We start from the raw sequence: 140,597 nt of genomic DNA on the forward strand, positions 1-140,597 counted from the left end.
GGAGATAAGATCACGGATCGGACCATCGTTGAGAAGGTCTCGAATTTGACCCCAAAAAGTTTGATCATGTTGTAGGCCCAATTGAAAAAAAGGGCCCCATCGGTTTTTTCATTTGAAGAACGAGGGATCTCTTCAAGCTCATGGTCGGATTCCGTCTTTTGAAAAGTCGATGAAAAGCTTTTCAAGTAAAAGGAATTCCCCAATCGGAAGGAGTTCTCGGGAGGCCCGGGGGAGGAGGTTTATGGGGACGTAAAAAATCAAATGTGGCGCGATCGATGCAAAAGCAATATTTTGGTGGAGGGGGGCGAGCCAAATTCATTCAAAATTTTGGAAAATATGGGCCTGAAAGCGATTGTTGGTAAGGGAAAAAACAAGAAAATTTCGCCCAAGAAAGGCGAATGATAACAAGTTATTCATGGCGGTTGCGAGCCGTGGATGTGCCGAATGATGTGGTTCGTGGATAGTGGTTGCTGAATCACATGTGTTAACAAGGAGATGTTAAAAGAGCTCGATGAATCTCGCAAGATTAAGTCGGAGTGTGACAAATCTATTCAAGTTGGGGGGAAAATCAATTTAAATGATGGCCATGGTAACCCAAACTCATTTATGATGTCATTTTATTCCACCTTGGCCATTTTATTGAGTGTTGGGCAATTATATCTGGATATATGGTGGTGTTTGATGATCGTTTATGTGTCATCAAAAAAAAAAATGGCAAATCATTGCAAATTTTTGCATGATGGGAATAAATGTTTCCCGCGAATATCAAATGTGGAGAAATACGCTCTTGTTTACACCAAGAGGCGGGGTTGGCTTTTCATATGGGCATCTAACACCAATGGATTAAAGCTTCTTGGAAAAAGGTATGGTTCATGGGCTCCCTAAAATTGATGATTTTGTTTTTTTATGTGAAGGATGTATCTGGGGGAAACGGAGGAAACCCTTTTCCCTAGTGGTGTATCGTGGAATTTAATTGTCTTGAGCCATTCATGCGTTTGTGGGGCCAAAAATAAGTCGGGGGAAGTCGGTTTTTCTTTCTAATTACCGATGATTATATCGCATGATTTGGGTTTATTTTATAAAAAATAAATCAAACCTTTTGAGAATTTAAAAATTTAAAGGCATGATGGAGAAACAAAGTGAGAAGAGCATCAAGGTTCTTGTAGGATAGGGGTGGTATTTTTGCTCTTGAATTTAATCATTTTTGGAGACTAATGGAATCCCAAAAAGTTGAAAACACCATATCGCCGGGAGAATGGTGTGGCAGGGGAAAAAAATGGCCGTTGTAGAGTAGAAGCTGTTGAAGGGCGGCTTCCCCCCAATCCTTGTGGGGAAGGCTTTTCGCCGTATTCTTCTGAATTTATCTCCACAAAAGTGTTCAAAACCCACCCATATGAAGTTTGGGGAGGTACGAAGCCGCGGTGAGCAATCAAAGGTTTTTTTGGATGCGTAGCTTATGCTTTGGTGAGCTCTCAACATCGTAAAAGCCAATCGAAAAGTGTATCTTCATTGGGTACTCTTCTCAATCAAAAGCATACAATATATAAACCTCCTAGTGGAAAAGTTATTATCGGGAACGTTTTTTTTCATGAAGATTTTTGGGGGTTTGGGGAAAGGCAAAAAGATAATCTCTTTTCCCCGGGGACACAGTACAGTTCTGGTGTAAATTCGCCACGCGCCCTCCAAATTCCCACAAAAAAACCCCATAAACCAAAAACCCCTCCTAAAAACCCCTTTCATACCCCAAAATCCCCCAAAACTTAAATACACCCCCTTCATTAAGAGTTGTTCATCTCTAAACCCCCCCGGTATGGGTTTCTCCAACTTTATAAAAGATGTATTTTTGCTCTTAGGGGCGGATCCAAATGGTTCCCATGCCCGGGAGAAGAAGGGGAGTAATGAATGGGGAGTTTCCCAATTTGAAAAGAATGGAACTGGATCGGAAGACTTGGGAAAATAAAGGAATTGGCAATGGGTGTTAAAGGGCAAAGTAAAACGTGGGAGTGTCGAAACAAAAGGCTCTTTTGGGTTTCAATATCCGAAGGGGCATCGACTAGGGGAAAACGTTCTCCCCGGGTTCTCGTTTGAAACCGTGAGAATGTTCTTGGCTTTGGCGACACTTAAGTGGCCTATCTATAAACTTGATGTCAAGTCCGCTTTCGAACGGAGATTTGGGAGGGGGGAAGTCTATGTCGTGGGCCCAAGGATTGTTGTTGAAGGCATGGAGGATAAGGTCTCAGGTTGAAGAAAGCTTTATATGGCTTGAAGCGGGGTCTTAGGGGAGGCAAAGGCGGTTGTTTTCAAGAGATGGATTTGACAAGTGCAAAGGCCTAATTGTATGCAAAAAAGGGGAAGTAATGGTAGCTTTCCTTTTTTTATATGTTGATGATATAATATTTTGGGATCTTCCTTCGTTTGAGTTAAAAGGGGTATGATGAGAGCTATGATCTAATCAAAGAAAAAGGATATAAATATTTGAAAGGTGATTATTTAAAAAAAAAGATACATATGCATATTGATAAATCACCTCCTTCAATCCAAATATCAAATTTCTCGTCTCTAAGTCGTGCATATCTTCCATAGCAATGCCGAGAGTGCTGAGAATTTCAACGATGGAGACATCCACAATAGGAAACATAGAGAGATCATCGGTGATTATGAAAGAAGATACACCACCAGTGTAAGATCTCCAAGAGCTGTTGGAACTTGTTGTATGAGTGCCGCAATTAAGCCTCAAACGAGACAAATCATTATCAAAACCAGTTAAATTGATCAGTGATTTTCTACTATACTCTTCACAGAAATAGTCGATGTGAAGATTTGCTGCACCTTTATAGAGAGTGTTCAAGCTTCCAATAACAGGTGCCTCGTCTCCATAGTGCTTCTCAAGGACTTCAATTATCTTTGAGAACGGCATAGCTAGGAAGGTTAACAACACTTCCGTAAAATGACCACTGGCTTCTGCAAATAGTACCTTCGTCTTCTCTTTATTTATTACGACTTTGATATGGAACTTCAGTTCCTCAGGAAGCTTAGACATTCTGTTTCTGTAACAGTTGAGACAATTTCATTAGCCAAATAATCTTTCAAGTGACAACATAATTTCTGTAGTCTGTCTTATTCCAGAAACAAAATAAATGAGTTCACAAATTTGGTATTTGAAATCATACATACTCAACTTCATATTTCCCAATTATTCAATTAAGTAAAAAGCAAGAAACTATCTAAATGAATGAACAAGATATGAATTAGCCGAGAATTACCTTATCTCCAATATATCTTGTAATAGAAAAATAGGAACTTGCTGAGTGGTTTTGATGCAGATAGTCTCTAATTATAAGGGCATGAAAATTCAGCCAAGAGTCTCTTGTCCCATCAAATTCCACTCCATTTTCAATTACTTTTAAAATCAATTACTAGATTCGACATTCCATAGTAAATGCTTAATTACCATGACTAGAGAAGGTGGCATTAAAAGGGTGGGAATTGCAAGCATGCAATTGATTTAATCTCCATTTACTTGTGACTGATAAAATATTAACATTCACTGTTTGCATTAATCACTATTAGCGTTACTAATTAACAAAATTTAAAGAATGATAGTATTGAAAACCAAAAAGTGCATTAGACCTGAATTTGAAATTTCTAAGTTTAGTTTTTCTTTTGTTTTTCTTTTTTTTTTTTATCGACGAATCTCTCATTTATTCGACATGCTATTCAAATGCCGAAGATTATTCAAAATAGCTGGTAAATTGAAAGCTTATATAAGATGCACTTTATCATAAGTTTGTTTTTCAGTTTATTTGAAATATATTTTGAAATTTTGTAACTCGGCTTTCTCATAAAATTGCTTAACAATTACAAAAGGATGCTACATAATTTAACGATGTTGCACACATGAGATCAGTGGCAAGAATCCGATATTTGAGGTCCAAATTATTGTTAACAATTATGGTATATTTTTAGTGTCAACAACCCAAATTGAATTGCTACATTCCATAATGTTAGCAAAAAATGGGTTATTATATATAGCATTAATTGATATATTGTGCACCACATTTCATCTTATTTGCAGTTTTAAAAATGAATAATTAGGATTCGGACTATTGTTAGACTTTGACATATATGTATTGCAAAATTGGATATCTAAATTTATTATTTGCATGTCTCCAATCCTATCTCTTTCAGAGCGAATCAAGCAATATAAAACAAATCTATATATACTAGACTACTAGTACTTTTAACCATGTACACATAAATGAGCTCTAAATCGTTCCTTACCACATCGAATTCCTGACAGAGATCCACATCAAAATAATTTTTTTTGTGCAACAAAATAATTTGTATTGAGCAAGATTCACCCAAGTTGCATCAAAATCCCCATTAGAAGTTAGAACTGCTGCTCCATTCCTCCGATTCTGATTCCGATTCCATCTGCTCCTCCGATTCTGATTTGGACTGCTGCTTCAGTTCTTGTTTCCCCAAAAAGGGCTTGATGAGGCCATCTGTCAAAGCAGTGGTTGATGTAAGAGCTTCCTTTAGTATGCGCAAAGCCTGCAACAACGCGAATGTATATTGGAAACCATGAAGGAAATTATACAAGATGTCTATTTGTCAAGTACAACATGAAAAGTAAGTAGTAGAATTTTATCAAAGACTGCAATATCCAAACATGATCATACCTCGTCCAACCCAACCTTCATCTCGACTTCTTGTATATCAGACAACGAGATCTTCAGCTCATTGATAACAGAAAGACCCACCGTTACACCCAACGGTGCAACAGTCAAGTCATCGCTTACCATAAACATTCTCGCTCCATTAACATACGATTGACATCCAATCTGGCCAATGTTTAGTAAACAGTTCTCATTTTCATTACATGAATAGCAAGTAGGCTTGGGCTTGATTACCATGTCTTTGGTATATGACCATTTCAGAAGCCTGTCATCAGAAGTACAAGCTACAAAGCTATGCAAATTCTCTATAGCATTGAGACCATAATTACTGCCTAGACACCACTCAACTCTTCCTAAAGAAATAGTGAGCATTGACAAAAGAAAATTAACAAAAACACCATCTGCTTGAGCAAACAAAAACTTATTCGTCGATTTTTGAAGTATGACTTTCAAGATCATATTCTTTGGATACTTAATAGTGGCCCTTTTTTCAATCTCGCGTAACAAAAGACGACTATCTATTCGTGCGATCTTCCGTCTCCAAGAGAAAATTAGGGCAGTGAGTGGATTCAAGGAAACCAATGACTCCTTCAGTAGAGATATAATCTAATTGAAACAAAAATGAAGTAGTACTGTATCAGTATATATTTGAAAGATGGTTATAGCAAAGATAGATCAAATATATGATGATGAGTCACCTCATTCAAACCAAATGTCACATTTCTTGTCTCTGCGCCGTCCATATCTTCCACAGCAATGCCAATCTTTCTGAGAGTTTGAATGATGGAGCATTCCACAATAGGAAACACACGGAGATCATCGGAGATTATGAAAGTAGCTTCACTTTTGGGGTGAGTAGAGACTCTCAATCTAGACAATTGTCTATCAAAATGTGTTGAATTGATCATTCCATCCTCTTCTTGGAAATGGATGATATCTAGATTTCTTGCAGATTTGTAGAGTGTGTTCAAGCAACCAACAGCAGGGGCCTCGTCTCCGTAGTGATTCTCGAGGACTTCCACAATCGTTCGCAATGGCATAGCTAGGAAGCTTAGCAACACGTCTGCGAAATCGCTACCAGCTTCTGCGAATAGTACCTTCGTCTTCGACTTATTTATCACAAACTTGACATGGAACTGAACTTCCTCAGCCTCAAACATTCTGTTTGTTGTAAAAGTGAAGAAATTCAGATTCGTTACAGCAGTTCAAAACGCTAAAATTGCAAGAGAAGCAATGCCTAATTGTTGAATTTCTAAAAACTATTAGTTAAAAACCCTAAATTAAACAGGATGAACAAAAGATGAATAGGTTAAAAATTACCTTGCGTCCAATATGTGTAGAGAATCTTGTAAAAATCGTGTGAGGCAGATATTCCGGACTTATAACTGTATAATTGATAGGGTCCTCAAACTAGCAAATCTTGCCAAATATATCTACAATATTTTAGCTTATCTTTGATTTTAGTTAGTTATTTTTATTTATTCTCTATATCTTTTTGTAATCTTTTATTTTAATTACGTTTTTTGATTAGCAAGACATATGTTAGGGTTTAGAATTCTATATAATAAAATTCTATCGTATTTTTATTCATTGAGAAATAGTAATAAACAAATTATTCTCATTCCCGGTTTCGACGGAAATCGCCCCTAGCACCTCAACTAGGGTTTATCTTATTCTCTATTTGTCCGTTTAAATCGTGGTGCTCAGGCTCGATTGGTCGAGGACCTATCAATAACCAAGATTTTCGTGTCCCGCCAAATTCCACTCCCTCTTTCTACTTTTATTAGAATTAATAAAATTCCGGACCTCATATTTCCTAAACGCATTTCATAATTATTATAATGGATTAATATAATGGATTTATATTTCCCTCATTCATTTCACTCATATTTTATTATAAAATCTATATTAAACTTATAATTATTAGGTCATCAATTGCTAACTAATTAACAATCCAAAATTGAGACCAATTTTTAACCATTAGATTAGAAGATCTTGTGGTTGATATAATGCCAAGTGTAATACGGAGTATATTTTAAATTTAAATAATTATTAATTAAATTAAAAGGGTATTAATGTCAAATCATATATGTAGTAATTATAACTAACTATTTTCTCTCTCCTCAAAATCATCTCAAATCTTTAAATTTACGTAACTCTCTCAATTTAAATTATTTTTTCGCAAAAAATATATCAAATTAAAGATAATTTAATAAGGATTCCAACGAGATCTCAATTGCATATGTTTCGACGATGTTCGGGTGATGAAATTTGATAAATTATATTTCAATTTTTGTACATGTTGATAAGCAGCTTTTATCAACAAATGCAACAAAAAATCTCAATATATTGTAGGCAAAATCTCAATATTATGCATGTCCAATCTCAATAAAAATGTGTTGATATTTTCTTGTCCTTGTATTGATATTCTAATGTCATATTATTGATATTTTTAATACAAAATGTTGATATAAAATAACACCCACGAAAATTATCATATGATAATATAATGACGATATTACCATTTTGTTGATATTTTGTCTACTATTTATTAAGATTTGTGAGCTTTAATCTCATCCACTCATTTTAAAATCCAAGGGTGGAGATTTAGTCTTGATTTTAGATTAGGGTGCTATAAGCATTAGAATAGGACCATATTAGGTCAAATAGTGTTTGCAATGAATACATGCATAGGTTTTTCAAGTTTTATTCTAGAGACAAAGCAATTGAAATCACAAACTTACTTAACTTTCTATTTTCCAATTATTCAATGAAAAGGCAATTAAATATATCTTCCATTTAATATTATTTTGAAAAAACCACAAAACCTAACTGTTTAATTTGGGGAACAACATACAAAAATAAAACATAATGACATGAAATGAATAGTGTTGGAATAAAAATAATTAAACTATTATGAAGAATTATCTAGACATTTGTAGGTATTAAAATATCTAGATATTTTAGGAGAATTCTCTAGAATTAGTATGTATTAAAATATTTAGATATTTTAGTAGAATTCTTTAGAATGTTAGGAAAAATATCTAGATTTTTCTTATAAAATATTATAGATTCTAGTAGAGAATTCTATAATATGAAGTGAATCCCTGTAAATAGGGGAGAGTTGTAACATTTTTGCACAGGTTGTGAAGTTGAGAAGTTTGAGAAATTGAGTGTTCCTTTCTTCCCCGCATCAAAACATCTCCTAAAACCATTTCTACATATTCCACCCATTCTCCTCTCAAATATTTCCTCCAAACTAAATTACTCCTCCAACATATCCTATATATTTCCAACAACTAGTTCAAGAGTTAACTGATTTTCAATATGAAAAAATAGGAACTTTCAGTAAAATAGTGATTTTCAAGTCTACCAAGATTGTCCACATTTGTAATTAGTCAAGAGTCTCTTTGTCTCAACAAGTTAACCTTTTTGAAAATTGATTTAAAAAAACCGGATGAAAATAATTACAATAGAAAATTTCCAACCAAGCAACAAAAAACATAACAATAATATCCCAAAATTAAGGAAACTCAACATTCTGTCTTTGGCTCTTTCTTAGGCTCTTTCACAACTGGTTTGATGAGGCCATCAGCTGAAGTTGTTTTGGGTTTGATGAGGCATCAGTTAAAGTTGTTTTTGATGTGAGAGATGCTTTAAATCGTCGCTAACAAAACACATCGTTTGTTTCTTGCAAAACTCAATTTTGCTCGATAATAAACTATCGTAAAATTGAAATGAGATATTTAACGGAAATTAGACTTACCTCATCAATGCCTAGTTTCAAAGTCATCATCTCAGCACCTTGAGTGTCTGTAATCCCAAAATCGGTAAGAATATAAAAATCTCTGGTGACAATAGGCGCAACCCTAAGATCATCGGTGATGATGAAAACCAAGGACTTTCTACAAAAGCTCCACCTTTGTAGTTCCAACATACTCCGACGCGTGTTTCTCTGTTCAACCAGTTCCTACACTCACACTTAGCTATATTGGAATACATGCTGATATTAACAAAAGCTTTATAAGTGCAATTTTCGTATCGACAAAGGAAGCATGGCAGGGTCCCGGTGCCTGCAACATCAACCGCTAGAAAACGGCATATTTCATATAAATAACTCCGTGGATTCAGCAGCATTTCCTTAGCGCCTCGTGTAGAGAAGTGGGCGGTGTCGAGTTCGGACAAGCCTTTGTAGAGAGTGCTTAAGCTCCCGATGGCGGCTGCCTCTTCTGATCCGGTGTGTTTTGGAGAACTGTGACGAGTTTTCCTAATGGGAGGGTGAGGAAGCTTAGCAGTACGTTGACGAAATCGCTGTTGGCTTCTGCGAATACTACTTTTGTTTTCTCTTAGTTGATCATAACTTTCAGAGACAAAGACATTTGGGTTTATGTATAATAATTTGTCAATTTTGATGAAACATTGAAAATAGTTTGGATTTATAAGGGCATGGAAATTAACCAAGAGTCTCTTGTCCCACCAAATTCCACCCCCTCTTGCAATTATACAATTTTACAATTTTATCTGCTTAATTAGCACAACTTTCACAGAGGTGGCAATGGGAATCGCAAGCAATGCAATTGCTTTAATTTCCATTTACTCGCGACTTATCTATACATATATAAAAAGCGAGTTTTGCCCTTAATTGCAAATATTTATAAGTTTTAGATTGTTTACTAAAATTTAGATATTTTGGTTGACCAATAAAAAATTAATTCAATTTATAAATATGGCTGTTACAAATTTAATCAACAATTATAAAAACTATTTGAATTAAAATTCATCTATTTAAATGTTGGCCGTTATAAATTTTTGGCTTGGAAGTGTTCTTAATAAAGTTTTATAAATTTTTGGCCGTTATAAATTTTTAATAATTGTAATTTAATCTTAATATTTCAATAATAAGCACTACATATTGATTAGCTATGGAATTGGGGTTACACAGATTAGAAGATTTGTAACTTTGTAACCGCCACGTTATTACACATTATTAGGAATTGTATTAATAATAATTCAATGTAAATTTTTAACACAGTATAACTTCTCTATATATTTTGTGTATATATATGTATCATTCACTAGCTTATTACTCACTTTCTCATTACCTTCACCTATAATCTATTACATTACTGAGTTTCCTACGAAACGAATTTGTTTTCAATATGATTCTTGCTTTTTATTATTAGTATCTTTTTATATTTCTCCATTTTACACATTCTTTAAGTGTAGTTATTATGTTACTGATATTGGTTGTTATGTTCTTACCAGAGAGGATAGTTGAAACCAAGGAAATGGAATTTCTCTATTAGCAATTTACCATAACTTTATCAATCAAAGGTTGATATCATGGACGCATTCATCTTGCCAAATTTGGTTTTGGTTTTGAAATTGGTAAGTATTTTAGGAAATTTTATAATGAAAATGATAAGTTGTGTTCGCATTATTCACGAATGAAAATATTTTTCGAACTTGCAATATGGGGGGTCTATAGTTGACTATGTTTGAAGTTTTTATCTACATATGGGAGTAAACTGGCCAGACTGAGAAGATGGTGTTGACGCAGATGAAAGTGTTGGAAACGATAAGCGGCAAAGATGAAAGCTATTGGAGATAGATGAGTGCCCATGGGCGATGTGGCATAGCGGCATGAGCATAAATGATTTTGGATTCTATTTTTTATTGAAATTTTCATTTCTTGGTTGCATTTTGATCTATTATTTTTTATTAATCGATTTTCTATTAGTGAAATTATTGAATGTTATATGATGAGTAATTAAATGGATTGATGAACACTGTAATTAATTCCAACATAAGTATTAAACTAAAATTTCAACATTATTAAAAAAATCCACAAGACAATACGGAAAGTTATTTTGATTTTTCAACATTGCCAAAAATTATTAATAACATAATCAAAATTGTTTCTTAATTAAATATCATTGGTTTATATTGTTAGTGATTAAACACTCTATATAATATTATTTTTTTTATCATAATTTATTTAATTTATACTTTCAATTTTATATGAGAAAATTCAATAGGCCGTGCAATGCACGAGGTTGATACTAGTGAATATTAAACCGCCGGTATTTGTACTTTGCATTAATCACCATTGCCGTTGCTAATTAACAAAATTTAGTGAATAATATGAAAATTCTTGATTTAAATATTTAATAAATGTTTTAATTTATGTGCAAACTTTTTCCATAGCTTATTTGTAGGATAGGATTCACTAGGTACGTAGTGGTAGATATTCAAATAACATGAGTGTGTTAATTTTTACATAAATATCTAAATTCTTGCAAAATGTCTATAGTGATTTAGAATCCGAACATAATTCAAGTTGATGGTTCACATAGATTTAATTTTCACTATCAAGTATAATCGGCAATTCGCAACATCAACACGAACTTTTGATTTTTTGCATTCACAATTATCACTGTCATGCAAGAACGACGTATCGACAAATTCTCAAAGAAACCCTTCGAATACGTAGTTTATAATTGAAACAAAAATTAGTGTCTTTAATTACATTAAAAATTGTCCTTAAAGGTTATTTTCGTGATTATATAATTGAAATAAACAAAAAAACTACATAATGTTAGTATAAATTAAATTAGAAAATATGTACATATATTAAACTGAACAGAATTTTTTTTGCATGGTTTCATAATCATGATCAGGTTACATTAAAAATCCATCAAAATCAAATGTTTTGAACAAGATTTATAAAATAAAGCATAAACAAGTTCTGCTAAAAACCCAACACCAAAAATCACATTAAGACAAGATGATCTAAAGCTTTAATCAATTATGTCTTCAACTCCAACTGCTACTCCATTTCTTGTTTCAAGAAGGGTTTGATGTCCATTTCTTGTTTGCTCAAGAAGGGCTTGATGAGGCCATATGTCAAAGCAGTGGTTGATGTAAGAGCCGCTTTCAGTATGCTTAAACACTGCGCCAACGAGAACGTGTATTGGATACTATATTCATGAAAGTAAAATACTAGTACAAGATGTATATTTGCAGCTTACCTCTTCCACCCCAATTTGCAGCTTTACTTCTTTTACATCAGACAAAGAGATCTTCAACTCTTTGATAAGAGAAACACCTGATGTTACCTCCAACGGTGAAACAGTCAAGTCATCACGTACCATATACATTCTATATCCCTTGACAGAACTTAACGCAGTATGATTGTACCTTAGTAGCAAGTCTCGGTATTGTTTCGAAAGCATCTTCTTAAAATTACTAGCTTTACTCCTATGCAAACTAGCTATATTCTTGAGACCAGTGTTACTGCCCATACACAAGTCAAATCTTTCTAAAGACATTCCCATTATTGAAAAAAGAAAATCCACAAAACAAGAATTTGCCTGAGCAAACAACAGCTTGTTTGTAGACTTTTGAAGGAGGACTTTCAAGATATTATTCTCTGGGATCACAAGATAGGGGCTCTTCTCGACGTCAATCTGATGTGACAAAACATGCACATCTGTTGCTAAAACCATCTGTCTACCCGGAAAAATGAGGGCAGTGAGTGGATTCGAGCAAATCAATGATTCCTTCAATAAACCTATTATCTGACCAAAACAATAAAAAGATAATATTATCAATACTTGAAAGGTGGTTATTTCAAAGAAATATCAAATGTATAATGAATCACCTCATTCAATCCAAACCACACATCTCTAGTCTCCATGTAATCCATATCTTCCATAGCAATTCCAAGAGTGCAAAGAGTTTCAACGATGGAGCGTTCCTCAATAGGCAACACGCAAAGATCATCGGTGATTATGAAAGAAGATACACCATCACTGAAAACCCCATTATATGGCTGAGTACCATAATTAAGTCTCAGACTCTGCAATTCTTTTTCACAACGTGTTGAAGAATTGATCAGTTTTTTCTTAGCATAATCTCCATGGAAATGGTCGATATGAAGATATGCTGCAGTTGAATAGAGAGTGGTCAAGCTTCCAATAACAGGCACCTCGTATCCATAGTGCTTCTCAAGGACTTCCATAATCGTTGACAATGGCAAAAGTAGCAAGCTTAACAACACATCTACAAAATGACCACCGGCTTCTGCAAATAGTACCTTTGTCTTCTCTTTATTTATCACAACGTTGATACAGAAATTGAGTTCAGACATCCTGTTTCTGCAACAGTGAGATCTTTTTATTAGGCCAAATAATCTTTGAAGGGACTGCATATATTTAGTTTTCAAAGTCTAACAAAACAAATTAGTAACAATTGTGGCATTTGAAATCATAGATTATCAACTTCTCATTATCCAATTAATCAAATTAAAAAGCAAGAAAAGAGAAAAAGGAAAGGAAGATGGAATAATAAAAACTAAAAAGAATAAACAAGAGATGAGTTGGTCGAGAATTACCTTATTTCTCAATATGTATATATATCTTGTAAGAGAAAAAAAGAAACTTGATGAGTAGTTTTGATGCAGTCATGCAGGTAGTCTGTATTTATAAGGGCATGGAAATTAGCCAACAGTCTCTTGTCCCACCAAATTCCACTCCATTTTTAAATTCTTTCAAAATCAATTACTACTAAATTTGACTCTTGACAATGAAGGTTACCCTTTCAGCATTCCAAAGTTAATGCTTAATTGCCATAACTTTCATAGAGAAGAGGAAAGGTTGGGAAGCACAAACATGCAACTGATTTTAACTTCCATTTACTCGAGAGGGATGAAATTTTAACATTCAATGTTTGCATTAAGAACTTTCACATTGATATATGAATATTATTTTCCCATATTGAAATTTCACAAGGAACAAGAAATTTCATTGGAAAATGAAACTAGAACTTGTTAATATGTCCATTGTAATCAGAGACAGCTGCATATTAGTACAATTTTTTTCTTAAAAATATTACTCGTAAGAATTTTTATGTCATTGGAGCCAATGTGGAATTCAGTTTCTTTGAGATCTGATAGAAGATTTCCAGCATCATTTAGAATCGAAATTTTTGAAGCCAAACTAGGACTCATGGTTGAATCATCAGTCCCGCCTCTTTAGAGAGAAAGAAATTTTCTTGTATAGAAACTTTCTACTTTTATAGGGCGGACCAAAAAGTAAAAAGTTTCTATTTTTAAAGGACAGACGGAGTATTTTTTTTAAAGTGAGACATAACTAAAAAATTACAATTTCCATTAATATCCCTGATCAACATTATTTACACACCTAGTTGACATCAGTACACTCTGATATTGTTACAACTAGTTGAAATGGCATGAAAAGTGATTTTGGCCATTTATTTTCAGATTGGATTGACTAGGTCATGCATCGGCGTCGTTGAGAGATGTATCTTGATCCATCTCTATCTTCTTCCACTTTGTAAACTTGGACAGCAGAATAAGGCCAATTGTTTGGGAACTCACACCACATATCAACCCAATCCATAATCCCTGTGCCAAACAAAACAGATTTTACTTTCAATTTGTAGTAATGACAAAAACTCATGTACCTACCTTGGCATGGAGTGTAGTCTTGAATGCAAGCAAAGCAGCAACAAGCATTCCAATGCAGTAGAATCCTCCCAAGTTGATATACACAACAAAATGCTGCCAACCACATCCCCTTGCTACCCCTGCACTCGAAAACCAACCGTGTTTCAATCTAATTGGATTCCTCAACATCACTACATTAGCTGTGAATCACAACACACAACCTGATAATGCTCCCTGCACAAAATCACACAATATGGACACGACGAGGAAGGGCGTCATTGAGGCAAACGCATCGATTATCACCGGGCTGCTTGTGAAGGCGCTGGCCCAGAGGTTATGGCCCAGAGACAGCGCCAAAACTACAGCTAGCGCAGGGATAGCGGCGAGCTTAAGTGTGACGTGCATGGCTTGCCTGGCTCGATCAGGCCGTCCAGCACCCAACTCGTTAGACACCCTCGTGCTGCAAAAGCAGACCAACCGAGTTCAGCAATCGCGTGCGTATCCAATAAGCAATCGTGCACGCAATTGTTTATTCTCACCTAACCGCTGCACTCATGCCATAAGCAATCATGTACGCAATTGATTCCGTGTTCACACTGATGAATACATAGTCATAAGTATCGACCTTGAAATTACGACATAAAACCAAGTGGACGCATAGTATCATTATCATACTACTTACCACATCGCTATGAGGGAAGTAGAGACCTCCGAGTTTGGCATCAATCCAGCCAATAAAACGAGAATCTCGAAAGCCCAATATTCCAGACTGATTTCAAGAGCATGATAGTATCATCAAACATTATGACAAATAAGCAATCTAAGCTACAAAATCACTACAATGAAATCACTCACCACACCATTCCTGCAGAAGGCACAGCAAGCTTCAAGGTTGGCCATATATGCCTTAAAGACTCCCAAGTAAATCCATTCCATGTGTTTTTGAATTTCTTCGCCCTAACCACGTACGAGGCTAGCATCAAGGCCGAGACCCACAAAGATATGGAAGCTGCCACGGGGGCTCCACTGTATCCGAGGCTGGACCAATTAACCAAGGCATAGGCAACACCGATGTGGAGGGCAAGAGGGACTAACGAGCATACAACGAGTGGCATAACAACTGACTGTGACTGAAGAAACCTAAGCATATTTTGCAATAATCCGTAAGCAAACAGCCCCGGTACCAAATACTTGAGATACACACCGGCTGAGTTTGCTATATGAGGCTTCTGATGTAATGAAATGAGGATAGTGTCGGAATAGAACCACAGACCCGACACAAGGAGACTGCATATAATAGATATAATGCAAGAAGTCTGTAGATACACTCCCATTATCCTGTGCTTTTTTGCTCCAAATGCTTGGCCACATAATGTTTCAAGGGCACCACTCAATCCAACCTACACCAATTCTTAAGAAATTAACAATTTAAAAAATTTCACACTTATGAGCAAATCATTTAAATTTTGACATAGTTTTGAACAAATTGAGTTGATTAGATTGAGATAAAGTCGTATATATAAGATGACAAAACAAATATGTAAGTATAGGAAAAAGTAATGTTGTGACAGAATAAAACAATTGTGTAATCGAGATAAACATAAACGTAAAAAACAGACTATATTCAGATTGTTTTCAAATTAAAGAGCTTTGTACCCTACTCCTATATAAATAGGCACACAGGCAACTGGCTAGACCCAATATAACAATTAAGGCCTAAAACAAAAACATATCATAGTAAAAAGTCTAAGAAAAGAACACAACACATAGAGAGTGAGAGTGATGGGATATAACCATGAGAGACAAACCGGTGACGGCAGCCCAGGAATTGCCGAGATTGGCGGCAGTGAGTTCGTGTTCACCGAGGTGGCCAGCGAACATGACGGAGACGAGAGGGATGAAGTAATAGGCGGCGTTGGTGAGAACCAAGGGCAGCGAGAACAGCACCTGCTTCTTGGCCTCCGCCAAATCGATCATCCTCCCTAGAAGTTCCATTCCTCGTTCCATCATTCCTCTTTTTCCACTACTAGCTAAAGCTCCATTAGCCCTGCTACCACTTTGCCCACTGCTCTCAACATGATCATGATCATCTGGGCTGTTGTTATGAACTGTATCCCTAGCAGCGAAATCGACCAGATTAATCGACTGGGAAGCAACATCAGCCGGTTCATTAACAGCTTCTTGGTTGTACACGTTGTTGTTCATCTCCGGCAGGTGTTTAGACACGGTTCCACTTGCCCGATTTTTCGGAAAATTACTTGCTAGTGCTCCTAGAACTGCCAGCTCTTAGTCCTTGGGATCACACTATGAATGAATCAAAGATTGAGTATCAAACCATGACTATAACTTCACAATTTTGATTTTTGCTGAACATACAATCGGAAAATTATAATTTTGATTTTGAAGAAATACATATGATTTTGATTTTTGCTGAACATACAATCGGAAAATTATAATTTTGATTTTTGCAGACTGATACTAAAAACATAAACATAAATAAATCTGATCAAGCAATCAAAAACATACAATCTGAACCCTAATACATAAAAATAAATACCGTAAAGGTGGAGCTGAGTGCTGACGGCATGGAGGGGCGACCGGCGACGGCGTGGATGGAGGTGGAGGCGTGGAGAGAAACGAGTGATTTAGGGTTAAGAGTGGTGGAACTGGAGGATGAATTCTGATACTAGTCTTTTAGGTTTTATATTTTAGTGTTATCAAATTAATACTACTATATACTATTAAAATATAATTCGTATTTTTTTTCTTTGAACCAAAAATTTTATATTTTAAAATTGAATGAAGAAAAGTCGAATTTTAAAATTTTAATTTGGTTCATTTCGGTATACATTTTCGGATTTTCCAGCATCATTGAGGATCAAAATTCTTTAAACTACTGGGACTAATGGTTAAATCATTGCGGATGAATCACATAACCATCGCTAAAGAATATTTTGCTCTCTGTAAGTTAGAAATTGGTTTTTGGAAAGATAACCATGATCTAGCTTTGGATTAATATATAATCAGCCTATTTTTATATTGCCATTTGATACGCTTCTGTAAACTAGAAATTGTTGGTTGATATATGCAAGAAATCTCTCAAAATTTGCTCATTTTTGTATATTGCAAAAGAATGCTGCATAATTTGAAAATGTTGCTGTTAAGGATCCGCTCCTTAAAAGGATCGGCGATGACCTTCGTCGATCAAGGTTTTCCCCGGCGTCCAATCGTAGGATCGGCGGAGGCAAGATTGGGTTGTGCGCGGAAGTCTTTTCCGTCGGGCAACTCAGAATCTAGGATTTTGTGAGATATCAAACGAGTAGTTGGGCAAAATATTATTTCATTCATAATAAAGTTTATGAACATCCTATTTATAAACTAAGGACCCTATGGTTGATTCGACCTAATCCTATTCATCTCGGGAAAGAATCAACAAAGAAAACCCGAAACGGAGCTTATAATTACGCTCGACACTTATCCAAATAAAATAATAAAAACTAATACTCAAAAAGGAAATAAAGACAAAACAAAACGTAAATTGTAACTACCTCTAATCCTACTTGGCAACGAAGTCGCCGAGCCTCTCCGGCGGTCGGACGTTCCTCTTAGGCTTTGAAGCTGCTATCGATGCTTGCTGGGGTAACTCTACGCGCGACGTCACCGGCGGATCTGGTACCGTATCAGTTGCACAAATGAGTTACATAGTAGATTACTAAATTGTTATATTTATAGTTATGCTTCTGTTTGCAATTCACTTTTCTCCTCGCTAACTTAAGGATTTCAGGGTGATGATGTGTAATTTTTACAATGAAGTGCAACTTAATGGAGAATTGTTTCTCCTCAAATGGAGAAAACACTAATGTAACATAAATAACATTTATAAACATCAAGTTCAAGCACAGGAAAAAAATAACTGGAAATATGATAAGTGAAATAGCAACAGTTCAAAGGGAGTCGAAGCCGGAGAACAAAAGAGATCGAAACTCAACAAAGCACATTCTTCATCTGGTGAAATGTCAAGGGTTCTATAAGGACATCAGTTAAAGCTTGTTTTGATGTAAGAGATGCCCTTAATATATTTAATGCCTGCAATAAAAAAACAAAGAAACCTAATATCACACATTTTAAAGGATTATGAAATATATTGGAAAAGAAAATTATTGATATCCAAATATAATAAGCTAGCCCATGTGCATTTTGATATTCAATTAATCCTAAAGAATTAATTAGAGACTAAATAAGAATATATCAAAAATTATCTAAAAACATTTATGGAAACAAGAATAATTGGAATATTACCTCTTTGGGTCCAATGTGGAACTCAGTTTCTTCAACATCTGATAGAGGAATTCCAGCACCATTGAGAATCAAAATTCTTGAAACCAAACTAGGACTAATGGTTAAATCATCCTTTACAAAACACATAGTCGTCTGTTTCTTGCCAAATGAAATTTTGTTTGATTTGAATGAAGCCTCTGCACCTTCTCTTTTCTCATTAAAAGAATACTTGTACCTCTCAGCGAAATCATCGAAATCATCAGCCAAATGAATCCTTTTTTCTCTATAATACAACTTTGGGGGGCCTTCTTCACTAAGAGGTAGAAACTGGTTTTCGGAAAGATAACCATGAGCTAGTTAGGATTAATCAGCCTATTTTTAACATTTGAAGTTGCAAAATACTTATCAACGATGCCATTTGACACGCTTTGGTATAAATTGCCGATACTTCTGAAACCAATGCTGCCTCTAAAGAGGAATTCAACTCCACCTAATGGAACAGTTAGAAAGCTGAAAAGTAGCTCTACAAACTCGTTGGTAGCTTCTGCAAACAAGAATTTATTGGTTGATTTATGCAAGAAAGCTCTCAAAACAATTTTTCTTGACTTTGAAGCAGCTTTGTCTTGAAGCTTAGGAGCGAAATAATATCGAGCTAGTGGGTGAACCACATTAGTCTTCATTACCATGTGCGTCAATGGGGTTGTCGAAGTTAATGACAGTTTGAGCAGCTCACAGATCTTATTAAAACAGTTGGTTAATAAAAATGGTGATATATAGATACATAACTTTGATGACATAGTTGTTTAGGGTTTAGGGTTTAAGAAAGCAAAAATAGTTAAACATAATTATTTACCAAAAAATATAAAGAACAGTTAAATCATGACTTACCTCATGATGACCTAGATTCAAAGTCATTATCCCAGCTCTTTGAGTGTCTGTGTCTGCAATCCCAAAATCAGTAAGAGCTTGAAAATTTCCAGCCACAAGCGGCGCAACCCTCAGATTATCAGTGATGATGAAAACCAAGGGACTTATTACGAAAGCTCCAGCTTCATCTTGACATTCTTCAACTCGAAGTTCTCTGTTCAACGATCTCCCACAATCACACTTAGCTATATCAGGATAAATGCTGATATTACAAGATTGCCTTTTAAAGCATTTTACGTCTTCACAAATAAAGTATTGCAGTGGTGCGGTGCTGGAAACATCAAGCGCTAGTTTACGGCATTCTGCTTCAAAAGAACTATGTGGATTCAGCAGCATTTCCTTAGCACCTCGCGTAGAGAAATGGGCGGTGTTGAGTTCAGACAAGCCTTTGTAGAGAGTGGTTAAGCTTCCGATGGCGGCTGCCTCTCCTGATTCGTTGTGGTTTTGGAGAATTGATATGATTTTTCCTAGTGGAATCGCGAGGAAGCTTAGCAGAACGTTGACGAAATCACTGTTGGCTTCTGCAAATAGGACCTTTTTGTTTTCTTTGTTGATCATAACTTTCAGAGACAAAGACATTGTGATGAGAGAGAGAAGATGAAATGTGTGTAGTGATTGGTGATTATTGATGTAGAGATTTGTTGAAGATTATAAGGGTGAAAGTGAAAGTTAATCAAGAGATCTTGTCCCATCGAATTCCACAAATTAAAAGGTTGGGAATGGGAAGCATGCAATGGCTTTAATTTCTGAAAATTAAACAGTCAGTATTACTACTAATTAACAAAATTTATTGACTGATATTGAAAAATAAAATAAATTCTTTCACCCTAATAAAAAAACCAACAATCAACTTCACCAAATCTAGACATCAATCGCCACATGCATTTTCATCCCATCCCTTTGTGCTTAATGTTGGTTAAGATACTAAGGGGTGTTTGACTAAGCTTATTCATAGGAGTTAAGATATTGAAGCTTGCAAATGTAATTTTTTTAAGAGATAAGTCATTAATAGGGTTAGATATTTTAGCTTATAAGATGCAATATGTTGGTGTATTTCTATTGTTGTTTTACGGTCTGTAATTCAGTTTCTTGAAATTTTATTTCAAATTTTGTTAATCAACATTAATTCCAAAAGTATGCTATATAACTTGACAATGTTGCACATATGAGATGCTAGTATAAGTACTATAGTAATTTCTAGCTTATAGTTTTGTTTTTCAGTTTGTAATTCACACTTCGCCTTCGCCAACTTAACGATACCAAAATGGTGATGCACAATTTTTACGATGAAACACAACATTATGGATGGTACATACTCAAACAAATGAGGTTAAGAAAAGTTCAAATTAGGGTTTTTGATCGGCACGGAGTTGGTGAAACTAAAACGCAACCAAATATGAATGGAACAATAGTAAAGACGAGATTCTTGGTTTCACTGTTGGAACTAATCCGAAAAGGAATAGACTCAGCCATCTATTCGATTAGTTTTTTCGAAAACCAGATGGAAATAACTAGAAATATGATACTTGCAATAGCAAATGGTCATAAAGAGACAACCAACAAGAACAAAACAATTCTATCCCCACAATGAAACTCTACGTTCTGTCTTTGGCTCTTTCTTAAGTTCTTTCAGAATTGGTTTGATGAGGCCATCAGCTAAAGCTGTTTTGGGTTTGATTAGACCATCAGTTAAAGCTGTTTTTGATGTGAGAGATGCCTTCAATATACCTAATGCCTGCACTTACAAACAACCAACATCAATGCAACAAGTAAAATTATACTCACTCATTTAAAATTTTGAAGGTATGGAGTAAGAAATTTTACCTCATTGGGTCCAATGTGGAACACAGCTTCTTTGACATCTGATAGAGGAATTCCAGCATCATTGAGAATGGAAATTCTTGATGCCAAACTAGGACTAATGGTTAAATCATCGCTTACAAAACACATTGTTTTTTTCATGCGAAATTCAATTTTGTTCGATTTCTCATTAAAAGAATGCGAGTACCTCCTATTGCCAGGAGGAACATACGGATTCCATCTTTGTTTGGAATACAGTTTTGGAGGGCCTTCTTCACTGAGAGGTAGAAGCTGCTGATTTTTGAAAAGATAACCATGTGGTAGCTTCGGATTTGTTAGCCTAATTTTAGTGTCTGAAGTTGTAGACCTTCTTTTGAGCTTCCTCACTCTTCGTTTAGGTGGAGTTGAGTTCCTCTTCGACAGCAACACTCCCTTCAAAAACATCGACAATTTGTACAGAAGCGTATCAAATAGCATCAACGATAAGTATTTCACGACAATGTGCACTAAAAATACGCTGCTAGAGATGGCTCATTGTTATCTTTCCAAAAATCAGTTTCTACCTGTCAGGGATGAATATGTCAAGAAGCAAACTATGTGTTTTGTTAGTGATGATTTAACCATGAGTCCCAGTTTGACTTTGATTCTGAATGATGTTGGAATTCCCCTAACAGACATGAAAGAAACTGAGCTCCACATTGGAATCAATGAGGTAAAAATCCTTACTCCCTTCCTCCCAATTAAACTTGTTTTATGTATTTAACTATCAAAATAAACATCTTTTGTTTGCTTGTGCAGGCATTAGGTATATTGAAGGCATCTCTCACATCAAAGACAGCTTTAACTGATGGCCTCATCAAACCCTTGTTAAAGCGCCTGCCTAAGAAAGAACGTTGCTGAATTTCTTTCAATTTGTTGTCTGGTGACATTGTTTTGTTTTGTTGGTTGACTCATTATGAGCTTTTGCTATTGTATCTTTGGTTGCATTTCCAGAGAAATCAAAAACCCTTGATGAAATTGCTGTTGGCTTCTGCGAATACTACTTTTGTTTTCTCTTCGTTGATCTTAACTTTCAAAGAAGATGAAAGTATGACTATGACTATATGCTTGTGGTGATGATCTGTTCAATTACTATGAGTCTCACCAAATTCCTCTCCCTCTTTCATCAGTCACAAACAAGGCTACCTTTTGGCATTCCAAACTTAATTGCTTTAATTTCCATTTACTCGTGACTGATAAAATAAAAAAAAATCGATGTGTGCATTAATAACCGTTAGGGCATTCACAGTGGTCCGCCCTATAATTCTGTTCTATCCCCGTTTCTCCTCTGCCATGTCACCGTTTTATCTTCTAGCTCATACACTTGCAATAGCGTGCCCTATAAATCCGAACGTCGTGTCATTTGTCACAAGATATCTTTCTCATTTAAAGTCAAGGATTTTGTGTATCAGTAAGGATTAGACTTCCTTATCTTGTACTCCCTCCGCCTCACTCAAGATGATCCATTTTCCTTTTTAATTTTAACAACCAAAATGACTCATTTTTAAAAATGGAAACTTTACTATATAGAGATGGCTCAGGATACATCTCTTAACACACAATAAAAACACATAAAATCTTGTACTGCCCAAGGAAAGAGTGTAGTATGTTTTACTACTAGTTATTAAGCCATTTAGATTTCTATAAATAAGTAGTGAGAAATGGTATCACCTCTTTATACGAGAAATTTTCTTGTATAGAAACTTCCTATTTTTAGGAGACAGACCAAAAAAAAAGTTTCTATTTCTAGAGGACAGGGGAAGTATTTTTTTAAAAAGTGAGATATATTAAAAAAAAAAAATCCATTAATATCTCTGAATACACACCTAGTTTACATCAGTACATTCGGATTGACATTGTTACAACAATGATTTGAAATGACATGAAAAGTGATTTGGCCAATTATTTTCAGATCGGATTGACTAGATCATACATTGGGGCTGAGAGATGTATCTTGATCCATCTCTATCTTCTTCCACTTTGTAAACTTGGACAGCAGAATAAGGCCAATTGTTTGGGCACTCACACCACATATCAACCCAATCCACAATCCCTGTGCCAAACAAAACAGATTTCATGCATCTTACTTCAACTAAAAATTTGTACTCACTCCGTTCCATAGTAATTGAAGCGTTTCTTTTCGGCACAGAAATTAAGGAAAATTGTGTTGACTTTTACTAAAAGGGGAAATGACTCTATTATTATGGAACATACCAAAATGGCAAAATGACTCTATTATTATGGAACGGAGGGAGTAGTAAAGACAAAAACTCTTGTACCTACCTTGGCATGGAGTGTAGTCTTGAATGCAAGCAAAGCAGCAACAAGCATTCCAATGCAGTAGAATCCTCCCAAGTTGATATACACAACAAAATGCTGCCAACCACATCCCCTTGCTACCCCTGCACTCGAAAACCAACCATGTTTCAATCTAATTGGATTCCTCAACACAGCTACATTAACTAGTGGTGAATCACAACACACAACCTGATAATATTCCCTGAACAAAATCACACAATATGGACACGACGAGGAAGGGCGTCATGGAGGCGAATGCATCGATGATCACGGGGCTGCTGCTGAAGGCGCTGGCCCAGAGATTATGACCCACAGACAGCGCCAGAACTACAGCCAGTGCAAGGACAGCGGTGAGCTTAAGAGTGACGTGCATGGCTTGCCTGGCTCGATCAGGCCGTCCAGCACCCAACTCGTTAGACACCCTCGTGCTGCAACCAAATTCAGCAATTATGTATGTATCCAATAAGCAATCGTGTACGCAATTGTTTATTCTTACCTAGCCGCTGCACTCAGGCCATAAGCAATCATGTACGCAATTGATTCCGTGTTCACACTGATGAATATATAGCCATGAGTATCGACCTTGAAATTACACAAATAAACCAAGTAGATGCATCATACCATACTACTTACCACATCGCTATGAGGGAAGTCGACACCTCCGAGTTTGGCATCAATCCAGCCAACAAAACAAGAATCTCAAAAGCCCAATATTCAAGACTGATTTCAAGAGTATGACAGTATCATCAATCATTAGTACAACAAAGCAATATCTAAGCTAGAAATTCATTACAATGGAATCACAATCACTCACCACACCATTCCTGCAGAAGGCAAGGCAAGCTTCAAGGTTGGCCATATATGACTTAAAGACTCCCAAGTAAATCCATCCCACGTCTTTTTGAATCTTTTTGCACTAAGCAAGTACGAGGCCAGCATCAAGACTGAGATCCACAAAGATATCGAAGTTGCCAACGGAGCTCCCTTGTATCCGAGGGGAGACCAGTTAACCAAGGCATAGGCAATACCGATGTGGAGGACGAGAGGGACTAACGAGCACACAACGAGTGGCATAACAACTGACTGTGTCTGAAGAAACCTAAGGATATTATGCAAGAATCCAGAAGCAAATACCCCCGGTATCAAATGCTTGAGATACACACCGGCTGAGTTTGCTATATGAGGCTTTTGATGTAGTAAAATGAGGAGAGTGTCGGAATAGCACCACACAACAGACACAAGGAGACTGCATATAAAAGATATAATGCAAGAAGTCTGAAGATACACTCCCATCATCCTGTACATTTTCGCTCCAAATCCTTGACCACATAAGGTTTCAAGGGCACCACTCAACCCAACCTACACCAATTTTTTTAGGACATCATGATTAAGCAGATCAGTTGTAAGCAAATCATTTAAATTTGACATAGTTGAACAAATTAAGTGAAGCCAAATTCGAGCCTTAAGTATTGAAAAAGGAAAAAGTCTAAGAGATGGAGTAATAATATAAGAAAAGGAACACAACACATTCACATTGAGAGGGAGAGGGAGAGGAGGATGGGATATAACCATGAGAGACAAACCGGTGACGCTAGCCCAGGAATTGGCGAGATTGGCGGCAGTGAGTTCATGTTCACCAATGTGGCCAGTGAACATGACGGAGACGAGAGGGATGAAGTAAAGGGCCGCGTTGGTGATAATCAAGGGCAGCGAGAACAGCACCTGCTTCTTGGCCTCCGCCAAATCGATCATCCTCCTTATAAGTTCGACTCCTCGTTCCATCTCTCCCTTTTTTCCACTACTAGCTGAAACTCCATTAGCCCTGCTGCCACTGCTCTCAACATGATCACGAACCGTATCCCTAGCAGCGAAATCGACCAAATTAATCGACTGGGAAGCAACATCAGCAGGTTCAATAACAGCTTCTTGGTTGTACAAGTTGTTGTCCATCTCTAGCAGGTCTTTAGACACTACAAATGAAACAAAGACTTGAGTATCAAAACATGATTACTTCCCTCCCAATAGATTTATCAATATTAAACCTTCACAATTTGAACATACATTTAATTTTGATTTTTGCTGAACATATAATCAAAGAATTGTAATTTTGATTTTTGCACACTGACACTAAAAAACATAATAAATTACTAAATCTAATCAATCAATCTAAAACATATAAACATAATTAAATACCGAAAAACTGGAGCTGACTGCTGACGGCATGGAGGGGCGACCGGCGACGGCGTGGAGAGAAAGGAGGCGGAAGTCTGATACTAGTCTTTTAGGTTTTATATTTAAGTGTTATCAAATTAATAATATAGTATTAAAATATAATTATCTTTGAACTTAAAATTTTATACTCTATTTAAAATTGAATGAAATAGTAGTTGAAAAATCGAACTGAATTTTAAAATTTCATTTTGATTACCCGCATTGAAATCATCGAAATCATTGGTCATAAAGAATCTTTTGCTCTCTGTAAGGATTTCAGGGTGATGATGTGTAATTTTTACAATGAAATGGAGAATTAAAACACTAATGTAACATTTATAAATATCAAGTTCAAACATACAAAAAATAACTGGAAATATGATAAGTGAAATAGCACAATTCATAAGGAGTCGAAGCCGGAGAAGAGATCGAAACTCAACAACGCTCATTCTTCATCTGGTGAATTGTCAAGGGTTTTATAAGGACATCAGTAAAAGCTGTTTTTGATGTAAGAGATGCCCTTAATATATTTAATGCCTGCAATAAAAAAAAACAAAGAAATCTAATAGAAAATATTCTAAATTTTAAAGGATGATGAAATATCAATGGAAAAGGAATTTATTGATATCCTAATCTAATAAGCTAACCCATGTTCATTTTGATATTCAATTAATCCTAAAGAATTAATAAGAGTATATTGAAAATTATCTAAAAACATTTATGGAAACAAGAATAGGAATGTGATCAAATGCAAACTCTAAATATTGTATAAACTCCAAACTATGATATGGGCCGTTAGAATATATCAACAGATAACAAAATGGTAGCAACAGAAAATGTCAACACAGTGTCAACGGTTGATGCTGTGTTGACATTTTATGTTGCTATTATTTTGTCATCTGTTGATATTTTTTAACGGTCCAGATCATAGTTTGAAGATTGTACAATATATGAGTTTGTATTTTATCGCTACCAACAAGTATAATTGGAATTTTTATCAAAATTCTTGAAACCAAACTAGGACTAATGGCTAAATCATCCTTTACAACACAGTCTGTTTCTTTCCAAATGCAATTTTGTTCGATTTGAATGAAGACTTTTGTGTTTTCTTTGTTGATCATAAGTTTCAGAGACAAAGACATTGTGATGAGCGATAGAAGATGAAATGTGTGTGGTGATTGATGATTATTGATGTAGAGCTTTATTGAATACTCTCTCCGTCCCAGATTAAGAGTCACACTTTGAACGAGCACGAGTTTTAAGAAATGTAAAGAAAAGTTGGTTGAAAAAGTTTAGTGAAACGTGTGACCCATTTTTTTATATTGGTTTTATAATAAAATATGAGTGAATTGAGTTAGTGGAATGAGACCTACTTACTATTTATGCTAAAAATGAAGTGTTACTTTTAATCCGGGATGAACTGAAATGGAAAAATGTGACTCTAATCGGGGACGGAGGGAGTATATATTATCGTCGATCGGTTTATATGAAGGAAGTTAATCAAGACATCATGTCCCACCGAATTCCACTCCCTCTTTTTAAATCACTTTATCACAATCAGTCCTTAATTTCCATTAATCATGTTAACTTTTTGAGTTATCCTATTTCTTCCCGGATTGTAAAATGAGAGTCAAATTATAAGTATATGTCAAACTTATATAATGAATGAAAGAATAAGCAAAACCCTAATCCTACTTATCTCTTCCCTTTCTCAATCTGCATCCTTTTTTCATTCTACATCCTTATACAACATCTCATTTCATTCTTGGGAGTAAAAAGACACCTAAAATTATATTGAGATTAGTACATATAAAGGAGATGTTATAACATAAAATACCAACAACATCATATGGCTTAGATCAAATGATTTAATTAATCAATTGTTCTTGTTTCTTCAAGAAGGGCTTGATAAGGCCATCTGTCAAAGCAGTGGTCGACGTGAGAGCAGCTTGCAAAAGGCTTAAACCCTGCACCAACAAGAAAATAGAAGATGTTTGTACACATGATGTATATTTGTCATGAAAGGTAACAAACACACCATGACCAATCTTACCTCTTCCAACCCAATTTGCAGCTCTACTTCTTTTGTATCAGACAAAGAGATCTTCAACTCATTGATAACAGAAAGACCAGATGTCAAACCCAACGGTGAAACAGTCAAGTCATCACTTACCATGTACATGTTCGCTCCCTTGACATAATATCTGCAGCACATCAGAAGATGGTACCCAGTTTTGTTGCAATACTCACATTCAATAGGCCGGGGCTTCATTAGCAATTCTTTCGTGTAAAAAATTTGCTGAGGCACATTGTAAAAATTATATGCTACACTCATATACAAATTATCCATATTCTGGAGACCAGTGTTACCGCGAAGAAACCACTCAACTGGTCCTAGAGAAGTGCAGAGCATACACAGAAGAAAATCTACAAAATCAGCATCTGCCTGAGCAAACAGTAACTTGTTTGTAGATTTTTGAAGCATGACTTTCAAAATCATTTTATCTAGCTCCGAAACAGAGCCCCTCGGCTTAATATGAGGTAACATAACATGCCCCTCTGTCGCTACAGGCATCCGTCTGCTAGGGAAAATGAAGGAAGTGAGTGGATTCGAGGAAATCAACGATTCCCTTAGTAGACCTATCATCTAATCAAAACAAACAAATATCAATATTTGAAGGTGTTCATAAAATAAGATCAAATGTATGAGGAGTGAGTACTCACCTCATTCCTTCCAAACATCACATTTCTTGTCTCCATTCCATCCATATCTTCCACAGCAATGCCGAGAGAGGTGAGAGTTTCAGTGATCGGACAGGGCCCATTAGGAAAGACGTAGAGATCATCACTGATTATGAAAGAAGCAGCACCATCAGTGAAAACTCCATCATAAGATTTCCCAGAGGTGGAACTTGTGGGCTGAGTGCCGCGGATGTTGAGCCTCAGTTTACGCAATTCAGTCTCAAAAAGTGTTGAATTGATCAGCTCTTCTTTCCTATCCTCTTGACGGAAATGGATGACATCAAGATTTGATGCACCTTTGTAGAGAGTGGTCAAGCTCCCAATAACAGGCGCCTTGTCTCCGTAGTGCTCCTCAAGGACTTGGACAATCGTTCCCAATGGTAGAAGTAGGAAGCTTAACAACATGTCTGTGAAATCGCTTCCGGCTTCTGCAAATAGTACATTCGTCTTCTTCTTATTAACATTAAGCTTGATATGCAACTTCACCTCCACAGCTTCAGACATTCTGTTTTTGTACAGTATAGAAAATTCAAATTTGTTGAATCAATCAACCATGTTTTTATAAGTTTTTGAAGTCTTATTCCAGAAACAAAACAATTGAAATCACAAATATGGTATATTAAAGATCAGCATATAAAAATGAACAGAATATAAATGAGATGAATAGTTCAAGAATTACCTGTTTTCAAAGATATGTATATGTTGAAAATTATAAGAAATCTTGATGAATGGTTTTTGTGCATATATATAGAACGGATTTATAAAGACATCAAAATCTCGTCCATCCAAATTCCACTCATCTTTTATTAATTTTTTCAGAATCAATTAATACTATTGAGTGTATATTTCATCACTTTTACAAGAACAAAAACATTGAAACCAGCCACCCCAAATTTGAATTTTCTGGACCCTAAAAAGTTCTCTGAAACCCTATTGGACTTAAAAATAAAATAAAAATTTAAAAATACTTCCTCCGTCCACGAAAATTTGTCCCAGTTTTCCATTTCTGTCCGTCCCCCAAAATTTGTCCCATTTCACTTTTACCATTTTTGGTAGTGGACCTCATATTCCACTAACTCATTCCTACTCACATTTTATTATAAAACTAATACTTTAAAAGTAGGACCCGCAATCACTAACTTTTTCAACTGACTTTCCATTACATTTCTTAAAACCCGTGTCCGGTCAAACCGAGACGAATTTTCGTGGACGGAAGGAGTAGTAAATTAGTGTTTTCGCCCCTAAAAATGACCTATGATGAGTTCTCGACTGTCGCAAGTCGTGTGCCAACAATCATTCAATAGGGTTCATATCAAAAGCCAGCCATTTACTCGAGAATGATAAAAATTGAAAAGTCTATGTTACCGTTGCTAATTAATTAGTCCCACATTGAATACAAAAAAAGTACTATATAAAAGATCATCGGAATTCGGTGGGACAACTTGTGACTCTTGATTAACCATCACCTTCATAAAAACCAACGATAATCTTCACCAAATCTTCTCTCTGCACAAAATGTCTCTGTCTCTCAAAGTCATGCTCAACAAAGAGAAAACAAAAGTACTATTTGCAGAAACCAGTAGTGATTTCATCAACGTTTTGCTAAGCTTCCTCACCCTTCCGTTGGGAAAAATCGTCACAATTCTTCAAAAACACAAAGGATCAGAAGAGGCAGCCGCCATCGGAAGCTTAACCACTCTCTACAAAGCCTTGTCCGAACTCGACACCGCCCATTTCTCCGTCCCAGGCGCTAAGGAAATGCTGCTCAATCCAGCGAGTTCGTTTCGAGCTGAATGCCGTAAACTAGCTCTTGATGTTACCGACAACGCGCCACTGCAATACTTCCTTTGTGAAAATGGATATTGCTCACAACCTCCTTATACTAATATCAGCATGTACCCCAATATAGCTACGTGTGCTTGTGGGAGATCTTTGAACAGAGGAATAAACTTTCCACAGTCTCGATTCAACGAATCTGGAGCATTCATAATCAGTCCCTTGCTTTTCATCATCACCGATGATCTGAGGGTTGCGCCTATTGTCGCTGGAATTGTTCAAACTCTTTCCGATTTTGGGATTACAGACACTCGAGGGACTGAGATGAAGCGTTTGAGTCTTGGTCCTTATGAGGTAAGTCATGAGGTAACATTCTTTATGTGACATCAATTTGTTTAGCCCAAAATAACCTAAATTTAGTGATCCAAGGAGAGTTCCTTCCTACTTTTCAATTTGCGTGATTGCGTGCAACTTTTTGTCATCGCATCTATGTATCAAGCGTTATTCAATTCGACTGGGCAACTTTGATTTTTCACATGAACATGAATATTTTTTTTCTTTATATTCATCCATTATTAACGAACTGTTTTTTTATTAGATCCGTGAGTTGCTCAACCTGTCGTTAACTTCTGCAACCCCATTAACGGATATGGTAATGAAGAACAATAAAAAATACCCACAATCTGAGGCTTGGTTGGATCATATTCATCAACATGATGCTGCTACAGAATCCAAAAAAATAGTTGTACGAGCGTTCTTGCATAAATCAACGAACAAATTCTTGTTTGCAGAAGCTAGTGATGAGTTTGTAGAGCTTCTTTGGAGCTTCCTCACTATTCCTTTAGGTGGAGTTGAGTTCCTCTTCGACAGCAACACTCCCTTCAAAAATATTGACAATCTGTACAGAAGCATGTCAAATAGCATCGATGATAAGCATTTCACAACATCAGACATTAAAAATAGGCTGGTAAATCCGAAGCTGGCTCATGGTTATCTTTCCAAAAATCAGTTTCTACCTCTTAGTGAAGAAGGCCCCCCAAAACTGTATTACCAAGTGACAGAGAAGGGGCTGTGGTGTGATTATTCTTTTCATGAGGAAGAAGGAACCATGGTTTCTTCATTCGAATCTAGCAAGGAAGTATATATCAAGAAACAAACGATGTGTTTTGTTAGTGACGATTTAACCATGAGTCCTAGTTTGACTTCAAGAATTTTGGTTCTGAATGATGTTGGAATTCCCCTAACAGACATGAAAGAAACTGAATTCCACATTGGACTCAATGAGGTAAAAGTCCTTATCAAATATACTTGTTTTTCAATTTTTTGGATATCCAAAGTATATAGGTTTGTTGTTCTTATTCTATAATGTTTCAATAACTCATTTACTCTTGTGTTACTTTTTAGAATTAATTAATCATCAAAATAAATATCTTTTGTTTGCTTGTGCAGGCATTAGGTATATTGAAGGCATCTCTCACATCAAAAACAGCTTTTACTGATGGCCTCATCAAGCCCTTGTTAAAGCGCCAGTCTAAGAAAGAACGTTGCTGAATTTCTTTAAATTTGGGGACATTGTTTCGTTTTGTTGGTTGACTCATTGTGAGCTTTTGCTATTGTAGGTTGCATTTCTAGAGAAATCAAAAACCCTAATTTTAAATTTTTGGAAACTCATTTTTTCATTGCATCATCTTATAAATGCATGAGTTTTTTTCTTATGGAGGGGAAGTATGTATCAACAAAGTCGTTTCATCGTTAAATTTTGTAACATTCTATTGGAATTGTAGAGTTGGTGATTCTTTAGATATTTGGTATATCTTGTGAGGCAATTAATTGCATAGGGTTAATGCTTATAAATAGGAATTGTGTTTAGACTTTGATATTCATTGAGAAATAAAGTATAAACTTATTCTCATTCCGGTTCTGGCGGAAATCGCCCCCTAGCACCTCAACTAGGGTTTATCTTTTCCTTTATCTCGTTCTTCAAACGTTCGTGCTCTAATTCGATAGAACAAGGTTCTATCAGTTTATAAATGATGTTACTAAGGGTGGAGCCTGGAATTAATCTCAAGAGAGGCAAAAATATATATAGAGAATTAAAATTTTGAAGAATTTGAGAATGGGCTCTGTGAATAAATAGTGTAAATAATCTCAAAAAGGTGAAAAAGTGTACATTGACTACCAACTTTACATGTTGCATCGATATAGGGCTTGTTTGTTTGTTAAGGGTTAGTTTTTGTTGTTAAGTGCAGGCATAGGTATATTGAAGGCATCCCTCGCATCAAAAACAGCTTTAACCGATGACCTCATCAAATCCATGCCAATGCGCCAGCCTAAGAGCGAACCTTGAGTTTCATTCAGTTTGGGAATTATTTGTTTTTTCAAATGAGGTCATGTAATGAATTTTCAGTGTTGAGCAGTTCCTGAAAATTTGTAAACCTTATGAATTTAGTATTGCTTCTTATAACTCAATTATTTTGAAACTTTCCAAAATAGAGAAATAATTCAATTAGAGCCTCCGCAATGCTGTGGATGTCCCATTGGACTTCCCATCGGACTTCCCAAAAACACCTCCTACCACATCATAAGGACTTCCCACTGCACTGCCACGTTATAAGAACTACCCACTGCACAATGGCTGACATCCCTAAGGACTTCCCGCGCGGACTTTTCCCAATAAAAAAAATTCACAAATTCACAAATATTCAATTTACGTTACAGAATTAAATTTTCGACACGAATACGGACGGAGAAATGCAACAACTTCATTAAAAAAAACAAAAAAAAAATTACATAGTCATAAAACAAAAAAAATACAACCCCAAGCTTCAACAAATGCGACCCCCGGCTCACTCCTCGTCCTCCGCGTCGCCCCGTCGCCAGTGTCGCTGCCGTCATCCCCGCCGCCAGTCCCAACGCCACTATCGGGCAAGGGTGTCATCCCCAAATCGCACCTCAATGTGTCGATGACATCCTTCAACATCATTTTGTATAACGGATCAGTCGCGTTATGCCACCTTTCCATGGTCTGAACCAGGCTATGCATTTGCTGCGCGTGGGCGAGATTGTTGATCTCGGGAGTGGCCTCCGATTGGACCTCGACGGACCCGCTGGCGCTTCCCCTTGCCATCCGCTGCGCAGTCTTTTGCCCAACCGGGCGACGACGGCGGCGGGAAGACGCTTGAGGGGTCGGGATCTCTGCCTCGGCTTCGGGGAGCTCGTGCGAACCGACATTGCTGTTGTACTAGTCGGAAACGCTGATCTTCGTCCGCTTCGGCCAGCCAGCTTCAACACCCGCACAAAACTTGCCGGAATTCTTCACCACGAGATAAACCTCCCATTGCTCGAATTCACGGAATTTCAACGCCCTGTCGGGGTACTGCTGCATGGAAAGGTTCTTCACATCCTCCTCGGACATGCCGCTGGTTGCTTGGCGGAGGTTGTTTTAGTAGATGCCGGGAAATCGACTAAGCTTAGGCCTCAACCGCTCCCACTGTTTCCCGCATTGCTCGGGACCGTGAGGCTTCCCACCATCTGGTTTGAATCGGAGGTAGCCTTGACTAATGCACACCCACATTCTGTCGATATGCTGGTTAGCCCCGATGTAGGGATCCTCGACTACAACGATCCAGGCCTTTGCCAGCGCGACGTTTTCCGCCACGCTCCAGACGGTCCTATTTCCAGTCTCCTCCACATCCTCCTCCTCCGGCCCCCGCACGCGAGGACGAGGTAGGGCCCTTGCCCTTGTCCTTGCCCCTCCCTGCGTCCTTCTTCTTCAACCTCCATCCCGTCGGTACCTCAGTGGGAGTCTCCCTGATCGGAGTAGCCCCAACTCCTCCAAAGAGAAAGTATCATTCTCGGTGAACTGAGTTCCCAGAGGAGTACTCTGGATGGAATCACTAGACAATAATTCCATGTAGGGGTAATAGGCATTGTCCCCAGGTGATTGGGGGCCCCTGCTAACACCCTTCCTCCCCGCGCAGCGACAGGCATGCCCTGCATCATACCGATCATCATTCCCCCCATCATCCCCGGTGTCATGCCCCCCATCTCCACTGCCATCCCGGGCATCATTCCCCCCATCCCCACTACCCCGGGCATTATTCCCAGCATTATCCCCGACGTCATCCCAATCATCCCTCCACTCACCCGGGCATCTGGGCACCATCCCACCCATCTAAGGGTACATATTGTAGTTAGTACAGAGACATCATCCCCGCCATTCCGCTCGAGTTTCCCTCACCTCCGGTGGGAAACTTCGGCGTTTGTGACTCGCTCGTGGTGGGAGAATTCCTATCGTTCTCCATTTATCTTCTACAAAAATGAAATTTAGAGAGAGAGAAACTTGTAAACACAAGTGGTGCGAATGAAATGAAGTTCAACGAGCCGTATATATAGTATTCTTTTTTTGAAAAAAAGAAAGAAAAAATCGGACGTCCGCGTCGTCGCTGCAATGGCGGACGTCGCGACGGACGTCCACACGGATGTCCTACCTTAGCCGCGGATGAGCGGTGTCTGCTCCGGACGTCCGCATCCTCGTCGCCCCCGCCTAATGGCGGACGTCTCGCGCGGACGACTGGCACGCCGGTCAGACGTCCAGCGGGACATCCGCCACTAGAGATGCTCTTAACATGGAACAGAGGGAGTTGTATATGTATGCATTGAAACTCGGAAAAATAGTAGTTGGTGTTTTTACGGTTTTACCTCTAAAAACAACCTTGGATGAGGTCGATTACTCGGTCAGTTTTGCAGTCGTGTGCAAATTTCAAAGTAAGGGTGGCAAACCGTGTGTGTTGTGTCGTTATCGTGTCGACACGATAACGACACAACACGAACACGACCCGTTAAGAAAACTCTAAACACGAACACGACACGAACCCATTTACGACACGAACCGGTTCGGGTCAGCACGACACGATATCAACAAATATATGACACGACACAATAACGACACTATAATAATAATATTATAATATGTAAATATTATTTCTTATATTAAATTTTATATTTTATTTTTAAAATTTTAAAATTTTAAAATATATAATAATAATAATACTATAATATATTAATATTATTTCTTAGCGTGTAACATGAACACGACACGAACAAGACACGAACCCAATAAGCCTTGACACCTACCCATTAATTTCGTGCGCGCAGGTTCGTGTCGTGTTATCATGTCATGCCAAAAATTGCCAGCCCTATTTCAAATTATTTTTCAAATTATTCATATTGGTCATTTTTGGGCGTAACTATATCCAGATTTTACTTTAAATTAAATAGGGTTCATAATATTAATATCTGCTTTCACCATGACTTTACATTCTTTAATTGAGAAGGTGGCACTGGAAGGGTGGGAATCACATGCATGCAATTTCTTTAATTTCCCATAACTCTTAATTTCGTGAATGACTAAAATTAAACAGTCAGTCTATGTTTGCATTAATCACCATTACCGTTGCCAATTAACAATTTTAATGACTCATCGGAATCTCAACTTGTGACTCTTGATTGACCACAACCTTCATAATATAAAAACCAACGATAATCTCCATCAAATCTCAACATCAATAATCAACCCCCACAATCATTTCCATCTTCTCTCTTACAATTTACAACAGACACACAATGTCTAACGTTAGTGATCGAGACCTGTCTCTGAAATACCTGACCAACAAAGAGAAAACTAAGGTACTATTTGCCGAGGCCAACATCGATTTTGTCAACGTTTTGCTAAGCTTCCTCACGCTGCCTCTAGGAAAAATCGTCAAGATTCTCAATCATTATGAGGCGGCAGACGAAATCGGAAGCTTAAATGGCTTGTACAAAGGTTTGTCTGATCTCGACATCTCCCATTTCAGTGTCCCAGGCCGCAAGGATATGTTGCTTGATCCGCGAAGCTCTTTTCGAGCCGAATGCAGTAAACTGAAGATTGATATCACTTATTGCTACCCCGAGGAATACTTCGTTTGTCAGGATGAAAAATGTAAACTGTTAGTTTCCAATAATATAAGCTTGTATTCTGATGTAGCCAAGTGTGGTTGTGGGAAACCGTTGAACCGAGAAATAGAAGACGAGAATAGTTCCGATGATTGTTTGGAATGTGGACCTTTCGTAGTCAATCCGTTGGACTCTTTCATCATCAGTGATGATCTGTGCGTGGCTCCGGTCACAACCGGAATCATTCAAACGCTCAATGATCTTGGCATTGCATACGCTCAAGGTGGAGAGTTCATGACTTTGAACTTGGGTACTGATGAGGTTAGTATTCATCCTCCATCAAATTTTGGATACTATGTAAATTTGAATTATTCTATTAATATTATTTGTGTTATAGTTATATTGTTACATTTATGCAAAAATTGTTAGTATTTTTATGTTTTACATGTTGTCTTTTAGGGTATGTTTGGTATATAAAATTGGAATTAGAATTCTATGGAATTAAAGTGGAAGGAATTAAATCATTTATTTGGTAAAATGAAATAATTGATATGGAATTGAATATAAATAATTGAATGTGTGAATGTGTGTGTGCAGTGTGTGTGAATGTGTGTAGTGTGTGTAAGAATGTGTATGTGCAGTGTGTAAGAATGTTTGAGGTGTGTGTGTGTGAATGTGAAAGAATGTGTGAATATTTGGAAACGTCTACTTTTGATATGGAATTCAAATTGCACGTGGAATTCAATTCCAAATCCAAGAATTTTTATGATACCAAATACTGGATTTGGAATTAAAGACTTTAATTCTAATTCCACACCTCCAATCCCGTGTACCAAATGGAGCCTTAACGAATATTATAACTTACCTTTTTTTTCTTGTTTAGATTATGGATTTGCTCAAGTTTTCTTTAACATCTACAACTCCTTTGACGGACGTTATCCTGAAGAGAACTTCGGCAAAACGGCAACCTGAAATATCATTTACCGGTAATTGGAAAGTCGATGCACACTCGAGAAAAATTCCTTTGAAATTGTGTGTGCAGAAATCGACAAACAAATGTCTGTTTGCACAAGCTACAGATGAGTTTGTAGAGCTTCTGTTTAGTTTCCTCACTGTTCCTTTAGGAGGAGTTGAGTATCTCTTGGGAGGCAAGATCGGTATCAAAAATATTGACAATTTGTACTCGAGCATATCGACCGGCATTCATGATGAGTATTTCACATCTTCAGATGTTAAAAACAGGCTGATTAATCCCAAGCTACCTCATGGCTACATTGTCATCAATCATTTTCTACCCCTCAGCGAAGAAGGTCCTCTTAAATTGTATCTCAAATTCGAAGATGATGATGATGGAGAATTTTTTTCGTTGTTCAAGGCAAGCAAGAAAAACTATGTGAAGAAACAAACGATATGTTTCATCACTGATGATCTAAAGATGAGTACTAGTGTTGCTACTGGCATTTCGATTATCAATCGTCTCGGAATTCCTATGGAAGATGTGAAAGAAATGGAGTTTGACATTGGTCTCCATGAGGTAAATATATCTATTGAGTACGTACTAGCCTTTCAATTTTGAAGGACAATTTGAAGAGAAAATTGGAACGTTAAATACTTTATGCAATAACTCTAAAATTGAGACGTTTATGCTAAACCGTGATGTAATTAAATAAAAAATTGGCCTCCTTTAAAACTATATGTATATACATGTTGCACTAATGTTTGATTTGTTTTGTTGGTGTAGGCGCTGTGTATACTGAAAGCTTCTCTTACATCGAAAATGACTTTCACCGAAGCTCTCATCAAACCCTTGCTTTACAACGCCAATCCGAGCAAGGAAGATGAGTCCTCTTCTAATGTTTCGTTTGGTTCAATCTTTGCAATGCCAATACCATGAGTGGACACACATGTAACAAGGGAGGGGCTTAAGCCCATCCCCAACTAATTTTTTTCGTAATTTTAATTATGTAATATTATGATTTTGTTGGTATTTTACGTAAGGTAAGGTGAAGTGCAAAAGCCCCTACCCAAATAATGAACTATAGGAAAATTATTATCTCATACAAAATTTGCATAAATAGTCTCTACTGTAATATTTTTCTGCGTCCGCCCCTGCACGATACCATCCATGAGCCTCCAGTAATTTCACTATTTTTGTTTTTTGTTTTGAGCTATGAACTGACAAGGAAACGCCAGTTATGCTTATGGATTTATTGTTGCTAATGTGCTTCCTTGACCTCTTTTTGTGTGGCTTTACTTGATTGAAAGAAGGTTTGTTCCTCATGTGTTGTGGGTGGAGAAAATACACATTCCTCTTATATATCAAGTCATTTGTATGATCGCATGTCAACCCCATGAGCAATGGAAGTTTCGAATACTAATGCTAGTATGTATTTTTAAGAGAAATAGTTACTAAAGAGAATTAGGAACCACATTGAAAATAATAAGAGTATATTTTATTTCTTCATTTTTTATCAAATATCCTATACATATTTATAATATGGAGTACGTGAAATATAAAAAGATTTAGTATTAAAATAAAGGGATATTGGCATGTAATATCACAAAACTTTCAAAAAGTTGGGTTTCTCCTTTCGTAAGTTCTCAACAACAATTTTGAGAGCTTCAAGTTTTTCAATCTTTGAAGATAGTTATTCTTGAAGTACACCCTCCAAAATTGTTCTTCAATCTATTAAAATAACATGAATTTTTTTATTCGTGGGAAAAAACAAACAAGAGGTAAAGTTCGTGATATTATTTGCCAATTTTAAAGTTCGTGGGAAAAACCCAACTTTTTGAAAGTTTCGTGATATTAGATGCCAATATCCCTAAAATAAATCAAATCCTAGGAATTATAGTAGTGACATCTTGCCGAACCATTTATTTTTCACGCCACGTTGTTTATGTCGAGAATGCCAATAGTAGTGGCCAGCTACTTTACAAATGTCATTAGAAAGTTTTGATATCTTTAATTTCAAAGATTAATTCCAATATATTTAATGGTAGATTCTTGAATCTCAATTAGTTCTTAAAATTTTTTTAAAAAAATAAAATAAAAAAAACACTGAAACAATTTTAGATATTATTATACTTTTCCTCGCAAAATGCATCTAAATTATACTCCCTCCGTCCCACATAATTTTACCCAGTATTCCATTTTAGTCCGTCCCACATAATTTTATCCATTTCACCTTTATCATTTTTGGTAGTGGACCTCATATTCCACTAACTCATTCCTACTCACATTTTATTATAAAACCAATACTTTAAAAGTAGAACTCATATTCCACCAACTTTTTCAACTCACTTTTTATTACATTTCTTAAAACTCGTGTCAAGTCAAACTATGTAAAATTATGTGGGACGAGGGGAGTAATTACTAATTAGGGTGATGAAAACTAAAGCGTCGATGTTTGCATTAAATCACCATTACCGTTTCCAATTAACAAAAATTAGTAGTAATTGATATTGAAAGCATAAAGTAGTTGAAAGATCACTGAATTCAGCGGGACAAGATCACCTTTATATAAATATATAAAGGTGTCTCTATATCTACATCAATAATCACCAGTCAGTAGTCACGGCACACATTTCATTCACTCTCTCAACATGGCGTCTCTATCTCTGACAGTCATGATCAACAAAGAGAAAACAAAAGTCCTATTTGCAGAAGCCAGCAGTGATTTCATCAACGTTCTGCTAAGCTTCCTCACTCTTCCGTTGGGAAAAATCGTCACGATTCTTCAAAAACACGAAGGATCGGAACTCGGAAGCTTAACCACTCTCTACAAAGGCTTGTCTGAACTCGACACCGCCCATTTCTCCGTCCCAGGCGCTAAGGAAATGCTGCTCAATCCACGGAGTTCGTTTCAACCCGAATACCGTCAACTACCGATTGATGTTACCGACACTGCCCCACTGCTGCAATACTTCCTTTGTGAGGATGTAAATTGCTCACAACCTTCTTATGATAATATCAGCATGTATTCTGATATAGCTGTGTGTGATTGTGGGGGATCACTGACGAGGCGAATAGGCATTAAGGATGAATGTCGGGACGGAGGTGAAGCTTTCGTTGTCAGTCCTTTGTTTTTCATCGTCACCGATGATCTCAGGGTTGTGCCTATTGTCAGTGGAATTGTTCAAGCTCTTTCCGATCTCGGGATTACAGACACTCGAGGGGCGGAGATGAAGAGTTTGAGTCTTGGTCCTTATGAGGTAACATTCTTTATCTTTTTGGGGAATATATTCATTATAATGCTATTTTTTCTTAGTTCATTTGATGTTTATTTTAGGTAGTGGTTTGTTGAAATGTGACATCAAATATGATAAGTGAGTCTATAGAAATAAGAATGAGGTTGATACAGTTCCAACGTAGAAATTGGGCTAAAACCTTCGAAGTCAGAATGACTTGAAATTGGCCATCTGACATCGTTTAAGGGGTGAAAACGACAATTTACTATTTTTAGGGTTTGATTTCAATTTCCTATTTTACGTTTTATCCTAGGGTTTTCTAAACGCTTATACATAGCGTTGCCTTTGTTTGGACCGCAGTTTATTTTTGATAATTATATTTTCGTTTTCACTGAAACTAGGATTTCTTGATTACTTGTCCGTTCAGTCTTATTTCTTTGTATGTTCTAAAATATAAGAATTCTAACCAAAATGATTCATGTCATCTATCATGCATAATTAAGCCATGATCAGTAAATGTATGAAATAGTCTTATTACTAACTTGATTACCAACGGTTTTTATTAGATCGGTGAGTTGCTCAAGCTGTCGTTAACTTCTGCGACCCCATTAACGGACATGGTTATGAAGAGCAATAACAAATGCCCACAATCCGAGGTTTGGTTGGATCATATTCATCAACATGATGCTCCCACAGAATCCAATAAAATAGTTATACGAGCGTTCTTGCACGAATCAACGAACAAATTCCTGTTTGCAGAAGCTAGTGATGAGTTTGTAGAGCTTCTATCGAGCTTCCTCGCTATTCCTTTAGGTGGAGTGGAGTTCCTCCTGGCCGGCAACACTCCCTTCAAAAATATCGACAATTTGTACAGAAGCGTATCAAATGGCATCGATGATAAGCATTTCACAACATCAGACACTAAAAATAGGCTGGTGAGTCCAAAGCTGGCTCATGGTTATCTTCCCAAAAATCAGTTTCTACCTCTTAGTGAAGAAGGCCCTCCAAAACTGTTTTACCAAGCGACACGGAAAGGGCTGCGGTATAATTATTCTTCTCATGAGAAAGAAGTAACCATAGACATGGTTTCTTCATTCAAATCTAGCAAGGAAGTATATATCAAGAAACAAACTATGTGTTTTGTTAGTGATGATTTAACCATGAGTCCTAGTTTGACTTCAAGAATTTCGATTCTCAATGATGGTGGAATTCCCCTATCAGAAATGAAAGAAACTGAATTCCACATTGGACTCAATGAGGTAAAAATCCTTACTCCCTTCTAACCAATTAAACTTACTTGTTTTTCTTTAATTTTTTTTATGTGTTCTTAACTCATTTACTCTTGTATTACTCTTTAGAATTGATTAATTATCAAAATAAATATCTTTTGTTTGCTAGTGCAGGCATTATGTATATTGAAGGCATCTCTCACATCAAAGACAGCTTTAACTGATGGCCTCATCAAACCCTTGTTAAAGCGCCAGCCTAAGAAAGAACGTTGCTGAATTTGTTTCAGTTTGGGGACAAATTGTTTTGTTCTTGTTGGTTGACTCTTTATGAGCTTTTCGTATTGCAGTTATCATATTTAATTTGGTTGCATTTCCAGAGAAATCAGAAACCCTAATTCGTATTGCAGTTATCATATTTTAATTTGGTTGACTCTTGTATGAAGCATCTTATATATGCATGAGTTTTTTTTCTTATGGAGGGGAAATATATTTACTTTTTTAAAAATTTTACATATCGGAAAATGAGGTGATTCTTGACCTATTAATCTCCTGTTCATTATGTTTATTTTTAATTGTAGGTTATTAGTTAATGTTCTCACTACATTGTGATCATGAAATGAAATCTAGTACTAATGTGGCCAACCAATAGTGCAGTGCAACAAGAGGATATTAATAGGATATATTTTTCATTTACCTCCCCATAAAGGTAAATATACTTCTTAAAAAAGAGTGAATGCAAGGAAAGAAGATAGATTAAAACGGTATACAAATATAATCACCATATTTAATTTTTGTGTTGAAAAGAGATCAAATTAAAGAAGACGTAATACATTCTCAAATAACATTTTCATTAAAAAAGAAGTTATATAAAGAAGAGGTAAATTTCTTTCTCTTTATCTCTGCGTTCCTCTTTCCTCTTCTTTCCTCTACTCTCTGTCCTCTACTCTCATTTTCTTTCTCTTGAGTATATACAGAATATTTGTTGATGAATCGGAAGAAGTAGTCATATCATCTGTATACAGTGTTTGGATGCGTGAAACACTTTGGAAAATACATATAAGTTGAGTCTATGAATTGAATTCCGACTAACCTAATCGCCCGATAGTTGGCAAAGCTTTACTAGGCCAAATAGCCTTTCAAGTAAATACAAGTAGTATAAGTTTTTGAAGTTTTATGCTATATTATAGCTTAGCTCAAGTACCTTTGCAAGATCCTACAAACTTCTAATTATCCAATCATTCACATCAACATCTTTTGTTTATACTATATTATAGCTCAACCTCTTCTAGTAGCATGATAATGCAATAAGAAAAACTAATTTCACATTACTCTGTATACTTCTATTAAAATTTCACAGTTAAGTTCATATACACATTTTAAATAGGTATTCTCATGAAATGGGATATAAACTGATGCTGTTAATGTTGATGGACTATAGCTAGGATTAGCACGGGATTTTAGGAGGTATTATATTGTGTTATAAGTGGAAAGAGAAAATAATATATTTATATTAATTTAAGAGTGAACTTTTCCAAAAAAGAAAATATGTGACATCTATTATGAGAAGGAGAGAGAACTTATCAGTTTATACAATAAATAGAGGCATAAAGTCTATTGATGATAAAGAGTTGTAATAAAAAGCATAAATGATGATTAACTGAAGATAGAAAACTTATAACACTACTAATCCAAAATACAAAACAAGAAAAGGAAATAAAAAGGTGAGTGTTATTTGTGCATGTACATATAAGTCAAGAATCACTAGACAATAGATAATTTTACAATCTACGCCTATAACAGTAGTGTTTAACATAGTCATATACGTAATCTTCAAAGCTGTAGGCAGAAGTACCAAATGGATCGCCACCATCACAATTAGGCCACGGTATATCACTAACTGAGTCATCAGGAAGTTTAAGATATTTTATTTGCTCACGACATCTTTTCCCCAAATCCCCTTCAAGATCGAGATCAAAACATCGTCGGACATCAAGTGATTCGAGGTGCGGACAACCGTTAAGGATGAGCTCAAGTCCTTTATTTCCCATCCAATGAGCAAAAACTTGAAGATGGCGTAGATTAGGCATGCTTTGGCTGATTGCGAGAGCATATGCATGCCGAAACGGCTCATTATGATCAATAAATTCATTTGTTAAAAGCTTGCACTTAAATCCATTGCACGAGAATGATTTCAACAATGGGCAAGAATTACCAATGGCTATAATGTGGGAAGCACCAATCCATGGTCTAATAGTAAGGTGTAACTCTTCCAACTGTCTAAGTTTTGCAATCATTCTAGTTGCACATTTTCCCGATATGAAAAAGCAAGTTCCAAGTTTAAGTCGTTTAAGACTTGGGGATCTGTAAAATAAAAAATGATTAGATAACTTTTACAGTAATATTAAAAAGAATCTGTGAAAGAGTAATTAGCAAAGAAACAGATTGATCAATCCTATTTCAACAATTACTCTAGAACACAATGAACATAAATGCGGCCCAATTGTTGGAAAAAACATGACTATTTGATAAATTATAATCCATGCCACAACATTGAAAATCGTTATCTAACTCCTAACTCATCAATTCAATGTCTTGAAAATGTCAACATAACCTAGATGATACTATGTCGACATTAATACATATCGTGTTAATATTTTTAATACATGAGTTAGCAAGTTAGCCATTAGTAATATCAAATGTAACATCAACACACGTGTGAATTTAACCTTTAAACATAAATGACAAAATATATAATTTTACCGGTTGGCGATGTATTCCATGAGTTCATCGTCCCCGAAGTACTGGATGGTGATGTCCACCAATTGTCCCTGGCTACGATCCACTGCACATCGGCACATAGCATAGTACTCGTCGTTAAAAACCCCCTGCCTAGGGTTGGAAAAATCGATGACTCGCCACAAGGCAGGATCCTTGGAAACCTTCCACCACGCAGTACACACTGTCTGTGCACGTCTCAGCACTTCCTCTGCCCCCAGCCTCTGCAGAATATTGGCCATTACATTCCTGGGCAGTTTAATCCACGGAGGCGAAGGAGGGACTGAGGATGAAGCAACCACCGGAATTTTCTTCGGGGGCTTAAGGACGTTGGTCCGCATCCACCGGAGCCACTGTGAAGCTTGGCCTTCCTTGCATTCTTCCAATAGACGTCTCCGCTTGTGGGGAGGAGTGTCGTGGAAGTCGAAGTATTCGTCGACGCTGTAGAGGCCGGCGGGGTCGTTGCCATCGAATTTACGGGTCTGAAGGCAGATCTGGACACCTTGGTAGGTGTAGAAAGGAGGATAAGGTGAGTTCCGAAGGTTGGAAAGCGGTGGAGAGTCCGGATGGATATGAGGGTTATTCACCAGGGGAAATGAGTGATATAGAGAGAATAGCTTATCAAATCGTTCCATGGCGGCACAGAACGGAATGGAACTCTTTTTGAGCAACTTCTGCTATTTATAGAGTGGAAAACTGAAGTACTAAATCCATGGGAAATCCTAACAGACATTCCGGAAGATGTTAATAATCCTAACAGAAATCCTAATTTGTTTTGAGCAAGATTAAAAGCATCCGTAATAGTGGAGTCTAAGCCAAGGCCAAGCCACCAAAACTAGAGGCCAAGAAGGCCAGGCCAAAAAAAAAAACGAAAATTGTCCACCCTAATAGTCGACAAACCCAAGCTACAAATAAATGATTTTTTTTCATTTTTACTTTTATTTTAATTTAACTAGAATAAAAATTATCAGACTATTAATTAAAAAAAGTTGCTTAAAACAAGATGACTCGTTACTAAAAATGGAAACTCTTACCTCTACTTTATTCCCTCTCTCTTACTTTATTCTCTCCACTTTACATACAAAATAAAGTTATATAAAATTCTTTGTTGCCCAAGGATTGGGTCATCTTTCTTAAGACGGAGGGAACACTAAAGATGATTCTCAACTTTTTATCCTAAATCACCGAGTATAATAAAAAAAAAAACTTATTGGCACTCTCTCCGTCCCAAGATAAGTGACCTACTTCTTTTTGGGCACATGGTTTAAGGAATGGTATTTAAATAAGTTAAAATAGAGAGAGTAAAGTATGAGAGAGGGAAAAGTAGAGAAGAGAAGAGAGAATAAAGTAGGTGGGGAATAAAGTAACAGAAATGACTTTTTGCTAAAAATGGAAATAGGTCACTTATAGTGGGACACCCCAAAAATGGAAATAGGTCACTTATCTTGGGACGGAGGGAGTATATTTTTATATTATAATTCAACAGTTAAATTTAATATGTACAAATATTTATAAATTATTATTGAGTGGTGTGATCCTTTGCTAACTTTCTTAAGTTGCTAACTCTGCTAATTCCAACGATATACTACATGCATATGTTCCGACGTCAAAATTTGAAAAAAAAATTTAGAATTTTCGTATTTTTCGAAAGCATTGTGTTGATATTTTCGAAACACTATATTAACATTTTCAAAGCATTGTGTTGATATTTTCGAAACACTATATTGACATTTTCATCCAAAACCCTAATTTGACGTTTTTTTTTTTCGATTTAATTAATAAAAACACAAATTACACGTGGCAAATTGTAGACCACACATTTTTTAAAATCATGTGGCCTTAAATTAGTTGTAGTTAGCAATTAAATGATGAGTTAGCAATTGATCACTCCCCTATATATATATATATATATATATATAGAGTTGTGATCAATGTCGAACCAATTTTAAAGACCGAACTAGAGACCAAATCTAGGCCATTAGATCTAAGTTTTTTGATGAGATGTGTTGCTGTGAAAAAATTTTCGGCTTCATTATAAGCCCATTTTACTTCATTATATAGGTTTATTACTTCATTTTGTACTTCAAATGCTTCTACACATACTTCATTCCAATAATTTATTACATTATTCCATGTGTTTATTAAACCATATTAGCGTCATGGCGTTGGTGATAGATATTGTAGAGAGAAAGAACGGCACGCGACGGCGAAACCACATTTAAGTACTGGAATGAAGTAAAAACCTACTGGAATGAAGTAAAAACCTACTAGAATGAAGTAATATATTCTGGAACAAAGTTAAATCTTCGTAGCATGTTAGTATGACTTATTTACCTTCGGATGAATTAAAAATAGGCTCGTGATGAAGGCGAAAATAATTTATAAATTTATGTATCTTATCCATAAAAAACTAGATCTAAAAGCCCTAATTTGGTAGGGTTCGGTGGTTCGGTCTTTAAGAGTGGATTTGTGGTATATATATATATATATATATATATATATATAGGGTTTTGATCTATGAAAACTCCATTTAAATACAGAAACGCAGAACACAATCATACGTAGGGCATTTTAGGTCATAGTTAGTATATTTTAAGGTCATGCTAACAAAGCATGACCTAAAATGATCTTAACATGACATAAACTCTAATTTAATAATATGACCTAAAATTGCTTTATTATGACCCTCCATATTTTTGGTTAATTATTGACCATTAGATCATTTAATCCTAGGGCCAAGATTTGGGCTGCATTTCTGGATTTAAATGCATACTTATTTTGATCATCTCCTATAGGGGTGCACTAGGGTGCCACCATAGTTAAAATAACATCATACCACCAATATAGTCCGTTAGATCTCATCTATGGACGCCTAGGATTAAGTTTCGTGAAAAAACACGGGTTTGCAGTCTACTGTATTAGATATTGCAGTCTACTATATTAGATATTGCAGTCGTGGTAGACTGCAATATTGTTGTGTTAAGACTGCAATATTCAATGAACAACACTGCAATCTGGTAACGTAAAATTAGAAATTTCCTATTTTACCCCTTCGTGTTTTTACACGTGGCAGCATGACAAGCACACGATTTTCAGATCCAATGGCCTAAAATGGTGGTATGGTGTTACAATAAAGAGGGTTGTCATCTTAGTACATCCCTCTCCCTATATATATATATATATATATAGGGATGTATTCAAATACTTTTTCCATCTTTAATACTTTTTCCTTCTTAATCTCTACCATTTATTTTCCAGATCTTAGGGCTGAAATTAGAGCCTAATTTAATAATTTTTAATCAATAAAAAATTAGAAAAGGGTGTTTAGGAGATTCACATGCACGTCTGTTATGGAAAGTCCAAGATTTACTCCTTCTCAAAATATTGTCGTGATTTTACGGGGATGTATTCAAATCCTTTTTATATCTTTTGTCATTTTTCCTTCTTAATCCTAGCCCCACGATTTTGTCATCTGACGGTTAGATTAATGCCACGTGTCATTTAATAATGCACATTTTCATTCTAATAATGCACATCGGCTAATAATGCAACATTATAGACCAATAATGCATATTGTCATTCTAATAATGCACAGCGGCTAATAATGCAACACTATAATAATGCATTGATCACAACCATCCAATTCAAGGATCCAAGGGCTGAGATTAAGAAGGAAATAGGACACTTAGGGTGCAAAGGAGCCTAACGCACCCTATATATATATATATATATATATATATATATATATATATATATATATGGATGTGATCATATGATAACCCATATTTTTGGTGATAACCTAATAACCCTCATTTTATGGATGAAAAGTATCATTTTATATAACAGAATATCATTTTATGCATGCTGAAAAAAAATCATTTTCTCGTGTATAAATAACATTTTTAGTAAAAATGATACTTTTGATCCATAAAATGATAGGGTTATTAGGTTATCACATAAATATGAGTTATCATTATGACGCATATATATATATATATATATATATATATATATATATATATATGAATCCTTACACCTTATTAGTAAAAAGCACGGCACAAATCATAGCCATTGGATCCTTGGATTGGATGTGTGATAATAATAGTCGAGCTACATTATTAGACTAAAAAGCTACATTAGTGTACTAAAATCTACATTGATAGATGACACGTAGCATTCATCTAAACGTTAGATTACAAGATTGTTTTTTGTTATGCAAAGTAACTGAGAGAGGATGTGGATTGGCTTAATTAGCACTACAATTAATTCCCCCCGAAAATGTACTGTTAATTGAGAGTGAAGACATCTTGAGAGTCTAATTGAACTGTTTGGAGTTACTAATCTACTTTGTCCGCGTGGGCATTACTTATGTGACTCTCGTTTGAGTTAAACATGAACTGTGCTAGGATATTATAATTGTGTCTTGTATAAATCATATGAAAGCACGTTCCTGAAATTCTCTTATTCTCATATGTATTCCTCAAGTATTCAGTCTGCAACGGGTTTAATTCTTTAATTGGTTTATTTACTGTTTCTTAGGTTAATCAAAACTCCAACTGCGTTTCTAGATAGTGATAGAAGCTTAGTATTTGGTAGACAATCCGTGATAGCATTCCGAACGTTCGATATTTGTATGCTTATCCTTAGTTATATACTATCTCTGTCTTATATGCTTGGAAGTAGTTGTAGTGCTAAAAAGTAGTGTATGACACCCAATTTTGGGTGGAACAATACCTTTAAGATACGCCAAAATTGCACCTGAGATTTCATTGCATTCCAAATCCAAGAAGTACCAAAGTTGAATAGTTATAGCAGAAGATATTCAAGCTTTACAACTAGCAAAGATGCTATCCAACGAATTAAAAAGAAAAAACTCCAAGTGACCGAAGATAAAATTAAATCTAAACGAGTAATAATCTAAATTAAAGATAATACACCATTCATTTATAAATATGGAGTCCACTATTAAAAAATAGTAAAATATGAAAAGTAATAAATTTTCAGAAATAAATAAAACGAAAATAAGTGACAAATTTTCAAAAATTTAGTATTAAATACTCCATCAATCAATAAAGTTGAAAATATCTTTGGAGAGTCAAATGTTTGGCCATATTGTAAACCGTAATAAAGATATAGTACACATCTTCCGGAATGTCTGTTAGGATTTCCCATGGATTTAGTACTTCAGTTTTCCACTCTATAAATAGCAGAAGTTGCTCAAAAAGAGTTCCATTCCGTTCTGTGCCGCCATGGAACGATTTGATAAGCTATTCTCTCTATATCACTCTTTTCCCCTTGAGAATAACCCTCATATCTATCCGTATTCTCCACCGCTTCCTCCTTTCTCTACCTTCCGAGGTCCCAAGATCCGCCTTCATACTCGTAATTTCGATGGCAACGACCCCGCCGGCCTCTACAGCATCGACGAATACTTCGACTTCCACAACACTCCTCCCCTCAAGAGGAGACGCTTATTGGACAAATGCAGGGGAGGTCAAGCTTCACAGTGGCTCCGGTGGATGCGGACCAACGTCCTTAAGCCTCCGAAGAAAATTCGGGTGGTTGCTTCATCCTCAGTCCCTCCTCCGCCTCCGTGGATTGAACTTCCCAAGGATGTAACGGCCAATATTCTGCAAAGGCTGGGGGCGGAGGAGGTTCTGAGATGTGCGCAGGCAGTGTGTACTACGTGGTGGAAGGTTTCCAAGGATCCCGTTTTGTGGCGAATCATCGATTTTTCCAACCCTAGGCAGGGGGTTTTCAACGATGAGTACAATGCTATGTGCCGCTGTGCAGTGGATCGTAGTCAGGGTCAATTGGTCGACATCACCATCCAGTACTTCGGGGACGATGCACTCATGGACTACATCGCCAATCGGTAATTTAAATCAAGAATGGTATTTTGTCAAAGGTTAAATTCACATGTGTGTAGGTATTACATTTGATATTACTAACCTTAATTAGCTAACGATTTTCGAAGTTGTGGCATGGATTACACTTTATATCAAAATTCATGTTTTTTCCAACAGTTTGGTTATGTTCATTGTGTTCTATTGATCACTCTTTTTATTTGCTTAGTACTCTTTCGCATAATCTTTTTAACGGTATTAAATTGAAGATTTGCTTTGTTTCAAATTTGTAATTTGGACCATAGAGGCAAACTTGCTTTATGAATTGGCATTGAGTCGCAAATCACTAAAATTATGTAAAGAATAATGATTCATCGTTTTAAAATGTGTTTTATTAAAGGTATTTCAATTGTATTGGCGATGCTAAAAGTCGTTGTCACTCGCTTCCCCTTAACAAGGAGATAGAAAGATTTATATACTTAGTTTATTTTTTCTTGAATTTATTTCTTCTGCTTCAACCTTTTCCCGATTGATCTTAAGTTCATAAAAAAATATACTGTATACACTTTTTTCTTTCCTCTCTCGTACTTTATTCATATCTCTTTCTTTATCATATTTTACCCATTTTTTCTCTTTTTTTCTTTTACTTTACAAATTTCTCATTAAAATACATGTCTGTTGTCTACTCATGAGACTATTTTTGGTTGACAAATGGAGTATAATGTAGTAGATGTGAGATGATATTTTTGAACATTTTTTTCTTGATTGTGTATCACATAAGCTAATGTAAAGTAGCTTCCATTATCGGTATCTAATCATTTGTTGTTTTACAGATCACCAAGTCTTAAACGACTTAAACTTGGAACGTGCTTTTTTATATCAGGATATTGTGCAACTAGAATGGCGGTAAAACTTAAACAGTTGGAAGAGTTACACCTTACTATTAGACCATGGATTGGTTCTAACCACATTCAAGCTATTGGTAATTCTTGCCCATTGTTGAAATCATTCTCATGCAATGGGTTTAAGTGCAAGTTTCCAAAATATGTGCATATTGCTCATAATGAACGATTTCGGCATGCGTATGCTCTCGCAATCAGCAAAAGCATGCCTAATCTACGCCATCTTCAAGTTTTTGATCATTGGATGGGAAATAAAGGACTTGAGTTCATCCTTAACGGTTGTCCACTGCTCGAATCACTTGATATTCGACGATGTTTTGATCTTGATCTTCAAGGAGATTTGGGGAAAAGATGTCGTGAGCAAATAAAATATCTTAAACTCCCTAATGATTCAGTCAGTGATATACCGTGGCCTAATTGTGATGGTGGCGATCCATTTGATACTTTTGCCTTCAGCTTCGAGCATTACGTATATGACTATTCTACACGCTACTGTTTTAGGCGTAGATTGTAAAATTATCTATTGTCTAGTGATTCTCGACTTATAAACGTGCACAAATAACAATCACCTTTTTATTACTTTTTCTTGTTTTGTATTTTGGATTGGTTATCAATAATCATTTATGCCTTTTACTACTGCTCTTTATCATCAACAGACTTTACGCATTTATCTTTTTATATAAACTGATTCCTAAAATATTGACCTAGCTTTAATCCATCAGCGTTAAAAAAAATGACAACGATCAATAGTAAGTGGTTTGAGCATACAAAGCAATCGACACGTCGAGACATTACAGGTGATCTGACTCGAACTTGAGTCATCTTAGAATCCACTCGACCTGGACTCGAACTTGAGTCATCTTAGAATCCACTCGACCTGGCTCTGATACTGCTTGTTCGGAACTTGGCTCTAATACTACTTGTTCGGATTATTGATTGCAACAGATGTTTAATATTGTCCAATTTGAGTCAAGTCCTCACGGATTTATTTTTGGGTCAGCCCAAAAGGCCTCAAACTAAATGAGTTTGGACATGATTTACATACACCTTTCAACTTCTCTCAAACTCGTAACGTGGGATGAGTTTGTACTCAAGAGATATTCTCTTCATAAATAATTTATAATCATTAAGTATTCCATCTGTCCATCCATGAAACGTTTTCCTTTTTAAGTTATCCCACTAAAAATAAAATGATTTCTAAAATGAAAATACCGTCATCTCTATTTTTTATCTCTCTCTTACTTTATTCTTTCTCTATTAGCTTATACAAAAGAGATAAAGCAAAAATTTGCTACACCTAAAGAAGGAGGTGTTGGAACAGGAACAGGATGCCCAACCGGATCAAATAATCAAAAAACATGTTTCAAATGCAAAGGATTCCCACATATTGCCGCGGATTGTCCTAATCGAAGGATTGTCACTCTTGTGGAAGAAGATGTTGAAGAAAATCAAGATGACACAATGCCAATCTACGATGAAGCTTATGATGAGGAAGAGTTAGTTTATGCAAATCAAGGAGAATCTTTGATGGTTTCTCGCAATCTCAGTGCAACTCATATTGAAGATGATTCTTGGCTTCACCACAATATTTTTCACACAAGGTGCACTTCTCATGGAAAAGTCTGCAATGTAATCATCGATGGAGGAAGCTGCAAAAATGTGGTGGCTACTATGATGGTAGAGAAACTGAAATTAAAGACGGTGCCTCATCCCCAACCATACAGGCTTTCTTGGCTAAAAAAAGATAGTGAAATAAAGGTAAACAAGAGGTGCGTTGTTCCATTTTCCATAGGTAGCAAATATAAAGATGGAGTTTGGTGTGATGTTGTTCCAATGGATGCATGTCATTTACTTCTGGGAAGACCTTGGCAATATGATCGAAAATCTGTACATGATGGCTTCAAAAATACTCATACTTTTGTCAAAGATCGTGATCCGAAGTTTATGAGTCATTTTTGGCATACGCTTTGGGGAAAACTTGGAACTAAACTTCAATTTAGCTCTTCTCATCATCCGCAAACGGAAGCTGTTAATCGGAGCTTGGGAAACCTTTTGAGGAGTTTGATTGGTAAGAATCCACGGCAATGGGATACAATATTGGCTCAAGCGGAGTTCGCTTATAATCGATCATGCAGCCAAACAACAGGAAGAAGTCCATTTGAAGTAGTCTATGGTAGCAATCCAATTACTCCATTGGATTTGCCCCTTGTTCCTATTTCTCATCTGTCCAGTAATGAGGGTGAAAATCATGCTAAATACATCAAGACATTGCATGAGCAGGTTCGACAAGAAATTATCAAACAAAATGAGAAGTATCAAAAGTGTGCTAATAAGCATCGAAAGCCGTCAACATTCAAGGAAGGAGACTTGGTGTGGATTCATCTTCGCAAGGAACGCTTTCCTCGCGGTCGTCATGGAAAATTGAAGCCTAGAGCTGATGAACCTTTCAAAGTTCTCAAAAGAATTGGAGATAATGCATACAAAATTGAGTTTCCCGGTAACTATGGAGTTTCAGCAACCTTCAACTTCGCTGACCTCTCGCCTTATTTTGAAGATGATCCCGATGGAGACTCAAGGACGAGTCTTCTCGAACCGAGGGAGAATGACACGGAAACTCAAGAGTCTAATTAATAAAGCTAAATCAAGAATGACACAGAAACTCAAGAGTCTAATTAATAAAGTTAAATCAAGAGTCTAATGGTCAATCCAAAAGTCTTGAAGTGTTTTAGCTTCTTTATTCAATGTTTTAATAAAGTGTAAGAGATGTTTCACATCTCTATAGCTAATAAGCAAGTCTCAATACTTGGAGGGTTGTTCCAAGTTTGCTTATATTTGCTACGATTTACATATTCAAGGAGGAACTTGATAATGTATTATAATTTGAGTTATTTGCTTGTTTTGAGAAGAGGATTCTTCTTATTTCTTTGTTGTATATTCTTAGGTGGAATCCTAGTGAATTGAGAGTGTTTCTTTTGAGTGATTTTTATATCATATCCTACTTCACCATATATTTCCCGGTGTGGCGAGATCCTCTCAATTCATACATCCACTTTCTCCAATTTTAACTTAGTAAATTGAAATTTCACCCTAAATCATAAAGCCCTATCATCATCTTCTCCACGGCGCCGGAACATGGAGAGCTGGTTTAACTGTAGCGGTGGCGGCGAACAAGACCTCCGTATAGGATATGATTAAATTTTATTTGAAATAAAAAAATATTTTATAAAATTTAATATTAAGTTAATTAATTTACTTAAGTTAACTAATATGTGATTAAGTTATTAAGTTGGTCTAACACTTTGACCGTTTATTTTAACTGAAAAAGACTTTTACAGATATGTTTAGGACAAAAAAGTTACAAACTTAATATAAGGGACCAATGCAAAAAGAATTTTAGAACAAATGTAGGGGACCGAAAATAGACTTTAGTCTAGATTAATATATCATTGTGTAATATTATTCTTGATTAAACATTTGAAATATAATAGACAAAAAATAAACATTACAAGATCGTATACACATAAGATTATTGGAAAGTGTGCATAGTATACGAAACAAAAGAAAAAGGAAATTACTAATATAAGCATAATAACTTAATAGAAAAGGTATAGAACTATAGAAGAGAAACAAGTGGGGGAAGTATATAATAATTTCAGCCTTCTCCATATTTCTAGTTAGAAGTAGTGGACGTTGGTGGGGTAAATTTGGACATCCTAGATTTTCATCCTACGAATTAATTATATAAATTTATGGGTTCTATCATAAAATTAAGTGGTAATAGGAGGAGAGACCCATAAAACTTATATAGTAGATTAAGCTCTTTATGTACAAAGATGTAGAATATTGTTATATTCATTTTATGTTTCAATTGCCAACACATTCCCTCAAACCCTTCAAGGTGAAGCTCGAAGGGGTTGTACTTTTTTCATAATCAATTGGACAATCGGCTCAATTTCTTTTTCAATCAATTGGACCACTGGCCCAAATTTTTTAGGCCCAGATATACCGAAATCTTTCAAGGTGAAGCTTGAAGGGGTTGTACTTTTTTTTTTATAATCGATTGGACAATCGGCCAAATTTCTTTTTCAATCAATTGGACAACTGGCCCAAATTTTAGGCCCAGATATACTGCTGGATCAATCATTTTTTTCGGTTTAGGCCGAAAATATACTGCTGACCTACAGTCGGCGACCCGCTCTGATACCATGATATAAATCAATGGGTTCCATCTTAAAACTAATTGGTGATATGAGGAGAGACCCATGAGACTTATATAATGGATTAAGCTCTGTGTACACCAATGTGGGATATTGTTATACTCCCTCCGTCCACAAAAGATGTCACTTTCCTTTTTAGTTTGTATCACAAAAGATGTCACATTCCATTTTTAGAAAAAGTTCTCTCACATTAACATAAAAATTATATTTTCTCTCTCCATCTAACACATAAAACAAAACCTCCTAAAATCTCGTATCATCCTAAAAGTGTGCATCTTTTATGAGACAGAGGAAGTATTCATTTTATGTTTCAATTTCCAACAATAGTTATCTACCCATAACGGGGATAATAACTTATGAATATTACTAAATAAAATAAAAGGTTTGGGTTAGTACGCTAATCTAATTTGAATGTATAACCTTCTCCATATTTTCATTGATTAAGCAAATTGATCATTTTCAGTCATAATATGGTCACCTAGCTACTATTTAGTATTTGCTTAAGCAAATTGATCATTTTAGTTTTTGCCTCATTTTAAGCCAAGATCCATGCCCTCACCCTCACCCAATTTGCATGAATCATAAAATATTATCAATTTTTCATCTTTAATTTAAATTAAAATTCCTCAATTTTATACTATTAAATGCAACACAATTGTGACCCTCACACGATTAGCATCTTCACTTAATTATGGACCCTTGTTCCCTCGACTTTTTCTCTGTATTAACGCAACGAGATCCTCAATTTTCACAGGCATTAAATTATGTCCTTATAAATATTGTAGTTACAAAAATTTGAAATTTATTTTATTCAGTTAGGGTGTAAAAAATAGTAAAACCAAATATAGGAAAAATGCAATAAACTGTAACACATTCATATGTTAATGTCTAGCATCATCAAAGATCTGTTACATTACAACAACAGGCAAAGATCTGTCTTTGCCAAAAGGAGTCAAAAATACCGGACTAGTTTTAGCAATTCGTTCATCGAAAGGAAACGCTAACCGAACGACACGACAAAATCCTAAAATTTACCAGCAGACCTGATGAAACTCAAGTCACAAACAGGAATCTCAGATCAGCTTCTGTTAATTTGGCCAGTGCCTCCGAACATCCACCCACCGTGCTGCATTCAGAGTAACACGACTCGGTAAGAATACCAGTGGTTGAGTTGAAGAAGATTTAAGGATGAATCATCAAACAAAGAAGTAGTAAATCTGAGCAAATCAAAACATTTTTTACATGTTCCTTTACATATAAGAGAGTATCAACTTACCCCTCGAATACTAATTCCTTCTTCTCCTGCAACTTTAAAATCCTTTCCTCCACGGTGTTTTCAATAATAAACCTCACAATCCTTAATCAGAAGAAACAGAAAATGAAGATTAGAACCAATGTAAAACGTATATGTAAACACGTGTACAACAGTTATTATATGAGCATGAAAATTGTCAGGAGTGCACAGCTCATTTAGCATACCTTATTGGTTTGAATTGGCCAATTCGATGAATTCTGTCTTGCGCCTGCCGCTCCACAGCAGGATTCCACCATGGATCCATCAAGAAAACCTAGTGACATCAAAATGACAGTCATTACTTACACGTTATGTATATATCGAATTATGCCAATTTAATCCAGGCATGTTACAAGGTAGTTAACATCTTGTACTTTGAAGACAAATGAGGAAGCTATGTTTAAGATATTAGGAGGGCACAAAAGATCCAAAGAGTGGCAATAGCACATTTACTCATACACACACTGCTAATAGAATCATCTTTTTGTTGATATAGGATTTACTAACAACGATTAAAACATAATCAAATAGGATAGAAGAGAATGATGAAATTCTTACATGTGATGCTACCGTGAGATTGAGGGCGACACCCCCTGCTTTTAAGCTCATCAGAAAGACTCTGCAACTAGGATCCTCAGTAAACTTTTTTATAGCAGTATCTCTAGCTCCCATTGACATGGACCCATCTAACTGGACACACTGCACTCCAGACTACAAAAAGAAAAAGAGATAACCATTATGTAGTTTTCCTTTATTACAGTAAACAAAAAGATTAGATCAAACTTACCTTTTGAAGGGCATAGTGTATGAGATCCAAGAAAGACGAGAACTGGCTGAAGACAATTGCCTTGGCTGAACCATCCCTTTCAACCATAAATCGAATTTCTTCCCTCTGCAGTAAAAGTATACTCACAATTGAGCAGTTGCAACAGATTAATCTAAAAATGTAAACTGCTGTATATACAAAAAAAAAGCAACAGAAACCAATTTTACTGAGTAAAAACAGAGCTTCTACACAGTAAACAGCTATGTTAGGATAGCATTCTTTTGATCCTTAATAAATCTAAAAGAACATATATTTAACCTGACTAAAAGTTGGCAAAAGCTAAACATAGCAACACTAATCTATCTATCAGTAAATTACTCACAAAATAAAAAGCAAAATGGCAATCATGTATGATCAAATATATTGCAAAAATCGAATTATCTTTCTTTTTTCTTGTCAAAGGGGTGATATTATATTTTAAATGCACATACCAAAGCATCAATTTTTGTACTTGTCTGAAAATCATCAAGCCGGATTCTATTCAAAATACTTGATGGTCTGAATCCTTTGACAGTTGTTTTTGACCTTGGTTCTTTCCCAGCTTTGTTGGCGGTGAAATCAACAGTAAGTGGCTTTGAACAAGTAGGGCAAGAGTTTTGTCCCATGCTAGCACTAAAATCGATCAAACAGGGTTTGCAGAAGGTATGCCCACATGATGTGACCTGTTGTGCCACTTGAGTAATCAGTAGACTTTCATAAAATGGAAATTTTAGAATAAAAAGTAACCCATACAAGTACTAGTAACATTATGCATCGAGCTATGAAATCAAACACAGCTGATTCAACCATTCACTATTCAGCATTCAATGAGTCAAGAATACACTGCAAAACTAAAAGATGAATAATACCTGGATTGAAAATGGGCAACTGTAACATATAACAATTTAACCTTTTGCTCAAAGTACAATCTTAAGTAACATATATGCATAATGCATCTTCAGTGCTTTCCATTTTTTGGAATCCATTACTTAGAAATCTAGTTCAGCTAGAATTAATGTGATGCAGTGATGCTTGATGGACAAACAGTTCGATTTCAATGACTACTGAACTTTCACTATGCAACAGTTCAGAAAGTGCAACACCAATTAGCATTATAAGTCCTCAGGTATAAGTCACTCCACTAAACCCTAAATCCATATAAATATAAGGATGTGGATACTGTGCATATGAAAATGTAGAAGTAGAACATCCTGAGAGAGGATATAAATTATGTAGTAATGCACAGTTGAACTAGTTCCTCCACAACTTAGGGATACCAACAATTACAACAAATTGTATTGAACTCACCACTGTGTCTTCTTCGGTGTCATTACACAAGCCACATTTCACATCACTTCCAGTATCAACTGCTTTGCCCTTTCTTTCCATTGAAGTAAGAGAATATTCCACGAGGTAGGGATGATCAACTGCCTGCATTTTTGTTGGATTAGTTTAAGGTCAGCAGATTGAGATATGGACGGAGTAGGGATCCATATTGCAAACTTCCAGAGCACTTTATAATAATAATCACAAAATTTTGCTTGCAGTTAGAAAACAAACATGTTATACTGGATCAGTCTGACACTATCCCATTTTCTTTAAATGTTGTTTTTGACATGTTTTCTCCAAATTTGTCGTTTAAAAGTCAAAATACGTCATGAGTGATAGAAGTTCATGACATGCTAGAGTTAGATGTCAATCCTGCTTATATTGTTTTTGAAGTCTTGAACACATTATATTGATACATTGAACATTAATGAACCAAGATCATTAGTATAAGGTTGATCCAACAATAACCTGACGAAGGCGTGTCAGTAGATCAAATATGTGGGCATAGTTATTCATCAGCGTTCCTGCATCGACGTATCTGCCAATAAGACAAGAATACGGTATGAAAAAAGTGAACCTTCATTAACCTTCTTGGAGGGGGGGGTAAACCTTTTACAATAAACAATATGCATGACTCATGTACGGGAAACAAAAATCAAGAACTGATGACCACAGCAATCAGAATAGCATGTAACTTGGTTCCTGAACCAAGATACTAAAGAATATGTAATCAACAAATCTAGCTAAACCGGCAAAAACTTTTATAGGCTAGACGAGCCGCAAGAAATTAGTGGAGGACAGGCCTGTTGACTACTTCCAAGCAAATGAAACTCTAAACCAGCACTACATAGTACATAGTATATGGATATATCATTAAAATCATCAGTCCATACAACCAAAATTCAGTATGAGAGATGGTGAGATGGCATACGTATTAAACTGCGCTTGACTCTCGTTGTAGAGAGCTGTATAATAGTCTTCTTCAACAACATCGAGAGAATCTCTTCTCAATGTAACCTAAATTAGAGCAAAGTTAACATATATGACAATGCTGAACCAAATCAATAAGAAATTCAGATTGTTTGACATGAAAAACATACAATTCTAGGGGGTAGCGCAAGATCAGCTGCTCTACCCTTTTTTGTACGTCTTAACACTAAGCTTTTCAGGATTTTGTGTTTTAACAAAATCATAGCACCTCTACCACCTCCCTTCCTGCCAGAATCTTGAATTGGTGTAGAAACATACTGAAAGAATGAAAACATTGCTGGTTAGTATGACATATCTAAATATAACAATGTCAGGAAAAAGATAAGTACTGGTACTATTAATTTAGCTGTACTCACTCTATTCCACCAGCAAAAGTGCCGAACATTTTTATGCTCACATCCTGGGCATTCTGCTGTACTGTACCACATAAAAGGCTCAGATATTTAAACTGCCAGACACAATTGGAATTTTACAATATAGCAAGGAAGAAGTTAAAAGGAAACAAAAGCAGGACCAGACTTATACTAAGGTTAACGCACATACATTGAGACAAAGATAAAAAAGAAAATGGTCATAATAATATCATAACACAACAGGATACAGCAGAATGCATTGCACTGAATTGTAAAGTAAGAAATGGAAATGTAAATGCTCCAGAACTTCACCCAGTGGTTCAGATGCAAATACCCTAGTATCTAACCATAAGAAGGACAACAGAAAGACCGGTTTGATATCACAACAGAGGCAATAGAAAGATGATCTATTTACTCAATGCATTCACAGGAACTGAAAACATGAAAAAAGTTCACTACTTTTTGCTCTTTCACCTCCAACCGGAGAAGAGTGGAGGAGAGAAGAGAGAAGATAAGTAGTTAAGAAAGAGAATAAGCCTTGAACTCTAACGACTTTACCAAAATTCTCAAGCAATACCTGTAATCAAGCGTACGACAATCGCAATCCTTGCAGAAATAATACGAGTAAGGAACTATCTGGAGAAAGCGAATCTGAAAGGAATTTCAAACCTGTTAGTATAATACAGAAAGTCGGAGGGTACCACTCTTCAACCATAACTTACAAGTGAGTAGAGCTCGCCCACACGATTCTGAAGAGGAGTACCACTTAAAGCCCACTTGTATCTAGATTGTAGAGCAAGAACAGCTCTAGTCGTATTGCTACGTCTTTCTTTAATACAATGAGCCTGTAGCAGAAAATTAGTTAGTCCACAAGGAGGTAACATTCTCTATAAAGGACTTTCTTTATGGTCATCGTAGCTATCAGAAATTTAAATTGGAATGGACCCAATGATTTGATAAAGTGGAAAGCTGATAAAATAAGCAAGTTCAATCAGTTGGCAAGTGAGAAGAATTACAAATAGCACATTCATATGGAGTTTAATGATAAACACATGAGTCACCAATTCATTGTTATTAAAGTGATTTGAATAGTTTGGGCCCTTGTGTATAAAATTCAATAAAACAAACAACAGCAATGACAAAATTATGCAGGTTGAAGTGCTAACTGTTTCTCTTACACACACACCTAGTAACGTTGCTAATAAAAAAATTGCACAGATGTATCAACAAAATCTCTTCCAACAAAATGGATAAACAATCTGTTACATGCAAAATAAAAAAAAGGTAGCATAAAAATCCACGATCAGCAGACAAGCATAACAAAAGGACTTTAAGACCCAAAATTTAGAGGCTTGACTCTCATAAAAGTAAAATAGATAGATTCATATAAAAGTTAAAATATCAGGGTTACCTCATCCAACACAATACGTTCCCAAGCCGCACAGTGCAGAATAGATTTTCCCTTGGATGTGGCCATATCTGAATTATCAACTGAATCATCATTTTCCATTTCCTTGCAACCAATGCCATTTTTGTTCCCTTTGTTTAGCTCCCTTGTATTAATCTCGAGATCCGGCATTTTCTTGCCCTTTGGTTCCTTTCTTTGCTGCTTTGCCTGCTTAACAGTCCGAACAGCACCAGGTCCGCACATATATTTCAAGTGAATTTTCAACTTATGCTCATAAAACAATTTTCCACAATACTGGCATTTGTCTTTAGGAGGCATCACATATTTTCTGTATTCTGCCTCAACAATTGCATATGTTGTTATAACAAAATCATAATCTGAAAGCTGATAAAGATTTTTTGCTCGGTTGGCACCATGATAGACAAGGACTTTGGTGCTTCCATCGGCAGTGAATCGATCAATCTCTCTAACCCACTGCATCACAGCAACCAGGGGACATATAACAAGTGTGCCCTTTATTTGTGGCAACTCCTTTGAGGAACTGCCTGAAGATGAGGGTACGTAAGCATCAGGAATTCCTGCTGAGATGCTTCTTTTAAAAAGAACGAGTGCTATTGCCTGGAGAGTCTTGCCCATTCCCATCTCATCGGCAAGGATGCCACCTCGGGCAGAAGATTCCTCTTGTTTCAAAGCCCAAGCTAACCACTCCTTCTGGTATCTTAGTAGTGGTATTATCAAGTCCTCTGAAGGCTCAGCAGTTTCCATTGATATCTCATTCTGATTCATCAGGTCCATATCCATTTGTAAATTCTCTTCAATCCATCTATCATTTTCTTCTTCTAATACTTCCCACATTAGTATAGGCCTATCTTTTTTCTTCTTTCCCTTCCTTTTCGTGAGAAATTTCTCAGCTATTCCACTAGCGTATTCGATTTTCTCTAGATCGATGCCAGTACCAGTCTCAATGTCTGCATCTGAGCATCTCTCACTCTCCTCTTCAACTTTTTTACTACTTGCGCTTTTCCCATAGGAGTTCGTTTTCCTCCTCTTCGCGACACCATCCTCATCACTTATATAGTTCAAATTGAACATTGCCGTACTGTTATCAAGTGCATCAAGCAGATCTTCACCTAAACGCAAGATGAAAAGTCAGCGATGCTTCCATATATGTGGTTTGGGTGAAGGGGGAAAAGATAAATTGTTGCAGTAAAAATATTGATTTCACATAGAACAGTTAGATTAACGGAAAGATGGAAATTCCAAAAGTGGCCGAGTCAGCACAAAAATGTCACATCCATAATCAGTTACTCGAGTCAGCACAAGAGTACAGTGGCCGATTTTATGCTACTAATGCCATCCAAAAAACTGTATTGTAAAGCATGATAGATGATCTCATTTAAGTCCAAGATTTTCTCATATATCTTTATTGATATGCCTTGCCTCTCTGAGTAACACTACTACCTACATGGTGATATACTTCAACAAATGTAAATAAGTCATTTAACTAAAATGTCAAAAGCCTGGATTATAGATAAAAATAGGCAAAGGCTCACGCCTAATCAATTTTCCAAAAGTAAAAGAGATTTAAAAAACTGCTCCCAGGCACGAAAACACAGGTCACATTTTCCATTCCACAATGATGTATGCCACAACAAGATAAAATCGAAAAGAGCAGGATAATCTCTTTCCCCACATACTGCTTATTATCATATTCAATGAGGATCACCCAACAAAGTTAAACCTTCAAAGAGAAACATAAGCAAACACGCCCAAAACAGCAATCCAAAATCAAATCGCAACATTAAACTACCAAAACCACACATTCAATCACCGAAATGTCACACTCAGTCAATTACGCACCATCATCACTCGGAACGTCAAAATCAGAATCGGAGGACGGGTCCACTCCATAATCTTCCGCATCAGAACCGTCTCTGTACTTCGGTTTCCGCTTCCCTGCACAATTCTCACTTGTCGAAGTCAATAAACAGTAACAAAAACTCCAATTCCACATAAAGAAATTAAACCTAAAAAAAATCAGAAAATCGAAAAAAAGGAAAGCACCTTTGGAAGAAGAAGCGCCATCGGCGTGAGAGCGAAGCCTCATTCTGCAATTGGAGGATCAGAGAATTGAACGGAATATTAAAAAAATTAGGGTTTGAACAATTGAGGTGCTTGTTTTGGTGAAACGGTGGTTAAAAAAGCAGAAGGAAACTAAAGGGGGGCAGGGGTAGGTGGGTGGTGGTTACGGAGGAGATTCGCGGCGGGAAATGGCAATTACGGAGGAGATTCGCCCATTTTATAAGACATACCGTAGGCGCCTTACCGACGGCTTTGATTGGAGTATTTTTTTCTTATAGAAAATAGTTTTTTATTTATTTTAGAGTCAATCAAAATTGGTTTTGTAATTATCTCCCCATCTAAAAAAATAATCTCCTTTTATTTAAAATGGAAAGTTTTCTTTTTGATGTTTTTCTCATTTTTTCTCCTCTCTTATATTGTACCTATTTTTTCTCTTTATATCTCTCACTTTATTAACATTTTATCCTCCTCTATCTCACTTAACCAATTTCTTAATAAAATTTGTGTCGTCTACAATGTAAGACTATTTTATGAAAGAAGAGGAAGTATTAAATATCTTTATTTTTTCTTATATTTTATCATATTTTTCTTTCTTTTATTTATACGTACTACTCCCATCGTCCCGCTTAAAATGATACGTTTTCCTTTTTAACTTATCTCAATTAAGATGACATATTTCCTTTTCTGAAAACTTTTATTCTCCGATTAATACATCTAACCACTTTTTCTCGCTCCTATTAAAATATTTAGTTATCTTTCTCTTTATATTAATAGGGAAATTGGTCCCTACTATCACGAAATTTACACAAATTCAAGTTTTCCCATTAATTTTCAAATTAGTACCATAAATCATAAACTTTAAGATTGGTTGATATTTTCTCAATAATGTAAGAATTTTTTTAAGAATTCCCTAAAATGCATTCCTAGGATTTGTGAAAGTGAGAAATAAGGTTTTGTGTTTTAAGTTTTGTAGCATATCGTTACAAGTGTGTGTTTCTAATTGAATTCTTTGTGTTTTTGTTAGATTTGTTTTTTGTTTTTTTTCTTAGAGTTCTATTTTGTTCAAATAAAAGTAGTATATTGTGTTTAATATTCCAAGTGGATATACCAACGTGACATGCCACTTGTAAGAATTATATCAAATAAGATTCAAACTGCTATATAAGCTAGCCGTATATTAATCTTAACCCGCCGTGGAAAATACCAAACTAATCTCAAAGTTCATGATTTATGGTACTAATTTGAAAGTTTAGGGAAAAAATCAGAATTTGTGCAAAGCTCGTGATATTAGAGACAAATTTCTCATATTAATACTTACATCCACATTTTCTCTCTCTAACTAAACACTTTAAACAACAACTCCTAAAATCCCGTACTGACTAAGAAATGTATATCTTAACCGGGACGGAGGGAGTATATATTAAAATAGTTGTGTTATTTATATAAAGATTATTTTTCAGAAGGAAGATTAATATCGAAAAATAGAAAATAATTTGCAGTGTTAGAGTCTTCCTTCGTAGTAATTTGCAGAGTGTTAGAGTCTTCCCCTTTGGAATCTGTTCTTCGTAGTAATTTGCAGAGTGTTAGAGTCTTCCTTCACGATGATAGGTGACATTTTGGAGATGTTCCTGCTGCCTGTGTGTGGTACTTATTTATTTAAGCTCCAGATGAATTTAAGTTTAAAGTAAAATTATGGATAAGTAAAGGTAAACTCCCATTTTACGTATTAATTAAACTCTAAATTTAATTAGATAGTAAATTTTGACGTTAACTGTATTCCATCATTTGGGCCTTTCTGTAATATTAAGAAGCCCATGATTTGGCCCATCTCTTTGCGCCGTTTAGTATATATAAACCTCACTATTAATTATTCTGTTAAACTTCCCGCTCAAATTTATTAACCGCTTTTTCAAGAAATCATCCATCGCCGATCCGCAAAGCTTTCAAAACTCCAAGGTGCAATGGCTGCAATGGCTGCAATGGAAATCGAAAAATGGAGAAGGTAAACAACTACTTTTGATATATAATAATTCTATTGAGTGTGTTTCGGCTGTTGACGCTGATTCTTTTTTATTTTTGGATTCTATTTTCTTGTAATCCATGATATCAGTGAGAATGTGTGATATTGCGGCATGCCCTTTTTTAAATTTCGTTTAAATTGGTTTGATTGCACTCAATAGAGTGAAATTTTTATAATTACTTCTCGCATTTCCATCCTGCAAAAGTTGTGAACTGGTCTTTTAGTTATTATGAGTATCTTTGATAGTTAGTAACAGAATTTCTTGTTTTCTATTCCTACTATTTGAGTCAGAAAATGATCACGTCATTTTTTTTTATCGATATATATATAATCATGTCGTGGTTGTAGTAATTCTTGATTCTAGAGTTGTTTTTCTCAGATTTCTTTTACTATCTGGTTGAGGAGCTTTTTCCAATGTATTTTGTTTGACTGTGAACGTGCTTTTGTTACATAACTGTTTAGATTATGAGTATCTTCACACTAATTCAACCGATTATTTCCTGATAGGCTACTTTATTTTTTATTTCCTTTAATTATGTTTTTAATTATCTCAGACTTCAAACGCTGGCTGAAGAGTATATGTATCGACGAAATATGCCCGACTTAGCCCAGGCTTTTCACAATCGGTGCGCCGAAGTGAATGGTGGAATACTAAATTTTAATTTTAATATTTTCAATTTTAAATTTTATCAAATTTATGGCTAATAAAAATATGTTCTGTTTTTTTTTAAGATGGTCATCATGCCACTGGAGGCTTAGCAACTATCTGGTCCACGATATACGATGTGGTTATGAATTACCACGGTGACCAAATTAATGGTGTGGCTCAACATGTGGTCGGACTAGATAACAATGAGGTGGAGCATGGCCTACATGACGTGGAGGTTGACATAGCTGTAGAGCAGGATGATAATAATGAAGTAGTAGCTGATGACATGGATGATGGGCAGGTTCACGGCAATGGGGCTATTGGTGGCCAGGAGGTTGAGGCCATGGGTAATGTGGAGATCATTATACCTGATTTTCTGCCTCTTGTTCCCTATAACATTGACAGTGACAGCGAAGATGAACAAGATAATATCCATGCTGCTGGGAACAATGGGGTAATTGTCTTTTTTTAAGCAAAAAATTAGTTTTTGGATAAAACCGAAATAGTATACTGCTAATTTTTCTATTTTCTTGCAGGTAAATGGTAATTGATCTGGACTGGAACATGGATTCGCCATAGCAATCATTACAAATTTTTACATTAGATATAAATACTGACTCATTACTTTGGATATCACTAATGACCTCATTATGGTCCACACTCTGTCTAGTGCACTACCTTAACATTTTTTTCGTTTATCATAGAACGAAATTTCCCTTCACTTTCGGTTTTGAGCTTAAATGTTTTACTCGATAAATTGATTAGTTACGAACTTATTTGGTGATGGTTTCTTTAGTTTTAAAAATTTAGTGTTTAAAGAAATTAAGAGGGTTAATGCGGAGCTGTTAATGTAATGGATTTTTTTGCCTCGTATTCTACTGTTAGAGATAAAAAGTTGTTGTCTTGCGCTCATTTCATTTTCCTTTGACACTAAATGGATAAATTATGAGAAAAAATAAAAATAATTTAATCGATACGAATAGCACTAATTTTGATGGACTAATAAAAGAGTAATTATATTTTCTGAAAAAGTATACTAAAAACTCTCCTCTCCTCTCTCAAACCGTTTATAAAATGGGTATAGTAGGCCACTGCCCACCTTTAATTTCCTGCTTTTTTAAACACCCTTTCGATATCAATTGAAGAATGAAGTTTCGCTCTCACGGCTACGGCGCTTATTCTTCCAAAAGTACTTTCCTTTTCTTTGTTTTTTTTCGGTTTTCTGATATTTTAAGTTCAATTTCTGTGTATGGAATCGGAGTGCTTGTTTCTGATTTTGACGTGCTGAGTGATGATGGTACTTAATTGACTGTGTTTAACGTTTCGGTGACTAACTGTGCTGCAATTAAATGTTTCTGTAATTAAATTTTTGTTTATCCATTTTGTTGGAAGAGATTTATTGATACATCTATATAATTTTTGGAACCAGCGACATTACTAGGTTTGTGTAAGAGAAACATTTAGCATTTCTACCTGCATAATTTTTTCAATGCTGTTGTTTCTTTTATTGAATCCTATAAAACATGGGCCCAAACTATCCAAATCACTTTAATAACAATGAAATGGTGAATCATCTGTTTATCGTTACACTATCCATATGATTGTGCTATTTGTAATTCTTTCTCACTTGCCAACTGATTGAACTTCGCTTATTTTATTAGCTTTCCACTTTATCAATTCATTAGGTCCATTTCAATTCAAATTTCTGATAGCAGCGATGACCATCAATCAAAAGCCTTCCATTGTTCTTTATAGAGAAAATATTTTCCTCGTGGACTAACTATTTTTCTGCTACAGGCTCATTGTATTAGAAAGACGTAGCAATACGACTAGAGCTGTTCTTGCTCTACAATCTAGATACAAATGGGCTTTAAGTGGTACTCCCCTTCTGAACCTGTATCGGGCTTTAAGTGGTACTCCCCTTCTGAACCTGTATCGGGCTTTAAGTGGTACTCCCCTTCTGAACCGTGTGGGCGAGCTCTACTCACTTGTAAGTTATGGTTGAAGAGTAGTACCCTCTATCTTACTGTATTATACTAACAGGCTTGAAATTCCTTTAAGATTCGCTTTTTCCAGATAGTTCCTTTCTCGTATTATTTCTGCAAGGATTGCGACTGTCGTACCCTTATTTACAGGTATAGCTTGAAAGTAGTGAGCCTTTTCCATGTTTTCATTCTTTCAGTATTTTTCTAAACCTGAAAAGCACAAAATCCTGAAAAGCTTAGTGTTAAGACGTAAAAGGAAGGGCAGAGCAGATGATCTTGCGCTACCCCCTAGAATTGTACTCCCTCCGTCCCAATAAATATGAAACATTTGGGTTTCGGCACGAGATTTTATGTAGTGTTGTTTTGTGAGTTAATGAAGAGAGAGTAAAGTAAGAAAGATGAAAAAGTAGAGAGAGTATTATTTCTATTTTGGGAAACGTTTCATTTTTAATGGGACAAACAAAAAAGGAAAACGTTTCATTTTTAATGGGACAGTGAGTATGTTTTTCATGTCAAACAATCTGAATTTCTTATGTTTATTTAATTTTTCTCTAATTTAGGTTACATTGAGAAGAGATTCTCTCGATGTTGTTGAAGAAGACTATTATACAGCACTCTACAACGAGAGTCAAGCACACTTTAATACGTACGCCATCTAAGTTCACCATCTCTCGTTTTGAGATTTGGATGTAGTACTGGTTAAGAGTTTCGTTTGCTTGGAAGTAGTCAAGAGGCCTGTCATCCGCTAATTTCATGCAGCTCGTCTAGCCTATAAAAGGTTTTGCTGGTGTAGCTAGATTTCTTGATTACATTTCCTTTTGTATCTTGATTCAGGAATCAAGTTACATGCTATTCCGATTGCTGGGATCATCAATTCTTGATTTTCCGTATATAAGTCATGAGCATATTATTATAAGCTAGTAATGTCAGGTTTACCAAGTAGGTTAATGAAGGTTCACTTTTGTCATGCCATATTCTTGTCTTATTGGCAGATACGTCGATGCAGGAACACTGTTGAATAACTATGCCCACATATTTGATCTACTCAGACGCCTTCGTCAGGTTATTGTTGGACCATCCTTATACTAAGATCTTGGTTTTGCAATATGGATTCCTTTATGGCTCCCTACTCCGTCCATATCTCAAACTGCTGATCTTAAACTAATCAAACAAAAACGCAAGCAGTTGATCCCTACCTTGTGAAATATTCTCTTACTTCAATGGAAAGAAAGGGAAAGCAGTTGATACTGGAATTGATGTAAAATGTGGCTTGTGTAATGACACCGAAGAAGACACAGTGGTGAGTTGAATACAATTTGTTGTAACTGCTGGTATCCCTAAGCTATGGAGGCACTAATTCAACAGTGCATTGCTACATTATTTATACCTCTGACTCTCTCAGGATGTTTTAATCTACATTTTCATCTGCACAGTATCAACATCTTACATTTGTATCTATGTACCTAGGATTTATAATTCTAATTGGTGTTGCACTTTCTAAACTGTTGCATAGTGAAGTGACAGTTCAGTAGTCACTGGAATTGAACTGTTTGTCCATCAAGCAGCACATTAATTCTAGCTGAAGTAGATTTCATCAAGTAATGGATTCTGAAAAATGGAAAGCACTGAAGATGCATATATGTTGCTTGAGCTTGTAATTTGAGCAAAATTTTAAATTGTTATATGGTACAGTTTCCCATTTTCAATCCAGGCATTATTTCATATGTTAGTTTTGACACTGAATATTCTTGACTCATTGAATGCTGAATAGTGAATGGTTGAATCAGCTGTGTTTTGATTTCGTAGCTCGATACGTAATGTTGCTAGTACTGTGATAAATATTTCATTGCATGGGTTAATGTGTCAAGAGGCTCTGTTTTTACTCAGTAAAATTGGTTTCTGTTGTTTGTTTTGTATATACAGCAGTTTACATTTTTAGATTAATCTGTTGCAACCGCTCAATTGTGAGTATACTTTACTGCAGAGGGAAGAAACTAGGTTTTCTTGATGGATCCATGGTGGAATCCTGCTGTGGAGCGGCAGGCGCAAGACAGAATTCATCGAATAGGCCAATTCAAACCAATAAGGTATGTTGAATGAGCTGTGCACTTAGAATACACATGTTTACATATACGTTTTACATTGGTTCTAATCTTCATTTTCTGTTTCTTCTGTTTAAGGATTGTGAGGTTTATTATTGAAAACACCGTTGAGGAGAGGATCTTAAAGTTGCAGGAGAAGAAGGAATTAGTATTCGAGGGGTAAGTCGATACTCTCTTACATGTAAAGGAATCAGATTTACTTCTTTGTTTGATGATTCATCCTTAAATCTTCTTCGACTCAACCACTGGTATTCTTACCGAGTCGTGTTACTCTGAATGCAGCACGGTAGGTGGATGTTCGGAGGCACTGGCCAAATTAACAGAAGCTGATCTGAGATTCCTGTTTGTGACTTGAGTTTCATCAGGTCTGCTGGAAAATTTTAGGATTTTGTCGTGTCGTTCGGTTAGTGTTTCCTTTTGATGAACGAATTGCTAAAACTAGTCGGTATTTTTGACACCTTTCGGCAAAGAAATATCTTTGCCTGTTGTTGTAATGTAACAGATCTTTGATGATGCTAGACATTAACATATGAATGTATTACAGTTTATTGCATTTTTCCTATATTTGGTTTTACTATTTTTTACACCCTAACTGAATAAAATAAATTTCAAATTTTTGTAACTACTACAATATTTATAAGGACATAATTTAATGCCTGTGAAAATTGAGGATCTCGTTGCGTTAATACTGAGAAAAAGTCGTGGGAACAAGGGTCCATAATTAAGTGAAGATGCTAATCGTGTGAGTGTCACAATTGTGTTGCATTTAATAGTATAAATTGAGGAATTTTAATTTAAATTAAGTTTATGATTCATGCAAATTGGGTGGGGGCATGGATCTTGGCTTAAAATGAGGCAAAAACTAAAATGATCAATTTTCTTGAGAAAATACTAATAGTTGCCTCTAGATCAATGATGTGTTTTATTACTCCATTTTATAACATTTATTAATACAATCAGAATTGGCTTAAAAGCATCGTTTTCATTGTAACTAAGTGACCATTTATTATGACTGATCTTAAAGTATTACTCTCTTCGTCTTAGGATATTAGACTCTTATTTCTTTTTCGAATGTCCCAACATATTTGAGTCATTTTTATTTATGGTAAAAAATTTACTTTACTACCAACTCCATTTACACCACTAAACAACATCTCCTATATTCATGTGCCCAAAAGAAAGAGTTCTAATATCTCGGGACGGAGGGAGTATTATTTTTTTAATCAATGAAAATATGGAGAAGGTTATATATGTAAATTAGATTAGCGTACTAATCACAAACCTTTTATTTCATTGGAAAATATAGGCTGTCCAAACTTACCCCACCAACGTCCACTACTTTGCAATTTGTTGGTTAAGTTTATAATTAGGAGTCATACAAAATCAGCTGAGACTGATTTGCAAAAAAAATAAATATATTGAAATCCTAAATGTAATTTATTTTAAATTTTGATATGGAAAAGAGCTTCTCTGACAGCCCATATATCTATTTTTGGATATGAATGAAATATGGAGAAGCCTGAAATTATTATATACTTCCCCCACTTGTTTCTCTTCTATAGTTCTATCCCTTTTCGATCAAGTTATTATACTTATATTAGTAATTTCCTGTTTCTTTTGTTTCGTATACATATACTATTATGCACACTTTCCAATAATCTTATGCGTATACGATCTTATAATATTTGTTTTTTGTCTGTTATATTCCTAATGTGTAATAAGAATAATATTTCACTACGGTAGGGATGTCAATCGGGTTAACCCGTTCGGGTTCGGGCCAGCTCACTCGAGTCGCCGGGCCGTTCGGGTTATGGATTTTTCGGGTCATAAATTTTCAACCCTAACCCTAACCCGTCGGGTTTCGGGTTAATCCATCGGGCTATTCGGACCTAAAAGCTTTCGAAAATAATCTATTGTATCAAAATTTTCTTCTATAAATGATTTTAAATTTTAGGTACTTTTTTCTTTTTAGTTTAGATTCATATAAAATCTTCAAATTTTCATAATTTTCTTCAATAATACTTGAAAAGAAGCCTTTCATCTCGATCAACTACAATATAAATTAAAGTTTGTGTTTGTGTCATTATTATGGCATTGCTTGTAACTAATTCTTTATGAAAATTAAAAATCATATCTTACATGAATCATTATTAAAATGATAAACATATTAAGATTTTTGGGTAAGTTCTTAATTTTTTCTTGATTGACTTTGGTGGTGGCAAGACATTACGGTGCAATAATGAGTTAATATGGAACTTGAAAGTTGATATTGTGGGATCGAGTGGAAAAGTGTAGAATGAAAATTAAATAAGACTAATGATTGTATAGAATGAAGATTGAGGATTCAAAAATATAAAAAACCCCTAAAACTTAATATTTTATAATTAAAACTCATCGGGCCGACCCGCAATCCATTCGGGCCAACCCGTTTAACCCGTCAACCCATTCGGGCCAACCCGTTTAGTCCGTTTTGTACTCGGGTAATAAAATTACAACCCTAATCCGCTCATATTACCGGGTTGTTCGGGCCGGCCCACGGGTTTCGGGTTGAATTGACATCCCTACACTATGATATATTAATCTAATTTAAAAAGAAAGTTACAAACAATTGTATAATTTTATAATCCAATTACGAACCACCCAAATTAATTAGATAGTATTTAATTAATATATTCATATATATCGATAGCCACAATGTGGTCATATTAGACAAACTTGATTTCGTAATGGGATAAACCCTCGATTTTCTGCTTTTTTGGTGAAATTATGGGCATGACGTAGTATCGAGTAGGCTTTTTTCTAAAATTTGGCAAATTAAAGTACTAAAATACAATGCATATACGTGAAAGATGCTTCGATCACCCATAACATAAGCCTCATATTTTGTTTAATTCTATTTTTTGGCAGAATATTTAATTCCTTTTTAATTATCATAATAGCTGAGAAAGAGAGAGAAGATCGCAATGGTATGGCCTGCGTGATCCCTTTTTTATTTAGAAAACGTTATAAAATTTTATACTTCTGCATTTTATTGACGAACTATAAAAATATGTTAATATGGAGTATATACTTCTTAATATTGAGAAAAGTATTGTTATTGGTCCAAATCCAATAACAGCTCTGAGCCTTTGAGATTAATTAACATAATATGGATGAAAAAGCTCACAAAAAATTATAATTTGGAAGAGAATTTCTAAATATAGCGAGACAAGGTGCTGTATTTTTGCGAGATTGCGGATAAAAGTAGACTTCCAATTTTATTTAAATTGTGTATGATAGTATCCAACTGGAATTTATACACTATTTTATCATTTTCATATTTGTTGTATTTCATTGAATGTGATGCTTCTTATGTAGTTGGGCAAAGAATTAAATTAATGACTACCAAAATATATCATATGCGCGCATACTGTTTTTTTTTTTAAAATTGTACTACTAACATATGTCACTGTCGATTTATAAATATAATAAAACATGTATTTAGGTAAATAATACTTACAATCTTAATTGTTCACACTTTTTGGACATAATAAAAAATTTAGTAGTCTTACTATCAACTATAAATAAATTAGTACGAAATAATTGAGAATGTTGATTTTTAATACTTATGGTAGATGCTTGCAACTCACAAGGCCATATGGTTCCATGGATGAACTAATATGAATAAAAATTGAATATGGCATCTCATATAAGAAATGAATTTATTATATACTCCCTCTATTTCGAGGTAAATGTTGTATTCATGGCATCTGTTATTAGAAATGAATTTATTATATACTCCCTCTATTTCGAGGTAAATGTTGTATTTGAGTGATGAATTTAAAAGAAAAGAATTTATTATATACTCCCTCTTGTTTATTTCATATTTAACATAATTTATTTTATATTATATATTTATTTTATTTATTAGATAGTGGAAAATTGTCTAGAAGGTTCATTAGTTCGTCGTCTACCGGAGTTATGCCTTCTTCGGAATCCTTCTCTTCCGGGCCTGTGCCGAGCCATACATTACAAACAAATAAACAATGCCCAAACAACGGCGTTCCATTAATAACGATAAATTTTGCTTTTTAGCTTGTCCTATTATCAATCTGTTTATTTTTGCATAACAACTCCACTTGCACAACTTTAGCACTCAAACACTTTTACATGAATTTTCAACTCTCTTAAATATTCGTGCCTAAAAGTTACTCGCTAATAGATTTAAGATTGCCACCATTGTCAATATGTTCAATTTGATTTGAATTATATAAGTAGATTGATCCTCTTACGTGGTTCAACTTTTCAATTAAATGTAAGATTATCCGTGACGTATCAGAATGGGCCGATTTTGTCAAAAGCAAAGCCACAACCGTACCGCAACATCATTGATGCTATAGGGTGGCACGATAAGTGACATTCTCTAAACACGAACGATAGATTTTAGCGGTTACTATATTTGGCAAATTGATTTAAATACATATTCACATTCGCCAACTATTTTCCATTGACGAAAAAATTTGTGCTTCATTATGTGCATAAAGACAGCCTCGTGTAGGATCTATAACCCCAAATATATTCATTATTTTCGGCCTTAGACATGTCATTATTATTATTATTATTATAATTATTATTATTATTATTATTATTATTATTATTATTATTTTAAATGATTAATGATGGTTCTTTATTTACTTTGTTGTCGTGATAAATCGAACTTCCAACTTATAGTTTAAAGGGAAAACATATTACCGATTAAGTTGTCGTAACTGAAACACCACATACCACATTGAATTAATCATTTTAGTGGCTACTACAAAATGTTTATTAGAAATTCAACCCTAAGGACATTTAATCATTTAACACATGTAAAGATAGCATAAAATCACAATTATTTACCCAAATCATCAAGTAAAACCTCAAAATTTAAAAATAATAATATAATCTCAAATTCCAATTAGATAACACAAACCTTATAATTAATCATCAAATCAAATAAAAATCAAGACTAAAACAAAAATCAAAACCAAAAATGATGAAAAGCAATTAATTCAACATAAAGAAAATAGATTAAAAACAATATCACACTCTAAACTTTGTTTTTTATTCTTTTTAATATAAATAAGATCATAAACAAAAGAGGTAGAAACAATCCCATCAAGTCCAAAACTAGAAACTAAACCAAATTAACCTAATAAAAAGGATTAATTATACCTTCATAGCTCTCATTCGAGCTCGAAACGCCATGCCCAAAATCAAAACCTTCTTCTTCTTCTTCTTCATGCAAATTTCCAATAAAACCCTCTTTCCTTTTTCCACAATAAGCTCGAGATTCCCCAAACAAATCCTCCAACAGCCCGCTTCTACTCCTCTCCACCGCCTCAAACTCCTCCGCTGCATCGCTCGACGACGCCGCCGGAGTCAAGGCTGCCGCCGCCGCAGGCGGCTGCGGCGGCGGCGATTGGACTGAAGGAAACCCTAGAGCCCCCATTCCATAATTCACTTGATTTAGAGAATTGAATTGAACAATTGAACTGATGATCGGCAATTGATTCACTAGTCCTTGATTGAGGAAAGTGGATGAAGACATGATCGGATTCGAGGCGTCGAGCGACAGCGATAGGGCGCCGTTGCTGTCTTGGTAGAGCTTGAGATGGTGGTTGTTGGTGTAGAGCGGCTTTGCGAAGGTGATCAACGGAGACGGGCCCCGGGGGTGGGACCCGGCGAGGAGAGACGAGAGCGAATGAGGCGTGGCTCCTCGGGACGGGTTGTGGCGCTTGGGGTGCTCTTGCTCTATGTCGCGAGGGTAGATCGGTAGTCCTGCGCGTTGTCGCCGCTTTAGCCTCGTGTTCCAGTAGTTTTTGATCTCGTTGTCTGTCCTCCCCGGAAGCTGTTGTTTTTTCATGGAAAATTTAATAAATTAATTTTCATATTTATAGTATTTTTGAATAAAAAAGGTGTTCCCTATGCATTGCATACAAAGAAACAAAAATTCGTGCTAACAACTCTCTGATAATTTCGAAAAAATATTTTAATATCTTATGATTCCAGAAACCAAAGATTTCGTGATTGGATGGGAACGAATGAGAAAAGGCTAAAGCGTTCTATATCGAATCTGGAATTTTGGCTATTCTCAGAATTTGTATTACTTTTAAGTTTAACCATCTATTAGCTTAGTGATAAAATAGTTAAAATACGAAAACCTTCAACCCAAACACACATATAATTAAAAGAAACCTCTATTTGTGTTGTTGGCCTAACAATAAAATAGTTAAAATCGGAAAACTCAAAGGTCTCAGGTTCGAACAACTATGATCTTTGTGAAAGAGTTGGCCATCACTCAAACACACATCACACATGGTTCAACAAATTTTGCTTGATTTTCAGCAAATTCACTCAAGAAATACATAGAAATGTTACAATCACCAAAAAATAAAAAATGAGAAAGAACTACCCTTCACCCAAACATACATGGTTTAACAAATTTTGCTTGATTTTCAATAAATTCACTCAAAAAAACACATAAAAATGTTACAATTACCAAAAAATAAAAAAATGAGAAAGAACTACCCTTCACCCAAACACACATGGTTTAACAAATTTTGCTTGATTTTCAATAAATTCACTCATAAAATACATAAAAATGTTACAATTACCAAAAAATAAAAAATGAGAAAGACCTACCCTTCACCCAAACACACACACACACACACATATATATAGAGAGAGAGAGAAGAGAGGGACCTCAGAAGCCATGCGAGCCCATTTATTTCCCATCTTAGCATGAAGCTCAACGATGAGGCGTTCCTCCTCAGAAGAGAAAGCTCCCTTCTTAAGATGAGGCCTCAAATGATTAGCCCATCTCAGCCGGCAGCTCTTCCCGCATCGCATCAGCCCGGAGTTTCTTTGCACCGCGTTCCAGTTCCCTTCTCCGTGCTTCTTCACGTACTCCAACAGCAGCAAGTCCTCTGCGGCCGTCCACGGCCCCTTCTTCAACGCGTACTTGCTCGAATTCCTCGGCCCTTCGCAGACATCCGGCGCCATCTAAAGATTGTGGAGAGAGAAAGAGAGAGATGTTTGATTTGGGACCAAACTTGAGTAAGGGGGAAAATGGTGGCTGGTGTGAGAGAGTGAGAGAGGTGGCAATTTATAGGTGAAACCTTATAGTTCGGACCCTTGTTAAATGCTCATCCATTTACAAATTTTTGTTTTTTTTTGGGAATTAATAAAACTACCCTTATTTCTAACTTGGAAAATTAGAATATTATTTGTTTGTAAATACATGAATTTGTACCCGAATTTTGATTTTTAATCGATCCTGATTTTTTGTCGGGACTTGGGAATTTAAAATATCTTTGGCAGCCAATAATTCAATTTTCTGGAGTCTGATGTAAAAGTTGAATGAATTAGTAAAACGCGCCTTATTCACACTTATGAAATAAAATAAAAGTAATTTCTCAGTAAATACAGGAATTGTACCTGAATTTTGATTTTTGTTGGGACTTTGGAATTTAGAATTTCTTTGGCGGCCAATAATTCAATTCTCTAGAGTTTGATGTAAAAGTTTGAATGTATTAGTAAAACGCGCCTTATTCCCAACTTATGGAATAAAATAAAAGTATTATTTCTCTGTAAATGCACGAATTGTATATTTTATCGTGGTTTTTAATCGACTAATTTTTTCATTGGGAATTTTTGTTTTTTGGAATTTTGTTGCGGCAATAATTCGCTTCTCTAGGGTACGATGTAAAAGTTGAAGGTGTTGTTGTAATTAGTGTCCTGACGATATCTTTCTAATGGTACATGGTACATGAATCTAAATTCGTGAGAAGAACCTTTTGAGCCTAAATTTAATACTCCCTCCGTCCGACTTAAAATGCAACATTTGAGAATCGGCATGGAATTTTATGTAATGTTGTTTTGTGAGTTAATGAAGAGAGAGTAAAGTAAGAAAGATGAAAAAGTAGAGATAGAGTTGTTTCCATTTAAGGAAACGTTTCATTTTTAATGGAACAACTAAAAAAGGAAAACGTTGCATTTTTAATGGGACGGAGGGAGTACAATACTATGGATTTCGCTAGAAAGATACAATTGAGAGCGCACACTTTTAGATTAAACACGGGACTTCTAATAATTAAGGTATTCACTAACGAAATTCGGAATTAAAAAATAAAAATATTATTTTTCTGTAGATACATGAATTATATCTAAATTTTTATTTTTAATCGTCTTTGAATTTTTGTCAGGATTCATAGTTTTTTAGAATTTGGGTTTTTTTGTTAGATGCCAGTGATTTGATTCTCTAGAGTCTTATGTAAAAAGGTATTGTTGTAAAGATCTTGGCGATAGCTTTTCTAGTGGTATGCAGTACAAGAATCCAAATTCGTGACAACAACTTTCAAACTATTTTTGGTAACCGAAATTTAATACTATGGGTTTTATTAGAAATAGCACGTTATGAAATAGCATAGATTTTAATATGCAATTGGTAAAATAAAATAGAAAAGAAGAAAATGTAATAGAAGTAATGTTAATGGATTATGTGGTGCATATTATTACTATTACTAGTGTTGAATTGATTAAAATTTCTTATCTAGTAGGAGTACTAGTCTAATTTTAAGGGGCGATAAAAATTGGTAAAACCAGTCTATTTATAGGGGATGGATTAAGTATTAAATTTGAGTATAACTATTGTATAAATAACTAATCCAAAATGGAAAATAATAAATAAAGAATATAGAAAGAAAGAAATGATTTTGATTTGAGACGTGACCTTAGTCCAAATTCACATATCATTTTGTGTACTTTGCATGTTTTTCATGAACATGGTTTGTCCTCCTCAAATTGAGACTATTCATCGTCACGGTATTCAAATTATTTTAGTATTAATCCATAATATTTCACATGGATTGCACCTGATTTATAGCTACTTACCTTATTTTTATTTTATATACTGTCGATATTCGAGAGTTTATCATTTATGCCATTGAATTGAAATATTTCAGTGTGAATGCGTGTCGATTTGAATTTGGACACATCCCAATAATCAAAATATATTATTTTAATTAATTATCTTCAAATATTAAATTTTTACATAATACTAAGAAAAGTATAAGGTGATTAATCGAGAGGTAACAACTAAGACTAATCAATCCACAACCAAACTTTTCTTTTTAATTAGTTTTCTTTTAAATTGCTTTGTTAATTTCTGTAGCGACTCGAAATGTCCATAAACATAAACTTCTTATAACTAAATTTGAACCGCAAAATCAGAATTTAAAAAAAATCTGAAAATATAATGTGAAATAATTAAACTACTATTATTTGATCAGCTGCTTCGTCCATTTTTCCATTCGATTAAATGTTTGACACATTCGATTTTAATCAATTGTTTTAAATATACGAATAATGATTTTTTTTGTTGTTTTAGGTGTTCGATTCTTGAGCCCATTAAACCATTTCCAGCCCAAGCAAAAATGAATTTGAAATCATCTTTTAATATTGTTGAATAAAGCAACCTATATTGGACATGGGCTTCGGCTGGATTTTTCATCACGTAATATAGACGAGCCTCTTAATGGGCCTTATTAACAGGCCCAATTTCTATATATAAAGGTGGAAAATCATTACCCACAAAAAGAGTGCTAAATGCTAACTTACTACACTAATTCAGAGGGGTGAGTGGTCAGACCGCATTACCAAAAGTGCGGTCCGAGCCGGGGCGTTGTTGGGTAAGGGGTGCAGGGCCGGGCTTTGGCAGGATCTGGGACCGTTAAGCGGTATGAATCCGCGTTTGCAGTGCAGTCCAGCCTCGAATGCGGTCCGCATTGCTAGGCCTCGGGCCGGACCAAAAGTCATTTTAAAAAATAAAAATTACTAATATGTTATTATTTAATAATCATTTTCTATCTATAAATACAACACAATTCAATCATATTTCATACATTTTCACAGTTCCTTGGCAAAATACATAGTGGATTTAAAAATTGTTCTCAACAATAGCAAGTGTTACATAACTATACTTGTTTATTTTACTTAAACAAGACATTATGGATCTAATAGTTATTCTCAATAATAGGATGTGTTACATTAATTATACGGAGTGGCGACCACAAATAAATTGTGTTTCCTTGCCGCCGTTATCCCATTATTTTCAGTCATGTCTAGATCCTCAGCCCTGACACATTCTGGAAGTTTCCAATTGAAGTTGTAGAGCAATTGTATTAAAGTTGACTCCACAGCAGCCAAACCAAACATCATCCCGGGGCACATTCTTTTTCCAGCTCCAAACGGCAGAAAATGACAATCACCACCTACATAATCCAAAGGTTGATCTTCAAATCTCTCGGGTTTAAACATCTCTGGATCTTTCCAATAGCTCGGGTCCCTCTGCATCGCCCAATGATTTATCATCACTTTTTCTCCGGCAGGTATGGTGTATCCGTTGATCGTACATTCCTTTTTGCATGCTCTAGGCAGCATTGGAAGCGGAGGGTGCAGCCTCAGTGTCTCTTTGATCACTAGTTTTAGATACTTCAGATTAGAAACGACGTCGTTTTGTTCAACAGTGTTTCCTTTCAAGGCTTGTCTTAGCTCAGCTTGTGCCTTGGCCATCACTTCAGGGTGTCTCAGTAGTTCTACCATTGTCCAATCAATAGTTGATGCTGAAGTTTCGGTTCCAGCTGCGAACATATCCTACACATAGCAAAAATCCAATCATGTGCTTATTTATGTTGGCAAATGAAACAGATAATATTGCATACAAGTGCAAAGGGAACTAAAATCACTATATAAGTCTCGTCGCTATTATACTGAAACAAATAATATTGCACATCAGAGTTGGTTGGTGGGATGTGGGTCCTACTTTTAAAGTATTAATTTTATAATAAAATGTTAGTAGGAATAAGTTAGAAGGATATGAGGTCCACTACCAAAAATGGTAAAAGTGAAGTGTGTCAAATTTTCAGGGACGGACCAAAATGGTAAACTGTATCAAAATTTGGGGGACGGAGGTAGTACTTATCAACTTACAAACAAGACAGCCTTGATGTTGTCGTTGTCGATGGGAAACTCCAGCTGGCCTTCCTCCTGAACCCTAAGAAATACATCAACCAAATCCTCACTCCCAAACTCCGAATTCCCCAATCTCCGGCCTCCCCCGCCTTCACTCTCCACCCGATTTCTCTTATGCCGCTCGATCACATCATCCAGAATCACATCGAGCTTGCGCCTCATCATCCAGAGCCGCCGCTTGGTCCAGCTCAGCGAGCCGACGATTCCGGACGAGGGGAACAGATCCGTAATCTCAAAGCCTCCGCTCATCCGAATCGTGTCAGCCATCAGCTTGATCAGCGTCTCATTATCCTCGCAGACGCTGCCATACGCGGCCCGGCAAGTGATGGAGCTGGAGTGGTTGAAGATCTTCTCCGTAAAATTCACGGAGTTTCCAGAAGATTCCCGCAAGGAAGTGATCAACCGAGCGGCCTGGTCAGTCCGGATGGATTGGAAGAGTCGCACCATTTTCGGGCTGAGAAGTTCGTTGATGCAGAGCTTCCGCATCTGGCGCCAGTAGTCGCCGTAGGGGCTGAAGCCGATGTCGCTGGACCGGTACAGCATGATCTCGGCCACCACGGTCCGCGGCTTGTCCGCGAAGCTGGGGTCGAGATCTTTAAGCATTTGCTTCGCCAAATCAGGCGACGAGACGACGACGACGGTGGACTCGCCGAGCTTGAGGTGCATTAAGGGGCCGTACTGGTTGGATAGAGCTCTGAAGCAGCGGAAGGGAGGATTGCTGATTTGGTGCAGATTTCCGATTATAGGAAGTTTTCTCGGGCCAGGTGGCAGTTTGATTGGTCTGCTATTTCTGGATTTCTTCCATTTATTCAACAAAAAGACGAAGATGGCAGGGAGAATGAGAGCAGCAGCGGTTGTAATTAGGTCAACCATTGTTGAGAGATTGAAAAATTGGTGAGGATTAATGTTGTCATGCTACAAGTATATATATATATATATATATAGGGTTTTGATCTATAAAGACCAGATTTAAATACAGAAATGCAGAACACGGTCATACGTAAGGCATTTTTAGGTCATAGTTAGTTTATTTTTAGGTCATGCTAACAAAGCATGACCTAAAATGATCTTAACATGACATAAACCCAAATCTTATAATATGACCTAAAACTACTTAATTATGACCTTCCGTGTTTTGGGTTAATTATTGACCATTAGATCATCTAATCCTAGGGCCAAGATTTGGGCTGCATTTCTGGATTTAAACACATACTTGTTTTGATCATCTCCCTATATATATATATATATATATATATATATATGGTGGGTTTTGATCTATGAAGACCAGATTTAAATACAGAAACGCAGAACCATATCATACGTAGGGCATTTTTAGGTCATAGTTAGTTTATTTTTAGGTCATGCTAACAAAGCATGACCTAAAATGATCTTAATATGACATAAACCCAAATATTATAATATGACCTAAAACTACTTAATTATGATCTTCCGTATTTTGGATTAATTATTGACCATTAGATCATCTAATCCTAGGGTCAAGATTTGGGCTGCATTTCTGGATTTAAACACATACTTGTTTTGATCATCTCCCTATATATGGCAGTGATAAAATGCAAACTTTGTATAAATTCCAAACTTTTCAATACACTATCAATACAACGTCAACTTTGATGTCAACTCAATCAGGGACGGACGCAGAAATTTTTTGGAGTAAGGGCTCCACTGTATATTCCCTCTATCTGCCATCAAGTTTTAAACGTCCTATTTTTATTCTCTTTGTCCATTAACCAATAATTATTGTATTTTATTATGAATAAGTAACTTTTTTGGAAAAAAAAACTAACCAGATGCCGATAGAAAGAAAATAAAGAATTATAATTTGAAATAAAATTTATATATACTCACATAAACACGAGTGACCGTGAGAGTATTAGGCCCATTTTATGTCATTTTACATTTACCAAGACCAAAACCCAAACAAGTTCCATACTCCAAGTAATGATATTACTATATTATTATTTCATTGTAATTGGCAAGTATCTTCGTCTTCTTTAGACATCTGAAACCAACTATGGCTGTTTACTTTGCAATTTGAGAAATTTCAACTCAGCCCTTTTTATCCTTTCCATTTAATCTTCCATAGCATTAACTTGGCAAAGGCTGAACTCAATTTTCAAAAAGTTCAAAAATTTTGTTTATGAAAAAAATATTAAAATAGGCATTTGGGTAAGGGCTTAAGCCCCACCCTCTCTATGAGATGTCCGCCCCTGACCGCAATGTCAATATGGTGTCAACGTGACATTGTGTTGATATTTTTATTGATGTTATTTTGTCATCTGTTGAGATTTTCTAACGGTCCAGATCATAGTTTGGAGTTTATAGAATATTTAGAGTTTGCATTTGGTCATAGAAATAGGCCATTTCGTATGGACACGGGTTTTAATGTATAATTGGTAAAATAGAAGAGAAGGAGGAAAAGTAGTTGAAATTGTGTAGTGAATAGTGGGGCTCATAAATAATACTTCCTCCATCCCTGAAATTTCGTCACATTTTTCCATTTCCGTCTATCCCACAAAATTTGTCACATTTCACCTTTTACCATTTTTGGTAGTGGATCCCATATTCCACCAACTTATTCTCACTCACATTTTATTATAAAATTAATACTTTAAAAGTAGGACTTACATCTTACCAACTTTTTCAACTCACTTTCTATTACATTTCTTAAAATCCGTGTCCGATCAAACTGTGACAAAATTTGAGAGACGGAGGGAGTAAAGTAAAAGAGAAGGAGAAAAATGTTATCATAGATGGATATGGACTATTTGTATGAGCGAACGAAAAAGGAAATATGGTCCATTTCTATGAGGCGGAAGGAGTAGAAAGAAACACAATCCACTTCAGATGTGAATTGTGTGTGAATTGTTTCATTTAACAACTCTGTATGTACATAGTTAACTTCTATTGCAGCTAGTTGCCAATATCTACTCTATTTATTCATTGTTATCTTCTTGTGCGGCTAGTTGCCCATATTTACTCTATTTATACATAGCTAACTTCTAGCGCAGCTAGTTGCCCAAATCTACTCTATTTGTACAAATGTTATCTTCTAGTGCGGCTACATTCCCGTTCTATATTTGTTTTATTTCTGGTTACATATTTTGTTGATTTATTTTAGTTGATACCTATATTTCTGTTTCTGTTCTGTTTTATTTAAGGTTATATATTACCCCCTCTGTTCCTTTAAGTAATTTACATTTCTTTAGATTTGTGAAAGTGCAACGTGGCCAGTGTGTGAAAGTGTTCAATTTTATAATTTTATTAATATTTAGAATTTCAGTCATCTACTTTAGATTTGTAATTTAAATTATGGAATCGAGAGTAATTCAAATTATGGAATCGAGAGGAATTCAAATTGTAATGCAATTTTAAATCTAAATATTTTGGGGTACGAAACATGAATTTGGAATTTAAAGCTACCAGTTCAAATTCCAGGTTCAATTTTATGGTACCGAACGAAGCTTTATATTTTCGCAGCCCCTTTGAGAGAAAGGACATCTGATCTCCCTATACACACACAACCAATTTCTAATAAATTTATTATTTGGGGACAGAAAATAAGTATGAAGAACTATCCTAAATATTTGAACTGAGAATATCTATGGCGGCTACATCTCCTCAAAAAATAAAAGCAATTTAATAGAGGCATGAAATTCCTTTGGTTTCACTTTTTCTATTGCAGTAAATTTTATTTTAAATACAGTAACTTTATATATTTAGTGAAACTGTTTTTGCTATTTATAGTATTCACAATAAAAATAAGGTTTTCCATTAATCTACCTCATTGGCAGATTCAGGTGGGGTCAGATGAGGTCGATAAAAACAAGGTTTTACATTAATCTACCTCAGTGGCAGATCCAAGTGGGGTTGGGCGGGGTCGACCGACCCCACCGCCGGCCAATAGAAATCTATTAGTTTCGCTCTTTGAAATCACCGTCAACTCCAAGCCGGAGCGGGAAAGAGAGTTATCACTCTTCTTAATAGAAGAGTTTGAATGAAGTTACATGCGAGAAGAGGGAAAGAAGAAAGTGAAAAGGAAAAAAGACTCATTGTGGGACCCACACATTTAGTTATTTGAATCACTTCTCTATCTTTTGATAATTGTGTAGTTAAATACGGGAAATTAATGCTATAATAGTTTTAATTTTCGATTTTGATAATTCACTTAGTTAACGTTTCAAAGTGTGATCACTAATAAATGAATACTACTAGTAATTAAAGTAATTAATTAACTGTAATGGCTACTAATATTAAATTAATACCTATAACATTTAATATTGTAACCGTTTTTGTCAAAAATAATGGATTGATAATTATATACGGATCTATCTTATTTAATAAAAAGGAGTAATAAAAATAGATAATTTCAAAATATTAAAAAGTTTTGTTTAATAATTTCACTAATTTTTAATTAATTATGAGACGATTAGAAGTAGTATTTTTATCTAATTTTAATTAAATGTTAAACATCTATTTTCAATGACTAATTATTTATCCATTTTAATAAAAAAACTTTTAGACATGGAAATTAAGAAATTGTGTTGAATGTTAGGAGATAGGAACAGAGTATGAAACATAAAGAGAGTAAAATAGATGATAGAATAAAGGTAAGAGTGATTGAATGTTTTATTTTTTGTCAAAAAAAAAAATTACTGAACTTAGTTGGAACATCCAAAAAGGAATATGACCAACTTATTTAGGACGGAGGGAGTAACACTTTATTCCTCCCTCCGTCCCACTCTAAGTGACACATTTTTCTTTTTGGGATGTTCCACTCTAAATGACACATTTCTAAAAATGTAAACATCATTCTCTCTACTTTTTCCCTCCCTCTTACTTTAATCTCTCCACTTAACTCACAAAACAACATTACATAAAATTCTGTGTCGAAAGGAAATGCTCCACTTAGAGTGAGACGGAGGGAGTATATGATCTTTTGTTGGTTTCAAGTAGTAATATTATACTAATTCCGTCCTCAGGTAGTTGGTAATTTCTTTTGGATACAAAAGTTAAGAAATTGATGTGTTAAATGTTAAAGTGGAGAGAATAAAGTAATGTATGAAATAAAGTAAGATAGTAAAGCAAGTTTTTGCCAGGAAAAAAAAAAATAACTCAACTACCTTGAGACAATTCTTAAAGGGATACAACGCAATTACCTTGGGATGGAGGGAGTATAAAAGAATTAAATAGTTAGAATATTACTACTATTTTGATAAATGACCAATTATTTTCGGTATAAACAAACTACGTACTAAAGAAACCAGAAATTGAGATATTATCTTCTCATAGAGTGTAAGAAACATATGGAGTATTTCATATTAAAAATAAAGATATTTAATTTTTCTTACTTTTATTTTAATTTTTATTTCAGTTATCTATTTTATTCTGTTTTATATTTTCTTTTGACTTAATTACTAAAGGTGAGAGGAGGAGTAAAACTCAGCCACCACATTATCTATCTCATAAATTTAAAAATGGTCAATTATATTATAATTTGACATTTTTTAAAATGATTTTATAACAAAAAACTTCATCATTATCTTATTTTTTGGACCAGTAAGAATATTATTTTAGGGTGCTGAGGGTGCTGAGCCTGATAATCTTTAGCGGACAAACAAAATAAACTAGTACTCCTATCCTATAAATACCTCCACATTTCTTCAAATGAATCACCAACTCTTTACACACATACATAGCTTCGAAACTTATACTACTAGCTAGTACTTATATAGTAAAATGGAGATATGTTCACTGCCTGTTCCAACCAAGAACGGAAAGAGCTTAGATGAAATTCGTAAATCTGCGAAATTTCATCCATCTATATGGGGCGACTTCTTTCTTAAATATAATTCAGAAAACACGGTAAATATAATTTCTTAAGAAAATATTGTTGTAGTACTAGTATATTATAACATTCTTCACATATTCTAATTTTTTTTGCTTGATAAATGCATAGAAATTTACTGATGCTGAACAAGAAGAACTCACAAAGCAGAAAGAAATGGTCAGAAAATTGCTAGCTCAAACCCCAGACGATTCAACGCACAAATTGGAACTTATCGATGTGATTCAACGCTTGGGAGTGGAATATCATTTCGAAAAAGAAATTGAGGAATCCTTGAAATATATTCATGACAATTTCAAGCACCTAATTAGCAAAGACAGCGATGATCTCCGCACCATGGCTCTTCGCTTTCGTCTGCTTAGACAACAAGGTTACAACGTCCCATGTGGTAAGAATATTCCGATGTACACACCCACCTCATTTTCGGTTGAGCTACCCATAGTTCAATGATGGTATTTTGGAAAAAAAAGAGCCCATTTTATTAGTATAAGAAAGCATATAATTTTATAGCGCGGGCCACTTTTCCCCCCTTGACTAGAGTTACGATTTTATCTGTTCCATAAAAAATATCACATTTTCCTTTTTAACTCTATACCAGAAAGTTGTTACATCTTTTTTTTGGAAAAAGTAAATCGTCATTTTAAAATTACTTTTTTTCTTCTTTTATTAATACATTCAAATGCTTTTTCTCTTCATACTTATTACATCTAACGACTATCTTAAAATCTCGTACTACCCAATAGTGAATTGAGATTCGTACTCTGGTCTTTCAGTCTTATTAATTAGCAGCTTTACTTAATCAGATCATGTATTCCGTAGATTCGTTGACAATGAAGGAAATTTTGTGGCATCGTTGGGAAACAATGTTGAAGGTTTGTTGAACTTATATGAGGCAGCACATCTCGCAACACATGGAGAAGAGATTTTGGACAGAGCAATAGAGTTTTGTTCGTCTCATCTTCGTGCTTTGCTACTTAATAAGATGATTGATGATGTATCTCTCTCTAAACGTGTTAACGAAGCTCTGATTCTGAATATGCCACTTCGCAAGAGTCTCACAAGATTGAGTGCCAGAAAGTTCATACCTGTATACGAAGAAGACGAGTCGCATAATGAGATACTGTTGAATTTCGCAAAATTAGATTTCAATGTTGTGCAGAAGATGCACCAGAGAGAGCTGAATGATGCCACAAGGTTAGATATGTATGCTTATTCCCTTGAATTCTAACTGACACATTTTCTTTTTCGAGACTTACTATTATTATACTACTGCCATTTAACTCATGAAACAACACTGCACAAAAAAAAAATTGATGAACGGAAAATGTGTTTAGTATACATTCCTATTACATGTATATTTATGCCTTAAAATCTCATTTTCAGGTGGTGGAATAAATTGGATGTGGCGAACAAAATGCCTTATGCGAGAGACAGAATTGCGGAGTGCTTCTTTTGGATGCTTGGGGTCTACTTTGAGCCATGTTATGCTAATGCAAGAAGAATTTTGCTTAGATTCTTTAGTATGGTTTCCATTATTGATGACACTTACGAATATGCAACGCTAGATGAACTACAAGTTCTGACAGATGCTATTCAACGGTTCGATATCTTTTTCCTACTCTCTCCGTCCAACCTAAAATGACACACTTTCCTTTTTAGTTTGTCTCAACCAAGATGACACATTCTATTTTTAGTAATTTTCTTATATTTTACTGATATTTACGTCCATCTCCAATTAACCACATTAATAACAATTCCTAAATTTCCGTGCGACTAAAAGTTATGTAATCTTAGCAGCGACTGAGGGTGTACTTAATATACTACTCACTCTTTCTCATTCTAATATTTGCATTTTCTGTTAAGCTAGCATGAGATTTTATGCAGTATTGTTTTGTAAGTATAACCTAATGTGAACATAAATGAGACTGAGAAAGTATGATACATATTCGATCTAATGTGCTCTCTATTTCCGGAGTGTTTCAGTTGGGATATTAACGCGACCTTGGAGGATTCGCCATCATACATCCAAATGTGCTACAGAAGCCTTATTGAAACTTATAATGAAATCGAAAATGAAATGGTGAAAAAGGGAGAATCGTACCGTGTCCAGTATGCAATAAAAGATGTATGCAATCTATTCAATAAATTTGTTTATATTGTAAATTTTGTAGTCGTATTACTATTGTATTGTTATTCTATTTGCAGATGAAAAAATTAGTGATGGCATATTTTGAAGAGCCAAAATGGTTGTATAATAAGTATATTCCAACAGTGGAGGAGTACTTGAAGGTGTCCATTGTATCATGTGGTTACATGGCAATGTCAACTACTTCTTTAGTAGGTATGGGAGATCAAGTGAGGAAAGAAGATTTCGATTGGATTATAAATGAACCTCTAATAGTTGTAGCAGCGTCTGCAATTTGTCGATTGATGGATGATTTAGTCGGAGATGAGGTACGTATTAAATTTTGAAATGAATTAGTTATAATACGTATAAGAGATATTGGTCCATAAAACTATAAACGTATACCCAAACATGATATTTTCCCCAAAGCTTTCAAGTGGTTAAAAATTAGGTCTAGTTAAAATTCTCTCTTCCAATTTATGCAAAATAAAATTACAAAATTAGCCCTTTAACAACTTGACATGATACAGTATGAGCAGAAACCCTCATTGGTGGATTGTTACATGAAACAATATGGTATGTCGAAGGAGGAAGCTTGTGCTGAACTGCGACGACAAGTGAAGAAAGCGTGGAAGGATATGAATCAAGAATGCCTCGAGCCAAGGCCGGTGTCTGTGCCAATCCTTATGTGTGTTTTCAATCTTGGTCGCGTCATCCACCTTCTCTATTCAGACGACGATTGCTATGCCAATCCCATCAAGTCCAAAGAATGGATCCAGATGGTGCTTGTTGAGCCCCTCAATATTTAAGCTGCTAGTCAATGATACAATAATAAAGTCTGTCGTCTAGGCCTTGAGTTTCTTCTATCTATATGTTGTAATCATACAGATGAACACTGAACTAATATGTTTCGAAAAATTGAAGTTTAAAACCATTTTCTACATTTGTCTAACACATGGACAGAACTAACAAGCCTAAAAACATGAAAATGCACAGCAGGAAATGGATGACTTTACATTAACAATACAAGACATAGTGGATCTAAAAGTTATCCCCCAATAATAACATTGACATTATATGAGCTAATTATATGGAGTGGCGACTACAAATAAATTTTGTTTCCTCACTACGGTTAGCCCAACATTTTCAGTCATGTCCAAATCCTCACCCCTCAAACCTTCTGGAAGTTTCCAATCGAAGTTGTAGAGCAATTGAGACAAAGCAAACTCGATGGTAGCCAAACCAAATGTTATCCCAGGGCACATTCTTTTGCCAGCTCCAAACGGTAGAAAATGATAATCACCACCTACAAAATCCAAAGATTGATTCTCGAATCTCTCGGGCTTAAACATCTCCGGATCATCCCAATACCTCGGGTTCCTATGCATCGCCCAAATATTCACCAGCACCTTTTCTCCCGCAGGTATGGTGTACCCATTGATCACTTGTTCCTCCTTGCAAGCTCTAAGCACAATCGGAGCCGGAGGGTGTAGCCTCATAGTCTCTTTGATCACTAGTTTTAGATATTTCAGATTAGGAACAATGTCGTCTTGTTGAGTACTATTTCCTTTCAAGGCTTGTCTTAATTCAGCTTGTGCCTTGGCCATCACTCGAGGGTGCCTCAACAGTTCCACCATCGCCCAGTCAATAGTCGACGACGAAGTTTCAGTTCCCGCTGTGAAAATATCCTGCATATTGTAAATATACAATACTCCTTAAAATCGAGTTTGTGGATTCGTAAAAAATTACTCCATCCATCCATTATTGATTGTTCCATATTGACTGGCCGGGTTTTAAAAAATTGTTTGACTTTATAAAGTAAAGTGGGTAGAAAAAATTAGTGGAATGTGAGACCTACTTTTATATATTGGTCATATACTTCGTCCGTCCCACTTAAGATAACACACTTTCCTTTTTAGTTTTTCCTAATTAAAATGACACATTTCTGTATTTGGTAAATTTTTCTCTCCAATTACTTTTTTTTCCAATTAAATAGTCAACTCTCATTCTCTCTCCATTTAATACTTCTACCTACTATTTTTCTCTCCAATTAACCACAGTAACCAATAACTTCTAAAATTATGTGTTGACTAAGAAATATGTCATCTTAGCCAGGACGGAGGAAGTAATAAAATGTGAGTGAAATGATTTAGTGAAATATAGGATGCACTAACCAGGTATAGTAAAAGTAAAATGAGACATTTATTGATAGAAAGACGAAAAAAGAAAAATGAGACATTTAACGACGGACAGAGGGAGTATACACTTACAAACAAGACAGCCTTGATGTTGTCATTATCGATCGGAATCCGCAACTGGCCTTCCTCCTGAACCCTAAGAAACACATCAACCAAATCCTCACTCCCAAACTCCGAATTCTTCCCCGATCCATTCTCCACCCGATTCCTCCTATGCCGTTCGATCACATCATCCAGAATCACATCAAGCTCCCTCCGCATCGCCTCGAGCCGCCGCCTCGTCCAGCTCAGCGCGCCCAAAATCCTCGAAAGCGACGGGAACAGATCCGCGACCTCAAACCCTGAAACCATCCGCGTCGAATCCGCCATCAACTTCATCAGCGTCTCACCATCCTCCACCACGCCGCCGCAGGCGGCCCGGCACGTGACGGAGCTCGAGTGGGAGAAGATCTTCTCCGTCAGATTCACGACCCTTCCAGAAGATTCCCGCAGGGAATCCATCAGCCGCGACGTCTCGTCACGTCGGATGGACCGGAAGAGTCGCACCGTTTTCGCATTGAGGAGTTCGTCGACGCAGAGCTTCCGCATCTGGCGCCAGTAGTCGCCGTATTGGCTGAAAACGACGTCGCTGGAGCGGTAGAGAATGATGTCAGCGGCAGCGCTCTGAGGCCGGTCTGCGAAGCTAGGGTCGAGATCTTTCAGCATTCGCTTCGCCAGATCAGGCGACGAGACGACGACAGCGGTCGTCTCGCCGAGCTTGAGCTGCATTAAGGGGCCGTGCTGGTTGGATAGAGCTCTGAAGCAGCGGAAGGGAGGATTGCTGATTTGGTGGAGATTTCCGATTATAGGAAGTTTTCTCGGGCCGGGTGGCGGTTTCTTCGTTGAGTTGCTATTTCGGGAAATTTTCCATTTGTTGAACAAGAAGAAGAAAATTGCAGATAGAGTCAGTGTTGTAATTAGCTCAAGCATTGTTGTGTTTTGTGGGATTGGTTTGTTTCTGTGTTTAAGTTTATAATTAAGGGGTGATGATGATTATATTTAGAGTTGGCTAAATGTGTGATGGAAACTAATAGTGCATGGCCCAAAAACACAAAACTAGCCGAATTACTATTTAGAGATCTAAATTACACCCTATAAGGAAAAATAGAAAAGCTATGAGTTTAGGATAAATGATGAAATATATTTGTGCCCGAAATGAAGGGGCACAAATATATTTCAGTTGGCAAGGAAGGAGCAGATCTTGCTGCAATGAGTCTAGGTTCAAATCACACTGATGTCGTGTAGTTGCTTCTATCTCTCAGGCACAAGTATGAGGCCGTGGGAGTTGGGCTTCTGGCAGCCAGTGGGTTAAAGCATCTCCCTAACGGACTACTGCTGCAATGATGAAATATATTTGTAACGTTTAACCTAAAGTACAAGTACAAATATGTGTATTTAGTGTTTTGACTTTCAAATGCTTTGTATTTGTACTCATGTGTTTGAATATGATACTCCTACATTTGTTTTTAGATTGGATGGACTAATATATGGGAGTAGTTGTTATGACTAAAATTTTTTTACCCAAAACACTAACTTAATATCATGGTCTAAATACAATGCTTATAGTGGATCATTAAAAGTTTGGTTGAATTTTAATTAATGGTGGAATAATTCGCCATTAGGTAGAGTTAGGCTAAAACTTTAATGGAAACTTATAGTACATGGACCAATATTTACAAACGAGCCTAATAATTAATTGGAGCCTTAAAACACCCTATTAGAAAGAGTTATACCCATGAGTTTCGGATAATAACCAAATATATCTTTAACGTTTTCTAAAAAAGTTAGTACGCTTCTAAAGTGTTTTTAATTTAAAGGTAAATTCTAAAGTTAGTACACAGAATTGGAATCAGAATTTTATTGAATTGAATTGTAAATTTAAATTCTAATTCACTTTTATACCCTTTGTTTGGTACAATTAAAGAATTGATATATTACTTTATTACAATTCCGAATCTTTTGTTTCGTAACTCAAACTCAAAAAATTGACATTGATTTCTAGAATTGGCTATCATCATTTTAAAATAACTAATTCGTATTATATACATAAGTTGAACAAATAGTTCAAAACTTTTTTCTTTTATGTTCCAAAGATTAAAAAAAAGATCATCGATTATAATTATATTATAAGAAGAATTTGTATGTAGTATAATATAGTTGCACTTCAAGGGGCTTGTATTTCAACTCTACTTGTATCCCGCAAATGTATCGAATAAATTGCAATAGCGCATCATCAAATCTAGCATCAACATGTCAAACAAATCAATAGTCTTAAATTCTGCTAAAATTTCTTGGAGATCCATCTTTTATTGTTATTCCACAAAAACCTTTATAATCACTAAAATCAGCAATAATTCGTTGTATACAACTAGATTTAAGCTTTAATTGATAGTAATATTTTCATCTTCCATTTTGGAGAACTTGAGGAAGATGTTGTCTCATTTCGTTTTTGGGGCTAACAAATCTTTTATAGCATCGACCTCTTAATCTCTCATGTCAAGTGTAAGTCTGACCATACTGTATCCATATTTTCAAAAAAATGAGATTGAAAAACAAATTAAAGATATGCTCGATCAAGCCATTACATGTTATTTCTTCACCGTCATGTTAGTTTGTAGAAAAGGATGACATTTTTCGCTTCTGCATCATCTATCGCACGTTGAACACCGCGAACATCCCAGATCACTTGCGGATGAATTGTTTAATGAGTTAGGATCAACATGTTTTTTTTACCAAGCTGGATCTCCGATCAGAGTACCACCAGATTCACATGCATGGTAATGACATACTTCCTCTGTCCCAGCATAAGTGATCAACGAGGCACACTCGAGCTTCACGGCTTGAAGGCCACCATGGCATCAGCCACGGTTCTCCGCCGCAGACTTTCCACTCACTTTTTGCAACGTGTAGGCCCACACAAAATAGCGAGCCCGATTTAGCTCAACTGACAACATACAAAAAAGATTACTCCATGTAATAAGAAAATGAACAAATACATCTTCAATGTTAGAGATGGTGATAAATTTTATGAAAATTATTGTATATAAGAAATGTTATCATGCATAATGCTTTCTTTTATTTAAGAGGACACTATATTATTAAAACCTATGAAGAACCAAAAGTTATAAATAGTAGTATGAGAAAATCAATAGTTGGTTATCACCTACTTATACGAAGTGGCAACTACAAACAAGCTTTGTTTCCGTGAGGCTGTTACCCCATTGTTTTCAATCATGTCCAAATCCTGAGCCCTAAACCCTAAACACCTTCTGGAAGTTTCCAATCAAAGTTGTAGAGCAATTGGGCTAAAACCGACTCCACATTAGCCAAACCAAACGTCATCCCAGTGCATATTCTTTTTCCAGTTCCAAAGGGCAAAAAATGATAATCACCACCTACAAAGTCAGCAGATTGACCCTCGAATCTCTCGGGCTCAAACTTCTCCGGGTCATTCCAGTACCTCGGGTCCCTCTGCATTGCCCAAATGTTTACAAACACCCATTGTCCAGCAGGTATAGTGTATCCATCGATCACTTGTTCATCCTTGCAAGCTCTAGGCACTAGTGGTGCTGGCGGGTGCAGCCTCAGAGTCTCTTTGATCACTAATTTTAGATACTTGAAAGCCTTTTCACCATTTATTCAACAAGGAGAAGAAAATTGCGGATAGAGTGAGAGTTGTGATTAGCTCAACCATTGTTGTTATATTTTCTGGGGTTGCTAATTTGTTTCTGTGTTTCAATTTATAAGTTGTGATGATGATTATAATAAGTAGAGTTGGGTTGCCTAAACCTATCATGGAAACTACTAGTGCAATATGGCCCAACCTAGCCGAATTTTTTAACTATAGAAACTAGAAATATTAACGCCATGAATTTAATTCCGAAAAGGCTAAGACATTAAATAATACTCTCTTCGTTCTAATATATACGAGACGTAACACATTTCCTTTTATAGCAGAAAAATATACTATCCCTCTCTTACTTTACCCTTTCTCCAACTTTTTCTCTCTACTTTTTTCTCACTCGTATATTATTCTCTTCATTTAACCACTAAATACCACTATTTAAAGCTTGTGGGCAAAAGAAATGTGTCACATATAATGAAACAGATGGAGTAACAACTAACTAGATATAATTTTTCCATCTTGATCCCGATTTTGTGGGATAGCTTTGTTTATGAGTTTTAAGAAATTATTTGACTTTATGAAGAAAAATGCGTGGAAAAAATTTAGTGGAATGTGGACCCCACTTTTATATATTAGTTTAATAAGAATTGTGAGTAAAATGAGTTAGTCAAATATGTGATCCATTTACTAAAAGTAGTAAAAGTGAAATATGACATTTATTGGGGACCGCCTAATTAAGGAAATTTGTGACATTTAATGGGGATGAGAGGAAGTAATTCATGGCCCGAAAACACAAAAACTAGCCGAACTACTAATTAGAGATCTAAACCTGAACTACTAATTTGTGACATTTAAAGCTGTGAGTGTAGGATAAATGATGAAATACATTTGTAATATGTTTAACATGAAATATAAGTATATTTAGATGTGTTTGACATTTCAAATGCTTTGTATTAGTACTCGTATGATTAAATCTGATATGTTTATTTTTAGATCGGATAACTAATATATGGCAGTTATTATGCACAGAATGTTGGTATTACCTTAATAAAACTCTTTTACCCAAAACGCTAACTTAATTTCATGGTCTAATTACAATGCCTATAGTGGATCATTAGTTGAATTATTAAATTTTGACGGTGAAGAAATTAACCATTAGGTAGAGTTAGGCTAAAACTATTAATTGAAACTAATAGTACAGGGCCCAATATCACAAAACTTGCCTAATAATTAACTGGAGCCTTAAAACACCATTGAGAAAGAGTTAGACCTAAGGGCGGCAAAAATTACTTAAATATCGAAATATAGCACTTACCGTACCGATAAAATACCGAAAATACCAGTTTTTGGGTATACCACAATTTTTGGTATGGTAGCAGTATCAATTTTCCTATACTGTTTTATACTGAATATACAGTATATACCGAAAATTCTTTAAATAGCGGTATACTGAATCCTCAGTACATATTATGCGTTATTGCCAAAATCCAATTCTATTATGCGTTATTAATTTATTTTTCATGTTTAGAATTAAGTTTTACTAAAATTATCTAATTTTTATGTTGCAAAATGAAAGAAACAAATATGCCCATGTCTGCGATTTAAAGATTCATTTTTATTTGGACATTCAGTGGGAGTTTCTTCGTATGCTCAAATGCCTGACTTGGACGTTCTCTCTAACTCGCGAACACACAAACTGAACGCGCGATCAGGCATTCCTCGCCTGCTCCAACGCGCGACTCGGCCTTCTCAATGTTTTGCCTCCTTAAGCCCCTTTCAAAGCTCATTTTCACCTGTTTTGACTCCAAGACAATCTCGTTAGCTCTATAATATAGTGAATAAGTGGATGAACCTTATGCATTAACACTAAAAAAAGTCGCTAATTAGTGACAGAAAAATTCATCACTAATCAGTGAAATTTTTTCACAAAACAGATTAGTGACAGATCAAGTTTGGGTTTATCCGTCATTAATAAACTTGTCAGTAAAAAGTTTTAGTGCCGGTTTTTCCGCCACTGAATTTACTATGACGGAAACTATAGGTGACTACTTGGCATTAATGACGGAGTAACGGAAACTATAGGCGACTACTTGGCATTAGTGATGGAGTAATCTGCCACTAATTAGTGACTGACACTTTTCAGTCACTAATTCTGTCACTAGTTGTTGAGCTATTGGATGCCGTCACTAATTGCGTCAGTAGTTTTGTGTTTTTTTTTTTTGTAGTGTAAGGCACAACTCAATCTAGTTCCTATTTTTAACACCCACTAAACTGTCCATAAACACGAGTTTATCACTTATACAAATGATCAAATACATACTCAATGTTATTCAAGAATCAACTGTTATTAGAAATGGTGATAAATTTTATAAAAGTATTGTAATGTTATCATGAACAATGTTTCTCTTATTTAAGAGGACACTATATTGTAACTTATGAAGAACCAAAAGTTAGGAAGAGTAGTATTATATGGGAAAATCGATAGTTGGTTATATCAACTACTTATACGGAGTGGCAACTACAAACAAATTGTCTTTCCGTGCGGCTGTTATCCCATTGCTTTCAATCATGTTTAAATCTTGAGCCCTAACGCCGGCCGGAAGTTTCCAATCAAAGTTGTAGAGCATTTGTGCTAAAACCGACTCCACAGTAGTCGTACCGAACGTAATCCCAGGGCACATTCTTTTTCCCCCTCCAAAGGGCAAAAACTGATGATCACCACCAAGAAAATCCACGGATATATTCTCGAATCTCTCGGGCTCAAACTTCTCAGGATCTTCCCAATATTCCGGGTCCCTATGCATTGCCCAAATATTAAAAAGCACCTTTTGCCCTTCAGGTATGGTGTACCCATTGATCACTTGCTCGTCCGTGCAAGCTCTAGGTAGAACTGGAGCCGGCGGGTGCAGCCTCAGAGTCTCTTTGATCACATATTTTAAATATTTGAAAGTATGTGATCCATCATTATTTTCATTCAAGACTCGTCTCACTTCCGCTTGTGCCTTCGCCATGGCTTCAGGGTGCCTCAAGAGCTCTACCATCGCCCAGTCAATAGTTGTTGACGAAGTCTCGGTTCCACCAATGAAAATATCCTGCATTTTTTGCAATATTATACTACCTCTGTCCCTGAAAATTTGTTCCATTTTTCAATTTCCGTCCGTCCCCTAAAATTTGTTCCATTTCACTTTTACCGTTTTTGGTAGTGAACCGCATATTCCACTAACTCATTCCTCCTCACATTTTATCATAAAACTAATATACAAAAATAGGACCCACAATCCACTAACTTTTTCAACTCACTTTCCATTACATTTCTTAAAATCCGTGCCAGATCAAAGTGAGACAAATTTTGGGAGACGGAGGTAGTAAGTTTAAGTAAAGAGAGGACTAAAATAAATTACTCCACTTACATACAACGTAGCCTTGATGCTGTCATTGGTGATAGGAAAATTGAGATTCCCTTCCTCCTGAACCCTAAGAAACACATCCACCAAATCCTCACTCCCAAACTCCGAATTATTCCCCGATCCATTCTCCACCCGATTCCTCCTATGCCGCTCGATGATCTCATCCATGATCACATCCAGCTTGTCCCGCATCTCATAGAGGCGTGGCTTCGTCCAGCTCAGTGCGCTCGCAAGTTTAGACGACGGGAACATATCCGCGATCTCAAACTTGGTGAACACCTTGGTGGACTCGAGCATGAGCCTCATCAGCGTCTCGTTATCCTTCACCACGCCGCCGCACGCAGCGCGGCAGATGATGGAGTTGGAATTGTACAAGATCATCTCCGTGAAATTGACGACGCTTCCAGAGGATTCGCGCAGGGACTTGATCAGCCGCCCGATCTGATCATTCCGAATGGCTTGGAACAATCTCACCATTTTCGGGCTCAGAAGCTCGATGACGCAGAGCTTCCGCATCTGGCGCCAGTAGTCGCCGTAGGGGCAGAAGACGATGCCGCTGGAGCGGTAGAACATGATCTCGGCCGCCACGACCGAGGGCTTGTCCGCGAAGGTGGGGTCGAGGTCCTTGAGCATCTGCCTCGCGAGGTCGGGCGACGAGACGACGACGGCGCTGTTGTCGCAGAGCTTGAGGGTCACTATGGGGCCGTACTGCTTCGCCATATCTGTCAGGCAACGGCAGGTGGGGCTGCTCATTTGGTGGAGGTTTCCGATTATCGGAAGAGTTTTCGGGCCGGGTGGCAATTTATGGCTTGGCTTGCTATTTCTCCATTTCTTCAAGAGCAGTAGCAAAACTGCAGGTAGAATCAGAGTGAGAATTAGCTTAATCATTGTTGTATTTTGTGGAATTGATTTGTTGTTGTGGTTCAATTTATAATTTTAACAAAGTAGGCTTGCCTAAAACTATAATGGAGTGTATGGTCAAAAAACACAAAATTAGCCATAGTTTCTTTTAATTTAATTCTAAAACATTAATAATAACAATTACGTACGTTATGAGTAACGGTATACATTTTTTTTTTATCTTTTTAAATTATTGATCGTTAATAGTACTAGCTAGTATTGGGGGTGTGATCAATTGCTAACTTTTTAAAGTTGCTAACTTCCTAATTCATCAATGCAGTGCATTAAAAATATCAACACGATGACATTTAAATGTCAACACATAATTTTGTTGAACTTCAATATAATGTGTCCATATTATGTGTTGATATTTTGATGTCACCGTGTTGACACTTTTAATACACTGTATTGATGAGTTAACAGATTTAGCAATTTAAATAATTAGCAATATAACGCACCCCAGCTAGTATATATATAAGGTTTATATTTTGTGATAATAATGTTTTAATTTATCAAATGCTTAATATCATAGACTAAATACAATCCTTACAGTGGACCATTCAAAGTTTGGTTGAATAACTAACTTTCATTAGGTAGAGTTGGCTAAAATTTTAAAATAGTGCACGGGTCTAAAATTCCTGAAATAGTTTGAGCCATGAGTATGTGATAGTCAGTATTTTATAATTAGCCTTTGAACATAGAATAAAATTAATATGGTATAATCTATGTTGTGCCCGCTACCGCCTACCTATATGGTGTAGCTCCTACCTATAATTATAAAATGAGGGAACATTTTTTTTTCCATGAACTTCGTCAGAGTATCATTTTAGGTCCATGACTTTGAAAATATCATTTGAAGTTCGTCTACTATGAGTTAATATCAATCGAAGTACTTTTACTATTTCCAAGTTTTTTCAGACGAAAATGCCCTCAATATCTTTAAGGTATTGAGGGCATTTTCGTCTGAAAAGACTTGGAAATATTAAAAAAGTATTTCGATTGACGGACCTCAAATGATATTTTCAAAATTCGCAGATCTAAAATGATACTTTGACAAAGTTCGTAGACCAAAAAAGATGTTCCCTCTAAAATAACTATATATTGTTATATATTTTTCTAGCGTCGGCATTAATAAAGCCGAAATCAGCAGCGATTTATGGCGCCAAAGTAGCAAGAGATAAAGATGATATGAGAGAGAAAAAGCAACGGTAACACCTTCAAAACTGCTATTAACAAATAGCATTAAAATAAAATTTACTCCCTCCGTCCCGGCTAAGATGACACATTGCTTAGCTGGCATGAGGTTTTAGGAGTTATTGGTTAAAGTGTTTAATTAGAGAGAGAAAATGTGGGTGTAAGTATTAAAGTAGAGAGATAAAGAAAGATGGATATTTTAATAGGAGTGAGAAAAAATGGTTATGTGTATTAATCGGAGAGAGAAAGTTACCAAAAAAGGAAATGTGTCATCTTAGTTGAGACAAACTAAAAAGGAAAACGTGTCATCTTAAGCGGGACGGAGGGAGTATTGATTTTACACCCCCTTTGCCCATTAGAATATTTAATTAATATATTAGAATTAATTAGGTATTCCTTTATTAAGTAATCACAAATACTAATGTAATTACAATAAAAAAAAATCAATCCCAAATTTACGATCTAAAATGAAAAATGCGATACATGGGACAGAGGAAGTATAAAATAATTATTTAACCATTGTACAAATGTTATATACTCCTTCAGTTCGTAAAATAATTAGTATAAAATAAATGTTATATACTCCCTCAGTAAGGTATCATAGAATTGAACCTATAGAAATGGAATTGGAGCCTTGAATTCCATCTTATGTTTGGTACTATAAAATATTTGAATTTAGATATACTCAACATATTACACTGATTAATAAAATAGAAAAAGGAAAGAGGCTTATAGATAGATAAATATACTAGACCTATTGGCAGAGATTGGGATGCTTGATTGTAAACCAGTAGATAATCTGATGGTCCAAAATCATGGACTACAAATGAAGGAAGGTGCTAAACAGACGGACAGAGGCCGGTACCAGCGGCTCGTTGGAAAATTGATCTATCCATCTCACACAAGACCAGACATTGCTTACTCGGTTGGTGTGGTGAGTCAATTTATGCATGCACCGCAGGAGGAGCATTGGTAAGCAGTTCTAAGGATCGTTCGATACTTGAAAGGGACCGCGGAGCATGGACTCATGTTCGAGAAGCACCGACACTTGGAGATACATGGTTTCACAAATGCTGACTGGGTAGGTAACCCAAATTACAAAATCAACCGCAGGATATTTCACTTTTGTAAGAGGTAATCTTGTGACATGGAGAAGCAAGAAACAGAAGGTAGTAGCACTCTCCAGTGCCGAAGCAGAATTCAGAGGAATTAAGAGTGGACTGACAGAGATACTGTGGCTAAGAAGAGTGATGGCAGAACTAGGACTTCGGACGACTCATCCGTGTAGACTTTTTTGTGACAACAAGGCATCCATTAATATTTTATAGAATCCGATTCAGCATGATAGAACAAAACATGTGGAGGTAGATCGACACTTCATAAAGGAGAATATTGAAGCAAAGGTGGTGGAGTTGCCTTAGGTCAAGTCTGAATATCAACTAGCTGACATATTGACAAAGACTGTGAATTCGAAGTCACTATGTAAACTATTCATTCTACATCAATATTGAATAAGAATTATCGATTCTCCCGACCCTTTGATTCAACAGAAAGAAATTATATAGTGTGAGTGCATGGGTAGTGAGTAGAATTATATAGTGTGTAGTGAATAGATTTGGAATTGTATGCAGGCCCAATTTAGATATGGGCTTTTTGGTGGCGATATGTTGGGCTTAAACTTGCCTGGACCAATAGGAAAATCTCAATCAAATAGACTTACAATCAAATAGAGAGCCCAAAATATTCAAAATTGAAAAACAGAAATATACTCCCTCCGTCCCAAGGAAGATGACCCCTTTCTTGGACGGTACGGGATTTTATGCAGTTATATTTTGTGTGTTAAGAGGAGAGAGAAGAGAGAGAGAATAAAGTAGAGATAAAGGTGTTTCCATTTTAAGTAATGGGTCATCTTAGTTGGGACAAACCAAAAAGGAAAGTGGGTCATCTTCAATGGGACGGAGGGAGTAATTAGTAATTATGTAAATGAGATAACTTTACGTCGGCAAAGTATGTGAAAAGTGTGGGGTAATTAATACTCCCTCCCTCCGTCCCGGAGTATTAGACTCACTTCTTTTGGGCACATGATTTAAGGAATTGATATTTAAATAGTTAAAGTGGAGAGAGTAAAGTATGAGAGAGGGAAAAAGTAGGAGAGAGAAGAGAGAAAAAAGTAGGTGGAGAATAAAATAAGATAGATGCTTTTTGCTAAAAAAGGAAATGAGTCTAATATGTTGGGACATCCCAAAAAAGAAAGTTAGTCTAATACCTTGGGACGGAGGGAGTAGAACAATATTTGAATTGTGCAAAATGGAAGAACAAACAAAATAAGGAGAATTCTGCCGTTCAAGGAATGGAAATCGTGACATCGGATAAGGAGACCGAGAGTCCAACCAACTCAATCACAGTCTACTTTTGTTAAATCACCAATTGTGTCAATGTTTTATATACTCTCTCCGTTTCACAACATGAATTCTATTTGGTTTGGGCACGAGTTCTAAAAATGTAAAGAAAAGTTTTGTTGAATAAGTTAGTGGAATGTGAAAGGAACAGTCAGTGGAATGCTACTTAACATTTACGGTAAAAGTGAAATATGACTCTTATGGTGAGACGGAAGGAGTACATAGTAAGCTGGTGGGCTCATGGCCACCCCCCGGCCCAGTATGGCTTCATTTATCTAACATATTTAATAGTTAAAGATGACATGAGAACGAGATACACATCAGTATTTATCACTTCAATAGTCTTTGAACCATTTTGATATCTGGTGGTCATTCAAAATACCCCACAAAGCATTAGTAGATACTTATCGGGATACTCAAGAAAATCAAATATTGTTAAACATCTAAAATCCAATTTTATGGGGTCGCTATCAGAGAATCACATGACACGATAGGAACCGATAAGTTTGGGATAAAAAAATGTCCTTAGTTGTTCCTTTTGTTCTAGTTACGAATGAAAATTCAGGCTAGACGGTTGGAAATTTATGTAGAGTGGGTTAAAAATCCAGAAATTTGTTGAATAGTAATTAGTTAGAGCTTTAAGGCTCCATTCAGTATCATAGAATTGAACATGCGGAGAAATGGCATTGGAGCCTTAAATTCCAAATTCAAAGTTTCGTACGTACTACAAAATATTTGAATTTAGAATTAAATTACAATTCCAATTACAATTCAACGATTTGAATTCTAGATCAGAAGTAGATTATTAGAATTCCAATAGTCAACAATATAGTGCAAAAATTGATTAAATATCATGCTCCTAGGATATGTCTCGTATGGAACATCTTCCCCTAATGTGCTTATAAACATCTTTTATTCCAGAATTATGTATCATGGTTCAATATGTTTCATATGCATGCATATTATCAAATACATTCGGTGCTTCCGACTCCATATCAAACATTGAACGGTGACCTCGCCGTCTCACGAGTTTAGGGTTAGGGTTTCATGAGAAAAAAATTCTATGTTCGAGATGGTGGCGAGATATTTAAATAATAATCTAGTCCATAGATAATTCTTATGGGACTTATATATTTATAGATTTATTTAATAATATGTGGTTCTAACTCTCTTTTGCGTTCTGGGAAAGAAACAACATAGAAAAATCGAAAAATGAGCTTACAGATATACTCAACAAATTACATTGATTGAAAAATATGAGGAAACATCTTTTCGGTACACAAACTTTGTTAAGGTATCATTTCTTGTCCGTAACATTTCAAAATGAGTAAATTGTTTGACCTGCCTTCATGGTCTTGAGGTTATTTTCGCTCAAATAAAATTTTGAAACAATGAAGAAGTAGTTTTATTGATATTAAATCGAAGTTTATGGATCACATATGATTTTTTTAAACGTTACAGACCAACACTGATATATTCCCTCTAAATTAAAAATAGTATAGGGGCTTATAATAGATATACTTGACACATGCATTGATTAATAAAATAAAAATACTAACCAGGAGTATATATAGTCGTTGGGGTTTTGGCTCAGGTTATTTAGTCGTTGGGGTTGTGGCTCAGGTTATATAGTCACTGGGGTTGTGGCCTTGTTCGTATCAAAGGATCTATAACTTATTCTGGATTATATCATCTACTACATTAACAATATATATTAGCTAAATATGGAGTGACTACCACAGATAAATCGTGTTTTCTTGTGCATGTTAGCCCAACATGTTCAGTCATGTCCAAATCCACACTCCTCACACCTTCTGGAAGTCCCCAATCGAAGTTGTAGAGCAATTGGGCTAAAGTAAACTCGACGTTAGCCAAACCAAACGTTATCCCAGGGCACATTCTTTTGCCAGCTCCAAACGGCAGGAAATGACATTCACCATCTACAAAATCCAAAGATTGATCCTCGAATCTCTCGGGCTTAAACATCTCTGGGTCTTTCCAATACCTTGGGTCCCTATGCATTCCCCAAATATTTACAACCACCCATTCTCCAGCAGGTATGGTGTATCCATTGATCATTTGCTCCTCCTTGGAAGCTCTAGATACCATCGGAAACGCAGGGTGCAGCCTCATAGTCTCTTTGATCACTAGTTTAAGATATTTCAGATTATGAACAATGTCGCTTTGTTGAGTACTATTTCCTTTTAGAGCTTGTCTTACTTCAGCTTGTGCCTTCGCCATCACTTGAGGGTGCCTCAACAGTTCTGTCATGGTCCAGTCAATAGTTCCCGCTGAAGTATCAGTTCCAGCAACGAAAACATCCTGCGTGTTATGAAAAGAGGAAAATTTTAATACTCAAACTCCGTTATGTATAAAAATAAAGACTTTGGAGACAACACAAGTTTAAATGTGAAACTAAGTATGAGAGAAAAAAGAGATAATATAGTTAAAGTTTTTTTAAGTAGATAGTGAGATTCAATATATGGGAAAAAATTTCTAAATATACAAGTGGACTAATTTTATAAGAAATACTAAAATGACGAAAAGAGACTACTTTTTTGGGACGGACGGGATAGTCAGTAAAAATAGCTACAATAATTAGAAAAGGAAATAGTTAAAAACGAATCAGATGATATGGGCATCATCAACTAAGCATCGACACCACCCGATTCCGGACGACACTAGGTCGTAGATGAGTCGGCCTTATCCAAGACGACAATTGCAGTCAAGACTTCCCGACCACGTCGCCGCGTGAGTCGAACCGCACATGGTCTTAGAATTTTATCTATAAATATCTCTGTCTTCATTCACAATTCAAAGAATATGATAATAATTATTTATTTCATCTTCCGAATCCTAAAATTCTCTACAAACCCTAATTTTCTCAAGAAACCCTACTAGCCCCAATTCTCTCTCGATCGCCTGCTACGTGATACGATTCTGTCCGTATCACATTAGCATTTAACTTTAGAGAATTAGTAACCTTCATTTATATTTATTAGGTAATAAAGTATTACTCCATCTTTCCCTGAAAATTTATCACTTATTTCCACTTTCTTCCGTTTCTAATAATATGTCACCTTTCACTTTTACAATTCCATTAACTTTTTCGATCCATTTTCTAGGAGTACATTTCTTAAAACTCGTGCCGGGTCAAATTGTGACAAAATATAGCGACAGAGAGAGAATTAATTTTTGTGAAAAAATTCAAAGCCTCTCTAAGTCTCTTCTGATACGATAGAATGGAACGTGATTCCTACTTTTATTCTATTCATTTGTTTGATAAGTACGATAGTATAGAATGAAGTAGTGAATGAAATAATTGTTGAAGGAAAGAGAGTTGGGACTTACATACAACACAGCCTTGATGTTGTCGTTGTCGATGGGAAACTCCAGCTGCCCTTCCTCCTTAACCCTAAGAAACACATCAACCATATCCTCACTCCCAAACTCCGAATTCCCCGATCCATTCTTCGCCCGATTTCTCTTATGCCGCTCGATCACATCATCCAGAATCACATCGAGCTTGCGCCGCATAGTCTTCAGCCGCCTCTTCGTCCAGCTCAGCGCCCCGACCATTCCCAACGACGGGAACAGATCCGCGATCTCAAACCCCGAGGCCATCGCGGTGTCCGCCGTCAGCTTCACCAACGCCTCGCCGTCCTCAACGACGCTGCCGTACGCAGCGCGGCAAGTGACGGAGCTCGCGTGGAAGAAGATCTTCTCCGTCAAATCCACGACCCTTCCGGAAGATTCCCGCAGCGAATCGACCAGCCGCGACGTCTCGTCGCTCCGGATGGACTGGAACAGGTGCACCATTTTAGGGCTGAGAAGCTCGTTGATGCAGAGCTTCCTCATCTGGCGCCAGTAGCCGCCGTAGGGGCCGAAGGCGATGTCGCTCGAGCCGTACATCATGATATCGGAGAACGCGCGCTGCCGCCGATCGGCGAAGACGGGGTCGAGATCTTTGAGCATTTTTTTGACTAAATCGGGAGACGAGACGATGACGACGGGGGACTCGCCGAGCTTGAGGTGCATTAAGGGGCCGTACTGATTGGATAGATCTCTGAAACAGGGGAAGGGAGGATTGCTGATTTGGTGCAGATTTCCGATTATAGGAAGTTTTCTAGGGCCAGGTGGGAGTTTAATTGATTTGCTATTTCTGGATTTCTTCCGATTGTTGAACAAGAAGACGAAGATTGCAGACAGAATTAGAGCGGCAACGGTTGTAATTAGTTCAGCCATTTTTCGTATTCGGTGGTGCAGTTGCAGGGATGGAATGCATGTTGAAGAACGATGTAGGCAATATATAGAAGATTTATAAGACGTCGACATTTAGAGCATCTCCAATGGCTTTAGGCCAGCCACTAGCCACTCTCTCTATTCCTGCCACGTCATCAGCACTACAAATCCACCTGTCACATCATCATTTTAATCAAATTGGCTAGCCTTAGGCTAGCCACAGGCTAGCCGCAATAAAAATAATTCAGAAACAACTACATTTACGGAATTAAACACAAAATATAGAATTAAATTTACGACAAATATACGGGAAAAATTCGTTAATTTTATTTAAATAAAAAAAAGTACGTTATAAAAAAAAATCGGGCTTCCACACACGAGCCACCGCCCCACTCTACTCCTCACTAATTTATTAAAAAATACATTAAAAATGCAATAAAAATGCAATAATTTTATATAAATTAAAAAAAGGTCCATCCCAAAAAAAATTCATAAAAAAAATACATTAAAAATGCATAAAAATACATTAAAAAATGCAATAAATAAAAAAATGCATTAAAAAATACATTAAAAAAATGTAACCGGCTAGCCGAAATTGAGCCTACAATGGCGGCTAGCGCCCGCAAATCGGCTAGAGCTCGTCGATCGGCTAGCTGAAATGCCGCTTGCCGGTTCCAATGGTTCGGCTAGCGACGCGAATCAGCTAGCCGTTATTGGAGATGCTCTTATATCAACTACATGCATAACAGATGTCAACACGAAGGCATTTGTAAGTCAACTAAATGTCGTTGACATACATATGTCCTCTGTTTACATCTACATTTACATGTCAACAGAAATACGTATGCCAACTACATTTAGTTGATATACAAATGTTTTCGTGTTGACATCCATAACATAGGTTGTTGACATAGTTGTCAGGTATCAACTTAAGAAAATTATCAACCGATCATATCTCAATTATAATATGTGGAGTATTTCTTATCATCAATCAGTTTGAGAAATAACAAAGTCATTTATTTTTATTTGTCTTCTTTTCCACTGACCACGGTTGAGAATTGAGATACAAAACCCAAACCTCCTCGACGGAGAACCGATCGCCGAGCATCAATCGCCGCCTATCAAACCCCTTGATTCGATGAAAGTCGTACATCCTACTTATCATTTATAGTAAAAGTAAATCGAGACTCCTAACCGCCGATAGACCGAAATGACAAAGCAGTACTCCTAACCACGGACAGAGAAAGTATCAAATAATTGTGACATAGGGTTGATTGTATTATGATATAGGACTGAATTAAAATCTTAGATCAAAAACTATGTATCGATGGTAACCTGTCCAAACAAGAATTCTTGAACAACAAACAACCCGTTCATATATTCGCCCAGAACCATTACTGGCTTTGTGAGAGAGATTATGATATTATTTAAGAACGATACAACTATAACTCATGCAACAAATCATGTGTATTTTCATTTGTTAGCCAATAAATGTTCCATTTACCTTTTTACTAATTTTAGTAATACACTTCATATTCCACTAATTTGATCTCACTCATATTTTACTTTAAAATTAATATATAAAAGTAGGCTCACCTTCTCCTAAGCTTTTCTACTCATTTTCTCTATATTTCTTAAAACTCGTGTCCGGTTAAACGAGACCTCGTATTGATGGACAGAGGAAATAATAATAATCTTTTACCCAAAACACTATACCTTAATATCATAATCTGAATCAGTGCTTATACTTGAACATTAAAGGTTCGGTTGAATTACTAAACTTAGATGGGGGAAAATTAGGTAGAGTAGGGTAAAATTGTAATGGAAACTATAGTGCAGGACCCAAAATCCCAAAACTAATTAATGGCATTAGATCCAAGGAGTTGGTCAAGATTGTGGTTGTTGTGCCTGTAATGCTGTGAAATTAATATCAAAACAATTTGATGTCTTTTTCAAAAAGAAAAAAATGATCAGGGTATTTTTGATTGATGCAATCTAATTTCTTTTCCAAGTTACTTGTGCTATTTAATTGGCTTATAGCGTTGGTGAACTGATGAATTTGTACTTTCCTTTCTTCCACTAAATTGTTTCAAGGGAGAGAAATATTCATAGATAAATTAATGATTAAACCGTATAATCATATTGTGGTAATTGTATTATGATTGAGCCTATTAGATATAGGCTTTTGGTGTGCTGGGCCCAAACTCAGCTGGACCAATAGGAAAATCTCAACTAATTAGATTTGGGCCTTTGATACAAACAAAAAGAAAACCCAAATGTGTGAATTAATCTTTCTCCGGTGATCGATATGCCCGACACATAAGAGTTAATGTAAAAACTCATTTTTATAGTAAAACTTAAAAATGCTAAAAACATACATTTGATATTAAAAGTCATTACATTCATAGTGCAATCAATTATACTAGGAACAAATAAATTAGATTGAAATTTTCGCTTTTTAAAATCAGTGAAAATGATTCTCACGCCCTTATTTTAAATATGGATTTTCATTGAACCGATCTATAATATTATAAACTTCATCCCAGTTTTGAGTACTGTTTTATAGAAAAAGGTTTTTTTCCTTATATTAAAGTAAACAATTTACTAGGTAAATTGAGGAGTTAATGGGCGTCTCAACCTTTCGACGTAGAAAATTAGGGCCTTAGGGGTAAGTATCCTTATTTTGGATCGAGTTTTTTCAAATTAGAACTAATTCAAATTTTAGAAAATAAAAATCTAAATAGAACTGAAATATTTGAAAAAAATAATTTTTAAAAAATTACAATTTGATCCGAATCGAAATAATCTAAAAATCCAAAAATAAAAAATTCTGAAAAAAGCTTATTACTTGTATATTACTTAGGTTATAAATATTTAGATAAATTTTAAAATAACTTGTTGATTACAAATAATTCGCACTTTCAGATTTATTTTTGCTTTAACAAAAATAATTCTAATCGATACAATATTTTATGTCTCGTTTTTATATTTTGGGACGTCTCCAATTAAATACGTATATCACTCCATTTTATAGTCTTTTTAATAAAATTATTAACTCATTTCACATGTATTTTATTATAAACTAATAGTATATTAAAACAAGACTGTCATTCAATAAAATATCTCTTATTTACAACTTATACCACCATTAAATACCACTACTAATAATGTGCTCTCATTATCCATGAACACTACTTTAACTACCCTTCTCATCTCTTATACTTAACCAATTTTGTCTTAGTTGCCGTATCATATTAATTGTCCATATTTTTATCGAACGGAGGGAGTATTCTAGAGGGGTAGATATTTCAATAATAATCTAATTCATAGATAAATCTTATGGGACTTACATATTTATTGATTTATTTAATTATAATATGTGGTTCTAACTAGAAACAACTGTGAAAAATCTTAAATGAGCTTATAGATATGCTCAACACGTTAAACTAATTATATGGACTGACGACCACAGATAAATTGTGTTTTCTTGGTGCTGTCAGCGCATCATTCTCAGTCATGTCTAAATCCTCGGCACGGACACCTTCTGGAAGTCCCTAATCGAAGTTGTGGAGCAATTGGGCTATAATTTTACCTAATCCTTTCCCGCTCTTCAAAAGCAACACATTTCTCTCTCTTACTTTATTATCTCTTTGTCTCTCTTACTTTTTTTGCTCTTAAACATTATTATCTCCACTTAATTAATATACTCTATCTGTCCCATGAAAATATGCGCACTTTCCATTTTCGTTCGTCCCACAAAAATATGTGCATTCTATTTTTAGAAAGTTATATCAATTTAATAATATAGGTCTCACTATCCACTAACACTACTTTAACTACCATTCTCCACCTCTCTCCTACTTTACCATACTGTTCTCCTCCCTTTCTCTTATTTTACCAATTTTGTCTTAATTTCTGTGTCATATCCATTGCCTATATTTTTATGCGACGAATGGAGTATATCATTTTGTAAAATCTGGTGTCGGAAAGAAGTTGATCACTTATAGCGGGACGGAGGAAATATTTGAAATAGCATTTCGAACCTTATGGGTTCTTGGTAAGGGCTTAAGCCCCACCCCGACTAATACTCGACAACTCTGTGGTTTCGTCGGTCCCACGGGTTGTTATCGTTTTATCGCCAACTATGCATCCATCGCTGGCATTCTTAAGAAAGGCGCCTTTGTGTGGACCGTCGAGGCACACTTGAGCTTCACGGCCTGACCAAGAAGTACACCATGGCTACAGCCACGGTTCTCTGCCTAGATTACTTTCCACTCACTTTTAAATGCATCCTCAATTTTATTCACATGAGAATCAACAGTAATTAAAAATTTGTGATATGGTTTATTTTAAGTATAAAAATTATTGTATACTATAAGAAATGATAGCATAGACAACGGTTTCTTTTATTGAAATTGTAACTTAAGAATGAACCAAAAGTTACAAATAGTAGCATTATATTAAAAAAAGTGAATAGTTGGTTATATACTTAAGCTATTTATTTTTATTGAAATTTTAACTTATGAAGAACCAAAAGTTACAAAGAGTAGTATTATATTAAAAAAAAAGTGAATAGTTAGTTATATAGAAATCTGATCAAATGCAAACTCTATATATTGTACAAACTTCAAATTATGATCTAGACCGTCAGAAAATGTCAACAAATGATAAAATAATAGCAACAAAAAATGTCATACAATGTCAATGCTTGATGCTTTATTGAAATTGTGTTGACATTTTTTGTTATTGTTATTTAGTCACCTATTGACATTTTTAAATTGTCATAGTTTGGAGTTTGTATAATATTTACAGTTTGCATTTTATCACTATCCTAATTATATATGAGCTATTTATACGGAGTGGCGACTACAAACAAATCGTGTTTCCGTGCGGCTGTTATCCCGCTGTTTTCAGTCATGTCTAAATCCTGAGCCGCGACACCTTCCGGAAGTTTCCAATCAAAGTTGTAGAGCAATTGGGCTAAAGCCGACTCCACAGTAGCCAAACCAAACGTCATCCCAGGGCACATTCTTTTTCCAGTTCCAAAGGGCAAAAAGTGATAATCACCACCCACAAAATCCACAGACTGGTTCTCGAATCTCTCGGGCGAAAACTTCTCTGGATCATTCCAGTAGCTCGGGTCCCTGTGCATCGCCCAAATATTTACAAATACCATTTCTCCAACCGATATGGTGTATCCATTGACGACTTGTTCGTCCATGCAAGCTCTAGGCAGCAGTGGAGCTGGCGGGTGCAACCTCAGAGTCTCTTTGATCACTAATTTCAAATATTTGAAATTATAAACAACGTCGCCGTCGTTATGTTCAACATTATATCCTTTCATGACTTGTCTCACTTCATCTTGTGCCTTGGCCATGACCCGAGGCTGCCTCATTAGCTCTACCATCGTCCAGTCAATAGTTGTTGACGAAGTATCGGTCCCGCCTAAGAAAATATCCTGCATTTTTTCAATATTACTACCCTCGTCCATCAAAATTTGTCCCATTTTTCCATTTCCGTCCGTCCCTTAAAATTTTTCCCATTTCACTTTTACCGTTTTTCAATATTATATTACTCCCTCCGTCCCCCATTAAGAGTCACACTTTTCCATTTCGGTCCGTCCCCAATTAAGAGTCACACTTCATTTTTACTATAAATAGTAAGTAGGTCCCACATTCCACTAACTCAATTCACTCACATTTTATTATAAAATCAATATAAAAAGGTGGGTCTCACATTCCACTAACTTTTTCAATCAACTTTTCTTTAAATTTTTTAAAACTCGTGCCCGGTCAAACTATGACTCCTAATCGGGACGGAGGGAGTATAAGTTTATGTAAAGAGAGAACTGAAATAAATTATTCCACTTACATACAACACAGCCTTGATGTTATCATTATGGATGGGGAATTCCAGTTGCCCTTCCTCCTGAACCCTAAGAAACACATCAACCAAATCCTCACTCCCAAACTCCGAATTCCCCAAGCCGGAGACGCGATTTCTCTTATGCCGATCGATGATGCTATCCAAGATCACGTCGAGCTTGTGGCGCATCGCCTTGAGCCGGCGCTTAGTCAAGCTCAAGGCGGCCACAACCCTCGACGAGGGGAACAGATCCGCGATCTCAAAGCTTGTGATGATCTGAGTGGATTCGAGGATGAGCTTGAGGAGCGTCTCATTATCCTCCACGACGCCGCCACAGGCGGCGCGGCAAGTGGTGGAGTTGGAGTACAGCAAGACCTTCTCCGTCAAATTCACGATCCTTCCAGAAGATTCCCGCAGCGAATTGATCAGCCGCGACGTCTCGTCGCTCCGGATGGATTGGAAGAGTCGCACCATTTTCGGGCTCAGAAGGTCGTTGATGCAGAGCTTCCTCATCTGGCGCCAGTAGTCGCCGTAGGGGCTGAAAACGACGTCGCTGGACCGGTAGAACATGATGTCGGGGAGCACGCCCCGCGGCTTGTCCGCGAAGCTGGGGTCGAGGTCCTTAAGCATTTGCTTTGCCAGCTCAGGCGACGAGACGACGACAGCAGTCGTCTCGCAGAGCTTGAGCTGCATTAAGGGGCCGTGTTGATTGGATAGATCTCTGAAGCAGCGGAAGGGAGGATTGCTGATTTGGTGGAGATTTCCGATTATAGGAAGTTTTCGCGGGCCGGGTGGCGGTTTCTTCATTGAGTTGCTATTTATGGAATTTTTCCATTTGTTGAACAAGAAGAAGAAAATTGCAGATAGAGTCAGTGTTATAATTAGCTCAACCATTGTTATATTTATTTTGTTATATGTGTTTCAATTTATAAGGTGTAATCACATGCCTAAAACTATAATGGAAACTACCAAAACACAAAAGCAACAGTAAGTACTACTGTATACACATTGTTTTTTCTTTTTAACTTTGACCCCGGCACGGGTTTTAAGAAATGTAATGGAAAGTGAGTTGAAAAAGTTGGTGGATGTGGGTCCTACTTTTAAAGTATTAGTTTTATAATAAAATGTGAGTAGGAATGAGTTAGTGGAATATGGAGTCCACTACCAAAAATGATAAAAATGAAGTGTGTAAAATTATGTGGGACGGTCCAAAATGGAATACTGGGTAAAATTATGGGGGACGGAGGGAGTATTGATCGTCAATAGTACTCCAAAATCTAAATACAATCCTTATAGTGGACCATTATAAGTTGGTTGAATAACTAAATTTCAGTAGGTGGAGTTGAATAAAATTTGTGAAGTACATGCGGTCATGTGGACCATAAAATTTGGCTAAAATTTGTGGACCATAAAGTTTCACATGATTTATCTGTTGTTGAATGTTATAACAATGCCAACAAGTCCAAAGAATGGGTGAAGTACATGTTGATTGCCAATTTGAAGATAAGATTCATTTCAATTAAAGACTCCAAGTTAATTATGCTATGTATAAATTAGTTGTTGGTTGTTTTAAAATGAGTATATAGTTGTTGGTTGTTTTAAAATGAGTATATTGTGGATTATAGCTTTGAACTGTTGAATTTGCCTTTTCCTTTCTTGCCTTAATGCCTTAATATATAATCAAACTGACGTCACACAAAATCTTTCAGAAAAAGCAATAATTGAAATAATTTGCCCGCTCTACCCTCATAACTCTAACTTATTCTTAGTACGTTTTATAGCTCTAGCTAATTAAACATTCGGCTAGATTTGAAATTTTCGGCACAGCTCTATTTTAAAATTTCAACCAAATCTACCTAATGAAGTTATTAAACCAAACTTTTAATGGTCCACTGTAAGGATTTAGGATTGTATTTAGACTATGATATTGAGGATTGATTATTTAAAATATTATTATAACAGCATTTAAACCTTATACATTATTGCTGATAATTTTTAACACGATACGATAACACGACACGAACCCGCATGAAATTAATGGGTATGTGTCAAGGCTTATGGATTCATGTCCTTATCGTCTCGACACGTAAACTTCGTGTCGTGTTCGTGTCATGTTCGTGTTACACGTTAAGAAATAGTAATATTAATATATTATAATATTATTATTATTTTATTTATTTTAAAAAATTTAAATTTAAATTTAAATTTAATATTAGTATATTATAATATTATTATTATAGTGTCGTTATTGTGTCGTGTCATTTATGTGTTGTTATTGTGTCATGTTGACCCGAAGTGGTTCGTGTTGTTAATGGGTTCGTGTCGTGTTCGTGTCTTAGGGTAGCTGGTCATGTTCGTGTTCGTGTTTGGAGTTTTCTTAACAGGTCGTATTTGTGTTTGTTGTTATCGTGTCATGCCGTTATCGTGTCAATATGATAACGACACAACACGCACGATTTGCCACCCCTATTATACATATACTGACTATCAATAATTTTAAAAGAAAAAATAAAACAAAATGTATACCATTACTAATAACGTACTACCTAGATATTCAAATAGTATATCAGTCGGAATAAAGCCATCCATCCAGTTACACCAACCAATACTTTCTTCGTCTCTCATTACGTGTCACAAGTTGACTCGACATGAATTTTAATAAATATAAAAAAATAATTGATGAAATAGATAATTGAATAGTTTATAATTAACAATATAGTATATGTTAAACTAGTTATTGGAATGTATTATTCATTTGCTAAAAGTACATATATAAGATGAAATGATATAATAGGGGATGTTCAAAATAGAAAAATGAGACATATATGTGGTGTTCGGTTTTTTTATTACAATAGTACCAAGGTATAATCCCAAAGCAGAAAGTGACAATCTTTGTGGGTTATGAAAACCTAATTTAAACACCCAAAATCATCTTTGTGTACAAAAAACACATACAAGTACCAGCACATGTCGGAAACAGGTTCAATGCACCTTACACAGCACTATTCACTATTTCTAGGTTAATAATCATGTTGAATATTGATGGACTTTTTTTTGGGCTGGTTATTTATTTTTGGGGGGAATTGGGGGGACCCCCAAGTCGCTTAAGGAGGTGGGCAAGTGGAACCCTCCTTCGAGGGGGGGATTCGCTCGGAAAATTTGGGCCCCGTCCTTTGGTTTTATTTTCTTTTTTAGTCCCCAAATATGGGTTTGGGGCTTTTTTTTACGGTAGACTTTTGTGCTTTCATTCTGTGTTGTTTATTTGGTTCTTTTTTTTTTGGGTCTTTGGTCTAAATCTTACTTGACCCCCAAGCATCTTCCCTTTTAAGTACCCCCTGGCCCCTCCATGTTAATTGATTGCTAAAATGGCTCAACTTTGTTGGCCCGTTTCCCCTAAAGGAAAAAATGTTTTTGCTTTTTGGGAAAACAAAAAGAAAATAAAATATTTTTTGATTCCCAAAAGGTGTTCAAAGTTGTTGAGGGTTTTTTCCACGAGGATCCCTCGGGATAAAATTGATGAGATGAATGATCGGGGGGGGCCCTCTTTGTGTTAATTTATCGATTTTGTGATTAGGAAAAGTTGATCATGAGGAATTTTTGGGCTGAAATGTAAAATTGCTTGATACTCATATTAAAACCTTTGTCTTCAAGTGTATCGCAAAAAATTTTTTTAAATTTTAAATTTGGGTCTTGCTAAGGATATAGATGATAATGTGGATAGGTTTCGAAGCTTTTCGGGACATTAAGAGATCAGGTGATAAAAAAATAGATGAATATTTTTAGCATGGCTCGATGAATGTCTTTTCCAAACCCCTATAGTGATGTTAAAAAAAACCTTTAAAATATGGGAAGACTTTTTTCTTCCTCAGCCCTTATTTTGCTCTGAAACCCAAAGGTTGAGCTTAGGGAAAAGAACAGCGATAAGAATGCTTATAACAAAACGTTGAACTTTGAGAGGAAGATCTAAATCTAGAGGGGGGAATGAGTTGGGTTTGTGGTTCGGGAATCCTCTAACTCTGGGAAAAAGTTTGGTCCCAATTTTAAGGGGGTCCTAAAAACCCATAGGGAGGTTTTCAACTGTGGTGAAGTTGGGGCTTTTTAAGAAAAAAGTTTCCCCAAACCCGAAAGAATAAGTTTCCCAACCCAGTACCCCGAGTTGGGGAAAACCCCCCTTTAAAAAGTTCCTTTTTGAATTTAAAGTAAATGATTAAAAATTTTCCCTTTGGGCATGACTTGCAATTTGTGAATCCTCTGCCTTTTTCCTTTTAAACCCAAATGATTGGCTATGTGATTGGATTTACTTTTGTGAGTCCTTTCAAGGAAGTGTTTTCGAAATTTTAAAATTTAACTAAAACTTTTTAATCAAAGGGGATAAAAGAAATGTGAAATTCTTGGTATTGGCCTTTTTGTTTGAAGTTTGAAAATGGGTTTTTGTGGTTCCCAAATTGAAGGATGTGAGGTATGTTCCCAAAAACTTGCTATAACATGATGTCTTTGGGTCGAAAATGAGGGTATGGGGGGGGAAAATGGGGGAAGGGGGCAAAGAAAAATTTGCAAAGGGGCTATTTTTGTTCAAAACAGGATTATGTGCTTGCTAGAGATAGAGCTAGAAGAACTAATGTAAAGAAACCTGTTAAGTTTGATGGCTTTGTTTGTAACGCCCCGCCCTCCTAGGGTATAATAAATTCGGCGGTCGTTAACTGGGCAACTTAAATGCAACAAAGACAAGGCTAGGGTTTCATTAAAAGGGGTTTGACTTAGGTATTTAACAACTAAGGAGGAAATAAAACCAGGTTTAATCAAGAATAATCAATAAAAGGTAGATAATATAAATGACGATCAATGTCAAGGGAAAACAAAGGAGAAAGATATCATAACTATGATCCAAAAGCAAAGGTTTGACGTAAACTCAACAAAATCCACGACATGTCTCAACCGTCTAAACGAAGGGGAAAAACAAGTTCAAAATGACTGAGTGAAAATAATGAGTTTCGAAATTTAGCGAAAGCATCCAAGAGAAGGTGAAGCCATGTATGAAGACACGACTACTCGAGGTTCAAAATATCCATCTTATTAATTAAGTTTGCTCAACACCCGCCAACGTTCGTCGCCATTCAACCTGCACATAAGGAAAACACATGCAGGGCTGAGTATTTTGAAATACCCAGTGAGCTCGTTGCCAAAACATTTTATTTAATAAGTTATGCCACCCTTACCATAGTGAACTCGAGTTTTAAGCATTTAAAAAGTATATCACGAGTATCACAAAAATTATCACAAAAATTATTTCTCCCATTGCCATAACTTGCAGGTCGTGAGCGACTAAGCTCAAGTTCTTTGGACGTTCCTCTGAAACTACTACTACTATCTTATCGGATAACAAGTACTCTCTGTTTCAATAAAGGTGACTCATTTCTTTTTTTGCACGTACTTTGAGAAAAATAATAATGAATAGTTAAGTGATGAAAAATAATTTAAATTTTGCCGTTTTCATCTGTTCATCGGATAACAAGTACTCTCTGTTTCAATAAAGATGACTCAGTTTTTTGCCGCTTTACTCTGTTCATCAATAAATGTTTCAATTATTTTTTAACTACTTTTAATAATATACCTCATATTACACTAACTTCATCTCACTCACATTACATTAACTTTATCTCACTCATATTTTATTATAAAACTAATATAAAAGTAGGATTCAATTTCTATTAATCATTTATACTCATTTTCTCTCTATTTCTTAAAACTCATTTATACTCATTTTCTCTCTATTTCTTAAAACTCATGCGTGATTAAACTGAACCTTGTACTAGGGGATGAAGGCAGTAATAATAATCTTTTACCCAAAACACTATACCTTAATAGTTGAACATTAAAAGTTCGGTTGAATTACTAAACTTAGATGGGGGAAAATTAGGTAGAGTTGGGTAAAATTGTAATGGAAACTATAGTGGATGACCCAAAATCCCAAAACTAATTAATGGCTAGAGTGATCCCAATAGATCCAAGGCGATTGGTGAATATTGTGGTTGTTGTGCCTGTAATGCTGTGAAAATATCAAAACAATTTGATTTCTTTTTTATAAAAAAAAAAAAAAGTAAAAATTGTTGATCAGAGTGTTTTTGATTGATCCATGAGAAAATTGGGAACCTAAATTTGAAGATATTCTGTGAAATAAGTTATTCATTTCAATAAAAGATTCTAGGCTTTGAATTCGTGCAATCTAATTTCTTTTCCAAGTTAATTATGCTACTCCCTCCGCCGATTAAGAGTCACACTTTTTCATTTGTGTCCGTCCCCAATTAGAGTCACACTTTATTTTTATCATAAATAGTAAGAAGGTCTCACATTCCACTAACTCAATTTACTCAAATTTTATTATAAAACCAATAAAAAAAATGGATCCCACATTCCACTAACTTTTTCAACCAACTTTTCTTTACATTTTCTAAAACTCGTGCCCTGTCAAAGTGTGACTCTTAATCGGGGACGGAGAGTATTTAAGTGGTTGTTGTTTGTTTTAAACGAGTGTATTGTGGATTATAGGCTTATAGCGTTAGTGAACTGATGAATTTGTCTCTTCCTTTCTTCCACTAAATTGTTTCAAGTGAGAGAAATATTCAATAGATACATGATGATAAATTTCGTTATTAGGGATTAATTACGCTTTGAAATTAGGAGTTAATTTCGCTGATCTTTCAGAATATGGGATCGAGGCATGCGTATTTTTCGGAATAAGGGATTTCTAGTTTTTTATCCTTTTTCTATTCTTTTTCCTATTATATATTTCATATTATTTATAAGTAGACTAAACTATCCTTTTTATATTTTTATCTAAATTCTAATAAATCAGCCGATCATACAATATTCGTCAATCTTTTGAATATCTTCTCTTTTAATCTCTTCTAATAAATCAGCCGATCAGCCGATCTTTTCTTTTAATTAGCCGATTATACAATGATATAAAAATATTGATTTGAATATCTTCTCTTTTCCATTTTGTGTTTGTGCGTGAACTATTGTAGTGTTCATTAAATAACAAAATGAATGTGCAAATCCTATACCAACCAGAGCATACACTCCATCTCGAACAAGTTCACATCTGGTGCTCAGATGTTGCATAGGGTTACGTGCAGAGAATTAGTTATCATAATTAGATGAAGATCGAGCTCTGCATAGGGTATAAATGAATTGGGGGTGAAAAATATTAGAATTAGAGTGAATATAGTATGGGATAATTTGGTCATTTCATATATTTTGTAAGTGAAATAATAAGAGAAAAGAATAGAAAAACTCAAAAAACCCTTGTTCTGAAAAATCCGCGTGTTTCGATCCCATATTCCAAAAGGTCGATAAATTTAATCCCTAATTTCAAAAGATCAGTGAAATTAATCCTTTTTTTCGAAATCTCTATGGATGATTAAGCCGTATAATCATATGTTGCTAATTTTATGAAAGTCTCTCAATTATGATTGAGCTTATTAGATATAGGCTTTTGGTGTGCTGGGCCCAAACTCAGCTGGACCAATAGAAAAATCTAAATTAATTAGATTTGGGCCTTTAATACAATAAAAAAGAAAGTCCAAATGTGTGAATTAATTCTTCTCCAGTTATCGATACATGCCCCACATGTAAAAGTTTATAGGGTGAGTTAATGTAAAAACTCATTTTTATAGTAAAACTTAAAAAGGCAAATTGCCTAAAAAATCAAAAACTTTGGAAAAAGTTTGGTTTTTTCCACAAACTATAAAAGTTACGACTAGACAGAAGAAACACATGTAGTGGGGACCATTTTTCCAAAACAGAAATAGTACGGAAATAAAGCTGCGACGATGCAAATCTGGTTCTAACTAACAACTAACTTCATCTCTTTCAACAATCCATGATCACATATGCAGAAAACAGAGTATTACATCAAATCGGAACAGAGCATGCTAGATCGGACGTTAAAAACTACAATTAATTGAAAATTTAAGCAGATCTACAATTACTAGACGAGGTAAATAACGAGACAGAAGCTAAACATCAATCCATGCATAATTTCAACAGATCTAAACATTGGATGCTTCATCCGCTCCGGATCCAAGCAATCCCCAACAAACAACAGCAAATTCCAATTCCATCTCTGATCACTCCGATCCAGACAATTCACCACAATCCAACAACAATTTAACTTCAACCCAACAGATCAAGTGCGAAAAGCATCCAAAGTGAACGAAAAACAGAAATCAACATGAAACACGAACGAAAACAGAAAATAAACTTTCATAGCAGAATTATCCAGAACTTCACAATGATGATTCAACGGTAGCCGAGTTTCGAACAACGAAGACTCGGCACAAAAGCAGCAAAAACAACATAAATTAAAGGATTATTTCTTCGCCCTACCTGAGGACGGTGGTACACAAACTGAGCTAACTTGTCAAGACGTGAACCCCCCTGATTACCCCATAGTGAAGTGTGTGTAGAGAAATTTGAAGAAGTGAGCTAGGAACTATGAACTGGAGCGTGAAAAGAGTGATCCTAATTTTGTATGCGCTTCCAGTATTTATAGACAGACGACTTCTATATCCTTCCTTGTATTCTCTATTTTGCCTTTTTATCTTCAAAGCTTCCTCCATCTTGTAAATTGTTGTTCTTTTGCTCCTTTTTCGCTTCTTCCTTCGCTCGGCAATTTCTTTTCTTATCTCCTCGGCTCTACACAACCTGACTAAAAACATGTGTTAGGCCCGGAAATCATTGAATTTACCCCATAAACGATGCATGAAATTGGCCTTATCAGTTCCCATGGCATATCAATTGTCCATATTTTTATGGAACGGATGGAGTATTTTTTAGGGCAGAAATCCCTTAACGATATAATTCGCGTCGAACGTCGCGGGATCTTTTGCCCATCGATCAATCTGGCGTTGAAGTTTAGGTTTTGTGCGTTTGTGCACAAGGAAAAGAAAAGCTGCATGGAAATATTTTATTTCTTGAGTGGGGAAATAAAATACACACGTATTTATACTAAGGACCCTAGGATTGATTCGACCTACGATCCGGGAAAGAATCAACAAAGAAAACCCGGAAAGGAGCTTAACGAGCGCTCAACGAAAAGTTTAGTCCAAATAAAATATTCTAATCAGTTACAATAAATTAAAAGACTCAAATTAAATAATAGCTTCCTCCACACCGCGCCGGCTCCGTCTGCTTCTCTTCCGCCGGCACACTAGTGTCGGCGTCGATCTCTCCATCCAGCTGTACCTCGCGTTCCTTCAACCTTGCTGAGGGAGGTCCCGTAACAGTATTCTAGAGGGGTAGATATTTCAATAATAATCTAATTCATAGATAAATCTTATGGGACTTACATATTTATAGATTTATTTAATTATAATATGTGGTTCTAACTAGAAACAACGGTGAAAACTCTTAAATGAGCTTATAGATATGCTCAACACGTTAAACTAATTATATGGACTGACGACCACAGATAAATTTTGTTTTCTTGGTGCTGTCAGCGCATCATTCTCAGTCATGTCTAAATCCTCGGCACGGACACCTTCTGGAAGTCCCCAATCGAAGTTGTAGAGCAATTGGGCTAAAGTAAACTCGACGTTAGTCAAACCAAACGTTATGCCAGGGCACATTCTTTTGCCAGCTCCAAACGGCAGAAAATGACAATCACCATCTACAAAATCCAAAGATTGATCCTCGAATCTCTCGGGCTTAAACATCTCTTGGTCTTTCCAGTACCTCGGGTCCCTATGCATTCCCCAAATATTTACAATCACCCATTCTCCAGCAGGTATGGTGTATCCATTGATCATTTGCTCCTCCTTGGAAGCTCTAGATACCATCGGAAACGCAGGGTGCAGCCTCATAGTCTCTTTGATCACTAGTTTAAGATATTTCAGATTATGAACAATGTCGCTTTGTTGAGTACTATTTCCTTTTAGAGCTTGTCTTACTTCAGCTTGTGCCTTTGCCATCACTTGAGGGTGCCTCAACAGTTCTGTTATGGTCCAGTCAATAGTTCCTGCTGAAGTATCAGTTCCGGCAACGAAAAGATCCTACATGTTTATAAAAAGAGGAAAATTTTAAATTAATTAACCATTTTGCTTCAGTAATGTTTAGTTCCAATTTTAGAAATGTGTCATTTAGAGTGAGACATCTCAAAAAGAAAAATATGTCATTTAGAGTGAAACCGAGGGAGTATAAAAGAAAAGACTTTGGAGACAACACAAATTTTAATGTGAACCTAGTAAAGTATGAGAAAAAAAAATAATAATGTAGTTGAAGTGTTGTTAGTAAATAGTGAGGTCCAATATATGGGAAAAAAGTATAAATATAGAAGTGGAATAATTTGTAGAGAATATACCAAAACGGCAAACAGAGACTATTTATTTGGGACATATGGAGTTAGTAGTAATAGTTAGCTACAATAATTAGAAAAGGACATAGTTAAAAAAAATCAGTATGATATGGGCATCATCAACTAAACATTGAACCACCCGACTCCGGACGACACTAGGTCGTGTAGATGAGACGGCCTTATCAAGGGACTAGGACGACAGTTGCAGCCAAAACTTCCTGACCACGTCGCCACATGAGTCGAACCGCATAGGGTCTTAGAATTTAAATATCTATAAATATTTTTGTTTCATTATACTCCCTCCGTCCCAGAGTATTAGACTCACTTCTTTTGGGCACATGATTTAAGGATTGATATTTAAATAGTTAAAGTGAAGAGAGTAAAGTATGAGAGAGGGAAAAAGTAGGGGAGAGAAGAGAGAAAAAAGTAGGTGGAGAATAAAATAAGATAGATGCTTTTTGCTAAAAAAGGAAATGAGTCTGATATGTTGGGACATCCCTAAAAGGAAAGTTGGTCTAATACCTTTGGACGGAGGGAGTAATATTTAATTATTTCTCTACAAAACCTAATTTTCTCGAGAAACCCTAGCCCCAATTTCTTGCCTGCTATGTGATACGATTCTGTTCGTATCACGTTAGCATTTAATTTTAGAGAGTTAGTAACCTCCCATTAGTCCTTTCTGATACGAAGGAATGGAAATGAAAATATAATGAAATCATCGTTTCATTTCTAATGCGACAGTAGGTTGGGACTTACAAACAAGACAGCCTTGATGTTGTCGTTATCGATGGGAAATTCCAGTTGCCCTTCCTCCTGAACCCTAAGAAACACATCAACCAAATCCTCACTCCCAAACTCCGAATTCCCCAATCTCCGGCCTCCCCCGCCTTCACTCTCCACCCGATTTCTCTTATGCCGCTCGATCACATCATCCAGAATCACATCGAGCTCCCGCCGCATCGCCATGAACCGCCTCTTCGTCCAGCTCAGCGCGCCAACAATCCGCCACGACGGAAACAGATCCGCGATCTCAAACCCCGAGGCCAACGCACTCGCATCCGCCGTCAGCTTGATCAACGTCTCACTATCCTCGCAGACGCTGCCGTACGCGGCCCGGCAAGTGACGGAGCTCGAGTGGAAGAAGATCTTCTCCGTGAAATTCACGACCCTTCCAGAAGATTCCCGCAGCGAATCGATCAGCCGCGACGTCTCGTCGCTTCGGATGGATTGGAACAGCTGCACCATTTTAAGGCTCAAAAGCTCGTTGATGCAGAGCTTCCTCATCTGGCGCCAGTAGCCGCCGGTGGGGCCGAAGACGATGTCGCTCGGGCCGTACATCAAGATATCGGAGAAGGCGTGCTGCCGCCGATCGGCGAAGACGTGGTCGAGATCTTTAAGGATTTGTTTCACCAAATCGGGAGACGAGACGACGACGCCCTTGGACTCGCAGACCTTGAGGTGCATTATGGGGCCGTACTGATTGGATAGATCTCTAAAACAGCGGAAGAGAGGATTGCTGATTTGGTGGAGATTTCCGATTATAGGAAGTTTTCTCGGGCCAGGTGGCAGTTTAATTGATTTGCGATTTCTGTATTTCTTCTGATAATTGAACATGAAGACGAAGATTGCAGACAGAATCAGAGCTGCAGCGGTTGTAATTAGGCCAGCCATTTTTCGTATTCAGGGATGGAATAGTTGTTGAAGAACAACGACGTTGGCTACAGTATATATAGAAGATTTATACTCCCTCTGTCCGTGATTAAATGTCCCATATTTGACCTGCATGAGTTTTAATAAAATTGTTTGACTTTATGTAGTAAAATGGGTAGAAAAGTAAGTGAAACGTGTGTCCTACTTTTATACATTAGTTTTATAATAAATGTGAGTGGAATGAGTTAGTGGAATGTATGATCCATTTACCAAATATAGTAAAAGTGAAATGGGACATTTAAAGGCGGACGGAGGGAGTAAGTGATAAGTATTTAAAATCTTCTTTTTAATATGCCAATGTTGTATTTAAAATTATATTATAGTTACAAGGTCGTGTATTGGTAAGTACTCCCTCTGTCCGCAAATAGGAGTCTCATTTCTATCCGGCACGAGTTTTAAGAAATGTGAAGAAAAGTGGGTGGAAGAAAGTTAGTGGAATATGAGTCTCACATGTATATATTTATTTTAAATGATATGTAAGTGAAATGAGTTAGTGAAATGTAGAGCATCCTATTCGCGGACAGACCAAAATAGGAAAATGCGACTTATGTCTCTATTATTTAGTCGTTGATTTATCGTATCATTCTCGTATTTACTAAGATATTATTAGACTTGATTTACTTTATTTTGATAAGATATTATTATATCCTACATATTATAAATATATGCGGAGTATTCCTGATCATTAATCAGTTCTAGAAATAACAGGTCATTTATTTTTATTAGTCTTCTTTCCTACGTTTGAGATAAGAAACTCAAATCTCCTCGACAAAGAAGACCGATCGCCTAGTGTTAATGGCTGCCGTTCAAACCCCTCTAATCGATGAAGGTCGAATCACCCTATTTATAGTAAAAGTAAATCGAGACTCATAATCGCCGACAGACCGAAATGACAAAGCGGGACTCCTAATCATGGACCGAGAAAATATCAAAAAATTGTGACATAGGGTTGATGATATTATGATAATGAACTGAATTAAAATCTTAGACCAAAATCTATGTATGGATGGTAACCTGTCCAAACAAGAATTCTTGAACAACAAACAACCAGTTCATATATTCACGACGAAGAACCATTACTGGCCTCGTGAGAGAAATTATGATATATTCATGCACCAAATCATGTGTAAGATTTGGTTCCAAAAATACCCTTATAATGATATTAGACTTTAGAGTTGAGGATATCCTGTTAAAAGTTTACGCCTTTACGGATCTAATGGTTTGTATTATCTTACGGATATAATGGTTTGTATTATCTTACGAGATTTAAGAATTTTAATACGCCCCTTCACGTGCGGGATGGAATGACATCGGACATCCATCACATGGGTAGGTAAGAGATGAGACAAAATCCATCATCGACTTGGGCCCTATTCTGATACCACCTTAGAAATGGGTCACTCAGCTCTTAAAAGTCCTTATAAAGGGGAGGGTTAACCCCACTTATATAGAGAAGCAAAGATCATCACCAAGTTGATGTGAGACAAGATTGAATGAATCACTGATATTGAAACATTACGAATTATCAACTCATTTTATATAAATACCAATCGGAGTTAAAGAGAACATTGTATTGACATTATCTATTATATATTTTATCTGGAAATATTACTGCCTGAAAATGGAAGTTATTAGTATTATTAAAGATGTAATTCTCATCTTATTAAAACACGTTTTTCAATGTATCCACATTAAAATTATACTCCTTATTAGATGGTGGATAAGTAGAGTTGGGCAAAATTATAATAAAATCTAATAGTGAAGGACATGAGTTTATGATCATTAATTAGAGCTTTCAACACCAAAAAGGATCTTGATACATATTTTATGTGATGAACTTATATGAGCATCATCTTTGTTTAATGAATGTTCTAGTAATATATATTTTATTTTATATATTTAGTTTGATTCTAATATATTAAAAAATATTATTGATATTTAAAATTTTACAAAATTCACAAAAACAAAGCTCGATTTGTTAGTTTTTATTATTATTTATTTATTTATTTGAAGTTACATAGAAAATGAATAAATTGATATTTGAAGAAAGGTGAATTTTAAGCTAGTGGCCGTCATGGGAAAACAAAGCTAGTATTGGGTGTATCCAAATGTATGGATTTGTATGGATTTCATCTAAATCAGTACTTATAGTTGAACATTAAAAGTCCGGTTGAATTACTAAAGTTAGATGGGGGAAATTTGTATAGTGCATGCCCAAAAACTATAGTGCATGACCCAAAATCCCCAAACTAATTAATGGCTAGAGTGATCCAAACAGATCCAAGGGGTTGGTGAAGATTGTGGCTGTTGTGCCTGTAATGCTGTGAAAATTTGAAGATATGATCGAATACTAGATGATGGATGAATTTGTGTGTGTAATATCTTTGTTAAGTTCACTATAGATTATAGTACTGAATTATTTCAGTTGTTGCTTGTTCTATTATATGTTTTGTGTGATGTCAGTGTGATGGTTTAGTTATGTAATTTTTTATGTGATTGGTAATACTTATTTGCCATAAAGATTACCCTTATATATTTGAATTATTTAGCTTTCAAATTTATTAAAATTCATATTTTTTTATTATTCATAAACAAATTCAAAAGAATATATAAATAGGGTGCTTTTAAAATGACAACACCTCTTAAAATAACATCATACCATCATTCCTAGTTAATCATTTGTATACGTGAACGAATAATCAGCTGTCATGTGGCAATCATAAAAAATGCTCAAGGATAAATTTTCTCGGCCATCAATATCTAATACACTGGACAGCAATCTATGGATTGATGTGTAGCGCTTATACTATTGCTGTGTAGCGTTTATAATATTGTTGGATAGTGGTGTCACTGTCTCACTTTAAGAGTGTTATCATTTTAACAGGAACCTATACAAATATAAATAATTGCAAAATATTTGAAATAAGAAAGAAATTTAAGAACTAAGAAAAATTCACTTAGGTTGTAAAACCAAGAGGATAGAGGGACACAGAATTAATGATTAAGCCTTATAATCATATTTTGATAATTTTATGAAAGTGTGTATTATGATTGAGCCTTTTATCGCATTTAGATATATGGGCTTTTGGTGGCTATATGTTGGGCTTAAACTTGCCTGGACCAATAGGAAAATCTCAATCAAAGAGATTTGGGCTTTGATACAATCAAATAGAGAGCCCATATATGACTTAACAAATAGAGTGAGTAAATGTAAAAACTCATTTTTATCTTATAACTTAAAAATACTAAAAACATACATTTAACATTGAAAGTCATTACATTCACAGTAAAATTTAGGAAAATTAAATTAGATTGAAATTGTACCTTTTAAAAAGATTGAAATTGATTCTCACGCCATTAATTTTAAATATGGATTCTCATTGAGCTGCTCTATACATATCTATAATATATTCTTAATTTTATCTCAGTTTTGAGTACTGTCATATTGAAAAAGGTTTTTTCTTATAAAAAAGTAAACAATTTACTACTCGGTAGATTAAGGAGTTACAGGGGAGTCTCAACCTTTTGACCTAGAAAATTAGGGGTACTTATCCATATTTTGGATCGAGTTTTTCCAAATTAGAACTAATTCAAGATTTAGAAAATAAAAATCTAAAATCGAACTGAAATATTTGAAAATACCAATTTTTTAAAAAAAATTACAATTTCACCAAACCGAAATAATCTGAAAATTCCAAAAAATATTTTTTTTGATTTTTTTGATCTTTCCAAAAAATAAATTTCACTCTATTAGGATATTTGAATAAATTTTATTTAATAACTTGTTAGATTATAATTCGCACTTTCAGGATCTTTTATGGTTTTACAAAAACAGTGCTGATCGATACAATATTATGGGGATGTTCGGTTTACAAGATTGTATCTCAGTGTTAAATATTAGTGTGTTAAATTGGTTCATGAGATTCAATCACACAACTCAATCCTAGATGAATAACCATGAATTAATTAGTCATAGCTAACCCCCTCCAAATAAAATAATCTCACAACTCAATCCTAGATTAAGGTATCTTGGTACTCTTTTATCTAGAAATCCGAACACCACCTATATGTCTCATTTTCCTGTTTTGAACGTCCCCTATTATATCATTTCATCTTATATATGTATTTTTAATAAATGAATAACACATTCCACTATCTCGTTTGACATATATTTTGTTATAAACTATTCAATTAACTATTTCATCAATTATTGTTTATATTTGTTAAAATTCATGTCGAGTCAACATGTGACACACGATGAGAGACGAAGAAAGTATTGGATTCGATAATCGATTAGACCCGTCATCTTTTATGATGGTACAATTTCACCTAACCCTTTCCCACTCTTCAAAAAAAAGCATTTGTCACAACTCATGGCACCCAAAAATACAGCACAGATGCTCCACACTTTTCATCATTCTCCAATAAAGAAAGCATCCAAAGGAAGAAAGTGACAATCTTTGTGGGGTATGAAAACCTAATTTAAACACCCAAAATCATCATTGTGTACTAAAAACACATACAAGTACCAGCACATGTGGGAAAAACTGACCAGGTTCAATGCACCTTCCACAGCACTATTCACTATTTCTAGCTTAATACTCCTATGCTCCAAAGCTTCAAAAAATTAGCTGATATTCCAAATATGGCACCCATTTTCCCTTAGTTGAAGAGAAGAAGATCTAAAAAGGTACTCATTTATAATTAAGTTTGCAATATGTTGTTTGATTTATTGGGAAATATAACTTCTTTGTTTTTTCAAAGGCCTGTTTTCAATTCTTGTTTTTATAGATCCATGATCTTAAAAATACAGTATGATTTTAAAGGCCTAATTTTTATTTTTGGGTTTTGGTTTATATACATTTTTATGAAACTTCTCCAATTCAATCACACAATGAAAAGTGAGAATGCTGAAAAAATTGTTGCATGGTTGGAAATTTAATGAATTACACCAAAAAGGTGATATTTAATGACCTTTGAATTATTTCTTTTTAGAATAAATATGAACATTATAGTCAAAATTACCAATTTATTTAGTAATGTCTCTATTTTCTTTGCCTCATATTTTGCAGTAACATTCCAAAATTAATCATGGGAGGAAAGGAATATCAGCTGCTGCCTTTATTTGATGGAAGGAAGATTAAGGTTAAAAATAAAGATGCCAATAATTAATGGTGTTTATGAAGAGCCAAGCAGTTTGGATAAATCTCTACATTTGGAGAACTGAGAGATTTTATGTTGATCTGTTCTTGAGTTCCCCTTCAAAACTTCACTACTTTTACAATATATCTAAATAATTTTAGAATATTTCTCATTTTGTTTCATGTTGTGGATCCTCAAATTATGGGTTAGCCATTAATAAACTTACTTATTTTGGAAACATGGATGGTGAAAATTTATGCATCTGTTTTAGGATTGTTGATTATTTTTTTCGTTTATAAACAAAAAAATACTGGAAAAATATGTCAATATGGGACCATGGATATATTTTTATTTCGTTCTTAATAGAATGCACTTCACATGTGAATTACAACTATTTAAAAAATGTATGGATCTTTTTTTAAATGTGTCTGAACATCGGATTGATCAATTGTGATTCCAACTGCCGCTGGCACGTACAAACTCCACGTCAACAACTTATTTTTTTTTAGGGATAAATAGCTGCAAAAATCGTGAACTTTTTCCAAAATTTAGTATTTCAACAACTTTAGAAGTGGTGGAAAATATCATAAACTTTGGAATGAATGGTGTGTCGATTTAATTCCCATGAAATTGATTTTTCGGTCAATTTTAATTGATGTAACTCGTCGAACGTCTTATGTGTAACCCCTGGAAGGTAAACAATTTGTATGGTGGATTAAAATTGACTGAAAAAATATTGATGTATGGTGATTTAAAATTGGCCAAAAACTAACTTTGTGGAAAATCGACACATCTTTCAAAGTTCATGGTATTTCTTTCATTTTTAAATTCATGGGAAATACTAGATTTTGAAAAAGAAATATCATAAATTTTGCAGTTCAAATATCAATTTAGCTGCTCTTCTTTACCAACGTCTTAGACATAAGCCAAATAACAATAATGCAATCTTCAATTCTCTTTGGTCTCTATCTTAGTCGGCATAGATTTTTATTATTTAAGTCTCGTTAAAAATAAAAAGTTTTGTTAAATGAAATATTTTTTGAAATTGAAACAACATCATCTCATTTTTTTCTCTCTCTCATATTTTAAATTCTATTCATCAACTTATAAAATAACAATGTATAAAATCTTGTGCTAAAAATAAAATGTTTGAAGTGAATATTAAACCATTGTTGGCTCCATAGATTCTAATCCTACATCTCTTTCGTGATGATAGGGTTTAGCATAATTATAGTAGTAGCGTAATTATAGCGTAATTATAGTAGGTAGCGGCGGATCTATTCATACCTTATTCGGAGGATTTTCTCCTTTATATAAATATTGCCTATCATATACTACTAATTTATTTCTTTTAATATATTAGAAAATGCCCTTTCTCAATTTTTTAAATTTTCTTTATAGATAAACTTGCTCCTGTCCTACAAATTCCTGGCTCCGCCCTAGCGATAATAATTGTACTGTACAAGTTTAGCGATAATTATTCAATGAAATATACTCCCTCCGTCCCCGATTAAGAGTCACACTTTTCCATTTCGGTTCGTCCCCAATTAAGAGTCACACTTCATTTTTACCATAAATAGTAAGTAGGTCCCACAATCCACTAACTCAATTCATTCACATTTTATTATAAAACCAATATAAAAAAATGGGTCTCACATTCCACTAACTTTTTCAACCAACTTTTCTTTACATTTCTTAAAACTTGTGCCCGGTCAAAGTGTAACTCTTAATCGGGGGACGGGAGGGAGTATCACAGTTTAATCACTTAATTGAAGTTGTCACTTAATCCAACCATTTTCTCAAAAGACTATATTCAAAATAAAACAAAATAAAATTAGACAATTACTATCAATTTAATAAGAGAAATGCAATTAACAAACACTTCAATTGTTCTAAAATTTCTTTTTTCCAAATTTTTTTTCCCTCATATTATAAAAATAGATCTACTTAAATCTAGTAGGATTACATCTACTTTAATTTGGCGGCAGTTATTAAAAGAATCTGTTTATTTCCAAGAAAAGCCCAAACTAGTAGTTATAGAGGTTGAATTTGAGGTAAAGATTCCTCTTTTAACTATAAAGTCCACTCCTTCTCCACCTTCTACCTCGCAATTCTCTCCAGTCCTCTCTCTCAGCTACGTGCAAATTGCAATGGCCTCTTCACCATTCAAGAAAGTCCAGATTCAGAGGGAAAACGGGGTAATCCCGCTTCTCATTTTCGTCTACTTCTGAGCTTGTTCATTCCAACTTTTCTGGGTTTTGTCTCAATCGTGATTCTTCTCAATTTGATTCGAGAAAGTTCGGATTTTGATGAATTCTTCATACTAGGGTGCAATTTATTTCGTAATTTTGAGCTGGATTGCGAAGTTTGTGTGTGAAATTGATAGCATTTGCCTAAATTGATTGCAATTTCCTCGAATTCCCTGTTTCCATTTTATGATTTTGTTGATTTTAGGGGTCTAATCATGTCCAATTTCATAGACATTTGATGCCTACGTGATTGGGAAAGACAATGCTCCTGGGGTTGTTGTGCTTCAAGAATGGTGGGGGGTTGATTTTGAGGTCAAGAATCACTCCCAAAAAATCTCTCAGTTGGGGTCAGGCTACAAGGCATTGATTCCCGAGTAAGCGCAGTCGATTCCCGTGTTAATCGAGCTTGAAATTTCTCGGTTTTGCTAGTGCCTTATGCTATTTGTGGTGTTGAGTGTTGAAGTCTTTTTTTTCGTGCAATGTAGTTTGTACTGAGGGAAGGTCGGTTTGGAGGTCGCGGAAGCTCAGCATTTGATGCAGGGCCTCGACTGGCAAGGCGCTGTGAAGGATATCGAGGCCTCAGTCAATTGGCTCAAGGAAAATGGCTCCAAGAAGGTACATTGCTGAATTTCCTATTTGTTTCAATGTCTACTCATTTTTAGCGTTGAACTCGTTGCTTATGTCGATCACCAGTATTCGTGTTGTGGTTATCGAGTTGAAAGGAGTGTGCAATGTACAACGGTAGCTCCTAATTTGAATGCTGGTATTAGCTCAGTTGCATATGCTTACATATTGGTTTTAGGATATAAGTTGTAAAAACTTCGATATTTGACAGTAATGTCGTGTCATAAACTTCATCGCGGGACTCTTAAAGCGATATAGCTTGCAGTTAACACAAGCTCAATCTAGTTAACGAGAATTTCCTCGCGATTTAAAGAAGGAGATGGCTTTTTTTCTGACTGATATACTATGCTGATGAGATTTCTCGAATTAGATTGGTGTAACTGGATTCTGTATGGGTGGTGCTCTTGCTATTGCAAGTTCTGTTTTGGTTCCTGGAGTCGATGCCGTGGTAGCTTTCTACGGAGTGCCTTCACCTCAACTCGCAGATCCTGCCAAGGCTAAAGCTCCGGTGCAGGCTCACTTTGGTGAACTTGATGGTTTGATCGGGTTCTCGGATATAAAGGTATCATTTCTTCAAATGTTTTTATCGTGCACTCGAAATTTAAACCCCATATTAATAATTATTTGAATCCCGAACTATCTATCAAAAATTGTATAAAAAATGTATAGCATCCATTCCAGATCCGGAATCTTGATGTGGCTCGCTACTCGTGGTACTAGACACTTTATATACGAAACTTATAGTTCGGGATTTACATTAGTACTTCTCAAAGTTCGCGACATTTTTTATAAAGCGGGTATAGTGTAGGATCTAAAGTGATTTATATCGAAAGAGCGAACTGCAAATTTAGTCCCTGGACATTAATGATTTCTCGCATGTGCGTTCCCCGATGAAGTTTTATTCGCACCATTAGCCTGTAGACAAATTGTAACTTATTATCGCTAGAAAGACTTTTTCACTTTTTCACAACATTTTTTCGGTCTGAAAAACCCTTTATTACATCAAGGGTCATTTTGGTCTTTTCTTATGACAAGAACATGGTGTAGAGTTATCGCCTTATCGGCCAATCATTGTGAAAAACACGTTATTTGTGCACACGTTTATTTGAATATCGAACGTTTCTTGAATGTGGGACATTTTTCTCCAGACTGGTAAAGATTTGGAGGAGAAGCTGAAGGCATCAGGAATCCCCAATGAGGTTTACTTTTATCCTGGGATCGGGCATGCTTTCATGAACTGTTCGCCTGAAGGGGCCAAGAGAAGGAAGAAGATGGGGTTGCACGACAAGGATGAGGCAGCGGTCGAGCAGGCTTGGTCTCGTTTCACCTCATGGATGGGCCGTTTCTTGTCGAATTGATCGCCGCGGATTTTCTAAATAACGATCCTAATGTTGTGAGCAAGAACTGGTAAAATGTTGAGTGTATTGTGCTTGTGTAGAGTGTGATATTCTCCATTTTACTTTGTTATGCTTCATGAATAAAAGCTGGTTTTGATTGAAATATTTTGTTAAGAATTTATGTTGGCCCTTGAAAGTGTGTTAGTGTGGGCCTTTCCACATTGGTTGAACCAAAATATTTGTGGATATGGCTGTAAATGAGTATAATTGAATTTAAATTCAATTGGTTGGGTTTAAAATGATGTCAAGCTTTGAAGATTGGCCACTTTGGTTCATCAAATTGTGAAATAAATATTTAGGGATTGAAAAAATTAATGTGCTTTTTTTATTAAATGAGGTCTCCCATTCCAAATTTACTACTACTACTACTACTATTTGATGCCAAAAAAAATGCACGCACGTAAAACATGCACAAATTTATTTTCTCAGCCTTTTTTCATTTTTTTCTTTTTACTTATATACTACTCCTAATATAACTTAAAATTATGATTTTATAATTTCAAATTCAATTACATAAAATCAGAGTTACATGTGATTTTAATTTTAATTAAATTCTTGGAATAGCGGTACATTATATATATTGGAGAATAGATTGGCATCATTTGTAAAAAAATTGGCATTCAAATGGAAATAAAGAAAATTAAAATAGACTCATAGCATAAAAAGAACATTAAAGGGGGGAAATTACATATCCTAAAACAAATATACAATAACAACATTATGAAATTAAAATTTTAATTTCCAGCAATTTTATAATCGACTTTGTCTAGAACGTATTATGGTGCCAACTATTAAAAAAAACTACTATAGTATGTGAATCATTAAACATATTTATATCCGAAGAAAGCCAATTAATATGAATTGAATTACTAATCAATCATTGTAAACCTACTACATGAATATTCTTGACGTTTCGCATATTCAAAAGGTTTACGTGTCAACTGAAAGAGAGTCAATTTAGTAACGAACGACATCTACAATTTAAAATAACTAGAAAATAAACGATCGTGGCCATTTAATTAAAAAATTAAAGTTGCGATGTTTCTTTGTTTAAAGTTTAAACTATAATGTCACTATGTCAGAGGCATAATATAATATTTTCCAAGTCAATTATGAGGTTGTATGTTTGGATAATTAAATACTACTGTATTACCTGTTAATTTATTGGCTTTATCTAAAGTCTAGAGACTCTAAACGAATAATCATTTGCATTTTCAATTTGCAATCAATTGCAAGTTGCAAGTTGATTTGAATGACAGTTTTCTAATAAAATGCTAATTAAGACAATCAATTATTATCACATTGGAATAGAATAATTCAAATTCTATTGTGTTTTGTTTTTTTGAACTCTACGTCTCCAATTGTTTTATGGCATCTTAATTTTTATAATTATGATTAAATAAAGATTTAGTATGTAACTTTATCTAATGAAAATATGATTGTGTCTTAATTATAACAAATTTAACAACATATAAAAGCAATTTATTTTTTAAAATAATAATATTTTGTATTTTTATTTCAGGAAATAGGTCAATAATGCTAACAAAAAATATATATTTATATATCTCTCATTGAGATATACCAGTATAAGAGAAAATATTTATCTACAATAATTAAACCAATTATGTATATGTTGCAATACTAGTACGTACGTTGTGTTGGGATATTGCATACAATAAAATTATGCAGCTATATTATGGCCGCCAACATAGTGTTTAAGTAAATTAAAATTTCTATTTAATGCTAATTGTTAAATTTTAATAATTATAAATTTGAAAAGTAAATTAAAGAAATAGTCATAATATATGGTTGTTTAGCATGACTTGAATATACAGATTTATACACTAGTGTTAATCGATTTTTGTGGTTAAATTAACACAAGGTAGATTTTATTCTTTGGCGAAGCTATCTTAATTATTGTATCCCAAATATATCCGACATCAATTATAAGAAGGAAAATAAAATCAATAACTAGGGTAATGCCCGCCCCTAAAATTTGTCATTGATACGACTACACATCTTTTTGTCAAGATAAACTCACGTGTCACGTTATTAATTACCCATAACTACATAAGTACCTTTTTAATCAATAACATATACTATTGTCGAAAACAAGATCTTGATCAAAATCAAGAATATAGTAGAATCAAATCGAAGAAAATATCTATAAGAATCGAGGAGCTGAAAATCAATGAAGATAAGGAAAAGATCTTAAACAAGATATTATTCAAAATTATATTTGATTTACATCCCATAATTATTATATTTATAGTCCTATAAATAGTTGACATAATAGTATAAGAAAATTGAATCATTCAAACCCTAGAGAAATACAAAACCAAAAAATCTCTTGCAAAACCAAAAACCAAATTAAGTTAATATAGCCGTACGTCGACTTTCCGGCAACCTCTAATGCCTCGTTTCCACCTCCCCGATGAGCTTGGAAGCCTCGAACGCGTCGGTCCAATAAAAGAGAAATTCAAAATCTTCTTCAACAACAGATGGCGGAGAGAAGTCGGGCGGTACACTTGATTCTTGCCTCAATCTCCTTTTACTTCTTAAATTTGCTCTCCTGTATTTTTTCATATTGCTAAATGATTAAGTGTTCATTAATAGCATGAGTTCACAAAACTCTTTCAAAAATTCTACATATGAACGAACTTGTGATAAGTTGATTATAGATAGATAGATAGAAACGAACTCTTGTTAAACTAATTTTAGATAGGCATATAATCTAACCCAACGTAAACCATTTAACTACATAAATGACACTTTTGTGGAGTATATATTTTTCCCATGTGCATTCTGATACATATATTTGTTCTACCAAATTTAATTTCTTCATGAATCTAGAATATTAGTAGTAGTAGAATTTGATTTGATTAGTTTTTAGATTAGATTAGTTTGTTTCCGAAATCTTTTTTTAACTGTCATATAGCATTATAAATATGTGTGAAGTCATTTATTATTATTAGGAATGAAAAATGTAACATATTTATCATTCTTTTCTTTTATCTTCTCATAATTTTTCTCTCTTGGAAGAGAAATAATTTCTCTCATACGTGTTGACTCCTAATTAATGCCTATCAATTGTTGTTTTCATTCTTGAACTCGCTTTCATTTCGAACTCAGATTATTTTCATACCCTTGATGTCTTTGGTGTCGTAGGACGGACTATAGATATACAATAATATTTTGATTATTTTAAATTATCAGATTTTGATCAGCTATTCTTCGTGGGAAGATTGTTTAACCATCCAACATCCGAGTCATTAAAAACTTCATCCCATTGCTATCATCATCAATGATATACTACTACAAAGGGTATGCCCGAGAAGAATAGTCGAGATAGCACGAATTAATCAAAATATTCTCGCACATCTATAGTCCATCCCACAACATTAACACCAGAAAATTGAGAGGAATGAGGAATGTCTGATAGGGCCTTCAATCTAGCAAATCTCGCCAAAGATCGCGGCTCAATAATCTCCAATATATCTTTTCTGATTTTATTTGATTTAGCATGCCTTTTATTGCAGTTAGCTATCTTTATGCAATTTTATCTTTATTGAGTTTAATTAGCATTTTAATAAATTGAACGTTTATATAATCTTTTAATCGTTGAGCTCATTTACGGTTCTGGCGGAAATCGCCCCATAGAACTCTAACTACGGTTTATTCTCTTCTATTTGCGATCGATCCGTGGTGCTCTAGCTCGATGGGGGTTCACGGGGGTTCACGACCCTACCAACTTGTGTTTTCATTGAGTTACTCTTCAACCGATTGTGACGGAGGAAGAGTAACTCAATGAAAGCACCAGTTGATAGGGTCTTGACCTATCGAGCTTCAGCACCACATATTGAACGACAAATATAAGAGAATAAACCCTAGTTGGAGTTCCCGAAAGCGATTTCCACCAGAACGGGAATGAGAATAAGTTTAGTACATCATTTCTCAATGATTAAAAGATTGCATAGACTTTTAATTTATACAATACTAAACTGAATATAAATAAAGATTGCATAAAAATAGCTAACTACAATTAATAAAAAGATATGCTAAATCAAATCAAATAAGAAAAATATGAGTATATTGGAGATTATTGTGCCGCGATCTTGGGCGAGATTTGCTAGATCGAAGGCCCTATTAATGTCCATGAGTTCGAAATGAACAAAATATCAAGAATGGAAGCACCAATTGATAGGCATTAATTAGATATTAAAACGTAATTAGTTATTCTCAATTTTGTGAACTTCTAATACTAAAAAATGTCACCCAAAGCTTAAATTTGTGAACTTCTTCTAAAACAAAAAATGTCACCCAAAGCACATCGGTAAACTTGTATTTACATCATGTCCCGTTATAAGGATTCTGTATATTTTTGTTTGATCTTATTGATACGAATGTCTATTGTATACTCCGATATCACTTTTAGATGTAAAACTTTTCTTTTTTAGTTTTTTTCAATAAAAGATATCATATTTCATTTTTTTTTATTTCTCACTTTAATGTATTATATTAATTATATTTTTTTATACTTAACACACAAAACAAAATTTCCTAAATCTCGTGCTATAAATCAAGTGTGATAGTGTGATATCTACATTGCGACGGAGGACGAGAGCAGTACTAGTTTATTTTTATTACTATAGAATAGATTTAGTCATGTGTTTTCCCTAGATTCAGGTTTGATTTATTTTATAGTACTATCTTTTTGTAGCTTCATATACTCCGTATAATATGTGTGAAATTTTTTTATTATAATTAAGAATAACAAATAAAATATTTTTATTACTCTCTTTCTACAATGAGAAAAATAGATTTCTCTCTTCCACTTGTCTTTCTCTTTCCTCTTCCTTCACTCTCTTCAAATATATTCTTTGATATGTATTAATTAGGAATTAGTATGTATCAAGTGGTGCTTTCATTTTAAACTCACGTGTACCCTTCAATTCTTCGGTATTAACAAGTTTTGAAGTTGTCTACATAATTTTCCAGTCTCTTATTTGGAGTTGTCATAGTCGTGAATCATTCAAACGTCGGTTGGTCAAACAATCTCCCTATGAACATTCTGAACAATCAAAATATTTTTTGACTATCTAAAGTCCATCATATGACATTAACATCGAAAAATCGAGGTTATACATGAGATCAAGATGAAAGCACCAATTATACCTATTTAATTAGAGATTAATACGTATCAAAGAGAGTGGGAAGAGGAAAGAGAACAACTGTTTTTTGGAGGGGATGAGTGAAATCGTTTGTTTTCTAAACGTTCATGAAACGTGCAAAAACTAGTCTTCAATGGCTAATTCATCAAATAAGTTACCACAAGAATGGCATTTATATTTGACCACATAACAAGGCAAGATTTTGGAATCCATTGATGTAAAGATTCTTAAAAAATTGGAATTTTATCTCTTTTCAATTTCTATATCTTTGAAAATTTAGCAGGAGCAAAATATGTACATTTATCTTATGGAGTAGTAAAATTATAATTATGGGTTAATTGCATATTAATTGGGGATGGATTTTTATATCATAAATAAAAACCTTGTCAGTTTCCTCACTTGCATTTTATAATTATCTAATTGCCTAAGCTGGTCATGAATTATAAACATTAGAATAATAGTTTCTAAATTAGAAACACCTTTTTAACTGAATTAATTCTTACAGTTAGATTACCTATTTCAAATTGTCGACATCTACAAAAATAATAGTAGTAGTACTACTACTTTTTAAATAAAAAGCACCCTTTTAACTAAATTTAATTCTTGTAGCTAAGTTACCTATTTCATATTGTCGAGTACAAATGTAAATTTAAGACATGATAATGAGATATCACTTTCAATATGTGGTCACATTTTTCCAATTGT

General features: G+C 35.4%; 20 protein-coding genes, 1 long non-coding RNA gene and 1 pseudogene across 26 annotated transcripts; 8 read left to right on the forward strand and 14 right to left on the reverse strand.

Annotated features, from left to right (window-relative positions):
- Window positions 1-4,383: 4,383 nt before the first annotated feature.
- On the reverse strand, window positions 4,384-5,839 carry LOC125188121. Its single transcript, XM_048084865.1, has 4 exons — window positions 5,389-5,839; window positions 4,914-5,032; window positions 4,683-4,844; window positions 4,384-4,554 (listed from the first exon to the last, which is right to left on the reverse strand). The coding sequence occupies exons 1-4, from the start codon at window positions 5,837-5,839 to the stop codon at window positions 4,384-4,386; spliced, it is 903 nt and encodes a 300-aa protein (XP_047940822.1).
- Window positions 5,840-13,864: 8,025 nt separating this feature from the next.
- On the reverse strand, window positions 13,865-16,293 carry LOC125186227 (protein DETOXIFICATION 18-like). Its single transcript, XM_048082579.1, has 7 exons — window positions 15,943-16,293; window positions 15,004-15,548; window positions 14,831-14,917; window positions 14,688-14,744; window positions 14,370-14,608; window positions 14,170-14,288; window positions 13,865-14,106 (listed from the first exon to the last, which is right to left on the reverse strand). Exons 1-7 carry the CDS (start codon window positions 16,156-16,158, stop codon window positions 13,978-13,980), a joined length of 1,392 nt encoding a protein of 463 aa, XP_047938536.1. The 5' UTR covers window positions 16,159-16,293; the 3' UTR covers window positions 13,865-13,977.
- Window positions 16,294-22,999: 6,706 nt separating this feature from the next.
- LOC125191324 (protein DETOXIFICATION 19-like) lies at window positions 23,000-25,272 on the reverse strand. The gene is made up of 7 exons (XM_048088856.1): window positions 25,060-25,272; window positions 24,305-24,849; window positions 24,124-24,210; window positions 23,987-24,043; window positions 23,680-23,918; window positions 23,476-23,594; window positions 23,000-23,245 (listed from the first exon to the last, which is right to left on the reverse strand). The coding sequence occupies exons 1-7, from the start codon at window positions 25,270-25,272 to the stop codon at window positions 23,120-23,122; spliced, it is 1,386 nt and encodes a 461-aa protein (XP_047944813.1). The 3' UTR covers window positions 23,000-23,119.
- Window positions 25,273-27,569: 2,297 nt separating this feature from the next.
- On the reverse strand, window positions 27,570-28,947 carry LOC125188127. The gene is made up of 3 exons (XM_048084873.1): window positions 28,426-28,947; window positions 27,755-28,348; window positions 27,570-27,668 (listed from the first exon to the last, which is right to left on the reverse strand). The coding sequence occupies exons 1-3, from the start codon at window positions 28,945-28,947 to the stop codon at window positions 27,570-27,572; spliced, it is 1,215 nt and encodes a 404-aa protein (XP_047940830.1).
- Window positions 28,948-29,958: 1,011 nt separating this feature from the next.
- On the forward strand, window positions 29,959-32,566 carry LOC125188128. Its single transcript, XM_048084874.1, has 4 exons — window positions 29,959-30,573; window positions 30,818-31,504; window positions 31,669-31,762; window positions 32,469-32,566. The coding sequence occupies exons 1-4, from the start codon at window positions 29,959-29,961 to the stop codon at window positions 32,564-32,566; spliced, it is 1,494 nt and encodes a 497-aa protein (XP_047940831.1).
- Window positions 32,567-35,844: 3,278 nt separating this feature from the next.
- Window positions 35,845-38,050, forward strand: LOC125188129. The gene is made up of 3 exons (XM_048084875.1): window positions 35,845-36,477; window positions 37,040-37,690; window positions 37,898-38,050. The coding sequence occupies exons 1-3, from the start codon at window positions 35,845-35,847 to the stop codon at window positions 38,048-38,050; spliced, it is 1,437 nt and encodes a 478-aa protein (XP_047940832.1).
- Window positions 38,051-39,762: 1,712 nt separating this feature from the next.
- On the forward strand, window positions 39,763-41,852 carry LOC125188130. The gene is made up of 3 exons (XM_048084876.1): window positions 39,763-40,371; window positions 40,914-41,606; window positions 41,751-41,852. The coding sequence occupies exons 1-3, from the start codon at window positions 39,763-39,765 to the stop codon at window positions 41,850-41,852; spliced, it is 1,404 nt and encodes a 467-aa protein (XP_047940833.1).
- A 1,502-nt stretch (window positions 41,853-43,354) lies between these two features.
- Window positions 43,355-44,986, reverse strand: LOC125188131 (putative F-box/LRR-repeat protein 9). The gene is made up of 2 exons (XM_048084877.1): window positions 44,337-44,986; window positions 43,355-43,937 (listed from the first exon to the last, which is right to left on the reverse strand). The coding sequence occupies exons 1-2, from the start codon at window positions 44,984-44,986 to the stop codon at window positions 43,355-43,357; spliced, it is 1,233 nt and encodes a 410-aa protein (XP_047940834.1).
- An 11,184-nt stretch (window positions 44,987-56,170) lies between these two features.
- Window positions 56,171-63,768, reverse strand: LOC125189184 (DNA repair protein RAD16). The gene is made up of 16 exons (XM_048086441.1): window positions 63,560-63,768; window positions 63,356-63,451; window positions 61,499-62,625; window positions 60,810-60,932; window positions 60,665-60,738; window positions 60,091-60,151; window positions 59,845-59,991; window positions 59,676-59,761; window positions 59,213-59,282; window positions 58,724-58,846; window positions 57,868-58,098; window positions 57,398-57,502; window positions 57,169-57,321; window positions 56,796-56,884; window positions 56,593-56,673; window positions 56,171-56,442 (listed from the first exon to the last, which is right to left on the reverse strand). Exons 1-16 carry the CDS (start codon window positions 63,600-63,602, stop codon window positions 56,370-56,372), a joined length of 2,682 nt encoding a protein of 893 aa, XP_047942398.1. The 5' UTR covers window positions 63,603-63,768; the 3' UTR covers window positions 56,171-56,369.
- A 3,572-nt stretch (window positions 63,769-67,340) lies between these two features.
- LOC125190798 (DNA repair protein RAD16-like) lies at window positions 67,341-70,213 on the forward strand. 6 transcript variants are annotated; one of them, XR_007170964.1, is made up of 6 exons: window positions 67,341-67,435; window positions 68,044-68,236; window positions 68,308-68,381; window positions 68,792-69,009; window positions 69,224-69,293; window positions 69,417-70,213. XR_007170964.1 is itself a non-coding variant. In XM_048088200.1 (6 exons), exons 2-6 carry the CDS (start codon window positions 68,110-68,112, stop codon window positions 69,432-69,434), a joined length of 375 nt encoding a protein of 124 aa, XP_047944157.1. In that variant the 5' UTR covers window positions 67,341-67,435; window positions 68,044-68,109; the 3' UTR covers window positions 69,435-70,213. The 6 variants fall into 6 exon arrangements, 3 of the variants coding, with proteins under 3 accessions (XP_047944157.1, XP_047944156.1, XP_047944158.1); XM_048088200.1 differs by having other exon boundaries at window positions 68,792-68,877; XR_007170962.1 differs by having other exon boundaries at window positions 69,224-70,213.
- Window positions 70,214-70,229: 16 nt separating this feature from the next.
- Window positions 70,230-70,886, forward strand: LOC125190799 (DNA repair protein RAD16-like). The gene is made up of 3 exons (XM_048088202.1): window positions 70,230-70,318; window positions 70,412-70,492; window positions 70,616-70,886. The coding sequence occupies exons 1-3, from the start codon at window positions 70,239-70,241 to the stop codon at window positions 70,686-70,688; spliced, it is 234 nt and encodes a 77-aa protein (XP_047944159.1). The 5' UTR covers window positions 70,230-70,238; the 3' UTR covers window positions 70,689-70,886.
- A 4,506-nt stretch (window positions 70,887-75,392) lies between these two features.
- Window positions 75,393-77,421, reverse strand: LOC125190747 (transcription factor MYB97-like). Its single transcript, XM_048088128.1, has 2 exons — window positions 77,057-77,421; window positions 75,393-76,202 (listed from the first exon to the last, which is right to left on the reverse strand). Exons 1-2 carry the CDS (start codon window positions 77,354-77,356, stop codon window positions 75,504-75,506), a joined length of 999 nt encoding a protein of 332 aa, XP_047944085.1. The 5' UTR covers window positions 77,357-77,421; the 3' UTR covers window positions 75,393-75,503.
- Window positions 77,422-80,312: 2,891 nt separating this feature from the next.
- Window positions 80,313-82,196, reverse strand: LOC125188696 (premnaspirodiene oxygenase-like). Its single transcript, XM_048085701.1, has 2 exons — window positions 81,344-82,196; window positions 80,313-81,007 (listed from the first exon to the last, which is right to left on the reverse strand). Exons 1-2 carry the CDS (start codon window positions 82,049-82,051, stop codon window positions 80,402-80,404), a joined length of 1,314 nt encoding a protein of 437 aa, XP_047941658.1. The 5' UTR covers window positions 82,052-82,196; the 3' UTR covers window positions 80,313-80,401.
- Window positions 82,197-87,088: 4,892 nt separating this feature from the next.
- On the forward strand, window positions 87,089-90,319 carry LOC125188692 (bicyclo-germacrene synthase-like). Its single transcript, XM_048085697.1, has 7 exons — window positions 87,089-87,268; window positions 87,363-87,639; window positions 88,055-88,445; window positions 88,635-88,850; window positions 89,235-89,376; window positions 89,457-89,705; window positions 89,907-90,319. The coding sequence occupies exons 1-7, from the start codon at window positions 87,143-87,145 to the stop codon at window positions 90,183-90,185; spliced, it is 1,680 nt and encodes a 559-aa protein (XP_047941654.1). The 5' UTR covers window positions 87,089-87,142; the 3' UTR covers window positions 90,186-90,319.
- A 38-nt stretch (window positions 90,320-90,357) lies between these two features.
- On the reverse strand, window positions 90,358-92,543 carry LOC125188132 (premnaspirodiene oxygenase-like). Its single transcript, XM_048084878.1, has 2 exons — window positions 91,647-92,543; window positions 90,358-91,064 (listed from the first exon to the last, which is right to left on the reverse strand). The coding sequence occupies exons 1-2, from the start codon at window positions 92,541-92,543 to the stop codon at window positions 90,459-90,461; spliced, it is 1,503 nt and encodes a 500-aa protein (XP_047940835.1). The 3' UTR covers window positions 90,358-90,458.
- Window positions 92,544-94,871: 2,328 nt separating this feature from the next.
- LOC125188133 (cytochrome P450 71D18-like) lies at window positions 94,872-97,025 on the reverse strand. The gene is made up of 2 exons (XM_048084879.1): window positions 96,936-97,025; window positions 94,872-95,237 (listed from the first exon to the last, which is right to left on the reverse strand). Exons 1-2 carry the CDS (start codon window positions 97,023-97,025, stop codon window positions 94,872-94,874), a joined length of 456 nt encoding a protein of 151 aa, XP_047940836.1.
- Window positions 97,026-97,582: 557 nt separating this feature from the next.
- Window positions 97,583-99,529, reverse strand: LOC125188695 (premnaspirodiene oxygenase-like). The gene is made up of 2 exons (XM_048085700.1): window positions 98,649-99,529; window positions 97,583-98,330 (listed from the first exon to the last, which is right to left on the reverse strand). The coding sequence occupies exons 1-2, from the start codon at window positions 99,396-99,398 to the stop codon at window positions 97,737-97,739; spliced, it is 1,344 nt and encodes a 447-aa protein (XP_047941657.1). The 5' UTR covers window positions 99,399-99,529; the 3' UTR covers window positions 97,583-97,736.
- Window positions 99,530-104,524: 4,995 nt separating this feature from the next.
- Window positions 104,525-107,403, reverse strand: LOC125188694 (premnaspirodiene oxygenase-like). The gene is made up of 2 exons (XM_048085699.1): window positions 106,490-107,403; window positions 104,525-105,460 (listed from the first exon to the last, which is right to left on the reverse strand). Exons 1-2 carry the CDS (start codon window positions 107,381-107,383, stop codon window positions 104,840-104,842), a joined length of 1,515 nt encoding a protein of 504 aa, XP_047941656.1. The 5' UTR covers window positions 107,384-107,403; the 3' UTR covers window positions 104,525-104,839.
- A 4,544-nt stretch (window positions 107,404-111,947) lies between these two features.
- LOC125188135 (premnaspirodiene oxygenase-like) lies at window positions 111,948-114,139 on the reverse strand. Its single transcript, XM_048084880.1, has 2 exons — window positions 113,252-114,139; window positions 111,948-112,838 (listed from the first exon to the last, which is right to left on the reverse strand). The coding sequence occupies exons 1-2, from the start codon at window positions 114,137-114,139 to the stop codon at window positions 112,227-112,229; spliced, it is 1,500 nt and encodes a 499-aa protein (XP_047940837.1). The 3' UTR covers window positions 111,948-112,226.
- An 8,111-nt stretch (window positions 114,140-122,250) lies between these two features.
- On the reverse strand, window positions 122,251-125,278 carry LOC125188693 (cytochrome P450 71D7-like). The gene is made up of 2 exons (XM_048085698.1): window positions 124,356-125,278; window positions 122,251-123,297 (listed from the first exon to the last, which is right to left on the reverse strand). Exons 1-2 carry the CDS (start codon window positions 125,268-125,270, stop codon window positions 122,692-122,694), a joined length of 1,521 nt encoding a protein of 506 aa, XP_047941655.1. The 5' UTR covers window positions 125,271-125,278; the 3' UTR covers window positions 122,251-122,691.
- A 4,431-nt stretch (window positions 125,279-129,709) lies between these two features.
- Window positions 129,710-130,689, forward strand: LOC125191271. Its single transcript, XR_007171074.1, has 2 exons — window positions 129,710-129,999; window positions 130,382-130,689. It is a non-coding gene; the product is annotated as an uncharacterized LOC125191271 (long non-coding RNA).
- Window positions 130,690-132,511: 1,822 nt separating this feature from the next.
- On the forward strand, window positions 132,512-134,824 carry LOC125190596 (annotated as a pseudogene).
- Window positions 134,825-140,597: the final 5,773 nt, after the last annotated feature.

Source organism: Salvia hispanica, chromosome 5 (assembly GCF_023119035.1).
Source record: "Salvia hispanica cultivar TCC Black 2014 chromosome 5, UniMelb_Shisp_WGS_1.0, whole genome shotgun sequence".
Classification (NCBI taxonomy): Eukaryota; Viridiplantae; Streptophyta; class Magnoliopsida; order Lamiales; family Lamiaceae; genus Salvia; species Salvia hispanica.

Coding starts and splice junctions, on each gene's coding strand:
- LOC125190798 (XM_048088199.1), top strand. CDS start 68,110: ATGGGCTTTAAGTGGTACTCCCCTTCTGAACCTGTATCGGGCTTTAAG. Junction 68,382..68,791: donor TGTCGTACCCTTATTTACAG/GTATAGCTTGAA, acceptor TCTCTAATTTAG/GTTACATTGAGAAGAGATTC. Junction 68,878..69,223: donor AGTCAAGCACACTTTAATAC/GTACGCCATCTA, acceptor TCTTATTGGCAG/ATACGTCGATGCAGGAACAC.
- LOC125188127 (XM_048084873.1), bottom strand. CDS start 28,947: ATGTCTGAAGCTGTGGAGGTGAAGTTGCATATCAAGCTTAATGTTAAT. Junction 28,349..28,425: donor TGATGTTTGGAAGGAATGAG/GTGAGTACTCAC, acceptor TGTTTTGATTAG/ATGATAGGTCTACTAAGGGA. Junction 27,669..27,754: donor TGCAAATTGGGTTGGAAGAG/GTAAGATTGGTC, acceptor TTGTTGGTGCAG/GGTTTAAGCCTTTTGCAAGC.
- LOC125188130 (XM_048084876.1), top strand. CDS start 39,763: ATGGCGTCTCTATCTCTGACAGTCATGATCAACAAAGAGAAAACAAAA. Junction 40,372..40,913: donor TGAGTCTTGGTCCTTATGAG/GTAACATTCTTT, acceptor GGTTTTTATTAG/ATCGGTGAGTTGCTCAAGCT. Junction 41,607..41,750: donor TCCACATTGGACTCAATGAG/GTAAAAATCCTT, acceptor TTGCTAGTGCAG/GCATTATGTATATTGAAGGC.
- LOC125188132 (XM_048084878.1), bottom strand. CDS start 92,543: ATGCTTGAGCTAATTACAACACTGACTCTATCTGCAATTTTCTTCTTC. Junction 91,065..91,646: donor ACATCAAGGCTGTCTTGTTT/GTAAGTGTATAC, acceptor TACAATATGCAG/GATATTTTCACAGCGGGAAC.
- LOC125188131 (XM_048084877.1), bottom strand. CDS start 44,986: ATGGAACGATTTGATAAGCTATTCTCTCTATATCACTCATTTCCCCTG. Junction 43,938..44,336: donor ATGGAATACATCGCCAACCG/GTAAAATTATAT, acceptor TTTATTTTACAG/ATCCCCAAGTCTTAAACGAC.
- LOC125188133 (XM_048084879.1), bottom strand. CDS start 97,025: ATGAGCTTTGAAAGGGGCTTAAGGAGGCAAAACATTGAGAAGGCCGAG. Junction 95,238..96,935: donor AATGCCTGATCGCGCGTTCA/GTTTGTGTGTTC, acceptor AATGGTGAAAAG/GCTTTCAAGTATCTAAAATT.
- LOC125188129 (XM_048084875.1), top strand. CDS start 35,845: ATGTCTAACGTTAGTGATCGAGACCTGTCTCTGAAATACCTGACCAAC. Junction 36,478..37,039: donor TGAACTTGGGTACTGATGAG/GTTAGTATTCAT, acceptor TTTCTTGTTTAG/ATTATGGATTTGCTCAAGTT. Junction 37,691..37,897: donor TTGACATTGGTCTCCATGAG/GTAAATATATCT, acceptor TTGTTGGTGTAG/GCGCTGTGTATACTGAAAGC.
- LOC125188135 (XM_048084880.1), bottom strand. CDS start 114,139: ATGGTTGAGCTAATTATAACACTGACTCTATCTGCAATTTTCTTCTTC. Junction 112,839..113,251: donor ACATCAAGGCTGTGTTGTAT/GTAAGTGGAATA, acceptor GAAAAAATGCAG/GATATTTTCTTAGGCGGGAC.
- LOC125186227 (XM_048082579.1), bottom strand. CDS start 16,158: ATGATGGAACGAGGAATGGAACTTCTAGGGAGGATGATCGATTTGGCG. Junction 14,745..14,830: donor ACTTCCCTCATAGCGATGTG/GTAAGTAGTATG, acceptor TGTATTCATCAG/TGTGAACACGGAATCAATTG. Junction 14,609..14,687: donor GGCATGAGTGCAGCGGTTAG/GTGAGAATAAAC, acceptor CTGCTTTTGCAG/CACGAGGGTGTCTAACGAGT.
- LOC125190747 (XM_048088128.1), bottom strand. CDS start 77,356: ATGGCGCCGGATGTCTGCGAAGGGCCGAGGAATTCGAGCAAGTACGCG. Junction 76,203..77,056: donor GGGCTCGCATGGCTTCTGAG/GTCCCTCTCTTC, acceptor AAAAAACAACAG/CTTCCGGGGAGGACAGACAA.
- LOC125188692 (XM_048085697.1), top strand. CDS start 87,143: ATGGAGATATGTTCACTGCCTGTTCCAACCAAGAACGGAAAGAGCTTA. Junction 88,446..88,634: donor GAGCTGAATGATGCCACAAG/GTTAGATATGTA, acceptor TCTCATTTTCAG/GTGGTGGAATAAATTGGATG. Junction 88,851..89,234: donor CTGACAGATGCTATTCAACG/GTTCGATATCTT, acceptor GGAGTGTTTCAG/TTGGGATATTAACGCGACCT.
- LOC125190799 (XM_048088202.1), top strand. CDS start 70,239: ATGGATCCATGGTGGAATCCTGCTGTGGAGCGGCAGGCGCAAGACAGA. Junction 70,319..70,411: donor GGCCAATTCAAACCAATAAG/GTATGTTGAATG, acceptor CTTCTGTTTAAG/GATTGTGAGGTTTATTATTG. Junction 70,493..70,615: donor AAGGAATTAGTATTCGAGGG/GTAAGTCGATAC, acceptor CTCTGAATGCAG/CACGGTAGGTGGATGTTCGG.
- LOC125188693 (XM_048085698.1), bottom strand. CDS start 125,270: ATGGCTGGCCTAATTACAACCGCTGCAGCTCTGATTCTGTCTGCAATC. Junction 123,298..124,355: donor ACATCAAGGCTGTCTTGTTT/GTAAGTCCCAAC, acceptor ATAAACATGTAG/GATCTTTTCGTTGCCGGAAC.
- LOC125188121 (XM_048084865.1), bottom strand. CDS start 5,839: ATGTTTGAGGCTGAGGAAGTTCAGTTCCATGTCAAGTTTGTGATAAAT. Junction 4,845..4,913: donor GGTCATATACCAAAGACATG/GTAATCAAGCCC, acceptor AACATTGGCCAG/ATTGGATGTCAATCGTATGT. Junction 4,555..4,682: donor TGAAGGTTGGGTTGGACGAG/GTATGATCATGT, acceptor GCGTTGTTGCAG/GCTTTGCGCATACTAAAGGA.
- LOC125188695 (XM_048085700.1), bottom strand. CDS start 99,398: ATGAGCAGCCCCACCTGCCGTTGCCTGACAGATATGGCGAAGCAGTAC. Junction 98,331..98,648: donor GCATCAAGGCTACGTTGTAT/GTAAGTGGAGTA, acceptor CAAAAAATGCAG/GATATTTTCATTGGTGGAAC.
- LOC125188128 (XM_048084874.1), top strand. CDS start 29,959: ATGTCTCTGTCTCTCAAAGTCATGCTCAACAAAGAGAAAACAAAAGTA. Junction 31,505..31,668: donor TCCACATTGGACTCAATGAG/GTAAAAGTCCTT, acceptor TTGCTTGTGCAG/GCATTAGGTATATTGAAGGC. Junction 31,763..32,468: donor GCGCCAGTCTAAGAAAGAAC/GTTGCTGAATTT, acceptor TGTTAAGTGCAG/GCATAGGTATATTGAAGGCA.
- LOC125191324 (XM_048088856.1), bottom strand. CDS start 25,272: ATGGAACGAGGAGTCGAACTTATAAGGAGGATGATCGATTTGGCGGAG. Junction 24,850..25,059: donor TCACCGGTTTGTCTCTCATG/GTTATATCCCAT, acceptor AAATTGGTGTAG/GTTGGGTTGAGTGGTGCCCT. Junction 23,919..23,986: donor GGCCTGAGTGCAGCGGCTAG/GTAAGAATAAAC, acceptor ATTTGGTTGCAG/CACGAGGGTGTCTAACGAGT.
- LOC125188696 (XM_048085701.1), bottom strand. CDS start 82,051: ATGCACCTCAAGCTCGGCGAGTCCACCGTCGTCGTCGTCTCGTCGCCT. Junction 81,008..81,343: donor ACATCAAGGCTGTCTTGTTT/GTAAGTTGATAA, acceptor TGCTATGTGTAG/GATATGTTCGCAGCTGGAAC.
- LOC125189184 (XM_048086441.1), bottom strand. CDS start 63,602: ATGAGGCTTCGCTCTCACGCCGATGGCGCTTCTTCTTCCAAAG. Junction 59,283..59,675: donor AGTCAAGCGCAGTTTAATAC/GTATGCCATCTC, acceptor TCTTATTGGCAG/ATACGTCGATGCAGGAACGC. Junction 58,099..58,723: donor ACACCGAAGAAGACACAGTG/GTGAGTTCAATA, acceptor GTGGCACAACAG/GTCACATCATGTGGGCATAC.
- LOC125188694 (XM_048085699.1), bottom strand. CDS start 107,383: ATGGCTGAACTAATTACAACCGTTGCCGCTCTAATTCTGTCTGCAATC. Junction 105,461..106,489: donor ACATCAAGGCTGTGTTGTAT/GTAAGTCCCAAC, acceptor CATAACACGCAG/GATGTTTTCGTTGCTGGAAC.